The following is a 144,179-nucleotide window of genomic DNA, read 5'->3' as shown; positions in this document are numbered from 1 at the left end:
CAGTAATCTTTCCAGCTGCGCTGGTGTCTGTTCAATGAATAAGCGATGAGGTTATGAAAAATAGCAAACAAATAATCTTGTCTTGATTCCCATGTATGTATATATTGTAGGGTGGGAAAAGATTTTGCTGAAAGCGTCTCGATGAATTAGTTACTAGCATTTACATGGTCTGAGTGCAATAAGAAATGGCTGCGGCCACAGCTGAGCTCAATCCCGATCATGAGCCAGTGTGCTGGGGAGTCCCTGCCAGGAGCTCAGCCCTCCCTGTCTGAGAGTTTGGAGCGATCCTTGGGTTTCTGAGTCTTCATTTACACTTGGCTGAAGACAATTTCCTGTTTCTAAGAAAAGACTGCTGGGCCGTCTTAGGAGATCTTTGCACAGCAAGCCCTGCTGACCTAGGCTTGGCCTGGCTCAGGGAAGCCCCAGGGGGAAGCAGGGAAGCTACCAGGGGAGGGTTGGTTCTCATTAACCCCTCCAACCCGAAGGTGTCCTGGGACTCACAGAATGAGGTTATTGCAAATACTTGCCAGATTGGCTGGAAAACGAAGAGACGTGTGTGACGGGGCCAGTATACATGAGCCTATCCGAAGAACATCTGGATTCTCTGAGCCTAGAACAAGATATGACATGACAAGGGCCACGGAAAGGGACCTGTGGGTATAACCCCTTCAGGCACCAGCATGGCCCTGCCCTGTCTGTCTCCAGCAGCCCCACCCTCCTGTTTAACCTCCTTTCCAGCTCAGGAGTCCTGCAAATCACTTTTCCAGTGATATCACATGCTGTCACCATGGAGACAGCTGTTATGGCCAAACAGAACTGTCAGATGTTCACCCCACAGCTTCCAACCTGCTGCAGAACGTGGAGGGCAGCCATGCTGTGACCACAGGCCTCGGTGGAGTGCTCCGGACACCAGCACAAACAGAACTGCTGGGACACAATGTGGTGGGAATGGAGACCCTGGGACCGAGCCGGGAAAACCCATGGGAGGGTGGAGCAGAGGCTAACCAGTCCAGCGTGTGATGCGAATAACAGCTGCCTGGCCTCTCCCACCACCAACCCAACCCCGCCCAGACCAGACTCTTTTCCTCACCTCATCCGGCTCCCTCCAGCCATTGGTTAGCCACAACGAATAGCATCACTTGCAGCGGCTTACAAAGGCTTTTGAGGGGAGAAACGATATTCTGAAGGTTTAGGGACATAAGTTCTTGGAAGCAGAGCTGCCTCCTTCAGATCCCAGCTCCATCACTCCCTAGCCATGGAGCCTCGCAAAATCTACCCAGGCTCCCAAAGGCTTGTTTTCTAGTTAAGATAATAACATATCAACATCCCTCATCGGGTTGTTATATTGGGTTGATAATCAGTGTGATGATGTAGGTAGTACTCTCCTAAAGCCCCCCCCCCCCGATTTTCATGGTCTCGTTCTAATTCGTCCACCAACATGCAGAGCTCTTGCTAAAATATGAATCAATGGATCACATTGGTTCCCTTTCAAAACCTTCCAATTGCTCCCCCTACCAATGAAATTCTTACCATGGACCAAATGCCACACCCGATGACAGCCCCATAAAGCTCAGCTCATGCCCCAGTCCCATCATGGATCTGCTCCAACCATCCCAGCCTCCTGCTGGTCCTCAAGTTCGCTGCTGCATCTGGACCTTCTCCCACCAAGAGCATCACCTCCCCTCACACTGGTGGCTCCTCACGTCTTCCAGCCTCAGCTCAGAAAGCAGCTCTTCCAAAGAAAGTCCTCTGCACAAAACTGGTGGTTCCCACCCCCAGAGACTCTCTGCCTCATTTTTTGAATTATTTACTTCCTTTCTCCATCAGTGACTGAGGTTATCAGTGACACCCATCAGAAAAGGCCCTTCTCAGAGGTGAGGAAGCCCGGGCTTTGAAGGTGGCCAGAGGGTCCTCAGCCACTGCCTGCCCTGGGGCCTGGAAGTCCTAGCTCACCTCGCTCACCTCAGGCCTCAGGAACAGGCTGGGCATCATTTTCTCCTGTCTGGGATGTGATGTTATCAGATGTCTGATCCTATGGGTGATTGAGAAAGCCTCTGTCTCGGAGTTGGAAGGCCTGATTTTGAGTCTAACAAGTTTCCAAGTCTTCTTAAGCCCATCTACAAACAAACAGAGCCAGAGACAGAGAAGCGTTGATCAGATAGATGTTCAAACCTCAAAGGGAAGGTAGGGGAGGATGGGCCCTGGCCAGGTAGCTCACTCAGTGGTTACAGTGTTGTCCTGATTAGCCAAGGGATGCTTAGCGTCTTTCAAGATGGAAGAAGAAAGACGCTAAGCATCCAACTCCTGAAGACCTGCTCTCTGTTCCAAATACCAGTTGTGTTTACCTGTTAGAGTAGCAGGGGCCTAGGAAGTGACACTCCCAGGAGGTCCTGAGCTAAATGTTGGCCTACATCTCAGAGCTCTCAGTGCCCAGAGAAGCAGCAAACCCTACATCCCATCAGCCTACATATGTAATACAATTAAGCTCAACCAGGCACTGTGTTTGGGCGTGGTCCATCTCCCTCCACAGGCCATGGTTTTCTCATTTGCAAAAATGACATAAATAATAAGAGTAGTACTTTCCTCTAGGTTGACACACCTTCCAGCACTCATTGCCTGAGGCGGGGTCCTTTGTTGTGACAATTAAATAGCATAATTAATGCAGAATAATTGGCACCATGCCTGACACATCACAAGGACTCAACAACTATCAGATGTCCTTGCTGTTGCTATGACTATTCAGTGTAGGATGTGTACACTGCTGGGCTCAACATGTTTGTGCAGTTGTGGCAAGCTGGGAGTTGAGCCTACCCAACATTTTTACTGTATTAGCCCTGCGGGCTGTCTGGGAGAGGACTCATTCTAGGAAAAGTTGGAACTAGATACAGGTAAGGTGAATTGTCCCAGCAGCAATGCGTTAGCCCAGTGGTAGGCAAACGGATTAGTCAACAGAGCCAAATATCAACAGTACAACGATTGAAAATTCTTTGGAGAGCCAAATTTTTTAAACTTAAACTTCTTCTAATGCCACTTTTTCAAAATAGACTTGCCCAGGCCATGGTATTTTGTGGAAGAGCCACACTCAAGGGGCCAAAGAGTCACATGTGACTCTCGAGCAACAGTTTGCCGACTATGGCTTTAGCCAAACAAAGCTGTGAGGAGAGTCCCAGATGCTCCTAGAAATAGAATCAACACTCCTCTACTGGTACTCTGTGTCTTTGTTACAGTGCGGGTATGGGGTTATCAGTTCAGTTCTGTAGAGACTCCCAAACACTCCTCCCATTGCCCTCAGGCTCTGATAGTAATTTACCTCATAGTATGAATTCCACCAGACTGTTAACTCTCCCTCAATGGAAACACAGAAACATTTCTTCTCAGGATAAAGTGGGAGTCTATGGCAAAGGTAGTGGAAAGCAAGATGTTATTCCTTGGAATCCTAAAATACGAATTGGAAAGGTCCATTGGAATGGGAAGCTTTAGTCCTAGGTTGTCAGAAATGGCCTCAATTTTAAATAATCTCATCTGTTGTTCTCATAAACCATCAACATTTTCTGGAAACGACATTTCCCAGGCTTTTCTTCACACTTGGATGTGGTACAGAATTTTTTTTTTTTTTTATTCTATGTGAGTCTCAAATTTAGTTAGTTACAGTGGAGCAAGTCATTCATGGAAAGAACCCTAAACTGAGAATCAGTTCTGCTGTCACTGTAGGCTTCTGATGGGCTGAGAAGTGGAGGGCGCCACACATAATACCCCAAACCAAGCCCTGGACCACAAAGGACCATTCTAGATCATTTCAAGTCCTTCAGAAAGACCACAAAGGCCCATTCTAGCTCATTTCAAGTCCTTCAGAAAGAACCACCAATACTTCAAATTTCAGTAACCCCCCACCCCAAAATGGTCGCATTCATAATAGAGAATTATTATCAACACCATCCCTTAAGAATCTCAAAGAAATATCTAGTTATTCCTAATACAGCTTCGTTTGATTTAAAAAATATATATATATTGATTTCAGAGGAAGAGAAAGGGAAAGAGAGACAAAAACACCAATGATGAGAGAGAAACATTGATTGGCTGCCTCCTGCACAGCCCTTACTGGGATCAAGCCCACAACCCTGGCATGTGCCCTGACTGGACCTCTGGGTTCATAGATGGACTCTCAATCTCTGAGGCACACTGGCCAGGTGTCTTTGCTTGAATTTTAAGACCTGGAGGTTGAATGATGTCTACAAAGTTCCCATGTCTGTTAGAGAGCTCATACTGGAACCTGATGGTTCCACAGATTCATCTCTGATTTTCTCATCTACCCTAACCTGACTCTCACCAAATGCCAATGCAAAGTGTTAATGCCAAATTAAGTAGAGGGCAGCTTAAAAGCAATGTTAGTGCTTAGTACTAGCTTTAGTACCAAGTTTTACCACCAGCCTTACAGAGATTTCAGAGATGGCATTTCCTGTCCCTTCACTGTTGTGGTCTTGCCCTCTCCTCTGCCTCGCTCTGCTCCAATCTGGTTGCTACCCACAAGTCTTTGGGATGTGCCCTCCCTGCCCCTGGTCATGTCCCTGTGAAGTCTGTGGGCAGAAATTGTGGAGCAGGCTCCTTGGCACAGACCTGGCCTCTGCAGAGATTTTCTCCTGGAAGGACACCCTTTTCTTGCTGGGATGGGGCAATGAGGGCTGGAGAACCGTCCAGGCTCAGCCATTGAGAGGACTTGACTCCCTGACTCTGCCTAAGGAGAGTTGCCAGGAAGGGTCTGACTGTCCCCAGGGCTCACACACAGACACACCCAATCCTTATCCTTTTCTCCCGATTGTACAGATTAGAAACATGACCTAGAGGTATCCTTAGCCACGCTTTCTTCACTGGCCCTCACCAGCCTCTGCTGCATTTGGCTTTTTCCAATGAAAAATGAGCCCAAAGCCCTGGAGCCTCCTGGGTGATTTGCCGGGAAGTCTACTTCCACATGGCTTTCCAGCTGCAGCCAACCCCAAGAGTCAGAGGGAGTGAGAGAGAAAGAACATCGTAAATGGATAGGGAGATGAGAAACAGATGTTTGGAGCCTTCAATGGCAGGGAATTCTCCAACTCAACCCCCTTCTTCATGAGATTAGAAGGGCTTAGTCCCTGAGATAAGACCCTTGCTCTACCTGCCTTTCGGCTCCCACCCCCCTCCCTGCCGCACCTCCCCCCCACCCCGCCCGGGCCCCACCAACTCCTACTCCATCTCTCCAATGTTCATCTGCGCACCCTACCACACAGATGTCTACCTTGTTGGGTAGTTTCTTTTTTGTATTTTAGCCCAAAAAAATGAAAGCTAGGTGCTCCGACCACAGATATGTGTTAGATGTAGCCCTTTGCCATTGAGGTAAGTGAGGGAGACAGAGAAGTAGACTTTTTCAGGAAGGTAGGGTATGGCTTAGGATAGAGGTCAGCATTGGACTCTGAAAGCACAGGAGGGATTCTAAACTCTACCTTTTGGGCTCAGGGGAACGCTGGAATGTTGGGGGACATTTGAATGCAGTCTCAAAGATGTTATTCAATTGAAGGTGGATGGAAGTCACTTTGGAGGTATTAAGTTAGCAGTCTTCAGGAGAATGAAATACCTATTTATTCAGTGTAATACTAGTTAAGAACAACACCTCAGAAGCTATCACCTGAGCTTAAACCCCATCTTGGCAACTCATTATCACATTAGACAAGTTAATGAATCTCTTTGAGCCTCAGTTTCCTAATTTAAACTGAGGATGATAATACTTATTCTGTAGGTATTATTCTAAGGCATATATGAAATAATAATTTTATAAAGCATTTATTGTAGTACCTGGCACATAGTAGGCACTATATAGTTTTTAATGAAAAATTGAAGAAGTGTTTGTATCTACTATGTATCAAGCATTGTACAAGACCCCTGAATACTGCAATGGAATGAAAGTCACAGTCCCTCTTTTTAAAAAAATTACATATATATATATATATATATATATATATATATATATTGACTTTTTACAGAAAGGAAGGGAGAGGGATGGAAAGTTAGAAACATCAATGAGAGAGAAGCATCGATCAGCTGCCTCCTACACCCCCCCCACTAGGGATGTGCCTGCCACCAAGGTACATGCCCTTGACCGGAATGAACCCAGGACCCTTCAGTCCGCAGGCCGGCACCCTATCCACTAAGCCAAACCGATTTCAGCCACAATCCCTCTTTTTGAAGAGGTCACAGACAAGGAGGGTTGAATAATCAGCAAATTAGGTGGTAAGATAGAGGTATTGATCACAGGCATCTCATATTTCCCATCCTTTCAGATGATCAAACCTGAAATCTAGGAGCCAGCATAGAACAGTCCTTAGTCCTTATCTCTAACACTGAATCTCCATATCTTATGGAGTGCACTTTGCTGTTATTTACTGAATCTTTCCATTTGCTCTTTTCCAGTTGCCATTGTTTGTTCTGGTGCCTCATCGCTTGTCACATGGACTAGTGCAAAAACCAGTCTCCATACCTTTCAACATCTCTTCACCTCCACCAGGTAAGTTTCCTTCTTTGTTTTTATTTTTATTGAGATATTATTGATACACTCATAAAAACCCCACGCATTTAATGTACACAATTTAATGAGTTTGGACACATGCATATACCTGTGACACCATTGCTAAAATCAAGGTGATAAACATATCCATCATCTCCCAAAGTTATTTTTGTGTGTGTGCCTATCTTTCTTCCTCTTTAAAAAAATAAGAACAATTAACCGAATATCTTTTCTCTTAGCAAATGTTTAAGTGTATAATACCATATTATTAACTATAGGCATCAACTTGTACAGCAAGTCTAGAATTTGTTCATGTTGTATAACCTTATATCCACTCAATAATAACTTTCCCCCTCCCTTCCCTCATCCCTGAGAAACCATCATTCTATTGTGAGCTTCTTTAAGTTTGACTATTGGAGATACATCATATGTAGAATCATGTAGTATGGGTCCTCCTGTGACTTATTTATTTCCAGGCCCAACCATGTTATCACAAATGGTAAGATTTTCTTCCTTTCGGAGTAATGTTCCATTGTGTATATATATACAATTTTTTCTTTATTTATTTGTCTGTCAATGGAATTTGGATTGTTTCCATATCTTAGCTTTTGTGAATAATGCCATAGTGAATACGGGAGTGCAGATATCTCTTTGAGATCCTGATTTTAATTATTTTGGTTTATACCAAAAAGGTAAGTTGCTGAATCATATTGTAGTTCTATTTTTAAGTTCCTGAGTAAACTTCATACTGTTTTCCATAGTAGTTCCACCATTATACGTTCCCACTAACAGTATGCAAAGGTTCGTTTCTCCACATTCTTACCAATATTTGTTATCTTTTTATTTATAACAGCCATCCTAACAAATATGAGGTGATTTTCTGTTGTTGTTAAGCTTCACCCTAGGATATTTGTTTAATTGATTTTTAGAGAGAGTAAAAGGGAGGAAGAGGAGGATAGAGAGAAACATTGATGTGAGGTAAAGATATAGATTGGTTGCCTCCCACACATACCCTGACTGAGGCAGGATTGCACCTTTGCCTTTGACTGGAAATCAAACCTGTGACCCTTCAGTGTTCAGGCCAATGCTCTAACCACTGAAAAACCCAGGCTAGGGCTTTGGTTTCTATTTGATATTGCACATTTCACATACCTGTTTGATAATTTGTATGCCTTCCTTGGAGAAATGTCTAAGTTCTTGGTCTGCTTTTCAATTATGTTACATGTATTTGTGCTTTTGCTATTGAGTTGTAAGAGTCCCTTGCATATTTTGCAAATTAGCCCCTTGTAAAATATTGGATTTGCAAATATCTTCTCTCAATATGTGGATTGTCTTTTCATGTTGTTGACTGTTTCCTTTGCAAGGCCAAAGCTTTTTAGTTTAATGTGGTCCTACTTGTCTAGTTTTATCTTGGTTGCCTATGCTTTTGGTGTCCATGAAATAATTGCTAAGATCAATGTCATGACACTTTCTCCTAAGTGTTACAGTTTCAGGTCTTCCTTTTAAATATTTAATCCATTTTGAGTTCATTCTTGTGCATGGAGTGAGATAAGGTACAATTTCATTCTTTTGCATGTGGATATGCCATTTCCCCATCACCATTTGTAAAAGAGAATATCCTTTTTATATAGCAGAGTCTTGGTACCCTAATCAAAGTTTGGTTGACTGTATATGTATGGCTTTATTTATGGGTTCTCTATTTTGTTCCATTGGTCTATATTGCCTGTTTTAATGTCAATGCCATATGGTTTTAATCACCATATCTATGTCTTACTGCTGCTAGGATCCTATTTTTGGCACCCAAATTCCTCATAGCATCCCTTAATCCAAAATTTCTTAACCAATTCCCCCTTTGGCTATAAAAAAATAACTGGATTCCTAAACATGACAGAGCCTTTTGTGACCTAATTCTCAACCTCACCAGTCACATCTCTGGACATCCTCGGGCCTTTCACCCAGGTGACACAATTGTCCATGAAATCACTGTGTTCTTTCTGTAGACATGTTGCCCTTCATGTTAGGAACAATTTGTCTGTCCTGGCCACTTAGCACACTCTTACTAATGTACTGAAGAGTTGATGCATCACCTCCTCTGAAGAAACTGCTCTGATTCCCACTCTGGATCCCATTTACCAAAGATCCTTGCAGCCTGCTCCTGTCTACATGATTGTTGGGAGGGTTTGATGGATAAGAACATAATACTTGAGTTCTGAAATAAGTGGGGAGGGGAAGACCATAAAAACAAATCACAAAACATGGAATAGGATACTGAACTATTACCCTTATTATTGATAAAGCTGACATAAAGCTGTGAGAAACAACTGAACAAGGGACCTTCCTAATAATGACCCCCAGAATTTGTCTAGCATATTGTCCAAGACACAGGCTCAGATGGATCATGTCAGACTTCCCTACTGGAGGGCCTACAAATGTACAAGTTACAGCATAATCGGACAGAAAACAATATGAATCCCTTATGAGCAGGACTAATTTCTTCTTTCACCAATCAAATATACCACTCCTTGAGGGGAGCAAGGAAGGCGCATAGAGAGACTAGGAGTGTTACATTAATGGAGCTCCTTCCACATTAAAGGAAACACCAGGAGTAGAGAAGAAAATTGCCCATCTCTTCCCCTACACACACATACACACTACAATTCTTACACTTGTTGTATGGTATTTTCCTTTCATGTCTCTCCCTGAGATTAAAAGATATTTGTAGGCAAGAAGTGTGCCTTTTCATCCTATACTTTCATCCAAGTATAAGTCAAATACTTATACTTGGCACAAAGTGGATGTTCAACCTGTTTGTTAAATATTGTTGAAGAGTCAAGAGCCAACGAGTGGTGGGTTCACTTAAGAAGGACCAGCTTTATCAGCAGAAGTGGAAGAGGAGAGAAAATTGGGGCAAAGACTTCATAGGAGAGGAACTATTTGAGCTGGACTTTGGCAAAGGAGTAGATTCTTACTACATGGAAAAGCCAAAGGCAATAGCGATTGCGTAATCCCAGAGGCATGAATGAGATGGTATAGCAAGTCCGGATGGAAAGATCCTGTGTGCAAGTGCTATCCATGGTGGGCCATGCTTAATGTACTTCTCCAGCCTGAAAAACTTCATAGAAACACCTACAGTCTAACAGCCAAAGAGCGATTCGCTGCTTGAGTTTTAACTTTTTTCTTTGAGTTGAATTTTGACCACTAGAGCAGTAGGAACAATGTATTAGGCAACTGGGAAGCCTCTTCTAGATCTGTCTGCTTATTCTTCCAAATCCAAAAACAACTTGTACTAAGAGTACTGAGAGCCTCCGGGCTCACATCTGGGAAAGCCCGGAGCGCTGATGTCACTCCAGCAGCGTGAAGCAACAGGGAGCTGGAGGCCACAGACCTTGGCAGCGGGGCGATCACACACTGCACGTCTGGATGATAGCGCTTGAGAGTCTGGAAAGGCTGCCAGTGGCAGGTGGTGTGATTTTTCTTTTTTCAATGAAAGTCAGGAATATGGAACGATGTTTTCCTTTATTTGGATGTTCAGAGTTTTTTAGTGAAATCATTATATGAAAACTTCCAGCATAAAATCATGCTTTATTTACCTGGGAAGTCTACATTTGAACCTAAAATTCATCAACAATGTGTAGACTATGTCCCACATTCTGACTTCAGGTAACACGTGACCCTCTTCCTATGATATTTCAGTGACTCATGGAATGGCCACTGACAGAATTGTCCTTTAGTCTCTGTTTTCTGGGAACACCACACTCCAACCAGAAGGGCTGGTTGCCATTCGTATTTTTGCTGTGTGACCCTGACCCCTAGCTATACTGAAGTGGTCTAGAAATAGAAGCTTGACTCTTGCATTTGGGATTTGGGCTAAAAGAGTTACCATATTCTTGTTTGTGACCTAAATTGTAAAATCTAAACTTGGGAGCTGAAGGTCTGCCATTCTTTGCCTTCATGTTAATAACAGAGATTGATGGTAAACAGATAGAAATGAAAGATGACTACATCCATAACCAACAAACTGGGCAAGACAGTGACTATAGCAAAGGAGGGGAAAATAGCAGACCAGGTTGATATCTCGATTTCTGGCCATAAATATAAGAATTATGGTACTAATAACAGAATAGAAGAGCAGTTAGGAAGGAGATATAGACATTGATTGCAGACATTGCAAAGTGCTGAATGAAATTATTAAAGTTGGTAAGCTCTCTGAAAAGGTGCAACTCCTGAGAGTTAAGCCTAGATCCTTGGAGGACACTCCAAATTAGGGGCACCCCAAAAAAGGAGGCTCAGGTAAAGGAGGATAGGAATGAGTTCTAGATACAGGAAAAATGATCTTCTTTAGGAAAAATACATAACATTAGATTCTCCCTTACCAATATTTAATTATATGAATTGAATATTACATTTGAAAGACTCAGATATAATGGACTAAAAAATACAATTGCTATTTTGATTTAAAAGCAGTTGCTCATACACACCATTGTTGGGAATGTAGGCCCATTTGGAAGAAAACCTGGTAATACACATTAAAATTGCTACATGCATACATGTTGACCCATGTATGAATGGAACAGTGAGTTGCCTGAACACTGTCAGCCCTACAGACAAGAGAGGTGCCAGGCAATAAGGTGCCTTTTCCATTGCTATGTGGTCAGAGAAAAGCATTTGACCTGTGCTGGACTAATCAGAGTCTTTTCCTTGGGTTTTTTAAATTGTGAAATAGAAGGCAAAAATTTAGTCTCTTGCTATGTGACTAGACCCAGGCCACATAAGTTCTGGGACTTTCACAAGACTTGTTTCCTATCATATAGAACAAGACAAACAGTGGAAGCTTGCTTGCAGACAGGGAAAGACTGTTGCAAGAGAATAGCAAGGAGAAACAAGAGATGGAAAGGAAGTCCTGGTGATTTTTCAGCGCCTGGCCTGGAACCTTCACAGTCCCAGCTGCCTTCCTGGCAATCACTGAGGGCCATCACTCACCCCAATTCCATAAAATAGATATTTTCCCTAGGAGCACTCAAGATGTCTCTTATTACTTGCAACTAAAGGAGTCTCAACAGTAATTCCATTGTATGGTGATGGATGTTAACCAGACTTATTGTGGTGGTTATTTCACAACATATACAAATACAGAATCAGCATGCTGTACACCTGAAACTCATATAATGTTGTATGTCAATTTTATCTAAATAAAATAAAACAGTAATCTTACTTCTGAAAGTTTGGCCTTAGGAAATAGCTGCCAGACATATATAAAAGTAAATATCACAGCATTGCATGCAATTGCCATAGAATGTTCAACCATTCCAGCAACTATCAATGTCACTTTGGTAATATAGAACATAGTAATAGTAGCAGTAGTAGATTAATATTATTAATTAATAGTTAAACTTCTGAGAAAGATCCAACTAACTGATTTTTCCTTATTATGGGTCATATTTTTCTGCTTCTTTACATGCCTGATCATTTTTGTTGGATATTAGACACTGAGGATTTGTTGGATATTTTTGTATTCCTAAAAATATCCCTGAGTTTGGAAATAGTTTGGGCCTTTCAAGTCTTGCTTTTAATCTTTATTAGGCAGGCGTAGAACAGCATTTTGTTCCCTTACTGAGGCAAAGCTTTTTTTTCTCCAATACCCCATGAATTATGAAGTACAAGAACTGGCAAAAATAACTTATTGGAACAAAAATCAGAATAGTGATTGATTGTAATGGGTGGATTTTGGAACTTTCTGCAATACTGCTCACACAGACTTATCAAATTAAACAATTAAGACTTGTGAATATTACTGTTGTTTTACCTCAATAAAAATGCATACATAGTATCAAATATATATATATATATATATATTGTACTACATATAAATATATGTGTTCTGAATAAATTTATGCCAACATTTTAATAATGAAAAATATAAGGCAGTTTTAAAAATTATCTCTAGATTTTCAGTGTTAGCTAAAATTTTAATAAACAATCTATTTTTAAAATACATAAAACTAATGTTAAAAGAATGAAAGTGTTTTGGAGGGATTCTGTCTTGTAGAATGGATACAGGAAAGAGAACTAATGTTTATTGGGCATTTGCTGTGCCTCAGGTATTTTAAAAAATACTTTTTAATATTATTCCATTTGTTCAACATATATATGACATATGTATTATCTCATTTGCAAAAATAAATAAATAAGGGAATGCTAGTTCAGTCAGGTCATTATGTGTGCAAGGTCCTTCAACTTGAGATTATGTCAAGTTCATGTTTTGATTCTAAAAAGCAAATGAAGGCCCCGAGATAGACTTTTTAAAATCAGAGAGTACAGAATGCTTGGCAGGATGGAAAAGTCCCAGAAACATACCCCTGTTTACACGCTTGGGAATTGCCTCAGTGCCCTCTGGGAGTCCACCCTTAAGCAGGCCAAGTGAATTATCCATGAAGGCACAGTCACGGATCAAACGCAGTTCATCCAAACTCAAGAAAGTCTGACCTGACATGAGAAGACAAGCGGGTGGCTCAGAGTTTATCCAGAAGATTTAGGACCCTGCATGGCGGGTGCGGGGAGAGGAAAGGAATGCGTCCCCTCTTTTTCACCTGTGGGCAGCCTGGGAGGACAAAGGCTGCTTTGTCCCAGGATGGGATGGACTAATCCCTCAGAGGCCAGCGGTCAAGGCTGCCAGGTTACAGGAATGGGTGTATTCTCTGTATCAGCTGCCTCCTGCCCAGGCAAGCCTGACTCACCGCTCAGTCACCTGTCTGGAATGGACCTGGGGACGGCACCCCAGTGAGGTCATCCAGAGAGCAGTGGGCCAGAGCAGTTTCACTGTCAACCATGTTCAGGTCACACCAACTCACTCCGCCTTTGCAGGAGGCCGTTTGCTTATGAAATGAATCTCTCTTAATACCTAACGGCATACTTTGAACACAGCTTTCTAACCCCACTCGCTTTTTCTTGCATCTCCCAGCTTAGAACTGTGAAGGAAACACTCATGAATCACTTTCTCAAAACTTCAAATGGAGTCTCTGACTCCCCCCTCATCCCCCAGGCTCCTTTGCAAGGGCTGGGGAGGTTGGTATTGACTTGTGCCTGAAGCTCTTTTGGAATGGGGGACTCTGATGAGTATGGGCTGATTGATGTTCTCTCAAAGCCAGCATGTAATTCTTAGGAGGTCATTTAAATCCTAGTTCAAGCAACAGAGATGGGTGTGAGTGGGTAGAGAGGAGGGGATGGCTCTCACACTTGAACGGCTTCACCATCCTTCACCCTGTACTCCTGTGTGCAAAATGGGGGCTGGGGAGAGGAACCAAAAGAACTGAGCCTCACTGCCCCTCCCCAATCTCTCTCTCTCTCTCTCTCTCTCTCTCTCTCTCTCTCTCTCTCTCTCTCTCTCTCTCTCTCACACACACACACACACACACACACACACACACACACACACACACTGCCTCTTTTATAATACAGCTTGGCTGCGCCAAAGCCCAGGCCCCAGGCTTAGGGCATGCTTCCTAGTTTCCATGCCTCACTCACTTCTAAGCCCTTTGGCTGAGTTGCATTATGGGAGGTGAATTACTGCCAATCGTGGCACTTTGTGGTAGGCCTTCTGATATAAAAATATGGCTGCTGCTAACTGGACTAACACCAACATGCAACTGCTTGCTGCAGACTTGTTAGGGAGCCACCAGGAAGGCCTACCCAAAGCATGTATGTGTTCTCAAACACATACATTCTCACATCTTCTCTCCTCTTTGCGCCAAGAACAGCCAATCGGCGATATGTTACAAAACACAGGCTCCCCTTCTCAGCCACAGGGAATGCTCTCTGAGGGACAGGAGTAGGAGTTCATAGGGACTAAGTCAGTGGTCGGCAAACTCATTAGTCAACAGAGCCAAATATCAACAGTAAGACTATTGAAATTTCTTTGGAGAGCCAAATTTTTTAAACTTAAACTTCTTCTAACACCACTTCTTCAAAATAGATTCGCCCAGGCCATGGCAGTTTGTGGAAGAGCCAAACTCAAGGGGCCAAAGAGCCACATGTGGCTCAGGAGCCTCAGTTTGCCGACCACGAGGCTAGGCTTCATCTTAAACCCTCTTACCCTGCCCAGTTTCACAGCAGAAACAAGGTGAGGATGTGAACAGCAAAACCTATCTTGAGCAATTACTCTATGGTAAGATCTGTTCTGTGCATGCAACATGAATTATTCTATGAAATAGAATAATAGAATAGAATAGAATCTGTCATCATTATGATTTTGTGGAAATGAAAGCTCAGAGAAATTCCATGTATTGCCAGAGCCACTTAGTTTATTAAGTGGAATAATCAAAATTTAAACTCTGATTTTAACAGATTTCTAATGTTGAGCTTTCTTCGCCTAAAGTAGAAATCTTGCTGGCTCATAGCAACTATGCCTTTAGGACCATCATCTCAATTTTCTCTGATTCTACACATCTATTAGTAAACTTCTTAAAGTACCACCTTCAATATATGCATACTCATTTGTAAACTAGATGCATAATATTCTAGTAGGTCTTAGTATTGATTGGCAATATAAAACCCAGGGCACTAGTTGTCATTAATGACAATTGTTGTAATGATAATGTAATATTATGCTTAATAAGCTGTTAATAAGATGGAAAATTATTTGGTCAAATCTAATTAAATCACTGTTAGTTTAACCTCACTATATACATGGGTGACAAATAATTTGTTCCAGGAGTAGGAGTAATCTGGTTTTGCTGTCTTTGATCCAGTTGCATTTCTGAAAACATTTTAAGCCACTTGTCCATTTTGTGAGGGGTATTTGCTTAAAATTAGATAATCTGGTTTGTAAGTCTACCCGTGGTGTATATTTAAGTATTAAAATACCATAATAGCACTAGCTAATGGTTAGGACCCACCTACCAAAGAGTCCCAGTTTCCATTCCTGGTTAAGGCCATCTACCTTAGTTGGGTTGTAGATTATATACCCAGCCCTGGTTGGGATGTGTATAGGAGGCAACCAATTAGTGTGTCTCTCTCACATTGATGTTTCTCTCTCCACTCCCCCCTTTTCTCTCTCTTCCACTCTCTCTAAAAATCAATGGAAAAATATATACTCAAGTGAGGATTAAAACAAAACCAAAAGCAAAAAGTCACCATAATATGCCAACAGTGAAAAGAAAAATGAGAGCACCAGTGAAGACATCCCTATGGCATTGCATAATTCCAACTGTCCCATACAGTGCTGTGAATGCATGCAAATTACCCAAGGAAGTCTGATGGAAGGCAGCAGGGTCAATATGCATATTCATTATTAGCAAAAGAAAGGGTGTTTCCTATGTTTAGACAGAAAATCAATAGGAATAGAAGTCCTAATGGTTTCCTCCCATATCCCGTGTCTTATTCTGTAGAGTCCCTCACACATGCCCTTTCCCCCAGGAGACCCCTGCCTCCTAGTCCTGGTTTGGGCTCACTCCAGTGCAGGGTACAGGAGGCCCAGGATGTGGGTGAGAAAAGGAGCCAGCGAAGAACTGTAGGGTCAGCAGATGGGGCGGGTGGAAGACCAAAGCGGGTGCTCAGAGGCTCTGCAGGACAGATGCCCGTGGCCTTGAAGGCCATGTAGCAATAGTCTGGTCTCCCCAGAACTCCTGCCCTGGAAGGCACATGGGCTGCAGCAGCCTGGATTTCTGGTTCCTTCTGGTTCCTTCTTTTCAGAGTCCAGGTTTCTCAGGGCCTCCCTCCCCGAGCCCGAATGCCAGAGAAAATGAAACCTTCTCTGCAGCACAAGCATCCTTAAGGTCTGCTTCCCAAGCTGGAAGAGAAAGGCATCTCAGCCCTTCCACGGATAAAAATAACTTGCCGTTGATTTTGAAACCCCTTTCATTTGTCTCCCGGAGACGGGCCCGTACAATGGCACTTTGTGTGGGAGCCTCTGCCCGGCCAGCCTGGCCCGCTCCCTCTGCCTGTGACGGGGGGAGGCCAGCGGAGGGCCCAGCTTTGCAGTAGGCGAGGGCAGGGTGCTGGGCAGCCCAAGGTTGCTGTTGGACCTCATTCAGAAGTCCCCACTCAGCTCGGCAGCCCGGGGAGGAAAACAAACAGCGAGGATCGTGGAAAATGCTGAGTCCTCCAGCTGGCGAACCAGCACCGCCTGGCAGCGCTCAGAGCCAGGCTCAGCCCGCCAGCAGCTGCCACAGCGGGCCGGGAGGCCTTGGCACCCAGAGCCTGTCCCAGGGCCTGGAGGGCGGGACACAGACGCTCCTGTCTCTGCAGACAAGGCCTCCAGAGTCCTTACCCTAAATGCTGAGTCTTTTCCTTGTCCCAGGGATTGGTGGGGAAGGTGGGGAAGGGGTGGGTGGGGCAGGGGCGATGTTTCACAAAGAAGGAGAAGAATACTCTCTGGAGCTGTCCTTCCAGATTTGCTAAAAGTTCCCGCTCACATAACACTGTGTCAAGCCCCGTCTCCATCCTGTGAGGTTAGTACTTGTATCCCTATTTCATGGACTAAGAAACGGAGGCACAAGGAGGGTAAATAACTTGTCCGAGGTCACACAGCTCAAAAGTGACAGGGCTGGGATTTAAAACCATGCCGTTTCAGGTCAGAGTTCATACTTTGTATTCCTCTTAGATGTTTGTATTCCTCTCTGGGAACAGAAATTATGTGAGACAAAGAGGAAATTCGGAGAACAAAGGGAATGGATTGGGGGCGGGGAGGTGGAGAGAGAGAGAGAGAAGACAGAAGAGAGAGAGAGACACTAAGGACTGAAATAGTAGAAAGAATGAAACACAGAAAAGCAGGAGCTGTTTAGGAGAAGGAATGTGAGGAGACCATGGCACAGAGATGGCAGGACATGCTGATGCTGAGCTGGGAATGGAAACTGGAACCACACTGATCTGTCACCTTCTGTTTCCTGCCCCCCAAACAGGATTCTGGGAATAAACCTCAGAGATCGCTCAGCATCTGGGGCTCAGGCAGCTCCCAGGGAGGCTGAGGAGCAGGCAGCTGGGGCAGAGAAAGGAGCACCTCTTTCTCTTCCAGCTGCAGCCTGGGTTGGGCAGGTTCCCAGGCTCCAGGGACAGACCAGCACCATAGTGAGAAGAGACTGTCATGCAGGAAGGCCTGCCACATCCATTTCTGAGCTAGATTGCTCTTGTCCCCAGAGGAAGGAAGGGATGGAAGAAAAGAAAGGAGGGAATGAGGGAGAAAGGAAAGGAGGGGTGGAGGGCAGAAATGGACTCTTTCTTGCCTGTGTTTGGAGGGACTAGCCCTGAATGTTCATATTATACATAGGATTGCCTTGGTATTAGTAGACCTAAGACCTCATTTTGCCTGTCACCAATTTCCAATGTGACCTCAGACAAATCACCTAAACCCTTTATCTCTATAATGAGGGAAGGGGTGGACTTTGAGCTCTTTCCAGATCCATACTCTGGTGATGTTGTGTCCACAGACAAGGGCCATCATGATCATCTTTGCATACCTCCCAAAGTCCTGGTCCTAACACAGAGCCCACCAGCCACCACACTAGCCATTCACCCCATCCTGGTGGCTCCACCCACATCTGATCTTCTCACTGCTGATTCTCTCAGAGGCGTCTCTTCTGAACAAATGAAATCATTTTCGAATGGGGCCTCCTGGTGCTATCCTGTCTCTCTGATCTGTTCTGTTCCACAGTCAGGATTATATCAGAACATGTGGGAAGAACCTCGGGGCTCCACCTTACTCTTTGCACGGCCTTGTCTCAGCCCACGAGGCCCTGAATCATCTCCTCTCTATCTTCCCCTCCTCACCTCTCTCCACTCCTCCATCACACCCTGTGCTCTGCTTCCACAAAACTACTTCCTGTTTCTCTGTCAGCCCATTAACTTTCTCATCTGTAGGCCTTGACCTCCACCACTTTCCCTTTCCACCTAGTTAAGTTACTCACCTTTAGGATATATATTTTTTTCAGGTTAGGTGTTCTTCGTAATCACGTCAATTGCCCACCTACACCCCTACCCACTCCTCACAAGAAACCTGAGTCCACGGAAGCCTTCCAGCCACATCCTAGTGACTGTACTCCTCACCCCAGTGGTCTAAGGCCAAGCACTTTATCAGGAAATCCCCTTGGGTTCAAGTGCACACTCTATGATATCATCTTGAAAACTTGACCATAGAGGAAACAGATAGCTGAATAAAATATCCATTGTCCTTCAACTGCTGGTCATTGTCTCCCCCATCACTCTTACCTTTCTCCTAATCTGTATAAATACCCCAGACTAAAAGTACATTGGCTGCAATAGTAAATGTTCCTACTCTCATGGAAACCGGAACATATGGGAAACTATTGGTATGCCTGAGAAATAGCGTAGAAGAGAGAATACGTACAGTTTTGAACTTGTCTTCCCTGGAGATCTGTAAGAGCAACGACAGATTTGCATAAACACGACAAAATCCCCGAAGCCTTTTTGATGTTCTCCATCCCATCTCTCCTTCTAACCTTTGGAATATTCTTGACTCAAAAAGGCAATGCAAGTGAGTAGTGATCACCAATTTTCCAGCCTTCTGAAGACTCTGAAGGCTGTTGCCACCTATTCAAGTCATTTACTGTCTACAGGCACATCTGGGGGACAGTCCTTGAAGAAGTAGAGAAGAGTCACAGCTGAAATGTCAGGTTTTGCCTTTAGAAAAGTTAAAAATAGCCTGCTACTCTGACCAACAGCTCAGGCTGCCAGTGTAGGATGGGCAGTGGCTATCTCTTGACCTTCAGTAATTCCCACAAGTGGCTGCTGAAAGCCTCTTTGCTCCTTCGTGTGATATCTCATGGAGTCCCAGAGCTGACCTGACATCAGAGCCTGGTAAAAATTCTGTGCCTGAGACAGCTAGAGCCTGTGGCAGGAATGAGAGATTACAGACAAGACTGCAAATTCAAGGTCTCTGGAGATCAGAGCAGGTCCTGAGACCTGGTCGTTGTTGATTCGAGTGTTGCGATGGGGAGAGGACCATCACTTTGGGCGTCAGCCCTTTGAGATATGCCAGGCAATCAAATGAAACTGGTTTTCCCAGAATTATTTTCCAGGAAAATGGGAAAGGGGGAAAGGGCCTGGGACATTGAGTCAGACAGGAAGTGACACTGGTTGAGGGGCAGGGGGCCAGAGCCATCTTACCTCCCTAATTTGGGTGTGTTTGCTTCCTCAACTTTAGGCCTTTTCCATTTTTCATTGGTTGATCAACACCTGCTTTTATCAGACTCTTTAAACCTCTGCGTCATTGCAAGAGATGCCAGGAGCATGTTTTTCTCATATTTATTGTTCTTAGGAAAGAATTCTTTTTTTTTCCCCAGCTTTTTTTTCTTTTTCTTTTTTATTAAGGTATTATATGTGTACATACATTACCAATCCCTACCCCACCCCCACTCCCATACATGCCCTCCCTCCCCAGAGTTTTTCATCCATTGGTTATGCTTATATGCATAACCAATCTTTGGTTAATCTCTTATCTCCCCCATATCTCCCTCACCTCCCTGCTGTAATTTGACAGTCTGTTTCTTTTACTGTCTCTGTATCTATCTTTTTGTTCATCAGTTTATAATATTCTTTATTATTCATAAATGAGTGAGATCATGTGGTGTTTTTCTTTCATTGACCGGTAGGAAGAGATCTCAAAGAACAGTGAACAATGGCCTGGCCAGGTCCCTGGACCAGCTAGCTACCCAGAGGGTCAAGTATCCCTGCATCTGAGCTAGAGGAAGGCATCTATACAGCTGTATCACAAACAGCCTCCCAGAGCAGCCCGTGGGGGAAAGTAGAGGTCAGAAAAGCTTCCTTATGCAAAGAAGACTGGTTTTGTCCTCTCTTTGCTATGTGAAGTGCACCTCTTAGGAACCAGGGCTGTTGTTCCCAGAGGTGGTAAGCCATTGGCCAGCATCACCAAAGGAACCCTTTTACAGTGCTTGGGTGGCAGTGTGCATGGTATAATGCCGTGGTCGGCAAACTGCGGCTCTCGAGCCACATGCAGCTCTTTGGCCCCTTGAGTGTGGCTCTTCCACAAAATACCACGGCCTGGGCAAGTCTGTTTTGAAGAAGTGGTGTTAGAAGAAGTTTACGTTTAAAAAATCAGGCTCTCAAAAAAAATTTCAATTGTTGTCCTGTTGATGTTTGGCTCTGTTGACTAATGAGTTGGCCGACTGCTGGTATAATGGAAAGAGCAGAGCTCAAAAGTCACCTGGCTCTGATGAACCTGATGACTTCCTGTTCTCTTCCACTGAAGGTTCTAGAATAAGTTGGGCTTCCTGGAATGTGGACTCCTCTTCACAGGAGTCACAAACTCAAAGTCACAGGCAGGAGTGGGGATGAGTGGTGCTGACCTACTACAGACAAACTAGGAGACTCAAGTTCTTGAGGGGGCAGCTCCCCTCAGTGTTGGTGGAAATTTACTATAAAGGATGCCAGGATCAAAGACCACCCTGCAGCCCTACACTACTCCCTTGAGCTGCAAAGCTGAGTCCCAGCTCTAGAAGGCCACACCAAGCACCTCGATCAGCCTACTCAGCCAGTGTGTAACTTCTGATCTCCACTGCTTCTCTCATTTCATCCAAAGCACGAATCACAATCCTCCACTTTTTAATTTTTTTGGTTAAAATAGTTACACTTCATTATACTAGAAGGCCCTGGTGTTGCTCAATTGTGTTTGTGTGTGTGTGTGTGTGTGTGTGTGTGTGTGTATGTGGGTGAGTGTATGTGTTTGTGTGTGTGTTTGAGAGTGTGTGTGTGTGTGTGTGTGTGAGAGAGAGAGAGAGAGAGAGAGAGAGAGAGAGAGAGAGAGAGGTATGTGTGTGTGTATGTGTGAGTGTGTGTGTGTGTGTGTCGGTGCTACAGCTTGCTCCAAAGCCATGGCAGGAACAAGCTAGAATAGCACAGGCAATTAATTACCTTATCCCACAACCTCCTGAAAACATGTTAACTTTATAGATTTTTTTTAAATGAGTCTTCCCTGTGTCTCCTTCTACCCAAACCCTAGCCTGCTTTCTCAAAACCCTGCACTTTCTTTAGGGGATACTGTCTCTCCTCTATTCCTACCACTACCACTTCAATATGGCGCTCTCAGCAGCATCACTAAGAGAGCTCACCAGCCCTGGCAAGGTTGCTCAATTAGTTGAAGTATTGTCCTGTATACCAAGAAGTTGTGGGTTTGATTCCTGGTCAGGACACATAACTAGGTTGCGAGTTAGGTGCCCAGGATCCCAGGTTGAGGCACATATGGAAGGCAACCGATCAGTGTTTTTCTATCTCTCCCTTCCTCTCTCTAAAAATCAATAAATATATCCTTGGGTGATCATTAAAATAAGAGAGAGAGAAAGATCACCAAATCCCACTTGTCTAAGCATTCCCCAGTTAAGCTCCTAATTTGAGAAACATGAGAACTAAGCTGATTTCATTCAAGCATGCCTAATGTCTTTTAACCTGGTCAGCATTAAATCAGATACTTTGGGTCTATAAGCCACTTGGCATCAAAGGAAAGCTTTCTGCCCAAATCCTTGACTGAGGCAGAAACCTATTCTCCATGTTCTGTTTATGTAAGGGGAGGATAGCTCAGATGTGGCCTCAGGTTGGCTCAGGAGCTATGACTTTGCCCAGGTTTGCAACTGAAGACTAAAAAACACAAGGACCTCAAGCCATCTTCCCCAAGTCTCTGAGGGAGTGCTGGTGGCTTGACCAGGATGTTGGAGCCCTCCTCCTGGCCAGTGGGCCCCCCGACCACCAGACCACACAGTTGGTGCTTAACGGGCACTCAGCAAACCTCAAGCTCCAGGCCCCAAGAAGCAATTTCCAAAAACAGAGCCCTCTTTGTGAACAATTCAGCAAAAATTCTCTCTCCAGCTGTGAGCTGGGATTCATGTCGAAAATGTTGGTGTTAATTAAAAACATCCACCTTTTCAGTTTCAGTAAGAGAAAAGCACCATGCAGATGGGATTTCAGCATTCTCTCCCCAGAGCACTTACAAATACGACTGGATTTATGACCGGGTGCAGGGAGTTCATTCTTAATTTTCAGTTCCCCAAAACAGAACTGGGGTCAAGGAGATGGATGTGATGAGTCCAAATTGGCACAGAGGAAATTGGCATCTGAAGAAACAAGAGCCCGGCCGGTGTGGCTCAGTGGTTGAGCATCAGCCTATGAACCAGGAGGCCACAGTTTGATTCCAGTTCAGGGCACATGCCCGGGTTGCAGGCTCGATCTCGAGTAGGGGGCATGCAGGAAGCAGCCAATCAATGATTCACTCTCATCGTTGATGTTTCTATCTCTCTCTTGCTCCCTCTCTAAAAATCAATAAAAATATATTTTTAAAAAGAAGAAGAAACAAGAATACTGTTCCTATCCAGAGCATCAGGAAAGATTGTTCAACTTCCTGTGTTAGTATCAGGAACTTGACCTAGATGAAATCAGATGTTTATCTGCTGAGTCATTAAAAATTGTCTTCACGTCATCGACATCCTTCAGATATGAAGAAAATGAGGTGTGATAAGGCCAGAGACATTTCGTGAATTCAATAACTGGAATGTGAGCTTGATCATACTTCCCTACATTCTTATTGCAGTTCTCACTTTTATTGGGAAAATGTTATCCGGAACGATCCCGAGCTAATGAGATCAGCAAGACATAGCTGCAACCCTTCCTGAGCTTCTGTGGTTGGTTCATTTGTCCCACTTCACACAGGCACCAGACAGGTAAAGAATCGAGCCACACCCACCTCGTTATAAATGAATTTCTTTGTCTTTAATCTCACACAGTTTAAAATACAATATGAAATCAGGCTACAGTATATAAAAAACTCTCCAGCAAAATGATGTGCCAGCATCAGCTACTAAAATACACAAACAAAAACTCCCCCCATAAGAAATTTTTTTTGCATTAAAAAAAAACCACATAGAAGACACTTACATCGCTACATCTCTAAGCTACCTCAGTTCTGATTTTTAAAAAGCACCTGCTTTTCCTTTTTTTTTTCATCTTGCTTTTAAATGTTCAGCTTTTTAAAAAATATAAATTATATGAAAATACAAGTTGGAAAATAGTCAAACACAATATAACATCTTTTTTTACCACTATATTTCTCAGCTTACAAAAAAAAAGTATTCTTAAAAAAAGTTCAATAACTGAGGCAGTATTCCTGATAGAGATAGTTTCATTTCCATATATAACTTTCATATATGTATCTGGATACATATAGTTAATGGTTCCTTGAAACTTCTTTGGAATGTAGATATGAGCTAACACATTTATATAGACCCCAACGGAGAAAGCAGCATGCACAGCATGGCTAGAAGAGAGGGGGTGACCTTTGCACCCTGAAGACAGGCAGGTTAATGCTCTAACACCCAGAGAGCTCCTTTCCAAAGTGAGGAACAGCACATCTGATCCTGGAATGCTACCTCCAATCCCCATCGCCACCCAACAGGGCTCCGTACAGAAAAGTCCCAGAGCGACCTCTGACCCCACAGCCAACAATGACGTGGGTGAAAGCATCTCCAAGAAAACAAGGGTTTCCCCCGGCTACATCAGATTTGCCCATCCTTCTTCTGAAGCTAACGTGTGTGTGTGTGTGTGTGTGTGTGTGTGTGTGTGTTTTAAAAAAAAAAAAAGCATAAATGCAACAATTCTGCTGCATTTCCAGTGTATAAACCACCCACCATTCTTCCTGGGATGGTCTCTGGCCTTTGGACAGAAGGAGAAAAAGGCATCTGGCCAGATCCACAAAGCGATCTTCACTAACAAACTATCTATAAATACTGAAAATGGTGGACCTGCAGAGAAAGGCCACGCAGCGAGCAAGTGGGCTGGGGAGCGCGGCAGGCACTTGCTTACATTGGAGCTGCTGGGGGTGGCTGCAGGGGTTAGACACTTGGATCAGGAAAGGTTGATGAGTTGGGAAAGCCATTGTATGCCTGGATGCAAACAGCAAGCCATGACTGATGCCCAGCCTTGGTTCTACCTGCGCCCATTATTAAAACGTGGAAAGGCATACCTGGAAAACCCAGGTATTATCTTAGCTGCAGTTGTGCATGTCTGCAAACACACAGGCACACACATGCATATACATGCACACGCTCACACATGCACACAGGCACACGCACACCTGTGCCCAACAAAGATCAAATAACCTAAGAGAAAACCATGGAGTCCAACAGTTCCACCTACCCTCCCTGAGCAGCTCCTAAAACATTTTGAGAACTTCATTAAGGCACCTGCATTTGGAAGAAGATCAAAATACACAGCTGGGCGGATTCTGCCTTGGCTTTCCAAGTAAGCACTCTGCTTTATCAGCGTGAGTCAGGGTCTCAAGAGGATCTGGAGAAAACCATCCACTTTCCTGAAGATCCATCTGAGGAGATTAGCACTTCCAGTGTCTGTGCTAGAGCCCCGAGAAGCCAGCCCTGAGAAGCCCACCTTAACCGCTTCTTCCTCGCTCACTGCAGTCTGCAGAGCCCTCCCACTGCCTGCGCCCTTTTTAATTGGGCATCTCTGTCTTGGTGGGGATTCTGATTGAACGAGGGTCTTGTCCTCACTAGTTCGATGTTGGTCCTCCCCCTAACCCAAAACCCCATTTTCAGATTACCCTTTGCAACTGCCTCAGTTGTTTCCATGATGGGGGAATAAAAATATATTCACAGCTCATGGACCACCTAATTGTCTTCATTCAAGCTCCTTTTCTTATGTTTCCTTTGCCTTCTGGTCATTCCTCTCTTCTGCAATTATGAGCCTTCACGTACCCTGTGCCACGACAGCGGTCCAAGTGCAAGACCCGAACAGCAGCTGCACCGTTTGCTCTGCATGCATGGTCTTAACTGGATGGACACTCCATTCAACTAGCCTAAGTTCTTCAAAGGAAAGCCTTGCCCTTCTCCTCTGGAAGACAGCCAAGCCACCTTTTGCCTCTAGGCGCCCGTAATTTCCATTGCTCCAAACACCCAATGCAACTCAATGGCCTTATCAGACACTCTTCAACTCATGTCTGTTGTCACTCGTTTACTCCCCAATCAGAAAGCTTTACATTTTTCTGCACTGAATAAGAGTGGGGGGTAAGCAAGAAATATGGGAGGCTGAAAGGATGAGACATAAAAGATTGTGTTAGTCAGGAATAACATGCATTCAGGACTTAACTTCCTAAGATCCAAGGGGTAATGCCCATGCACACAGCTTCAATTCCGAGTCAGAGGGAAAGAACCAATAAAGGACCAAGTCCACCTTCCTTCTCGGATGTCCTTTCCAACAGCGCTCTGGATTCACTGTGGTCCCCAACCAGGGCTGCCAAATACATTCAAGTTCAAAGCTTAATGCTTCTCAGCTCAACATTAAGTCTAAAGCCCAAGAATCCACTCATGACAAATACATTGAGGGGCATGATGGTCACTTTTGAAAAAAAAAAAAAAAAGTTGACATTCACAGGCACAGGTCCCTTGTCCCCAAACCAGCATCCTTTGTTCCTTCATCTATAAAGCCACCGGGATCTGGGGTCCAATCTCGGTGACAGCACTTTGCCTTTCCAGTGGGGTCTATATAAACAGTTTCCTTTCACTGTGACAGAATCCTCAGCTGGCAAATAAAAACAACCTTGCAATGATATTGCAATACTGAGACCACCTTAGAGCTTAAGACGATTTTTAAGGAGAAAAAAAAAAATACTGGCACAAGATTTAATAAAATAAATTTCAACACAAATACAGTTTTGGTCCCTCCCCACTGAAGTCCATCTTTGTTTTAAAAGTAGAGTAAAAGGTAAATAGTCCTTGGGTTTTGTGCTCTCCCTCCCCAAATTGTCCTACCCTCACCTCCCTCTTTTTTGCCCGCCCAGACCTAAAAACAGAAGCAAACGAATTGCCCTTCATCCATGTCATGACCCCTGATGCCTCCATTGCTTATGCTACGTAAGTTCATAACTTGAGGCACTTTTTTCATGGATGATTTTTAAAAATGATTAGACACATGCGTCTTGTCCTCCCTCCAGCCAGATTCTTCAAGCTTCTAAGGAGACCTTTCTCTCTCCTACAAATTTTCTTGAGAATTTGTCCCACCCACCCCACCAGTCCTAGCTCTCCTTTGCCAACCACTCATAATCGACTATAGCTGCAATTCACTTAGCTCCCACCCCTGAATGTAAAACAAAAAAATGAGTCTGAAAATTAAAAATAGAATAACAATTAAAAATGAAGAGTCCAACTGACGCAGGTTTTTGAAATGTTTCAACAGAGTTTCCCTGGTGCCCCAAGTGCCCGTCACTCATCAGCGTCTGGCTTGACGTCCAGCATGGCGTGGAGCTCCTCAGGCGTGTATCCCAGGAGGCTCTGCAGGTCACATACAAAGCGGTAAACGTAGCGCTTGCCCGCCGTCTTGTGGATGATGTTTTTGTCATAGTAGTAGCGGAGGCCACGGCTCAGTTTCTCATAATTCATCTTGGGCTTGTTTTTCCTTTTCCCCCATCTCCTGGCCACCTGAAATTAAAAATGGGGGAAGAGGGTATAAAAACCTATAAAATAATCCAAATATGCATGTTGATATGCCTATAGCCATTCATGATGACCCATGATGTTTAAGGCAGTCCAGGTAAGAGGTTCATGTACATGGAGGATATTCTCCTAACTGATCTCTCCTGAACGCCAATGTAAAGGGTCAGGCAAGGATGGCTGGACCGCTAAATCTAAGTTGATGAAAACATAGTGACCCTGGACTTCTACATAATGGAATTAAAACAACAACAACAACAACAACAAAGGAATACAACACTGTAGACTCTATTCCATCCCTGTATCATTAAGAGAATGTTCCTGGCCTGGCTAGGGGTGCTCAGTGACTGAGCATTGACCTATGAACCAGGAAGTCACAGTTTGATTCCTGGTCAGGGCACATGCCCTGAGTTGCGGGGTTGATCCCCCAGTGTGAGGTATGCAGGAGGCAGTCCATCAATGATTCTCCTCATCATTGATGTTTCTATCTCTCCCTTTAAAATCAATAAAAAATATTTTTTAGAAAGAGAGAGAATGCCCCTGCTTTGAAAGCAGGAGCGCTCATCTGAGGAGCTGGAGGAGCGCTGATTTGCAGCCACGCCTGCCCTTCAACAACAGGATGCAGGTTTCTGTTCTGGGGCACGATTCTTCTCAGGTGTGCCACACACAGTGGCTGGTTCTCCATTTTTTATCCTCTGAATTGGGTATGGCAGTGAGCAACCACTCACTGAGCATTTGTTGCATCAAAGAATGGATTAATGAACAAATTGCACCCATTTTTCCAAAGCCTCTTGATTTGTCTGAGCCCTTTCAGATTCACAGAGCCGAGAGGCCAGGAGGAGGACTACGTAATAGAAGGCAACTCATATTCACAAAGAACAACTATGTGCCTGAGACCTAGGTGCATCCCATCAGGCATTCCAAGAACAATGGGCAAGGTAGAGATTTTTTCTATTTTCCAAGTGAAGAAACTAAGGCTCAGATGGGCTATGCAACTTGCAGGAGGTCACACAGGTAGCAAGTGGCAGAGTTGGGGTTGGAATCCTAGAAAATGTCATCGGAATCACACAATCTCTTCCAGAGTTCTCTTTGGCACGGCACTCTCGGCTCCCTCCCTCCTTACCTCATCTGGGTCAGAGAGCTTGAATTCCCAGCCATCTCCTGTCCAGCTGATAAAAGACTGACAGGACTTATCAGTGAGTAATTCCAGAAGAAACTGCCACAGCTGGATCGGTCCACTGCCTGGAAACACAAGGCATTGACTCATCACTCCAGAGGGCCAGCCCTCTCAGCCCTGGATCCCAGGACCCAGCTCTCCCTCTCCCTTGTCCATCCAGCCAGGAGAAAAGGCGGGCAACATACAGGACACAGGGAGGAGGCGCTATAGCTCACACAGACGGAGGAGGGGAAGACAGTCCCACCCAGAGGAGAAGAAAAACACAAGACTATATAGCAACTGCCTTCTGTGGAACAGCTGAAGGGTCAGGCCACATTTACTGCTAAACAAACTCTAGGAAGAAAACAGACTCTATCCTCTAAGGTAGGGGTGTCGAACTCAATCAGAGAAGGGGCCAAAATCTAAAATCCAGCCTAAATCGCGGGCCGAATGGTTTACTGAACAGTCATAAACTGTCATTGTGATGGAAACGCAGCGGAGTGCAGTGATGACAGCGCGGTGCGGGCCACATTGCAAGGCCTGGCGGGACGGATTTGGCCCGCGGGCCTTGTGTTTGACACGTGCTCTAAGGCAACATAGTCCTTTGTGCCTTTACAATTAAGTCATTTTGCCTCAAGAAGTGAAAAAAGGTATTAACCAAGAAGTGCCCGTTGCCAGTTCCAATCAGAAGGGAAACCTCAAAAGCACTCCTCTCTAGAGGGAGTCTTTGGCCCTGATTTGCAAGAGGGAAGATCATTATCCTAGGCTTACATAACAAGGACTTAGGTCATCATACTCCTCTCCAGCACCATCCTGTCTTCTCAGGTCACGTACAGGCAAACATCCAAACAGAGGAAAGAATCAAGCCTTCACTTTGTGAGGAATGAAGTTGCCACCCAGAAACCCTCGAAGGTCAGGTGATGACTATTAAATTCTTCCTGGGTCCAGTATATTCTAATTTACACACACACACACACACACGCATGCACATCCTCTTGTCTTAGCCAACAACACTGCCACTGTCATAGTTCTAGAAGGCCTGGTATACTCTGAATGCCAATTTATCTTATACTAAAAGATTCCTGCTACATAGATTTCCCTTTAGGATAAGTTTTTATTCAGAAATGACAATGCTGTCCTGGGAAGTGTGGCCCTATTGATTGGGTGTCATCCCATGCACTGGGGAACATGCCTGGGTTTCGTTCTCAATCTCAGTGGAAGGGTTTGGGGGACCTATCAGATGGATGTTATGTTTCCCCTCTCACATTCTCTCTCTTTCCCTCTCCCTTCCTCTCTCTCTCTTAAAAACCAATTTTGAAAATCTTAAGAAAGGACAATGGTGACTGATTCCTATGACCCATGAGTGCACCAGAGAGAGAAATACTGGCTCAACAGGCTATGCCTCTTTTGCCCTCAAACCATCTCAGAAGCCAGGGCAGGTCTGAGCTCACCCAGCCCATGCAGATGCAGGAGGCCTGGGATGCTCCAACTCACATCGAAAAGCCCGGCTTTTTAAACTTCCAACCCTTCACCTGAGTTTCAGATGTGTCTGATCCAAAGTAAACGGAGACCCAATCAAACACAAGCTTTGGGTTGGTTCCCTCCCCATCTAAAAAAGAAATGTCCTCTACGATCAATCAGGGCAACCTCTTCCTCTGTCTTTCAGGTCCACAAGGCTCGTGCATATGCATCACGTTGCTCGCTCCTTAAGTCCACCGCCCACTCCTCTTTACCTAAAGCACAGCGGCCTAGTTGTTCCCATTCTATCTGTGAAAGTGAAAAAGGAGCTCAGGAAAGTCCCGTTAGAAAACGGTGCTTCCGGGCCCAGTGTCCAGGCTGTCAGACTCCAGGCACAGGGCCACCTGGACAGACCCCTGTGAGGAAGCAATGACTGGTGTGTGCTGTGATCTGCCATCTGGGAAGTGCTCCTTCACTAACTGCTTCCTTGTGGTGGGCCCAGGGCTCCTCCCCTGCACACCCCACGCGAAACACGGAACCTGAACTATCACTGCCTCCTCCTTCAAAAAGGCACCTTGAGCTCCTTGAAACTGTCTTGCAAGAAATACCTTACCCAGCCTATAATGAAACGCTCCAGCAAAGGCCTACAAAACAAATGAACTTTAGAAAACATAGCCTTGAGGGCTGGACGACGTAAGCCTTATCCTCCTTCATCTCCATCCCTCCTGGAAAAACCACTGGGTAGGCCACTCACAGACATTTGCATGTTTCTTATAATTTGAGTTGAAATCACCAGCTAGTACTCCCTACCTGGGCTCATTGAACTAAAGGCAACATTATGTGAGGAAACCATTAAAAAGCCACCCTGATGGACAGAAGGTGTAAGAAGACAAATCTCTGTGGAGAGATGCTGTGGAATTTGTGTTAGAGAAAAAAAAGCAGCTGCAAAATCTCTTATGATATAATAGGCTTCCTGGTGAGGTACAAAATGACTGTACACCCACCAGGACCCCCGAGGAGAGACAGAAAGAGAAAGATTAACTGCCCCAGATTTATGTAAATGAACCCTGAAGTCTGCTGTCCTCATGTGAGTCAGATCCCCAGACCACAGATACAGGACAGAGGGAGGAGCTGCTTGAAGAACCTGGCAGAGTGCAATGCTCACAAGTGTTATGATTTTGTGCACACCTACTATGTACCGGACGCCGTGTTGATGCTTACACCCTTCTCCCTTACTCTTCACAGTAACCCCATGGGTAGCTGCTACTGTGAACGTGTTTCTTCCCATGTTACAGCACAGAAAACTGTGCAGCGTGCCCACCGGTGTTGGCCGAAGCCACTCACAACAGAAGTGGAACCCACGCAGCCTGACCCCCACATTCTGAGCTCAATACCACATCCACCCCAGAGAAGACTGCTTGGAGGCTGACATCGAATCGGCCTGCCTGGTCACACGAATCCAAGGGATAAAAGGACCGGGTTTTAAAAAACACCTTCTCTTCCTCACTTATCCCAGCAGCCACAGGACGACAGATAGCCAGGGACCTTGGCGTCCACCTTCACAGTCACTCTTCCAGCCCAGTTGGTTAGGTCCCCTGTGTTAGCTGTTCCTGTCATTCCTTCTCCCTCCCACCATTTACCTTAAAAGCTCCCTCACACGATTTATCTTAAAATCCCTTTAGGAAGGAGAAGGCTAGTGATACCAAGTGGAAGAACGGGAAGGAAGTACCAGCTTCTACCCGGGCAAGTCTAAGTCCAGGAGAAGAGGGCCCAGGAGCCCTCATGCCACCTCTCAGCTGGGCAGCCTTAATGTAGAGAGGGGACTAGTTCCCATCTAGGATCCCGTCCTAGAGGAAGGGTCGCACACAGAGGGCCTGTCGCTGGTCTTCCTGCCTGTGCCATTCTCTGGACTGAAGTATCCGCCTGGGCAGCATCTGCCGGGCCACACCCCCACTCTGTAGAGCTGAGCCCTGGTGTCTGCACACAGGGTCGGGGCCAGGGTGAGGCCCAGTCTGCAAAGAGCTATTCTCACTGTGGGTTCGCCTTTGTCCATAAAGAACATCACACTGTGACATTCGGGAGCCAGAGCCCGGGTCCCGGAGAGCCCTGAGCTCTAGTCTTTTCTTCTGGTGACACCAAAGGGAGGCGGGATCAGAGACAGGAGAGGCAGATGCCTGAAGCAAGCACAGGACCTGGGGAGGGGACGGTCAGCTGCTCCACTTCACAGTACCCCAGTCAGCACAGCGGTGGTCGGCTGCCTCTTCCCCCCAGGCCTTGAGGAAAACTATTGTGAGCCACCCAGTGTAGAGGGGCACCCATGGCTCTCAGTCTGGGCTTCCTGCAGGCCACTGCCTACCCTTCAGAAAGCCCATGTGGTGTGCTGAGCCCTGAATGGCCTCTTAGGTGTGGGAGCAGCAGAAACAAGCACATGGAATCTTCCCCCAGCAAGAAGGCCCCGGGGTGGGCTTGGACTAGTGGACAGCCTGACACACGATCCTATTTCCACAACCACAATGTGTCTTCCTCACTTCCGGTCGAGAAGGCCATCCAGGGCCACCTGGAGGCCCACAGCTTGGAGGGAGCTCTGGGCTGAGGGTGTACACTAACTCTGTAGACCCCCCCCCACCCCCCAGCAACATCCAAGTCTAGGAGCCTCATGTGCCCCAGACGTGTGCAAACACTCTGGATGCGGCCAGCACTCTGAGCGACAGGCCCGCCCACGGGTGTTTCTGTGTGGCTTGGTGTAGGTCCCCAGGGCCCAAGGGCTCCGTCCCTTACCCTTGCTCCACCATATCCTAACTTTGCAAAGTCTTCCCTTCCATTCTTCCTGCACCGCCTCTCACGCAGGGGCCCAGCCCCAGCCAGCCACCCCACCAGACTGGAGTCCCGGTGACCTTTGTCCCAGGGAGCAAAGAACGGTGCTAAGAATAGTGCCGTTCAAGGGCCGAGGGAGCTCACTGACTAAATGTGACTCACAATGGCGTCCCTGTCTGGGGGCCCCAGGCCGTCAAGGGCGGCCTTCAGCAGGCAGCCCGGGGTGTCACGCATCAGGAATCTGGTGGCATCACTGGGAGACTATGCCTCTCAAGTCGCAGCTCTGAGCCACAACAACAGAGGGGTCCCTGTTAGAAGGAAGCCTTTCTCCAAAGAAGTGGGGAAGGGCACCGCACACACCCACACCCACCCAACCCAACTCCCTGCGCCTCCACACCCTGTGTCTGTCTCCTCCTCCTCCTCCTCTGGCTGCAGAAGGGGGATTTCCCCTGCCTGCTTTGTTCTTCTTGGCTCTGGGTACGAGGAAAATTCCTAGTACAACACTCACAGTCCTGATTTGAAGAACTTGCTACAACTCAGAAGAAGCAATATGGGGTGGGTACCTGGAGGCATTGACTAACAGCCAATCCCATGAGAGTGTTTCCCTCCAGAGAGGATGCTAAAGGGAACTTCAAATCCAAGGCTATAATCTCTCCTCCCTCTCTCCCCCACTCTTCTCTTAAAGACAAAGCTTCAGTAAATTCCTCCTCATTCTGGTCACGTGTTAAGCTCCTTCTCTCCTTGTTAAGCCACTGGAAGGCCTCCCAATACATCTCCATGAGAGTTGGCTGTTAGAAAACAACAAACAACAAAAACCCCTGCTGTTTTGCTTTCATACTCTGAATCTAAGAAGTGAGCAACTTAAATATACAGCAATGAGAGAGAGAAAAAATATTAGTGAGATGATTTGGACAAGTATGGTGGTCATTTGTCGGTATCTCTCCTCCCATTGTCCAGCCTCGGAGGTTGCCTGCCATGTCCATGAACTCGCCCTTGTTGAGTTCCGGGCGGGGCTTCAGGTCTGCCTTTTCACCTCAACTGCAAGTTCTCCTCTGCCACCTGTGCCCTCATGCTTGACACACAGAAGAGCTGGCTTCCACACGGAGGGAGGTGAATTCAGGGCGGTCACTCTGGTGGGCTTCCTGCCATGGTGGTTTGCTTACAAGACCAGCCTGATGGCTTGCTCTGTGCCAGCCCCTCACTGCTAGAATACATGCTCCAGGGCTCAAATCCACAGCCTAGATGGTGTCTCACCCACAGACATGAACTGTTAAAAAGCTATTTGCTGCCCCAGCTGGTGTGGCTCAGTAGATAGATCGTCGACCTGCAGACCAAAGGATCCCAGGCTCTATTCCAGTCAAGGGCACAGACTCCTCCCTAGTCTGGACCCTGGTCAAGGCTCATGCAGGAGGCAACCAATCAATGTGTTTCTCTTACACTGATGTTTCTCTCTGCTTTCTCTCTCTCTAAAAATCAATGGGAAAATATCCTCGGGTGAGGATTAACACCAACAACAATAAAAGCTGTTTGCTGTTCAATTCCCTGCAAGCATGGGCCAGAGCTTACCGTACCATGTTCACAGTGCCACGTATGCTCTCTGACACGTGCCCAATAAACAAATACTGAACTATATGACTGCAACACCCCCCCCCCCAATACACCCCAGAAAAAGGTGTTAGGACTTTAAAAGCTACTCAACTTGCTTCTCTCTACTCAACTTGCTTCTCTCAAAACTATATTTGGGACCAAACAGCAGAGGTGACTCCAGGCAACATCTCATCAACACGTCCCCCCAAATAAAAACTACCACACCTCCTGTTCTCTGGGGATTCGTGTGCCGTTTTAAGAAAACTAATCTCTTCAGCTTGACTCTCAAAGTCAAATCAAACACCGCATTTATTTTAACCTATGAAACTCTCATGGTTGGTCACCCTTGCAACAGGGCTGCCTCTGCCCTCCGAGCACACATCTGCCAGGTGCTCCCAAGGCAGGGGAGCGGGCCTGGCTGCCCCTCCCTGCCACCCAGGTGTCTACCCACAGCCAAACGCTGGTGGCGAAAACAGAACACTCAACTCCAGAAATGACCCACCCACATGTGCATGAGTGTGTCTTCCTCTCAGACTACTCACTGTCGGAGCTTCCAACTCTGAGGGTGGGGTGGGTGACCCCAGAGTGTAAGCATCACCCCCACCCCCTTTCTGTCCGGTTAGCAAGCCTTAAGGCCCTTGAATAAATCTTTATCACTTATTTCTAGCCAAAGTTCCCCGATTTGCTTATGCTCAGTTGACACTGGATTTCTGGACACATAGAAGAATTCACTTAAAAATATTAGCAAAATAATATTGTCAACCACCTTCTAAATGATCATTCACAATAAATAAATAAATAAATAAATAAATAAATAAATAATCTCTCCCTGTCCATTAAGTCCTGTGAATGAAGTTTACTGACCAATTAAACAGAAAACATCTTGCAGTTTCCTGCCCTGTGGACCCAAACTCAGTCTGAAGCTGTACAAACCTTCTATCTGGGACTGAAAAAGTCAGGGGATCTTATTGCTGGACTGTCTGGCAACCAAAGCACTGGGAAGAGTTTTATAAAGAAAAGGAAGGACAGGACTGCTTGATCATGTGCCTTTTCCTATTTCTTCTAAGCTATGCCTTTCCTTTGCCCCAACCTCGACCCAGTCTCATCTCTCCAACACGATCCATCGTTCTACAGCGAGCCAACAGGCCTTGGTTGAATGACTCACTACACAGTCAACGTGTCCTCTGCATCTGATCCCTTATCAATGGCTAGTCACGCAAGGGCAGCAATTGGGGATATAAGCTCTAATAATTCAACTCAGAACCACAAAAAAAAAAACAAAACAACACATTCTAACAGGCACCTGAGAAACCACTACCACAGTGATGTTCTAACCAGCATCTAACAGTGGAAACAAGTTAGGAAACAGCTCTACAAACAATGGAAACCACCCTCTGATGCCAAGTCTATGTTTGCTGACACGTGAGACCAAAGATAGGAGAGAGCATTAAAAAAAAAAAGCAATAAAGCAGGTTATGCAGCAGAAGGCTGAGATGAGAGCAGACAGCATCCTACAGAATTAAAATCGTCCCATGCTTTTGGGGGTCAGAACGGGAATCAGGACTTCAAGGCTTTGATCCAAATTTCTCCCTGATTCACTGTGATCTTAGCAACTTATTCAACTCTCTGGCCTTTAGTGTTCCCACTCCTAAACTGCCCCTGTTCCTTCCTACTTACTTTAGAGAGATATAAGTTAAGTGTAAATCATGAGAGAATATGTATGTGTGTACATATATGTATATGAATATACATTTTTTTACTGCAGTGCAGAACAGTTGGGAACAATACGAAACACAACAACAAAATTAAAGTGAAGAATAAAGCAATAGAAAATATACTTCCAATGCAGACTTTTCAAAGAAAGCCAAGTCAAAGGTAAAACTCAAAAGAAAACAGCAAAAGCACTGGCTAAAATTTAATGATTCTTCCAAGAATTAAACCGGCCTTTTATATGGCAACTTTAAAAAAGGAGAGAGTAGAAGGCCAAAAATAAATAAATAAATAAATAAATAAATAAATAAATACAAAAGATGAAAGCAGATGAGTGTGAAATGCTCTCAATTCTGCAGATAAGAAGGGCCTAGTTGTGATCTGCTCGCGTTAGGAATAACCGAGAAGCCCTAGCTCTATAACTCAGAGTAAGTAGGCCCCCAAAGAGCAGATGCAAGCTGCTTTGCAAGTGAAAGTATGACAGACATTTATGGTTTGGGGAAATCTTGGCCACAGACAGGCTTAGATCCTCTTTCCTCCAATGTGCTTTTTCTTCCCTAATCATGTATGCTCCTCGCCAAGCATGCTCTGCCTGATTATTGTGGAGGGCTGACCAAGTTCAGCAGCGCTCCCCACAGATGTCAGCAGTTTGGCCCAGAGGTAGACCCCGTCAGCATTCAGGGAAGGCGAAGCACAAAGTCTGTCCAGCCATCAATGGACCAGCAGGCCCCACTGGCTGGTCACAGACTGGCCTGGCTGTCCCTCCTGGGATGACATCAGGGAGACTCACTGTGGCATCTGCCTGGGGCCTGAGAATGTGACAGTTACACGCTTCAGTGTGTGGAGAAAAGACCCTTGTTTTTGCTCAGGCTCCTCACACCTGCATGTGTTCAAGCACACGTGTGTGGGGGTGGGGGTGGCTGCAGGAGAAAGGAGACTGTTTCTCTCTTAAAGGGGCAGCCTGTATTGAAGTGCACCTGCCTCTTTCCCTTAAGCCCAGGAACTCTGTCTAACCAAGTAACCAAGTTCAACCTGCCCCTCAGACACAGAATTGGACAGCGAGCCAGCGAAGCTCAAGTCAGGAAGTGGGTTTCCTTAGAGCTTTGCCTCCTGGTGTCTTCTAGGTCACCCATTCTTTCAAGTCACCGGAAATGGCTTAGGTTTGGATTTGAGGGTACAGGGTGAGAATTTCCTTAGATACCAAGGCAATGCTTTTTCTAACCAATGTAACTGCAGGAAAGGTCTCCCTACACAAGGTAACAGCAAGAAAGAAAGATGCGCTCACTGGTTGAGATTAGAAAACAGGACTTAAAATGCTGAAGCCCAGACCTCTCTCAGATCTCAACACAGCCTCTGGTATTCATTTTATCCGAGGGGCCATGTCCTCAGCACCTCAAGGATGAGAGAAACGACTGGTCAAGCATCTTACAATTCTTGGGGAGGGGAATCAAAACTGAATTTTTAAGTATTTATCCAGCAAAGAATTTCTGAATATGGCTCCACTATCAGGCATGGAGGCCAGATGGGGATGAATAGCGAAAGGGAATGTTAACAATGACAAGAGCCTGGAGATTACAGGAGAAACACCTTTTCTGTGCCACCTTCCTGGGATGAGCTGAAAATGGCCTAACCTACACCTGTGAAGAAGGCCCAACCAAGAACCTAGCTTTGAGAGGTCTTCGCAGAAGCTGTGCCCACCTCGGCTCTGAAGGGCACCCCCTCCACAGAGCTGTGCCCTCTGCACACCTTCCCAACCTAGCAAGTCCCATCCTCGTCCGGAGTTTAAACTGTCACATTCACTCGCCATAGGAGAACTTTCACTCTCATTATCACTCAGGGAGGGGTGAGTCACACGTCAGGCAATGTGCTTGGTTAGTTGTAATAAACAACATGCTTCTTTCTGGAGCCTATGGTGGGCCACCAGGAGCATTGGGATTGACCTTGGCCTTGAGTCCTGCTCTACTAGCCAGACAGAAGAGCTGGGCTGCCCTGATTGACAGCCTATGTTTGGCAGTCAGGTAGGATGGGGGTCACATGACCTGTGGCAGCCATGACAACAAGCTACTCAGGTCTCTTGCAGCAGGGAGCATAACTGACTGGATCCACCATGTCTTCACCAAGGTCAAGCTTCCTAGGGTCTGCTCCAGCAGGGCCTGAGCATGGTTGGAGCATGAGCCCTCTCTGACAGATGAGGAGCATCTCCAATGGGCAACTCTGACCAGCGGATTCCCCACCAGGCTGGCCAGACCTTCCTAGGGATTGCGCTGCAGTTGGAGGCTCTTCCCACCTGTCTCCTTCCTTCCCTCTATCCTTTAACAGGGAACACACCTGAGCACGGTCAGAGGCCCCCTGCTTCCCCTGGCTCTCTCCTGCTTCTAGAGCAAGTCTAACCAGGTGTTGACATGGGCTCATCCGTAGATCCAAACAAATAGACTGCTGACATCGGATGTGTCCCTGCTAATTGTCTCTCTGTGAAAGGCATCCGCTTTCTTGTTTGCTGTGTGACTGCGGGCTAGTCCTCTTCCCCCCTCTGAACTTCTTCTCCCTCATCTGTACAATGAGAACACAGAACCTTCCTCATGTGGCTGCTGGTGACAGGTGAAATAATTTAATGGCTATGAGAGAGTCTCGCAAACAGCGGGAGTTCTGCTCAATCGCAGAAATGACCTCATCTGACATTAAGTATCTGCTGCTCTCAGGACAGGGCCAGCAATGACTGGAATTCTGTACATAAAACATATAGTTCCAACTGCAAAGCACGTATGATCCTGGAAAGACAAACATGCTGGAGGATGATATGGAACAGTGGTAACCACCATCACCCAGAGAACTCTCCTATATGCCAGCACTATGGGTGTGTTCCATATCCTAGTTCATTTCTCTCATCCATCCTCAGAGAGAGGAACCATTATTATTCCCATTTTTGCAAATGAGAAAACTGAGGCACAGGGATGTTAGCTTGTCCAAAGTCACACAGCTGATCAGTGACAAAGCCAGGACACGCTCAGGACGACTGGCTCTCAAGTCCACACTCATAACCCTACTGATCCAGCCCCTGGAATAACCCTGGTTAAACAGCATGGGTGGCCAGAAGGCGTACCCAAGTGACAGAGTGGGCTCGGACTAACACCCACCCGGTGGGCACCACGTGAAAGACACTTTATAGGGAACAGGAGACCTCTGCTTTCCATGTTTTTAAAGACATTTAGAAAAAAAGACTTAATAGCGAGGCCCCAGCCATGTGATTGGAGGCTTCTTCTCCCACCCAGGTCAGAGCTTGCCAAGGAGTTTTTCCCACCAACTCCATGACTGAGCACAGGCTAGCCCCTTTCTCCAGGGAGACCCCCACCTTACTGCACGCCCTGCCTCAGGACCTACCATCAAACAGCACAGAGGACCAGAATCCCCCAGCTCCTGGGACGCTGGCTGGCAGCAAAGCTCCATTTGGGACCAGGGGTCTGGCTGGCTTCCTGCCACCTGCCAAGGAAGGGGCTTCTGAGCCAGAAATGGGGAGACGCTCTCTTGCTGCCTTTCTCATTTCCAGCTCTCTCCCTCCTGTCCACTCAGATGCTGCCCAAGGATGCTCTATGCTGAGACTGATGGCTTCCCGCAAGCCATGGCCAGCTCGCATGCCTGACCGGGGTTCCCTGTGAAAGGCGTGGGCTGCCCAAATGGGCATCTGAGCTCTGTGCCCACGTGAACCAAGTTGATTCTCCTCAACTGTAGTTAGTTCACTCTGTCATATCCCAACACTAGAGGCCCAGTGCACAAAATTCATGCAAGGGGTTTGGCCCTTGCACCCGCAGCTTCATCCAGAAGGACATCCAGGAGATCGTTTGGCTGTCCGGTCTAATTAGCATATTACGCTTTTATTAATATAGATTTCTGCAGGGAGGCTATCTTCCAATTTGGCTCAGGGAATAAACCCCCAAATTAAAAACCTCTATCCTGGCCCTTATCATAACGCTGCCTCAGGATAGAATTCTTTTTACTCTCCTGTAGAAATCTACATTGCCTTGCTCATTTTCTTTGGCAACCCCGCTCCCCTTCCTGATCAACAGCTTAGGCGCATGCCCGAGTTCCCTCCCGGGCGTGGCTGGTGCCTGAGCTCTGCAAGCCCGTGTTCCTCCAGAAAACGGGTTCCAGGCAGCAGCGGTGCTTGCTGCCAAGACTCCGGTTTTATTCTGTGTGGAAGGGCTCTCAAGGACTTCCTTTTGCAGTCAAGTTGTTTATTTTCCAGAACATGTTTGAGCAGTAGCGTAGGGTGACTGACCCCTGAACCTCAGCTACGAGCCAGAAGGCCCAGGTTCTGGGCTTGTTGGGACTTTCTCCTTGTGTGACTTTATTTTTTTAAATATATTTTATTGATTTTTTACAGAGAGGAAGGAAGAGGAATAGAGAGTTAGAAACATCGATCAGCTGCCTCTTGCACACCCCCTACCAGGGATGTGCCCGCAACCAGGGTACGTGCCCTTGACCGGAATCAAACCCGGGACCTTTCAGTCCGCAGGCCGATGCCCTATCCACTGAGCCAAACCGGTTTCGGCTCCTTGGGTGACTTTAAACTTGCTCCAGGGCCTTCTACAAAGTGGCAAAAAGATTTCTTACAGGCCAGAGCGACTGGAGAGGGCCTGCAGGGGAATGTCTTTTTCTACAAGACCCGTACCTGTTTCTGTCTCCTGCCAGAATATGTGGAAGCTGAATTTCAGAACTGAGTCCCCAGTTTACTTTTGGGGACACTGCGGGTCTCTCTAGTCGCAAACCCCGCACAGCGCTGTAAAACGTAACTCCCTTACAGTTCACGAATGGCTTCGGGCTTAGCTATCCTTAGACTCCCGGGGGAAAAAAGAGAAACCCTAACCACTTCACTCACCATGGCAACCCCAAGTGTGGGGATACCCCTGGATACTGACAACAGGGCATTCCCACCAGGTCGGCTCAGTAGCAATCGCAGCAGGGACAGAAATGGGTTCCTTATCTGTGGCAATGCCTGGCAATCTGGAATGGAGTTGGATATAGGTGACTTAGAGACTAATAACTCCGGCTGAAAGCCAAAAACTACCCCTGCCACATCCTCCATTCTGCTAAGTCGCTTACATACAATGTTAATTGGTGACTATTGGGCCACAAGACCCCTGATCTGCTCTGAGGCGGTAACTGAGATAATAACCCGTGGGTACTTTCATTCCTTAATACGGAGACAAAATTCGTAGGCATATGACACTTCAGATTCAATTCAGGAGCTACCATTCTGTGCTGGCTACACTTAGGTGGCCTTGAATAAGTCCCTTTTTATGCCTCAGTTTCATCATCTATAAAATGGGGCTGGAGGAACAGAAAGAGAGACTACTACTTGACAGTTCAGTATGTGATTCTATACCTACTGAACCTGAAAGTAAAAAATGAAAGAGGCCTCTGTTTTGTGTGTGTGTGTGTTTGTTGTTGTTTGTTGTTGTAGTTGTTGTTTTTTCCCTCTGAATCTGGAAAGCATTCTGCTTAGGTCAACCAGCTAACTATCCAGAAAACACTGGGCCGCCTGCCTCAGATTGTCTTCTTCATTAGGTGCGGCTCATAATGTACCCTCGAACAAGAGAAAAATGGAGCTTTCCGATTGTATCAGTTTGACAACCATAGGCAATTCATAGCAAGGGAAGAAGACATATTTGGCGGAAGTCAGCGTTGCATTTGAGGTATTCTTAACTCGGCTAACAGGCAGGCTTTCAAGCCCTGTTATCTGCCCCCACATCTTGACCTAATTTAACAAGTTGCCATGGGAGCCCAGCGAAGGTTGATGCAATTTTCTTATCTTCGGAGAAAGAATGTAACTGTGCAAGAAAAATGTGAAAATTCAGTTTCTAACTGATTTCCACACATACAGTGCAGTCACTAAGACATCATCGGCAGAAATAAAATGGATTTCTTTGAAAGTGATATGGATGGAGACCTAGGCTCCTGGTGTAAAGGTAGGGAAACGGGTTCTGCTCCCCAGCTCAGAGAAGCTATACATAGACATCCTTTCATTTAGGCTGAGGAATTGTGATGTCAGGGTCCACGTGCTCCTACTGTGTGGCCACCCATACTTTAGAGCAATCAAAATTTAAGGGAGTTGGGGGAGGCGGGGAGGCAGAACTCAAGATAAAAATATATATATAGTAGGTGTGACTTTTCAAGCAATAAAAAGGGTTGCCAGCGCTTATACAATGATTTCCACCTTCTAAATTATATTTTTTCCAAACTTCAGCTCATCTTAGCATGTCTGCATAAAGCGAGAGACCCATCTGTGTTCCAGTCACCACCTGCTCTTTGGGCGGTGTTGGGGCTCACGTGGTATGCTCCCCTCCCTTCCCCATTCTCTAGGATGCACCTGAAATGAGAAGGGGCCACAGTGAGGGCTCCAGAGTAAACACCCACCACCTAGAATCTGTCTGCAATGTGGGCAGGAGACGCTCAGCAGACACTGAGCAGAGCAAAAAGCCATGTGGGCTTCCCGCCCCATCTGCCTAACAAATCCTGGCCTTCATAGAAACCACAGCACTAAGAAAATCCAATTCAAGTCTGAAGACGATTACGTTAATATTGAATTGGACAAGATAGTGAACCCTCAAAAGCTCCGAGCACTTATCTGCACTCAACATGTGCTTGGAAACATTGGCTGAAATAGCTGATTTGCTACCATTAAGCTCTTCCCCTGTCTATGTCTAGCACAATGTCTAGCACTTATTTGTTTAAATTAATCGATTTGGTTCAATTACATTTTCACAGATCTTCTACCGCCAAGATAAGGGTGAACACTTCTCCTTCGCTAAAAGTAGAAAAGGGTACAAGGTACATTTGCCTAAAATCACACAGTGTGTTAGAGTTGGGAGGGAGCATGAGGGACTTCCGTTTTTCTGGGCTATTGTTCTCACCGTGATCTGAAATAGTATGAAAAATTAAACTTACAATTTTAAAGAAGAAACAAGTGAATGGTGAGATCCTCAAGAACATCTTTTTTAATTCAAATGACTATTTTAGTCTTTGAGACCAATGATCAATAGTCACTCTCCCTTTTCTTCCACTTACTGAATGTTTTATTCTGAGAGAGAGAAAGGGGGGGAGGGGTGGCAAAGGAGGGAGGGAGAGAGAGGAAGAAGATGGAAGGAAGAAAAGGAGGGAGGGAGGGAGGCAGGGAAGAAAAAAGGGGCATCTATTAAAAAAAATATCCAAATAAGGGATCAAACATAACTCAGACCTCCAGGACATTATTTATGCTCGTGATAAAAGAGCTCTTGATGCTTTATCTGTTTGTCCCCGAGTCTGGATTGCCAGAGAAGTCTCACAGGCAGCCTTTGGTGTTGGCTGTCTTGACTGTTCATGTCCCTCATTTGTACTTCACACTCATTCCTAGTCCTTGGAATTTCCAAGCCATCTCTGTCCTTCTCTCCTCAAAATTGGGACACTGGGAAAGTTCCCTGCTCTCAGATCATTCTTGTCAAGGTTCTAAAACCACCTTAGACAAAACCCTTTCAGTCACCCTTGCAGGCTATTGGCTCTGCAGGCATCTCCCATGTGAAAATCCAATAATATTACATGGCATTATGTGCTGAGAAATTCCTACTTGAGGTGGAAATCGGGCTTTTACCATGTCTGTAAGCATCTAGACCTTTGCTGTGTGGCCCAAGGACCCTTACCAGAATCTCATGAAGATTGACTTAAATCCCATGAAGATTGACCTAAATCCCAGGGTTTTCTTTGGCCAGAATTCACACTTGAGGACTTGAAGTCAGTTTATTGAATCTCATTACCCACCAAACTGCCCTAACTATGGAAATTCACAGAATCACATCTGTAGCTAAGAGAGAAGGACAGAGACTGTCCTGGAAAAGAATTACGGTTGTGTATGTGGATGGTGGTTATAGCAGAGAATATGCCAGAGTGAACAAAGACACCTCTTTAATAAGGAGAAACTAAGTTGAGGCTGAGTACCGGAAGTTGGGGTGGAAGTTGTAGGGAAGACTTGGCCTTTATGCTCGGGTACATGGCAGGGTGTGGTTTCTCTACATCCCAAGAACAGAAGCCGGTGTGCCCAGATGGAGATGCCTACCACCTCCAGAGCCCACAGAGCCATCGCTCAGCCACGGAGGCCTTTCCTTCCTCGTCTGAACGAAGCAGCTCTTCTCCCTCCATCAGTGAATCCAACTGGAGTCTAGTTCTTCAAATACCTAAACTAGCCTTGTAAACTACAGAAGCCAGAACGTTTGTGCATCTTGAAAGAGACTGAATTTACTTTTTCCCACCCCCACAGTCATGAACAGGAATGGGCAAACTCTCCAGGAGTCTGCTCTCTGGAGTTGGAAAAGGGGGTCCCTTCAAAAGTAACACGTTCCCACACATGAGTGACCTTCCAGCAAAGACCATAGGGGACAGGGTAGAAAGAGGGACCAAGGAGGGGAACATTAAGTTCCTCTCTGGCTCCTGGCTCCATAGAGACCTTGTCACTACCTGAAAACATAGACCCAACTCCTGGGCACCTACGCTTGTCCTGAACAGCACTCCGGGGCCCACTCCTGGTTTCTGAAAAAGGGGTGATTTCTCTATGCGGCTGAGTTCCTCTCAGAGGTCAGCTGTTTTTCTAGGCTTCCTGACACACATGAAGATGTAGTTCACTCTTCAGCTATCTCCACAGAAACACAGGTGTTGCTGCTCAGCTTCATCCACACCAAGGGTCCCCCACGTGGCAACCTGGCCAGGATGGAGTAATGGACAAGAGAATCGAGGCTTAGGCCCCAGGTGAGTAACCCACTAGCATTGGCTGCACTCACAACACGATTTCTAGTTTTTAAAAGCACCACCCTGGAACAGAAGGGCCTGAGATGGCTCCTTGGATAGTTCCCATACACACACACCGCAAAGGTTTCCAGGGTCGGGCAGGCGCTCACTTGGATAAGACATTGTTTGGCTCTAGCACCAGATTCTCAACCAAAGCCCAAGCTCTGAACATGCATCTCCCGCCCTCTACAGTCTTTCTTCATTCGCCATCACTTCCACTCCTGGGAGAGGAGCCGTCATAAAGCCAGGAGAGGAGAGAGGGTTCCTGGCCAAGACCTGGCAGAGTTCAGGTGGCCAAGGACACTCTTGCCACCGGGACAGCCCACCTAATGCATGCTCCCCCACAGCAGAGCCCTGGTGCGGGCCATGCAGGGATGCCTCCTAGAGATGCTGCTGCTGGTTCTGTATTTTGAAAGTCCTCCTAAGAGCCAGCTAGAGAGAGGCCCTTGATGCTCGGCCACGAGGCAGAGTTTCCAGAGACGCCAACTTCACATAGTTCCCTTCCCCCAGATATGGAAAAAGACCCAAAATATACATTTTTTTCCTATGACTCTTGGAAATGATCCCTTCGAATAGAAGGATCCTCTTTGCTCCTAACAATCAATGGCTATTCATCAACAGAGGTGCCTGAGAGGCTGACCAGACCTCTTAGAGTCTTTTCCCCACTCCCCGCACAGAGAAAAGGCAGGCTTCGGTGTTTGGGGCTATGGGCCCATGGCCCTCCACTGAGCCCACCCACAGCAGCATGCCCACCGAGGAGGCTCCGTGGTAGGGGCGGGCGCCTACCTGTATAGCCAGCCAGGGCAGCAGCAGGAATGACAGGCTTGTCCTTGTTGAGGTCAGCGCGGTCACGCACATAGTCCTTGAAGGTGCCCTTGGGATTGTGGTTGGGCAGGGCGGCCGGATAGTCCTCGGAGTCGAAGCTGTCATAGGAGGGAACGCGCTGCAGGCTGTTGAAAGATGACTGGCTGCTCCAGGACTGGGTGAGGCGGTCACAACTATCGTAGCTCTCTATGCTCTCAAAAGAGTCCTGGCCCCCGAGTTTACCTGGAGGTGGAGGAGGAGGAGGTGGGAAGAAGGCAGGGGAGGAGGAATTGGGAAGAGACAACCGTAAAAACCCTCGGAGTGAGGACAGATCGCTCATCAGACCCGCAGGAGGCACGGAAGAAGGGAGAGGTCATGGGGACGAGAGCTGTGGGTTGGCTCTGGGAGAGAAGGCGCTGGGCTGGCTGCAGTGTGAGAGCTGTCTTGTTCTCCAGGTCCCAGGATGGAGATTCCTAGCCACGGGCTACTCCTGCCTGTCTGAGGGAGACAGCAGTGCTTAGGACCTCAAGAACCCTAGAGCCAGAGATCTAAAACCTGAGACCCACACATGTTCTGGTGGGTTCTGGCCGATGCCTTAGGCTGAATGAGTAAGTGAAGAAACCGAAGCAGCGGAACTCAACTCCCTAGTCCAACTCAGGCCAATGAGATAATTTCCAAAGGCCCGATTTGGCAAAATATTTTGGTCTTAAGAAAAAAATTCCATTCGGCTAAGAGCAGATTGACCTTCTGTGACCTTGGAGCTGAAGAGCTATTTTTTAAGCATTTTCCCCCCAAATACTATTTTAAAATGAAATACAAGCATGGCCTCTATGTCTTTTCAAATAGAGAAAGAAGTAACGGGATGCTTTTTTCCAGGGGATTAAAAAGAAAAACATGCAATCACGCTTCTAAACAGAAACCCATGCTGCCGATTCTCTCCAAGTACAACTTTGTACTTGAAAGTTGTCCTTCGTTGGGGAAGCAATTGTGGGCAATAAAAAAACAAAGGAGTTGATGAAAGAGTTATTAACGTCCACAGCAATGTCAGAAATCCTTTACTCTCCCAGTTGCTTAAAGCATTCTTTGCTGACCGCAAGATCATGCAAGTTCATTAATTTCCCAAACCAGGTTGTAAACAGCTGCTATCATTGCATAATCACTCCGAGAGAAATTTCCATTGGCAAAAATGCCATTGAACAGGGAGGCAAGCGAACAAAAATTGGAGGAAAAAATGCATCTAAGAGCTTGAAAAGGCTCGCAGGAGTATTTTCTAGGTTCTTCCAGATACCTTGCAGGCAACCTAAATTCAATCCCAGGTCACTAAATGGTCACCTCGACTCAGCACAAGTCACCAGGCCAAGGATGTGACCAATCTGTGTGTAGAAATACCTACAAGTCAACTCTCAACTGCTCGGAGCTGGCTGATCTGCTTACAAGTTTAAATTCCAGGATAAGTTTGGCCAGTACAAACCCATACCAGTGTGTTTTTGGTACATTCTCCCTTTCCTTAATAGTTGAGATTGGCTTAAAAAAAAGTGAAATTCAAATATTTAATGTTGGTGTCCAAACCAAAATTAATAAGGAAAAACTAAGTTGGGGATTTTAATTTTTTTTTTAAATCCCAGAATAAGGGTATTCAGTGAAATGTGTCATTTTTAAATAATCCGCTGTTGTAGATTTCCTGAGCCTCTCATCCTCTCCGATACTGCTTCTAACACAAGGGGAGTCATTTAGCTACTTCTTCCTGACCCTTCTTCCAACCATCCATTCAAAGAAGGGCAGTTTCCAGAAGGCAAACAGAAGAGCTTCATAGGGTTACGGGCCCTGCCTACCCAGTCCACTGTCACTTCCACAAGTGAAGGGCGTGCCCCTTCCAGAAATCCACATTAAAAGACTCCAGAAAACAGCCCACAGCCAGAGTGCAATACCCTCTTTCTAACAGAACTGGACATTTGATGGCCTCTCCTAAAAAGCTATCCGTCTGAATGGTCTATCCACGCCTCTGCAAGATAAACACACCAAAAGCCAACAAAAGATAATGTTTTCATAGAGAACACCCCCCTCCCCCCAAGTCACCGACAGGTAGGGCATATGTACACGTAGGTCTCCCTGGAATGATGCTTTCTCTATCAGCCATGTGTTTTTGGGGAAGGCACGGAGGCCAGGATTTCCACAAGCAGACAGCTGCGTTTCCCAGAAGTCCCAGCGAGCAGGACACTAACCTGGACGAAGCCACCCTCTGGCATCCTCCCAAACATGAGCTGGAGGCAACTCCATGGGGAGCTGCGGTTTGCAGCAGTGAGCTGCTTTCATTTCAGCTCCGTTTCACAATCCTGGAGCGAGGAACCTTTGTTTACGGGCATTTTCTCTCCAAAAATGGGCTGAATCCAACTCGATGAGACACTCGCTTGTGCTACTGGGATGAGACAAGGAAGCACATGCCCTCAAGGATGTCCACTGGCTAACTTTCCTGGGTCTCAGCGAGGTCCTTCCAAAGCGACCTGACTCCACCAAGCAGACCTCAGAGCGCTCGCAGCAGATGGGGTGGCCCCCCCAGCAGCCCCTGAACAGACTGGCACAACCACGGCTCTCAGAGTCTAAGGAGGTGGTCCACAGAAGCACTTGGTATGCAATAAGGCAGCATGTGAATAGTTGCATTCATAACAACAGCTCAGAGTGATGCTTCCAGCCTAGACCAATCACACCGCTGTCAGATTCAGTCAGCCCTCAGAACACGTCCTACTTTGCAGCACTGCTAACATGCAGAGAGCAGCCACGGGCAGGACAGTCTGGCCCCCGAGTCTGTGTGGTCTGAAAGCTTGGTGTGAGGGAAGGAGGATGAGGCCAGAGAGAAATACTTCACGCGCTTTCTACGGGTCACTCTCTGGTCCCCTGCTATTAGTTTGGGGTTGGAGGGGTGGCGGGGACAGAAACCAAGAACCAAGAGAAGGAGAAGCAGAGACAATTACACAAATGCGAAGCCAGATGCAACTGAGAAGCATGTGACAGCAGCTCTGCCCAGAGTTACAACATGGCTGAGCCCCAAAACCCACAGGCTCAGCCTCAACACACAGACGTACAGAAAGCCCCATAGGAGAGGGAGCTGTGTGAATGCTCTGACCTGCCCCCGCCCCGAGTGGGGGTAGAGGGGGAGGGAAGAATCCACAGGCACATTTGTATATGTATTTAAATAGACATGCACCCAAAAATAAAGCGTCAGAAAGGGGAAGGCAAACTTGATCCCACCCATCCCCTTCTGTTTGAAACCCAGGCAGCCCGGTGCCCGAAGCAGAGAGATTACAGGTTCTGATCTCACTGGGGACTTTCCCTGAGCAGGCCCACCCGCTGGCTGCCCGGAGGCCTGCCAGGAGGAAGTGTACACCCAAACCCTAGAGGAAGATAGCAAGGTATGTGGCCCAGGATGCCAAGGGGGGTTCTTCAAAGCAAAGATGCTTTTGCCCCTCTGAGTGCCTCAGAGTCTCGTGAGCAGAAGCCACCAGGAGGCCAGCCAGCCAAGGCCTCTGAGCCCTCACGTGGGCTTTCTGCTGTTCCTCCTCCTGCTTGCAATTCCCTCTCGTTATCTATGGGAACAGGTGCCCTTTAAGACTGTTCAGAACTCAGCTAAGTTCTTCCTGGAGGAACAAATCCCTCCTTCCGGTGGACTGCACTTGTCTTGGCAACAAAACCATCTGCACACTTTGCGAGGGTGGCTGCCCTGCCGGGGGTTCATGTCCTGATCTTAAAATCTGAGTTTGTTTCACTTTTGTTACTTTGAAAAGTCAACCAGCTCAGCCCTAGCTGGTTTGGCTCAGTGGTTAGAGAGTCGGCCTGTGGACTGAAGGGTCCCAGGTTCGATTCCGGTCAAGGGCATGTACCTTGGTTGCAGGCACATACCCAGTAAGGAGTGTGCAGGGGGCAGCTGATCAATGTTTCTCTCTTATTGATGTTTCTAACTATCCCTCTCCCTTCCTCTCTGTAAAAAAAAAAAAAAAAAAAAAATTAATAAAATATATATATTTTTAAAAAGTCAACCAGCTCAATTCTGGAACATTTACTTCACTGTCCGTGAATACTGTATCAATGTCATAAGTCATGTCAACAAGGACACCTTCTTAGGGAAGCCTCTAGCCACTTCTTTCCTGGATCCTCCGGCTAAATACACGCTGTCACCACACTGCTGATGACCGGTTCCAAAACAACTACTGGTTAACCATCCTGTATCTTCCCAAACTCACAGACGCCTCAGGAGCCCAGGCTGAGCAGCAGATGTCATTCAGATTCCAGGCAGTCTGACCCAGAATGCTCTGGGGCATCAGGGCAATGCGCAACTAAGCTATCAGGAGGGTCACCTGCACCATTTTTGTTGGATTGTGTCCTCCGTGAGCAAAAATCCTCTTTAAAAAAATAATTATCAAGAATAACTTCAACAGCAATCACATCCAACTAGTTATTCCTTGGTAAAATGTCTTACGCAAATACAGAATGTGATTGGTCATCCTGCCGGATTTCAATCTAGAGTCAACTCACGGTCATTGTCCCATGCTGATGGGTGTGGCTAAAGTCCCATGGTGGAAAGTTCTTAAGATCCACACAGTCTCAGATGGAAAGGCTGAATGAACCTCAGGAATACCCAGGGCCCATAGCAAGGGGGAAACAGCAGATCTGAAAAACTCCCAGCGTTAGGGAACTCTTGGAAAACCAAAAGCTTCTGGAGAAGAAATCTAACCTACCACGACTGGTCCTCCCCATGCACATGTTGTCTGGTGTGACGACCTCTTGCTTGATGGCAAAGTAGTCCGTCTGCAAGGTGTCTGTCTGCAGAGGGTCCCGCAGGATGACCGAGGGGTAGTCGTTCTCATACTTGAGGGAAAGGAGCTCCTCAGAGCTGATGGGATGGAGCGTCTGGTAGGACTCTGTGATGAAGCTGGGCTCTGAGAACTCCGAGGGAGGGACACACTGAGCATGCTCGATACCATAGCCTGGAAACAGACCGAGGGTGGCATTAAAGAGGGGAAGAGCTCTGAACCTAAAGCAAGCAGTTCTTCACCATGGACACCCGCCCCACAATGCGTAACAGGCCGACTACCGTGGAGAGTAAGAGGAAAATATTTTCAATGAGAAGGGGGCCTCGGGGCTAGTTAACCTTGCTCCACTTCTTAATTGCTAGGGCCCTGGGCGAGACACCTCCCCTTCCTGGCTTCATCTCTTCATCTCCAAAACAGGGATGATGGCCATCTTGCTTGGAGCGTGGTGATAAAAATCAAACAAGAATATATATGCAAAATGCCTACTGACATCTCTGGCTCAGGGTAAGCTCTTACGCCATAGAACTTATGTTGTTCTTATAAGAAAAATCATCATAAAGAGAAAACAAAACAAAAAGGAAGCTGCTGAAGAGCCCCTTTGGAAGCAAATCCAGAAGAGCCCTGCACCAACTCTCCCCCTGACCCCCTCTGCGGTATGATTAGGTGTCCTGTGCAAGAAGGGACACAGTTTTATTTTCTGTGGGAGATGCAAAGCCAGATCTGGAACGGATCTGAAGCTGCATGGCCCTCTCTGTAGGGAGGATTTCAGAAAAAACGCTGTCAGATCCTTGCGTCAAAGGGAGAGAACAAGGGCCATGACCAGATCCCTAACCCCATCTCCCTCCGATGGCCCCCCAGTGCACAGGCTCCTATAGGAACGGCCGCAGCCCTCTGTGCCACTTTCAGGCTGATGGTATCAGAGGGAGGTCCTTGCAGGTCAGAACAACATGCAAACAGACCTTGTGCTTTGAGGGGAGTGGGGGTGGGGGTGGGGTGGAGGGGATAAAATGAATACCAAATAGTCTGTGTTTAAGAAAATATTGCTTGCCATAGAATTACCATGAGGGAGCTAGAGCTCAGTTGGGACATGGCTCCTTCCCCAAGGAACAAGAGGAGGGGAGAAGAGTGGCGGGTGAACTTACTAATGAAGTAGTCCGAGGTATAGCGGGATTCTGGGTAAGTGGGGTTGACTCCGTTCACTGGATAGGGCTTCACATCCTCTGTAACACACGGGAGGGGACGAGACAGAGAGGTCAACACGCGAGTGCTGCTTGGCCCGAAAGGGCCTCAGACGCAAGGAGCACAATGATCTCAGGCCCTCATCGAAGAAACCTGCGTGTTTCTTAGCCCAACGGGGCTGTGAGTCCGCCCTGACTGGGGCTTTGTCTAAGGATGAGACACAAAGGTATGGCTAAGGTGACTCTGTCAGTGACTATAAGATGGGACTTCTTATCTTGGACAGAGCACCAGTGGGTGATCTCTACCAGCTGGGGAAGCATTCCGCCCTCATTCTGATGCCTGCGTGGGACCACATTTGCATCAAAGGCTACAGGGCAGCTTGGGCAGGTACCAAAATCAGCCCCCACCACTCAAACTGATCAGCTCCAAAGCTTTTCAGAAATAAATTACAATCTTTAGCCTGGGCGGCATGGCTCAGTGGTTGAGCATCAACCTATGGACTAGGAGATCATGGCTAGATTCTGGTCAGGGCACATGCCTAGGTTGAGGGCTTGATCCCCGCCATTGCGATGTGGAGGAGGCAGCCAATCAACGATCCTCTCTCATCATTGATGTTTCTATGTCATTCTCATTCTCCCTTCCTTTCTGAAGTAAGTGTGTGTGTATATATATATATATATATATATATATATATATATATATATATCTTCAGGAAGGTAGATCTTATAGCCTCCATTTCTTCTAACAGAGGTCTTTTTAAAAAAAATATATATATATATATTATTGATTTTTTTTTTTTTTTTACAGAGAGAGAGAGAGAGAGAGAGATAGAGAGAGGGATAGAGAGTTAAAAACATCAATGAAAGAGAAACATCGATCAGCTGACTCCTGCACACCCCCCCACTAGGGATGTTCCCCCCAACCAAGGTACATGCCCTTGACCGGAATCGAACCTGGGACCTTTCAGTCCATAGGCCAACACTCTATCCACTGAGCCAAACCGGTTTTGGCGGGAGGTTTGCTTTTTGTTGTGTACTTTTTCCATTGTCCTCACATTTCAAGTTCAGGCCCAGCTAAGGAGCAGGACAGCAGGAAGGTCACTGCTGGGTGAAACAGTATGTTAGCAGAAGAGCCACCTAACCAAACTGTTGCTGGGAGCCAACTTCCCCAGGGAGGAGACAGGAACGCAGATGGAGGTAACTGAGCCCAGAAAGGCCCTCTGCTGAACTAAGGGGAGCTTGCAGGCCCCCCAGCCGCCCTGGACTCAACCCTCCTGGCCTCTGCCCATGGTGTGGACTGGATCTGGTTCTATGTCCTGTCAGAGTCAGACACAGACAGAGGTGCTTTGGATTTTTCCCTCGGCTATCTGATAGCTTTGTTGGGAGCAGAGGCTGCTGGGAAAACAAGTTGATGCCTGCACAGAAAAACAGTTCCCAGTTGAGATAAAGTGATTACGCTTTGCTTAAGCAAGCTTATCAGATTGAAACATCCCCCGTACCTCTGGCCTTCCACCCCACCCCAAGCAGCTATGTTCTTTCTGTGCTGTGGTGCTCTGTGCTGTGTTTCATTACAGAGCCTCCGTAGAAACCTCTCGCTCAGCTCTTCAAGGGCCTGAAGACAGAGGGTTCTCACTGCCTCTCATAGAAAAAGGGCGGGAGGACCGAGCTTTGCCATCAAACATACTTCCCTTGTTATTATTTTGCAAGAAGCTATCTCAAGCCTCTCTTGGGGACCAGAAGCTCCCCCGTGAGCCTATATTATTATACAAAGGACACAGGGCAGGAAATTAAATTGAGAAGGCTTGGTTTAAGGAAGTGAGTGATGAAGAAACCACCTAAGTTGTCCTCACTTCACAGATGGGGACACTCACAGTGCCTGCCCTCCCTAGGCTCAGGGTTGCGGTGGGAATCCAAAGGGAAAACGTAGTTTGAAGCATTTTTTTTTTTGTGTGTGTGTGTGTGTGTGTGTGTGTGTGTGTGTTTGTGTTTTCTAGAAGAGAAGATTTAATAATTGATTAAAATGGGCAAAAATATTTAAATCAGAAATGCTTTAGAATGAGAATCACAAAGTCAATACTTCTCAGTGAATAGGGAAGGTAACAGACTCCCTCAATGGAAAAAGGAAGAGAAAGTCAGATTTTTTTTTTTTTTAAAGACCACCATTAAAGAAAATGCTTCAGTCAACATTGATTTTTGTTTTAGGGGAGGATATTGCAACTACCACTTAAAGATGGTGGCACATTCTTTAGTAAGTCCTTAAGGCAACATACTAAACACACACACACACTACAAGGAGGTGCTATAGAGGTATTGATTTTAACGGTGATCAGAGGTAGGTTGACACTCCAGAACCCCTGGCCACGCCATGGTGAGAAGTAGAGGAAACGGATGTATTAACAGAAGATATTTGGGTGACACGATCTGATAGGACCCACTAGTGAGGACCCAATGGTCATCACATCAGACCTGTGATGAGCCTGGCCTGTCTCTCCCTATAAACACAGGCAGCTCACCTCAACAGGTGTGAGTGGGGGTGTGTGCAGCCACAGGAGGAACCTGTCTGTGCTTTGGGAAGGCTGTGCGGCTAATCCCCCCCTCCCCCCCTCCCCCCGCCCCCCCCAAGCCCCATCCCCGGCCACCTCGCTTTGCCTGTGTGTATTTATTTATTTTTTCAGCAGAACCTGAAGAGAAGGGAAAAAGGGATAACACTCCTGTGCCCAGAGGACTCTAATTTGGGCCCCTGCGGAGCACAGCAGAGTGGAAAATATCCTTAAACAAAGGAAGGTATTATACGGAGTAAAAGTGCTAGCCCTGAGCTCTGCTCCCTGCCCCCGGCGTCCGCGCCAAGGGCTGGAGCTGGTGACCACAGGGAAAGGGTGGGCCTGGGTCACAGAGGGCGACCAGCTTCTAGGCTTACAGTCAGCTGGAGGGCACCGCTGACTGCTGGTAACTGCCATTTATTTTAAGAAGAAATTCAGAAAAATAAGCGCAAAAACACCCAAGTTTGCCGCCTGCTGCTGTTTCTATACTCAGCCAGGACTGTGGTACATGAGTCACTTGGTCCAAAAAGGTTGGAAGAGACTAGCAGGGGAGGCCATGTCATTACAAGGTTGCAACACAGTGTCCTGGCGTGACCCCGGTTCCTGCTCCAGATGCAAAGGTAGGCTGGCTCCTGCCCTTCCAACCAGGCCAGCTGGCGGGAGCCTGTGGCATGAACAAGCTGGGAGACGCTAAGCTTCCTGGTGGGCAAGGCCGGGCACCAGGTGGCCCGGATAAAGAAAGTGTGCACGGAGATTACTAGGAACAAAATATCCCTCGGAGCTGGCTGTGAGCTCTGCTTCTTGCAACAGTCCTGAGTCTGAGATAAGGATTGGGCTCACCATTTTGTAAGAAGTGTCATGAGTGCAATCTCACCAGAGCTTAAAATCGGAACCTCCAAGACAGAGAAGAAAAAGAGACTCAGATGGACTGAGCACCTGTCCTGGCCTGCCTTAGGCCCTCTAGACTAGGGGTGTCGAACTCAATCAGAGAAGGGGCCAAAATCTAAAATCCAGCCTAAATCGCGGGCCGAATGGTTTACTGAACAGTCATAAACTGTCATTGTGATGGAAACGCAGCGGAGTGCAGTGATGACAGCGCGGTGCGGGCCACATTGCAAGGCCTGGCGGGACGGATTTGGCCCGCGGGCCTTGTGTTTGACACATGTGCTCTAGACTGTGATGGGCACCCACAGGGGATGGCATGGATGTCCCGCTACCTGGCACATGGATAGATTCGCCTGCCTACTATCCACACACATGTACCTTTCTGCAGGATTTCCAGATGCTCCCACAAAATGTCCCCAACGAAGTCCGGGGCCAGCTCCAGAAAGCAGTCTTTGCCCAGTGCACAGAGCGCGGCTCCATTCATGCAGAACTTCTGGAAGTCCACGCCCTTCAGGCTGAACTCGTTCACAGCCCACATCACCCAGTCCCGCACGTGGGTCTCTGTCCACTGCCGGGGGTCTGCGAGGAGAGAGCACAGGGGGACCCAGCACGTCAGGCCCCGAGATCCAGCTTGGGCCTCGGAAAGGACGCCGAGGAACTGAGCTTGGCTGAGGATGTCCTCTAATAGAAAGATCTGGGAAGCACAAGCCTGCAAATGCATGTCATGGAGCACCTTCCTTCTCCCCGCCTCCCACCTCTCCACCTCCTCAGCTCCAGCTCGCCGGCTAGGAGATCACAATCACCCGCCAAAGAGGAACACGCAAGTGTTTTCTACCCTCCATGCAGACAAGTTTTCCAAACTTGCTCCCGTCTCGAGGCCTGATTCTCAGTAGGCTTTTTGCAAAGCCCGGGACGAGGATCAGATGAGTGTTTTAAGAGCAATAATAACGAAATCACGTTTGCTCTGCTCCTTCCTCCTACAGGGTACTTGGGACTGTTATTCTTAATTACTTTTATCTTAGCTAATTATGGTTGGTACTAACCATAGCAATTCGTTACAGTCAGTCACTGGAATGGTACTTACAGGGTGCCTGTATTAACCTACACCCCCTGCAAAGTGCATCCTTATGACAATGCTAGCACTGCCCAGCTCCACAGCACACACTCTGCATACCCTTCCCACGTGGCCCGAGCTTTCACGTGACCACACTCTCACGTGGCCGCATCAACCAGGACACCTGAGGAACTCCGATGGTGGCAGGCTGCAGGGCCCACATACCTGCTCTCAAGTCACCCCTTCCATGGAGCTGGTGGGGACTCACTTTCTCCCGCCCGTGACCCTGAGAGGATGCTGGGCGTTGCTGTGGGCAGAGGCTGCGGTGGAGCAGCATCCCTGGGAGAGGAGCAGACCCATTCCCAGGCTCTGCCCAGGGCCTGGTTCCCACTGGGCTGGAGGCCTGTCCGGACGGCTCTCAAGGCAGCCTTGCTCTTACTCAATAGCCCAGTGTTCTTCCTGCTCGCAGCTATTCAGGAAATGTTGCTGCGTGAAGGCTTAAGTGTTCCCCGGTCAGTTCTCCTTTCTGACAACCCAAGTCCCCTCGCATTCCTGAATAAACGCTTTCAGAGGAGAACACCCAAGGATAAACACGCTGCACCGCAGCACACAGACAAGAACAGAGCAATCAGTACATTCCAAGAAACGGAGCTCAGGAGCTCACCCAGGGAACAGCTCTGAAACCGTGATTTTTTTCCAAAGTGTCTATATGGGGCATCACTGGAGAAGCTTCAAAGCCACTGGCGTTTCCAGCAATTGTGATTTAATTGGTCTGGGACACGGCCTGGGCTGGGGACTTTTTTTTTTCTTTTTTTTTTTAAGATCTTACATTTAATGTGCAAACAAGTTTGGGAACAAGTTTGACCAAGGTGGCAGCGAGAGGCCAGGAGATGGGAAGGTCAGCACGTGTGGGCAATTGTTCCAGCAGATTCTGCCACGCCCTGCAGTCACATCTGCTACCTCACACTCAGGTGGGAAGACGAACTTCCCCTAAAAGTCTGCTCCCAACCTCTTTCCCAAGGACAGAACGTACCTTTTGGGATCCCCAGTCTTTGCTGCTCTTTGGAGAAACCGCTGAAAGTGGCTTTCAGTGCCTGAGACATCATCTCCTTGCTGCTTGGGGTTAGTAGTGGGACATCTGCACATTCCATATCTGTAAGAAAAAAAACACAGCACATGAAGAATTCACACTAAATAGGTGAAGGCTCATTCTGCAGTACTGTACAAATAGCACACCATTATATTGTACATCTAGATTAATATAGTGATATTTGCCCATTATATCTCCATTTTAAAGAAATAAAACTAAATGGGTGATTAACCACCCATAAAATAGAATAGGGCATGAATGGTACAGGCAAGCTGAAAAATCACTGACCTAACAGTTTCACAGGGCCAGGTAAAATGGGGAATGGGAGGCCCTTCTCAAAGTTTGCTAGGCCTCTTAAAAAAACCTGACTCTTATCTACACCGTCCTACACTCCTGATTAACAAAGTATGTTTATTCTTTCCATATAGCTCTACTAATTCTGCCACCATTTCTATTTATCCTTCATCATTCACAGGGAGGATGAATGTTCCCGCATCCTTCCAGTTACTATGAAAAGGAAATAATACTCATCCATTCAACAAATAATTATGTAGCATTTGCTATATGCAAGGATTTTCAGAGAAATCAATAAACAGACAGAAGTAAGCCCCCAACTCCTGGAGCTGAAGATCCGATTCTGGCAGGAGATACGGTCATTAAAAAACGATTTACACAATTAAATGTCCGAAACGTGACGAAGGGCTTCAGAGATGTAGAAGATAAAGTGTGAACGTATAACAGGAATTCCTGTTGGTCTGGAGAAATCAGAGAAGGCATCCCTTAGGCGAAGAGAAAGACTTTTGACTTGAGATCTAAAGGACATACAGAAACTTAAAGGAGAAAAATATTCTAGACTCATGGTCAGCAAACTGCGGCTCATGAGCCACATGTGGCTCTTTGGCCCCTTGAGTGTGGCTCTTCCACAAACTATTGTACCATGGCCTGGGCGAGTCTATTTTGAAGAAGTAGCATTAGAAGGAGTTTAAGTTTAAAAAAATGGGCTCTCCAAAAAAAATGTCAATCATTGTCCTATTGATATTTGGCTCATGAGTTTGCTAACCACTGTTCTAAACCAATGGGTTCTCAATGTGTGGTCCCCCAGACAAGCTGTATCTACATCAGCTGGAATGTGTTGGAAATGCCAATTCCCAGCCATTCTCCAGCCTTCCTCGAGGAGATGGGCCTGGCAGTCTGCATTTCTAACACAGAGTTCAAATGATCCTAATGACCGTTAGAGGACAGTGATCTTAGATAAAGGGACTGCATCAATGAAGGTCATGGTGAGGGGGAGGAGAGAAAACTTGGCCTGTTTTAGTCTCAAAAAGATCAGAAGCTGCAGCAGAGTGGCAGGGGCCAGCTGTTTAGGATGAGGTTAGAAAGGTAAGCCAGGAGTGTGTGAAGGACGTTATAGTTTTATCCCAAGTAGACTACAAAGTCATTGAGAGTTTTATGCATGACCACATTAAGAAGATCTGTATTTTATTTGTCAAGGAACTGCCATCCTGCTTTCCTCAAAGTGGCCACATGATTTCAATCTCCCAGCAAGAGCGCACAGGAGTTCTGAAGCTTGCCAAAACTTACTACATTCTGGGTGTGTTTTTATTGGGGGGGGATGGGGGGGGCAGGGAATAGTAGCCACCCTATTACACTGTAGTCTTTATTTGTATTTCCCTAATGATGAATGATGAATGATGCTGATTTATATTTTCCTAATGAGTAATGATGTTCCCTGATTTGTATTTCCCTCATGGTTAATGGATGATTATTAATATTTAATCATCACCCCATGTGCTCACTGTCCATTTTTGTATCTTCTTTAGAGAAATGTATTTCCAAACATTTTGTTCATTTCTACCTAGTGCTGTTTGAGGTTGTTTTGTTGCTGATGCGCACTGTTAGGAGCTTTCTATCGACCCAAGAGTTGAACACCTGTACTGGTGTGCCTTAGACCCTCTAGGCTGTGATGTGGCACCCACAGGGGATGGCAATGGATGTCCCACCACCTGCATATGTGTACTCTTGTGTTCACTGCAGCATTACTCACATGATATAAAATGTGGAAGCAACCTAAGTGTTCACCAACAGGCAAATAGATAAGCAACATATAATATATGCACACAATGCAATACTATTCATACAATACTGTACTGCTTCCTTCCTTAAAAAGGAAGGAAATTCTGACACACATAGCATGGATGGATCCTTCACATTATGTTAAGTGAAATAAACCAGTCACAAAAGACTAAGGAGATGAAGTACTTGGAAGAGTCAAATCCATAGAGACAGAAGGTAGACGGGTGGGTGCCAGGGCGTGGAGGGAGGAAGAGAACGGAGTTGCTATGGACTGGGGACAGTTTCCATTTTACAAGATGCCAAGAGCTCCCGGGATGGATGGTGGTTGTGGGTGCATAACACTCGGCATACCTGTCCACTTAAAAACGATGAAGATGGTAAAATTTGGTTATGTTTACTTCACCACATTTAGAAAATGGAAAATCTAAAGAAGACACCTTCGCTGCTCTGTGCAGGAGGTAACTATAAATGGATGTGGGTAGACTTGTTAAAAAGTTATTAGCTGTGGTGAGAGATGATGGTGGCTTTGACTGGGAAGACAGCACAGCAGATAGGGTGAGCAAACAAGTTTGAAGTGCATGTAGGAGGTGACAGCTGTAAAACTGATGTATGCAGGTAGGAAGGAAGAATGAGGTATCGAAGTCTGCAGACTCACAAACGTGAGGCCCTTTGCTGGACCCACAGACATCTTTATCTCTTCAATGTTCAATCCTTCTTTTATAAAAATATATATTTTATTGGTTTTTTACAGAGAGGAAGAGAGAGGGAGAGAGAGTGAGAAACATCGATGACAGAGAAACATCGATTAGCTGCCTCTTGCACAGTCCCTACTGAGGATGTGCCCACAACTGAGGTGCATGCCCTTGACCAGAATCGAACCTGGGACCTTTCAGTCCACAGGCCGACACTCTAGCCACTGAGCCAAACCGGTTAGGGCTCAATCCTTCTTGTACTTGCAGACCATGTCCACAGCCAGAACACACAATGTCTGAATCGACCTCAGGCACAATTTCCCCCAAAAAAAGTTAATAAGCAAAGAAATGACGGGAGAATTCCTCCTGGCCATCCTGTGACCTTCAGTGACACACTTCCTCAGCCTCTGTCTCCAGGGCATCCTAGGAAACTGGCTTACCGAAGGGCTGCATTATGGGCATGGCCACAGTAGATGTTCCTCAACTAGCCATCTCTAAATCCTGGCGAGCCAAACATTCCCATGGACATACGCAATGTGTTCTTGGCTGAATGGATTGGAAACATACGAGGGAAACGGTTACAATGGGTGACCTTTGGGGGAAAGAAAAGGAGGCGATATGTTGCTTTTGAACATGGAAGTGACTGGAACTACATTACAAGGAGAAGGGCAGCCAGCACCTTCCCTCTGTCTGCTCCGGGCTTTGAGCTTTGAGCGAGGCTGTCAGGACGCAGCTCAGAGTCCATCCACCCCGGAGGCCCAGGAGGCTTCACTCGACTGCTCCCAGGCCCTCCAGGGAGTGGGAATCTGAAGATCTGGGGAGTGGAGAGTTTGGGTTGCCCTGGGAAGTGCCCCAAAAAAATGTAGTGGAAAAATCAACATGCCTGCAGGAAGGTTGACAAAATGATGGAAAATCCCAGATTGTTGGGGATGGTGGGGGGAAGAGAGGGGGAGGGGAAACAGTGTTGATTATGCAACTTCAAACAATGGTGTCATCATCAAATGAGTCACCAAGACACACATCAGGGCTCCCTTTCACACACCCAAGAACAGCTAAGTGGCAGGTCCAGAAATGTCTCTGTTTAGAGGGAAAGTTGGTTTTGCTTTAGAAAAGAAGACTATTTAACTGGAGAGCATTTCATCTGAGAGAAGGGTCAAGGGCAGCCTCCCTGACTCCTAGCACGGGGGCAAGACATGCAAGTCCATCAAGGAACATCCAGCGAACACCGTGTCTTCTGAACGTGAATCAACTTTCCTTCCCTTCACCCCCATCCAACACTTCGACTTGCGCTGGGTGTTTGTTCCCTCCTTTAGATTTATGACGCGATGACAAGGACTTCACTGATGGCGGAAATTGGCCAGGACAACGCATGTGGAAAATCCAGGCCAGGCCAAACGGCCAAGCCAGGCTTCAGTTGCAAACTGGGCCTGAAGGATGAGGCTGGCCAAAGAGGCCCAGGCACCTCCTCACAGGGCAGCGTGGGCAGCCTGATGCCAGGGCCAGGGGAAGGCCAAGGACAGCAGAAAGTCTGAGAAAGCGGTTTCCTGGAGCCTGCTCCCTGTAACACCGCCTACGCCGGCAGTAGGCTCTGGCCGGGACTGCTGGGCTGACAACTCTCCTTGTAGGTTTCTGCTTCCTGTCGGGGAGCCAGCCTCCCCAGCTACCCCTTGTTCTCTGTGAGGGAAGCAGCTGGCATGACTCCTGCCTGTCCACCTCAATGCCATCTGTGAAGACTGGCCCACATGTGGGCTGCCACAGCTGCACGGTGCCCACGGCTCTATCCCAGGGCGAGGCTCAAAGCACTGAATCTACTGGAAAAGTGCTCCCAGCCGAGTGATGGGAGCCGCCCCTGCACACCTGGGACACCTGCCTTTGGACTTGACCTCAGGAGAGGGCATATCATGGCCCTGGGACCCAAAGAACTCATATAGGAGAGTCAGAGCTTTATCCACCATTTCTAATATAAAAGGTGGAATTTTGGTTTAAAAAAAAAATGGTTTAAAAAAAATTGAACATCCTCTATAAAGGATTGTTTTTTTTTCAGTAGCAGCGACACTGCTTTTAAGTGATAGTGAATAATCACATTCAACAGTGGATACTGGTATAAATATTAAACTCTCCTCATGCAAAATGTGAACGCAAAAATCCCCTCTAAGTTGCTAGTTTCTGACCTTGGCGGTTCCATCAGTTACAGTGAATAACAGTAATGAAGTCATCACTCCGCAGGTGCAGGATCTGACCCAGGGGAGCCCAAGCTGGCATCTCTATGATTGTCACCACACTGGCTCTCAGGTCCGACCATAATCCTTCTGCATTAGGTACTAAATATTTCTAACTGAAGGAGCAGCTTCGGGAACTCAATCAGCGACTCCCCAGAAATCAACTAATTGCATTTTACGGACAAGAACTAAAACTGCCTTTGTGCTCATCACGGTCATTGTTGCATCTTCCGTTCAAATAGCACATCTGTCTCAAAATGTGTCAACATGCTGAACACCCAATGTGGGGAAAGACTACATCAATACAGGGGAGATTCCCACCAGCAAGGGCACTAGAAACTGGGAACATAGATACATGATAAGAACATTAGACTTCAGCCCTAGTTGGTTTGGCTCAATGGATAGAGCATCAGCCTGCGGACTGAAAGGTCCCATGTTCGATTCCGGCCAAGGGTACATGCCCAGGTTGTGGGCTCGATCACCAGTAGGGTGCAGTTGGGTGTGTGCAGAAGGTAGCAGATCAATGATTCTCTCTCATCAATGATGTATCTATCTCTCTATCCCTCTCCCTTCCTCTCTGAAATAAATAAAGAAATGTTTAAAAAAAAAATTGGACTTCTTATTAACATGATTCTTCAGGACTCTACCTCGGAGTTAGTGTTTACAAGAATCACCCTAAGTTTCTGAGAGGAGCTGTACTGGAGCGAGGGCATAACTACAGGCCCAGCCGCCTTAGCGGGGCTGCAGTGAGGAGGCGGAAACGAGCAGGTAGCGTTCCTCTAACCCGTGGGCGTGTAACGAACCTGTGGCCTTTTCAATGCAGGGAAACATCTGCTGCTTTTTCACGGTGGCCTCAACCCGAACAAAAGCGTGTACGCCAGTGGATGTTTTAACTCACACGGAGAACAAGGTTTCAATTCACTCGTGTGTATACCTCCAAGCCCAGGGCTGCTCCATGTCAGGGGCGGTCCACGTGACTTCTCCACCCTGAGCCGCTCCCAGAGCAACAGGGTTGCACAGAATCTGAGGCCGCAGTGGGGTTTGTCCTGGGAGAGGTTCAAGACATCTGGCCTTCTTGACCTGAGATAGTCCTCCTCTTGCCATCCTCAAGTTGAGTGACAGGAAGGGCTGGAGCATCTGGGATGAGGGTGAGGAAGACAGCCAAGGACCGGTGCGCATTTCAGTCTTAGGCAACCGCTGGGCTGGCCAAACCCTCTCGATTGCCATGACGATGCTAGTGGTGCCTGCTGGGTATTGTCCAAGCAAGGACGGCATGAAAGGAAAGCCACACGTGAATAATAGTCCTTCCCGCTGAAAACTGCTTTGAGTCCACCAAGATCCTTCCCATATGCTATTTCACAATATCCTCACCCCCTGAAACTTTCGAAGCGCCTGGGAAGGTACTCATCACAAGGAGCCGAGATCCCAAGAGTTCAAGAACTTGGCCTCAAGTCCCAGGTCTGGGAGGGTCCAGGCAGGGCTGGAACCCAACCGTTCAAGACTGAAGTCCAAGGTCCTTGTACTCTCCCATTGCTGCTACAAATAGGTATCGACCCAAGATCCAAACACACTAAAATGTTTTTGGCCGAGAGAGAAAAACACACAAACCAGGACCTTCAGTTCTAATCTGAAAATTAAATACAGTTGAGGAAATAATGAAGAACTTAAAACCACTCCTGGATTGAAGAAAGACAGAATTTCAGGTGGCTGGTCCCCTAATGACGTAAATAAAAGCCATACAACCTGTTCCCCTCTTGGAACTGAGTAGTGAGTCTTCCTTCCCTACAAAGAGACACAGGTGACACACCCACCTGGCTCCTTCCCTGTCCAAGGTCACCCCAAGTCACATACTATAAAGTGAGTTAGTTACATAGAATCTCACCAAAATGTGTTTCTTAAAGAGAAAGAAAACCAAGAAGAAAGCTTGTTCATGGGGGGGTGGGGGGGTGGGTGGGGGAGGGATAAAAGAGTACCTGGCACAAATGGAAAGGCAGGATTCTGATGACAACAAAGAGGCATCCGCTGGGACGGGCACTGGGCTTGACTTGGTTTGCTGGTCTAAAGCCACGGGTTCTTATCTGGGTGTTGCCACTAATGCGATCACATAGCCACTCCATGCAGTGCTAAAAATGAGGTCTGTGGACCTGCAGTGTCTACATCCCGCACAGGGTGTCACATTTTTCATTATGGCAATTTTCAAGCACATACCAAAGTAGAGAGAAGAACACAATGAATCTCTACCCCAAATCGATCAACCCTACCAGTTATTATTTCATCTACACACACACACACACACACACACACACACACACACACTCTGAAGACCTGGGAAGCCAACCTCAGACAACATGTCATTTCACCCACAAACATTTCACTGTGGTGGGAGTATCTCTGAGATAGAGGAGGGTCATCCTAAGAAAGCTTAGGGGAGGCAGATACACTCGTGGAAAAAAGAAAAGAAGGCTTTGGATTCCTCTCCACGGTGCTCACATCTAGCTCTACATCGCATGCGCAGGCCCACATGGCAAGCGACCCTACCGCCTTCTGGAAAGTGGAGAAGTCGGATCCGAGAGAGACGATTTCAAGCGAGGGTGTGCGCTCCCTTTGACACCCACATCCTACAAGTAGGAGACCCTAGGATCATCCTCCCCCACAGCCCCCAGGAACCGTGGCTCTCACCAGGAGAGTGCAAAAAGGCTGGGCTTCTGGCAAGTGCCCAAAGGCAGGTGCCAAACAGCCTAGAACCATGGTCAGCAAACTACGGCTCTCGAGCGAGCCAACACGTGACTCTTTGGCCCCTTGAGTATGGCTCTTCCACGAAATACCACGGCCTGGGAAGTCTATGTTGAAGAAATAGCTTTAGAAGAAGTTTAGGTTTTAAAAAATTGGCTCTCCAAAGAAATGTCAATGGCTGTGCTGTTGCTATTTGGCTCTGTGGACTCATGAGTTTGCCGACCACTGGCCTAGAACAAGTCCCGGTGTAGGAGAGAGGATGCATTTACTCATTCAGATCAATGGAAATAGAACAGGGGCTGTGGCCAGTGACTGCTAACTGACACCAGCGCGGAATGCCCTGGGCAGCTGGCCCTGGCCTGTAAGAGGATTTACCAGTGAAAACACTACCATCTCAGAAGCATGTGGAGAAAATCAAAACAGACTCTCTTGCCGATTGATCAGGATGGAACTAGGAATGAAGGGACCAGAAAAGGGTCCTCTTTATCCTACACCCCGATTCCAATCCTGTTGCAGGCCCTAGGAACGTGGCGGGCAGTGTTTGTCTTGGAGGGAGCTGGCGTAATCCAAAGGATCCTGGCTGAGGTCAATGCAAAGGAGGGAGGGTGTGTCCCTCCTCAGCCCCTCAGCTGTTTCATAAACTTAATGATGTGACAGAGCAATGAGGGACAAGCAGGACTCTTGGCTTCTGCAAGACCTAAGCAAAAAATGGCTCAGTGCCCTCGATGGGCTAACCAAACAGTCCATCAGGACCCCAAATAATGGGACACCATGAGCCCCCAAAGAGACTCTGATCAGTCAGGGAAACATGCAACTGCGCTTCTTCTCCTCCCTCCCTCCCTCTCTCCCTCCCTCCCTCCCTTCCTTCCTTCCTTTCTTCCTTCCTTCCTTCCTTCCCTTTCCTTCCTTCCTCCCTCCCTCCCCTGCCCCCTCTCTCTTTCTTTCTTCTCACCCCAAAGATATTTTTCCATTGATTTTTAGAGAGAGGGGAAGGAAGGGGGAGAGACAGAGAGAAACATCAATGTGAGAGAGACACATTGATTGGTTGCTTCCTGGTTGTCAAGCCTGCAACCCAGGTACATGCCCATGAGCATAATCAAACCCAGGACCCTTCAGTCTGCAGACCATTGGTTGCTCTATCCACTGAGCCAATCTGAGTAGGGCTGCCCTTCTCTTAATGCCCACCCCCCTGGACATCACCAGCCAATAGGAAACGGAGCTAAAGAAAGAGAAAGAAGCTGCTCAGAAAACCCCCAGTTCACCCCCCAGGGAACTGACTGACCAAAAATGCAAGACTGTCTCCCATCACACCGTCTGGGTTCTGCTACCCGCACCCTGCCCCCTAGGGAGAGCAGGCTGCTGGGGTACAACGTGCCAACTCGGAGACAAATGCCCCTACACAGAGGACAGCTGCCCCAGGACCAAGGACATGGCCCTTCGGAAGGCAAAGCATGCTCCTAGCTGCCTCAGCCCTGCCTCCAGGCCTGGGAAAGACGCCTGCAGACAGGCTGGGCGCGCTCAACATCTGTAGGAAGTGACTTCAGTCCTCTCCCTTCTCCCCTTCAATCTCCCCCCATCGCCCCCCTACTCTGTCCCAGCCCCTAAAAGGCGTTTTAACACATTACTCCCACCGAAGTCCTGAGGATCTGGTGACTCACCAGGCTCACACATGGTTCCAATGAGCCCTTGACCATTACATGGTCGGGGAGCAGGAAAAACAAATGAAAGCGGCTGTAATTCGGCAGCGCCGGGGTTTCGGACCTGCCAGACAAAAGGGATTGCAGACATGTTCCCAAATTCGTTCAGGCACCTGACACGCAAAAGCTATTTTTAATCGCTGGATTTATTTCTTTCCTACCCCCTTCGCCGTCCTCCACCTCGGCAAATGTTTCAAAGTCAGCGCGCAGCCCAAATCAATCCCAGGTGCTCGGGGAGGACCCGGCGAGGCTCTTCCGCTCCAGGATCGGAGCCAGAAATCACAACTGGCCCCTGGGTCCTGCAGCTCCGTGTTCCGGTTCTTTCCCTTAGAACGGTTCAACCCTCCCACCCTCACCAAAGAGGAAACATTTGAATAAATGAGTGACTCCCTGCCAGAAGGACTCCTCAGGAGGTGATTTCCCTAGCGGCCTGGCCGGGAAGGTGCAGGAGATGGGTCTCAGAGATCAGGGAGACAGGGCAGGCTGCCCTCTAGGATTCTGTACCTGCCCCGAGGTGAGGGTTCGAGTCAGTGCGTGTGAAAATGCCAAAGCACATAGTAGGTGATCAATACAGTGCTGGTGACAAACTGAACGGAAACACATCTTGTAAAACATGAAGATTTTAAAAAAAGAAAACAAAACACCCGTAAGACTTTATTTCACAATGCTTAGAGGGAGCCAAAAGAAGGAATCTGGCCATTTCCTGAGGTACAACTAATTAACTGAGAAAATGAAAGAAAAAAAATAAATAAAATAAAATAAAATAAAATAAATAAGCAGATTCTGAGACCTAAGTGGAAACTGACAACCCCTGAAACTGGGTCTTGGTTTTACAGAACAAACTGACTTCTTATCTATTCTGCATCCTCCGATCTGCTAAAGGGCAAGTCGTCCTGTGGCAATAATGACCTACCATATGTGTCCTGCCTTGAAAACACCTCACAGCTACAGGATCCCATGGGCCTGAGGTCCTTTGGGTTTTAAAACTTACTAAGCATGCCATCGCGGACTCAATATGACACAAAGCAAAACCATAGCTTTGCACTCCAACCTCTTTTTCTCTAGGCCTGGAACTGCCGAGACCCAAGCTGCTTTTTTGGCCCCAGTCATCCGGGGGCCCCTAAATGAATAACCTCTCACAATTTAAGAGGAGGTTTTCACTATGGGGGTTAGGATTCTCGCAACAGAGCACTTTTAAAAGCTGCTGTTCTGAAATGACCACGCAGGGCCCTCTACAGAGTGCTCCCCGTGGTTCCCACCAGCACTGCATGGCTGATCCCAATTGACCCCCACCACACCAGGCATCCCAGAGCAGCGTGATGAAAACAGAGCCAGCCGGGACTGCAGGTTACTTGGGAGGAAAAAGCGAGGCCTGGGCCCTGGCCACCAGCACTTGGCAGAGAGCCAGGGGCCTGCGATTGGTCCCTTACAGATCCCACGCCTCTGAGGGAGGGCAAGCTCCGGCCCCGCCTTCACCTACAACACTCTCAAGGTAAAAGGCTTTTGCTACCAGCATGGCACAGAATAACCCCCTCAAGAAACACACGGGACACACCTGACATCTCACTGTTATCCAAGCTCCCACTGCCACTCCCACATGGCAGGTCTAAGGCCTCGCACCCCGAGATCCCGCCGAGAGGGGTGACTGGGTGAACCCAATGCATTTTCATCTATCTCACTGGGTTCCCGGCTGTAATTTGCAGTCCTGCTGTCGGAGTGAAATTTTATGTTTTAGAAAAGATTTCCTAATATATGATCCTGAAAACAACCAGGTTTGGGGACTGTCTCCGTCACAGACATGAAGATACTGAGGCGCACACAGGTCACGTCAGTGGTTTAACCAAGATGAGCTGCCCAGACCCTCAGACACGGAACCAGGCGTATCCTCCCCCCACCTGCTGGCAGAGTTCAAAGCCAGGGTGGGAAGGTTGGCAGAAACAAGTCCCAATTACTATAATTTATTGAGCACCTACTATATATAGTAGGCTTTGGCGTTTTCACAGCTCTTTAGTTTAATACTCACAATGAACACAAGAACATTTCCTTTCATTGTCGCCATCAAGTTCTCTCCAAAGAGGGTTCTCTCTGGAAAAGGGAGGCAGCCCAATCCCAGGGCTCTCTGCTGACAGCAGCTGAGACACCTGAGCTCAGGGATCCACCCCGCATTAGACCCATGGCCCCGGCCGTGTGAGGGCCACCGGGCACTTGGTCTGGGGCCAAGCTAGGCATGGCAGGGGCTCCTGAGCATCACCGGGCAGGCTGGGCTGGGCAAAGTGGAGGAGGGTGAGGAGAAAATGTGGGCAAACAAATGGAGCGGAGCCCGTTTATTTGGGCTGGAAGAGGCAACGTTTTTCTGCACTTTTGAACTGTTTTCTCAAGGCCTGCCTCTCCCCTCCCACGCAGGAAACAAACACAGAGACAGGCCTCTTCAGTGTGGCTCCGTCCGTCGCTGAAGGCTACCCGGGAAAACAGGACAAGTTCAAGCCCAAGGAGGGAGCCGCCAGCAATGGGCAGGGTCCACGAGCAGCAGGTAGGTACTGGGAGAGGCAAAGGTGGAGCGAAGAGCTGGGTGAGGACCAGAGAAGGGATGGCAAAGCAGAAAAGGAGGAAAGAAAGGAATTGCCGGGGAAAGGGAATATTGGAACATTTCAAACCAGAATAAAGGGACACAGGGGGCTTGGAAGAACCAGCCACCTATGCCCCATAAGTGGTGTGTTCAGAAAGTAGCATTTTCCCATCCGTCTGGAAGGGAAATTCTCTCTCGGCTTTCTTATTTATTTACACACTATTCAAATAATTTTTTAAACCAGAAAAGGGCCACTTTTTTTTTTTTTTTTTTTTTTTACTTTTTTTTCCAATGGGAAAGAGCCCTGCTGGAGATGAAAGCCAGTCTTCAAAACGCCTCGGAGGAAGCTGAACCCCATGTCTCGGTGCTGCGGCAAGAAAAACAAAGTGGACATTCTTCCTGTGTTCTGAGGCTTCTCATGCAGATGTGTTTCCTTTTTAATAAATAAATCTGGGAGAGGAGGAAACGCGCGCTCGCACACACTCGCACAGGGCAAACTGTCTGATTTCAACCCCGGGGAAACCACAATGAAAAGTAAGAACATAGGAGCCCGTTTTTCTCAGCACAGGGACAAATCCCAAGAGGCCAACACACTGGTCAAACATCTCCTTCCCGAGCTTTCCAAATCCACAAAGGAACCCCTGCTACTGAGTCAGGACAATCTAGGCAGGGCAGGACCGGGGACACAACGGCCACATGCTCTGGTAAGGTCTGTCGAGGTCCTTCCTAGCAGCTCCTCACCCAACATGTTCAGTCACTGTCTGCTCTTCAAGCCATGGATGGACTGCAACACTTGTTTTTATTTATTTTAAATATATTATATTGATTCCCCACAGAGAGGAAGGGAGAGGGATAGAGAGTCAGAAACATGGACGAGAGAGAAACATCGCTCAGCTGCCTCCTGCACACCTCCCACTGGGGATGTGCCCACAATCAAGGCAACGTGCCCCCGACCGGAATCCAACCTGGGACCACCCCCCACACCAGTCCGCAGGCCAACGCCCCATCCACGGAGCCAAACCGGTTTCGGCTACAATACTTGTTTTGGAATGACACATGTTGAGTTCAAATCGGCCTTCTTAGGAGTTCTATCCATTGGACCGGGTTCCATTTGGTAGGAACCACGTAGAACCACTTCATCTTTCCTTGTCTACCAGCTTCTCACCCTTTCTCACTGGTCCCTCTGCTATCACTTCTGTCCAGGTGTTAAAATCCCTTGATCCCTTCGTGATGGCATGGTGTTGGCCATTCCCCCACCCAGAAGCAATCCTGGAAGCCTTTATTCCTAAGAAGAGCCTCTGAGCATCTTATGTGAACCCCGCCCTTCCCAGGAACGAAATGGGGACATGGGGGTAACCATCCTGCTCCGCCCACTTCTGTTGGTGCAGACAAACACTCCCTTTTCTAACAGCCACTCTCCAAAAGCCACCCATGCACCCTGCCCACCAGGCCCCTGCTCAGTCGCTGCCACTGAGCCATGCCGGCACCACCAGAATCCTAGTAACCTCAAGTAGAGCTTTCCATTTGTCTGCATTAAACATCCCCTTGTTCTGGTCCATGTTTTCACATGTAGAGGTCATTTTTATATCATGCATCTGTCTTCGTCCTATGAGCTTTGCACCATCTGCCACTGACTAAGTAAGCTTCCAGCATCCTTCTCTAATCGGAGCCCCTGGCAAAAGCATTGAAGAGGCAATGGCCAAGCTCTGAGCCCCATAAGGTAATACCAGAGACCCTCCATCATCCCGACACCAACATTAACCAAGACCCTTTGGGTACAGCTGCTCAACCAGTTACAAATCCTCCTGGCCTGACCATCATTGGACCCACACAGCCTTGTCTTGGCCTCAAATACATCATGGAAAGACTTGGGCAGTAGCTCCTATAGAGCCAGCTGGTCTGCCCGTCGTGGGACCTGTTTTTCCCTCAGGTTTCTCACAAGGCAGCTGAGGAGAACAGCAGAGCTGGGATTCAGGTCTCTGCACAGTGTGTGTGTGTGTGTGTGTGTGTGTGTGTGTGTGTGTGTGTGTGTGTGAGGGAGATACGGAGGAGGGGGGAGAGAGAGGAGAGAGAGCAAGCATGCCTGACACTCAACTGCTGCAGCCACTCCACTTCCAGAAACAATGGGCGCTTAGAGAACAATGGCTGCAGACAAAGTCTCGGTCTATTTATATCTGCCACTGTGGGTCCCAGACAGGAGGAACTGGATGTCTGCCCTGTACACACAGCTCCAACTGGACTCGAGCTGGGAGGAAGATGAGGTCACCAAGACCGTGGCCTGCTTAGGAACAGGCTCCCTCTTTCTCACATGGCCGCTTCTTAATCTACAGGATCTCTCTAGCCAAGTCGTTAGCTGGGCTGCTGCTCACACGCAGCCCCTGTGAGGACAGGAGGTCAGAACAGTAACCACTGCTCAGCCCAGCCCAAAGCAGCGAAGACCTTTCTGCGCAGAGGTCGAAGGAAGGAGGGGATGTCAGAGGACTGAGCAGTAGATGGAGGTCGACTCTGTGGTCCCGGGAACAGCAGTCCTCACAGGGCCGTTGCTCACACATGCATAGGACGCTACAGAAGAGCTTTCCCATGAGCGAGTCCCCCCTACCCACTTCGGTGGAGCATCATAGAGGCCGAGAGCTGAAATGCAGGACTGTGTGCCTCATGTCTTGGGAAAGACCAGTCTTTCAGCCCCTTTGGGTAGTTCCTTCGTAACATTGGAGGGACAGTTTTAATCCCTCCTGACTGTGCTACTTATATTCTTTATCCTCACTGAAAAGGGCCAGTAGTGGCCACACAAGTCTGACAGACACCAAACTGAAAAGGAGCCGGCCAGGGCCAGGGAAGCAGGCGTGTGGACCCGGGAGTGTGCTTCCAGGCCGTCATCCGCTGCATGACCTCCTGCCTCCTTGTGAGTGTCCACCAACAACCCTCAACAGTACTGGGCAACCACAGAGCCACAACTGCACCCCTGGATCCCGTCCCACAGTCCCAGGAATCCCCCAAAGGCAAGAAACTGGGAGCTTAATACAGACATCCCCTAGAAAAGCAACACTAAGTAGGCAGAAAAAAACATACACATGATCATTGTCTTCCTTTCCAGGTAGATATAGTAGATTGGCAAACCCATGAGTCCACAGAGCCAAATATCAACAGTACAACTGTTGAAATTTCTTTGGAGAGTGCAATATTTTAAACTTAAACTTCTTCTAAGGCCACTTCTTCAAAATAGACTCACCCAGGCCGTGGTGAGTCTATTGTGGAAGAGCCACACTCAAGGGGCCAAAGAGCCACATGTGGCTCTTAAGCTGCAGTTTGCTGACCATAGGCGTAGGTTATGTTTCAATGACACTATACGGGGAAGGGCACCTCATTCAGAGGGACCCGGAGGTGGGCACGTCCAATGTTTTATTGTTTAAAACCTGAAACACAGAGCAGGCGTGGGCTGGACACGGCTGGGCCAGTGCACTCAAGGACTGGAAGTAACTGGTGTTACTTCCACACCCCACACTTTCTTACTGACTTCCCAAGTGCAGGAGTCACCTCTGTAGGGTGGTCTAAGACACCTGAACCACCAGCATCACCAAGGTAACATGGATCAAGCCACCGCAAGCAGACATGCCTATGCATCATCTGTGCTAAGCAGATGGTGGAGACCAAAACCTTCTGATTACCTAAACTACACCAAACTGGGAAGGTCTACTAGTAAGTGGGTGCTTGGCCCACCTCACCTGGTCCAGTACTTCCCGGAAACGCTGTTTCTTAGACTCCTCCCCCACCCCCTGCTTCCAACAGGCTAAGCTGTCCCTTCCCAAGGGCCCTCGCTGAATCACCCCAGTGTAAGTCAAGAAAGCCACGTGGGAGCCACATGGCAGGAGCAGGGAGAAGGCAGAGACACACACTGCCACCCTGAAGCCAGGCTGATGTCAAAGATGCAAATCTTCCTGCCCAGAGCGTTTGGCAAGTTCATGAGTCAGCCCGTCTCGGCACCTATCACAGCCTTCAGAGGCGCCTGCGCACCAGCTCAAGGCACCACAAAACCATGGCCCTGCCCTAACATGGAGCAGCTGGACTTCACGGCATCAGGCTCCAGGTGCTCAGTAACTCGTGAAATAAAGGCCCCACGCTGCCGTTCCGTACAGGAAATCCAAGCTCATGTCCGTAATGAGGAGTCAGGAATCTGTTGCTTTAAGGGATTTAGGTAATGGTTTCAGAGTCCCAGCTCACGTTTCCTGAGCTGCTAAGGAGGTGCTTAGGATCCAGAGAGATGGCCACAAAGGGATTATGGGTATTCCCCCTAAACCATTAAGTTCACCGCGAAACCTATCTATCGGTGGCGACTCCCAAGTTTGCCTGGACCTACCCAATCTGTCATTTTTGGCCTCTACATCTCTTCAGCTTTGCCCATTTTTGTGGCCTTGAGCATCAGACTATCTCCCTGTCACACTGGTCTCTGCTCCTCTGAGCTACCCTCACCGTGGCCAGAGGATGTATGATGCTCTCTCCAGCGCCAAAGCAGGAAGAGGAATTCACAGAAGTTTCTGTGAAACTTGGACAATTTCTTGGAGCGGTGTGCTCCCCGCTGGCTACTAGGATGCATGAGGAGTAGGTTCCCCGGGGAGAAGGGGAGGAGCCTGCTCTGCCACTGGTCCCACACCATCCCCCCAAGGGACTTAGACAACACCTGGTCTAAGAGACAACAGGCTCAAGGGGGTGACATCAACTTGCCCTTGGCCACACGGTTACTCATTCTAGACATCTTGCTGCCCTGTCTGCTGTGTTTCTCTCCTCTACACCGCCGTGTTTACTGACACGTAGCTTCACTGCTATCAAGCTCCCAGATCTTCATTTTGGACAAACACTGCACCTCTCCACGTTCATAAGAACCACGGAGAAATGACCCATCCTAAGATCTAACAAACACGACAGAAATTTTCAGTCCCCGGATGCCACCTGTTGCCACCCAGTTTTTGGTAACAATGATCAGGCTCTCTGATAGACCTTCCTTTTGGGCAGAGATGCCAGTGGAATACCACGGGTGGTAAAGCCAGCCATCTTCATGTGCAGGACACCGGGGGGCTCTAAAATGTGAGGCGCTCTCCTACCCATCCAGGAAGAGTGAAGGCGGCAGTATATGACAGGGATCCATTATTGACCTTCACCTAAACGCACTGATGGTGAGAACAGATCACCATCCTATCATTCAAAGGTTCTATCCCTTCCACCTCGGTCCCAGCTGTGCTGCAGGTAGGGGAACGAAGACACGGTGACAGGGTTGAGGGGATCCCGCAAACCCTGCCACGGCCAGAATTTGAAATCTGTGGCATCGGCCCGTACGGTGAACATGACGTATCTTATTCATGAGGCCGTAGGTGCCACTCCAAAAGGTCATGCCCCGAGGCTACCCAAGCAGCTCCGGGTCTACATGCCAATGCATTTAGAGGTCAGGGGCTAAGGGTTCTAGGAGAGATGCATTTAGCTGTGAGCTCTTTTGGCCTCTGCAGGTTTGTTTCTCTCCTTTCAGAATGGCCTTCTCCTCATGGCCCCTGACCCCTCTTTTTTTTTTTTTTTAATATTTTATTGATTTTCTACAGAGAGGAAGAGAGAGGGATAGAGAGCTAGAAACATCGATGAGAAAATCATTGATCAGCTGCCTCCTGCACACCCCCCACTGGGGATGTGCCTGCAACCAAGGCACATGCCCCTGACCAGAATCGAACCTGGGACCTTTTAGTCCTCAGGCCGATGCTCTATCCACTGAGCCAAACCAGTTTTGACCCCCTGACACCTCTTGACTGGGGCCATCTCACAAGCCCACTGTGGAGCAGATAGCTTCAGATATCTCCCCCAGCAGCAAACCCCAGAGTCTGAGAACCAATGTCCAGATCAATGGGCTGACAGGCCCCTGGGTGGAGAGCAAAGAAAAAGTGCCAGATGCCAAAGGAGGCGGGAGCAGAAGCCACTCGGCACCTGCCTGCCAGCCTGTGTCAGGTGGGAGAGCGAGAGGCTGGGTGCGCAGCCCTCATCCCCCCAGTAAATGGCTCTGCCCGTCAGAAAGCTATTAGGGAATTGTAGCCGCCACAGCCTCCTCCAGCTCCGGACTGAATATGGTGCTTGCAGCTGGGGAAGGCGCTATTACCTCCGCTCATCACCTAACCAAGTGAGCAGCCAGAATAAAGCTAAGCGGGTAAGTAAGGGAGGGGGATGGAAATGGTCCATAGAGACTGGGATGATGCAGGGAGCTCCCCTTCTAGGCCTCAGGCCCAAGGCTGGGGCTCTGCCAGGAAACACAGGTCCACTTCCTCACGCCCCCTGCTCCGCAGCCTCACCCACCTCATCTTTCCTCCAAATGAGCTACTGACTGCTGGCGGGCATGGGGTCTCTTCGGAGAGGTTCCAATGTACTGGAGTCGGATATGATGATTGATGCACAGCTCTGAGAAGAGCTAACACCACCAGATTCTGCACTCGGACATGGTGAAACATGTGTCACGTGAACAGCATCAATTGCATATCCATCAAAATAAATAAATCTATAGCAGAGCTAGTGAGTTTCCTTCCAGGGAAAAACGAAGGCCAGGCAAGAGCCACAGGCTGGCACCTGCTGCTACTGAGACAGGAGGCTCTGAATGGAGAAGAGTGTGCGCCTACTGGTGTCCCGAGTGTCCAGGGTGAAGGAGATGAGAGGTCAGGGGTTACCTGCGAGGGAAGCCTGGTGGGAAAGGCGGATCCATTTCCTGAGACAGACACCTGGTCTCTCCCACTTCTGCGATAGAAGATGTGGAGATGAGGGGGGGCCCAGCACTACACAGGCTGGCCCAGCACTCATTCACAGTGACACTGACTTTTTAGAATGAGGTCCCCATCAGACCTGGCTCTCTCTGGTCATTTCGTGCTCCTTGGAGGGAGACAAAGGAAGGGCAAGTAGGACAGGGCTCCTGACTCACACCCACTTGGCCAGGCTCCCTGGACGTGAGCAGGGAAAGGTGCAGTCACCATGCTGTGACCAAAGGGATCTTTTGGAAAATTCTTTCCCAAGAGGGGTTATGAATTCTGTCCCCTGGAATGCCCCAGAGCAGTTCCCATTGGCTCCCGGGCCCTGACTCAGAGGGAGCGGGCACCACCCTCACATGGGGAAATAAACTGATCTGAGGAATGGGGGAGGGCGGAGAGAGGGGGGAGGGAGCAAGAGGAAGGGGGAAGGGCTGGAGAGAGTAGGAAAGATGGAGGAGAAGGGGACAGGGAAGGCAAGTGCTGACTCAGATTCAGGGAACACACAGATGAAATTTCCAGGTCCTTCCAGAGCCGGGCGGGCTGGCAGCATTCAGAGTGCCTTCTCTGAGCCTCCCCCTCCCACCCCACTCACTCCAGTTGGGATCCAGCCCTGCCTTGGCAGCCAGCTCATGACTGCTTTATAATATACTGAATTAGTCACCGGATTAGCAAGCCCATTTACACACATTGGCGCACAGCTGTTTAAAGACACAAGATCCCCTTTTCCGAGGTGCCAGATCCTGGCTATAAATCAACCCCCTGCAACTGGCAACGATCATCCTCCAGCGGGGCCCGGGTTCCTGCAGACGCCTCCCTTCCGCCCCAAAGCACTTCAGGGAAAGTCTGCTGGGGCCGGGAGGGTCTCCCGGGGCCTTGGCTGGGGCCCAGAAGGGACAGGGGTGTGGGGAAGAAAGGACGGTCCATGCCGAAGCTGGTTTGGCTCAGTGGGTAGAGCGTCGGTCTGTGGACTGAAAGGTCTCTAGTTCCATTCTGGTCAAGGGCATATACCTTGGTTGCAGGCACATCTCCGGTAAGGGGTGTGCAGGAGGCAGCTGGTCAATGTTTCTCTCTCATCAATGTTTCTCGCTCTCTATCCCTCTCCCTTCCTCTCTGTAAGAAATCAATAAAATATATATATTTTTTAAAAAGAAAGGATGGTCTAAACCACATGTGTCAAACACAAGGCCTGCGGGCCAAATCCATCCCGCCAGGCCTTGCAATGTGGCCCGCACCGCGCTGTCATCACTGCACTCCGCTGCGTTTCCATCACAATGACAGTTTATGACTGTTCAGTAAACCATTCGGCCCGCGATTTAGGCTGGATTTTAGATTTTGGCCCCTTCTCTGATTGAGTTCGACACCCCTAGTCTAAACGGATGCACTGGCCTGGCCATGAAAGGCAGCCTGGCTCAGGAAGGGACAGTCAGGGAGGACACAGTTCCAGTCCTGGCTTTCTGGATTCATCCGTGGAGTTTTCCTCCCAAAGCTCAGACGCCCAAGTCACTCCCATCAAAGAAAGGACTCCAGGGCGCAAAGGAGAGCAGTTGGGCAACCAAGTCCAGATAAGGACGATTCCAGTAAAAGGCCTGGTCTGCCTGCGTGAGGCCAGGGATGCTTGCAAGCTGGGAGTGGTGAGACCTGCCCCCTCGCTCGGGGCTGCTGAAGGTGCGTGAGAAGAAGCCATGGTGACCCTGGCCACAGGGCCTGTGCTGGCCCACTTGGTTACGGGGGTGTCAAGTGGAAAATTTTTCTGTAACCAGGTTAACAGTAAACCACAGTTTTAACAACTACTGAAGTAATAACAGCCCCGTCAGCTGAACGTTTGTACCAAATACGGTGCCCGCAAGATAATGATTAAAAAAAAAATACCGTGCCCTGGGGTGGTGCAAGAGCATTTTACAGGATTTCTCTCCAAGCCTTACAAGAGCCCTGCCGGCTCTCTTCATTACGAAAGGATTAGAGAAAGGAAAGCTTCAGGGCGTTCCATGCTTTACCTACGGACAAATCAGCAAGCAGGATGTCAAACACAGGGCTGTCTCCCCTCCAGAGCTGCTTTCAATCCGGGGCACCAGGGTGCCTGCATGGAGGGATGTCTTGTAACCAAAATAACGAATGAGAGGCTGTGCAATTCAGGGACAATGATTTCTTCCTTTCTTTCTTTCTTTCTTTCTTTCTTTCTTTCTTTCTTTCTTTCTTTCTTTCTTTTTTAAGTGGCATTTTACTTTTTTAAAATATATTTTATTAATTTTTTTTTACAGAGGGGAAGGGAGAGGGACAGAGAGCTGGAAACATCGATGAGAAAGAAACATCGACCAGCTGCCTCCTGCACACCCCCTACTGGGGATGTGCCCGAAACCAAGGTACGTGCCTTTGACCGGAATCTAACCTGGGACCTTTCAGTCCACAGACCGGACGCTCTGTCCACTGAGCCACACCGGTTTTTGGCAATGATTACTTTCTAGGGAGCAGCCCCAATGCAAATCCCTTCCCTCGGACATTGAGGCCTCCTCTTCTCTAAATTTTAAGATTAGGGTAAGAAACGTGGGACATAAACAAATGCCCTAGATGGCTATAATAACCAAATACTGGAATCATCCCATGTGTTTGTTTCTCTGCAAACATTCTGATGGCATCAAGTGGCCTCAAGGTCTAGCCTGTCCTGCAGGCTTGGAGAATTCTCAAGCCCCAATGGAAGCTCTGACTTCATTCCTCAGTTTCCCAATCTGGATAATGGGGGCCAACACATGCCTATTCTGTGAGCAAGTTCAATAAATTTAGTAAATTTAGTTAGCCACTTTTCATGTGTCCATTTTGAAGCTGGAAATGCAAATTAGACATCAGGTGAACCTTTTCTTTCTTTCTTTTTTTTTTTTTTTTTTTTTTTTTTTTTCTCTCTCTCTCTCTATTACACATCCCAATGGTGGATATTTATAGATATCCTGAATGGTTTCTGCCCTCTCCTCACATCATGAGTAGCCTAAAAGGCACTCCGCACAGAAGAATGTCCTAAGAATCAAAGCCTCAGATGAGAATACTGGCAAATTTCCTCTAGAAACAGACTCGGGCTTTGTGACTGGATAGATCAAAGTTCCAATCTGTGACCTGAGAGCTCTCTGATTGGAAAAATTACCAGGGATTTTCCAAGATCCAATCTCTTTATCGTTGCAGGGCTGTCTGAAGAATGTGATTGTTTGTGTGAAACACCTTGGTCAGTGCCCTGCACATAGTAGGTGTGCCCTGCACATAGTTGGTGCTCTTATGTTTCACTGTTCTCTCTCTACAACTGAACATATACAGAGACCAAAAGCAAGCACCAGCAGTTTTGAAGAGCATTTTGGTTTCCATGAAGAGGCAAGAAAGGTGTGAGATTGAACTCTTGATCTTGTGTGAAATCAAGGATGCATTTCCTGTACACACACGCAAACACGCACGTGACTCACCCTCAGAGAGTCCATCTGTGCTCAGAATCACCACTCTGCATCACAGCTCCCGCTAATCCAATAACACTCCGGGCATGGCCAGCGACTCCAGAGCGCTTTCTCCACATGAACACACGAACTCCCCCCACTGTCTCCCAAGAAAGGCAGCTCGCTCACAGGGAGCACCCTTTTCCCAGTGCAGTGGTCGGCAAACTGCGGCTCCCTAGCCACATGCGGCTCTTTGGCCCCTTGAATTTTGAGCAAAGGCCAACTTAGGAGTACCCTAATTAAGTTCATAGCAATGTACCTACCTATATAGTTTAAGTTTAAAAAATTGGGCTCTCAAAAGAAATTTCAATCGTTGTACTGTTGATAGTTGGCTCTGTGGACTAATGAGTTTGCCGACTACTGTTCCAGAGGAGCACAGAGCGGAAGCAGACTCAAGTGCCCTGATTCTCACCCAAGCACCAAAATGGAAAAGGGTGGCCACCTATAGGTGGACCTGCCTGGCTGTCAGTCCAGAAAAATGTCCAAACTTTTCCCAAGTGGGGGAGGGGGAGGCCGGGAGGAGGGCATGAGCCGGAGGCCTGCATACCCGTGTGAGGAGACACACTAAGATGTGCTTTACAAGTCTGCCTGTTCCTGGCATCCACGTTAGTGCCCGTATACAAACATGCACATGTAATGCTATGATCTCCACTGTGGCTGCAATCAGACGAACCGAACCCACCTCTGCTTCCCAATCCCGCCTCCTGCTCCCCGATCCCACCTCCTGCTCCCCAATAATCCAGAGGCCCTTTACCAGGACATTGCTGGCTACTTAGCATCACACACGGGTCCCTCCCAAGGATCTACGGGTACTTTTTTTTTAAGGGCCAACAGGCTCCTGCTCAATGTAACCACCTGGGGTTTGGCCTTGGGCAGCTCTGGCTTCCAGGATGAAGCAAACAAAAAGGGAGAGGGCTTACTTTATGGCAAGAAGGACACATTGTATTCGAGGGATAAGCGAATAGAACTTTACTAAACTCTGTGTAGGTACCTGGTGCCATAGCAAATGCCTCTACTCCAAACAGAAACTAACGTGGAGGGAGGGGAGGATTCAGGCATCTAAGATGTCATTAATTCGTATATGTGTCTTTCCCATAACATGCAGTATGCGATTCAGAGGTTTGGGGGGGGGCGGGGTCCTTTTTCCTGATCTGCTCCTCCAGTTAGCTGAAGATCCTCCCAGTCATTCAAGTTTAATAAAAGGAGTAAACTGAGGCATGGAAGACCATGTGCATATATTTCAAAATTAGAAAGCAGAGGTGGGCTCTAACCGGTTTGGCTCAGTGGACAGAGTGTTGGCCTGCGCACTGAAGGGTCCCGGGTTCAATTCCAGTCAAGGGCATTTACCTTGGTTGCAGGCACATCCCCAATAAGGGGTGTGCAGGAGGCAGCTGATCGATGTTTCTCCTTTGCCGATGTTTCTAACTCTCTATCCTTCTCCCTTCCTCTCTGTAAGAAGCAATAAAATATTTTTAAAAAAAAACAAAAAAAAAACACAAGTACCCATAGATAAACTCTACCCTATTATCAAGGGCAGTGTTTCTTGTCTTTCCCCCAAACTGGCATGCTGATCTTAGGTCTCTGCTTCTGAAAAAAAAAGAGTAACGGTGATGGGCCTGTCTCAAAATGCAGACATAAATAACATCAAGAAAACGATGTTCAAATAATGCCTGCGTGTGCGCGGTGATGCTCTCTTGCTGCCGAATAAAAGCAGTCTTTGCAAAGCTTCCTGGACAGACGGACAGAAGGTGAGGGAGTCCATGGCAGGGGTAGCCTGTCCGCCCTGGCTCTGTGGGTCCAGACACCATTCCTTCAGCCACCAGGAACCAGGGGGCCGGGCCTTAACCCCAGACAGACAGGAGGTTGGGCCTGACTCCGTGGGGATGCCGGGAAGAGGCAGGAGGTGGCTCCCAGCAACACCAGGAAGGACTGTTCCTGTACAGAGCGGTGCCCTTGGAGAAACAAGCGCCCTGCAAAGACCACAGGCTCAGCCCTGAGGATGCAGCTGGGCCCGGCTGCCTCACCTCCCGGACCCCCACCTCCCTCCACCTCCTTCCTCCAGATCAGAGCCCGCCACGCTGGAGCTGCCTTCCGCTGCTGCAACCGTAGCAGAGGCCTGTGGAGAAAGGAAGCTGCTTCATGGAGGGAGACCAAGAGGAAGGTCTGACCCCGGTCCCAGAGTCACCTCCAGACAATGAGCCGGTGTGTCTGTCCCTGTAAGCGGGGCCACTGACAATGCCTAAGGTCTCTTTCTGAGAAAGGCAACCTTCACAGCTACACTCAAAACTCCCCAGGTGATGGAAGCGTGATCAACAGAACTGGGGGATGAGCACAATTTGGGGGAGAAGGCAGGTTATTTTGCCACCCGCTGGAATGACAAGTCTCTGCTCTCTGGAGGCCCTGATTATTATTTTTTTTCTTTTATATATTTTACTGATTTTTTACAGAGAGGAAAGGAGAGGGATAGAGAGCTAGAAACATGGATGAGAGAGAAACATCAACCAGCTGCCTCCTGCACACCCCCACCGGGGATGTGCCCGCAACCAAGGTACATGCCCTTGACCAGAATCGAACCTGGGACCTTTCAGTCTGCAGGCCGACACTCAAACAGTTTCGGTGGCCCTGATTATTTTCAATGTGAGAGTCACAAAATGTCAGTGTCTAGAGCACATGTGTCAAAGACAAGGCCCGCGGGCCAAATCCGTCCCGCCAGGCCTTGCAATGTGGCCCGCACCACGCTGTCATCACTGCACTCCGCTGCGTTTCCATCACAATGACAGTTTATGACTGTTCAGTAAACCATTCGGCCCGCGATTTAGGCTGGATTTTAGATTTTGGCCCCTTCTCTGATTGAGTTCGACACCCCTAGTCTAGAGCAACCTCACAGGCCATCATCCCCCGTTCATTTCTTTGACTCATGAAGACCATGAGGTCCAAGGTCACAGGGATAAACAGTTGCGAAGCCAGGGCTGGAAGCAAGGCCTCCAGTCAGCGGCAGGCCCCCCGAAATGGTCATGTTATTTATTCCATACACTGGGTTTATTCATACAAGGCTGATGGGTCTCCCCTTATCACTCATGAATTCTCATGACACCCCAGGCCTTTAATTGTTATTTGAGGACAGAAGACAACATATGCATACTGTATAGAATGAACTTAAACCTTAGGCAAAGCATATCAAACAGATGGGGGGGGAATGTAAAAACGCTAGAAGTACTGAAGTCCTCACATGGGAATTCTGCTGAAAACTCTCTGGTGAGACCTTTTCTGAAGGGAATTTTAGAGTCAGACTCAACAGCACCCTCTGACTTGAAACGTACATGATCGATAACTAAGGAGTGGCCCTGGCACAAAACTGTAATTGCACACACAAAAAAATTCACAAATTGGGAGCAGGCATTTCTAAATACTTCACAACCCAGGCACCTACCCTTAGCAGACCTAGGAATGCCCTGGCCTGGCCTGACCTAGTTTCTTTATTTTCCATTCGTGCCTTGAAAATATGTACCTGATTGATTCCATCATCAGCTCTGAGGTTTAACACCTAGCCTGATAAGCTGATATGGAGGTTTTAACAGCTAACAGCTTGAGGGTGAAGTAAAGTAATGCTTAAAAATAATAAAAATAAAAAAGTTTCCTCTCTCACAAGGCTCTTCACTAACACTGCTCTGTCCTAAAACATCTCCCTTCTTTCAAAGGCAAAATTCACCCTGGGATTCCAGATCCCCTCACATACGTCTTGCCTCACACTCCCTCCTCTCTTCCCTTCCTACAATCAGTATTTTTCTTCATATTTATTTAAGCCTTCCTCTCACTCCAAACATTTGGAATTCTTCCCACGCTGTCTTCTACATCGAAAATCTAAAACCGTCCTTGCCCTGTCCTTAGGCCTCCTTCAAATGCTTCTGAAATACCCCTGTTCTCCCTGAAGCCGGCCCATGAACTCATCCCAGCCTAGAACTATTGGTAGAAGGGGCCTCACATATGGACACCCACATATTTCCATCAATTCCAACAGTGGTCTCCTGCACCTCTAGCCATGGAAGCGCCTGGAACACCAGGACTAGTCGGCCTGGGTTCTCCTGACCAGCCACACCCCGGGAGGGGCGACTGGTACTCAGAAATGATGACACAAAGAGTGGCATCCACGCTGACCGACCTGGTCGCCGGAGACTCCAGACCCAACCAAGGGCAATGGTTGGCCAAGCCCAGAGGAGGACTTTTCCAAAAGTCTATGAAACGTCACTTACATTCCTTCATTCCTTTCCTCATTCGTGCCTTTTGTTGTTGCCTTGGTTTGTTTATACTTTCTTACTTTTTTCTTGTTATCATTCCTCTTCCTTTCTCCTTTAGCCAAAAGGGATGTTGCAATTGAATCCACCGTTCCCTTCTTCCCTCCCTAAAGAATTGACTTGCTTTTACTTTTTAGTGTTACCCACTCTAACAATATAAAAACTTTTTTTTTTTTTTTTGCCCCATTTGGTTCCAACAGAACTTCTCATTTTGGCTAATCATTAAAACGAAACAACAGTTTTGTCTTCACTTGTGTAATGATGACACTCCCCGCTACTCAAAAGTTTCTCCTCTCTCTCTTTCTCTCTCTCTCTTTCTCCAAGCAGAAAGTTGACAGGGCCTCTGCAGAACCTTGCAAAGCCAAAGTGAACACCTTAGCATCACCACCCAAAGCTACCAAGAGGTTTCAGATGCTTGAAATGAACTCGTTTGAGGTTGATTTTTAATCGTTTCTCAGGCGCTGAGAAATACTACATTATGCATCAAAAACATTTAAAAATATAACCCGGGCTTGGGGAGAAAACCACACTGCACTTTAGATTGCCTCAAGCTCTTCACCTGGTCCTTTCGGCTCACTTCGGATGGTCTAAACCCTAAGATTAACAATTCAGAGTAAATGTTAAAAAAGAATATTATTATTCAAATTCCGTGTCTAACTAGCTGCCTCTCCTGTGCTGGGAGAACCCAACAATCAGTCACAGTGCCCACGACACTGTCAAAAGCGCCCAAGTGTAGACAGCACATTATATGACCTTCCAATCTATACACCATCAAGATCCAAAACCCAATAGCCTGAAACTTCCCACTGCTATTCTGGGTCTTAAAGCATGATCTGGGCAATAGTTTGCGATTTTCAGAGAAAGAACTAAATGCTACAGAAAAGAACTGAAATAAATCGATGGGGTAGTAAGAAGCCACTTAAAGGGTCCAGGCAAAGGCTGGCACCCAAGCCGGAGACCCTGGGAAGCACCTGGGAGACAGAATGAAACTTGGCCAAATAATCAATAAATATTTATGGGCCCGAACAACAATATTTTGAGTGTGTCTGTAAGCATGGCTCGCTGCCAGGGAAACTGAATCTCTTGCAACCTACGCTACATACAGCCCGACTTCTTTCTGTATCTGCATGGGGACTCTGAGCTGCCCGATTGCATGAAAAAGGTAACTCAGGCCGAAACCGGGTTGGCTCAGTGGATAGAGCGTTGGCTTGCGGACTCAAGGGTCCCAGGTTCAATCCCGGTCAAGGGCATGTACCTTGGTTGCGGGCACATCCCCAGTAGGGGGTGTGCAGGAGGCAGTTGATTAATGTTTCTCTCTCATCCATGTTTCTAACTCTCTATCCCTCTCTCTTCCTCTCTGTAAAAAATCAATAAAATATATATATTTTTTTTTTTAAAAAAAAGTAACACAGATAGGCACGGGGCTTCCAAAAGGGAGCCAGGGAAGAGGAGTCTGTTTTATGCAATTTGAAAAACTTATACTGACAGGGTGAAAAAAAAAAAAAAAAAAAAGGTGTGTGTGGGGGGGGGGGATCTTTAACCCAGCTGCAAAAAAAAAGTAGCTCTAGACGCATGCCAAGCAGAGATGAGAGATGTGGGCATTGTCTTGGCATTCCTAAGCCTGAGTCAAGAAAAGCTTAGCAGCGAGGAGCAGAGAAGAGACCTAGAATGTGGAGAACAGAGAGGCATGTCCCATCCGAGAGTCTCTCAGCAGAGAAGTGAGACCAACCTCCCGTTTTGGGGCGGCCAGATAAAAACATGGCGACTGTGTTGTTAACACATGAATTCCTCTGTGATGACTGCGTGGGCCTGAGGATGCTGGTTTATGTGGAGAGGGGGAGAGGAGCCGGTACCTCAGGCTCAGACAAGGAGCCTGCTGTCTGGCTGCTTCTCCATCAGCCATGGGCTGTGGAGGGCGGGCGGGTCTGCAGGTAGAACCATAGGGCTCAGTTTCCCTCTTGGGCCGGAATAACTGCAGACAGTGTGCCCTGGTCCATGTAATGGACTTGAAAACATTAAATTTTAGGCTTTGAAAAACACTAAATTTTAGGCCAAAAAAACCCGCCAAACACACACACGCAAAATTCTTGCTGCACAGACAGCAAAGGTAGGTACCTCCGGCCTCTTTGCAAGCAGGAGAATTCAACTAAAACCATGTAAAGAAAGTGAACTCATTGCCGGCCTGTCTCTCATCGCCCAGCGTGTAAGCGAGATGCCAGGAAGGGCAGCGTCCGTGATGAAAGAGGTGGAACAAGCCGAGTCAGGAGCCGCGGGAAGGATGCGACCTTGGAAGTGAATATAAGCACTTACCCACCTGTGCAAGGATGAGCACACTGGGGAGACAAGAGCCCTGGGTCTCTGCTTGGTGGTCAGAGGCTAACATTGCTGGGCCCTTCCAGCATCTTCCTGAAGCGGCCAGGTCTGGCGACGGTGCCTGGACGGGCTCTTTCCCCAGGCTCAGCGGAGTCATGCAGGGTGGCTGGGAGCCCTGCACCTTTTAAACCCCCAAAGCACCAACCATCACTGCCTTCTCATCGCCCCCTCTTTTATTTATTTTTAAATATATTTTTATTGATTTCAGAGAAGAGAGGAGAGAGAGAGAGAGAGAGAAACATCAATGAGAGAGAACCATTGATAAGCTGCCTCCTGCATACCCCACACCAGGGATGGAGTCTGCAACCCGCGCGTGTGCTCTTGGCCGGAACTGAACCCCAGGCCCTTCAGTCCGCAGGCTGCCACTCTATCCACTGAGCCAAACCGGCGAGGGCCCTCTTCTGATTTCCACAGTTTCTAAGAATAACACGGTGTTTTTTATTTTCAGGCATAAAATGCCTGCAACAGCTGATCAGGTTGCAATTTTCTAACAGCGGGGCCTTGGGTGAGTTATGCACCTCTCTGTATATTATTTTCCTCCTCCCCCAGAAAAAGAGATAAAATAAGACCTTCCCCGGCCCTGAATGTCAAAGAGCAATTGTATGTTAGCACAGCAAGTACTGATGCAGGCTCCACCTGTATCGGGAAGACCCCTATAGGGGTGAATGCAAGAATCTCCCTTCAATGCAAACTCATGGAATGCCACCACAGCCCTGGGTCATTCCTTCTGCAAACTTGAGAGGCGTCCAATGGTGCTGCCCCCGAGCCTCTGTAGTTAACCTGTGCTCTCGGAAATGGGAGCCTGGCTTTGTTGAAAAGCCCTGACCTGCACTGACCAGCTCTGGGTGTGCACAAAGTCCGATGGAACTCAGAGCAAGCTGGCTCTGGCAGGCTGACCAGGGCTGGTTTGTCTCCTAGAGGGAGGTGATCTCCTACAGGGTGGTCTGGTCTCTTTAAGAAAGAAAAAAAAGTTGCCCAGACCAAAAAAAACAAAACAAAACACAACACAACAACAACAAAAAAAACACTCAGCAATACAAACCAACCAAAAATGCCAGGAATGCAAGCTCTGCCAACCAAATAAATAAATAAAATGTGAGATGCTTTATAATAGCTGGACACGATGCATTTCTCAAGCCTGCATAACTGAAATACCCTACTTTTCCATCCGCCCTGCAAATGTCCTGGTGGCCTTCTAGTCTTGGTGGCTGTTTGGATCTGAGGTAGCATTGGCAAAGCCTGTCATCCAAAGTAACTAACGGACCCTTGTGCCTTTAGCTCTGACAGGCAAGACCTCGCGATCCTCTGAAAGTTACCCATCTCCCTGTGTGCTCTCTGGAGATCTCCACTAAGCAGGAGAAGGCGGTCCCTTTAACTGTACTCTTCTCAGACCCAAAGAGGTACAGACTACAGCGGTAGTCCCCAATCCATCATTTCAAGGGCCCCTGAAAATTCTACCCCAATCGGGGTCACTGTTTTGTTGACTTGTTTTCTAGTTAACTGTTCAAGAGAATGTATTATGGGTCAGGCACTGTTTTAAGAATCATAGGTTTGCACACATTTGTATGTTTATTTCTCATGTCCACCCATGAGGTAGAACAATGACTACACTCATCAATGTAGGAGCTGGAGCACAGAGAGATTAAGCCATTTGCCCCAAGTCACACAGCTAGGAAGGGGCAGAGGGGGGATTCCAACTCAGACAGGTTGGCCCCAGAGCCCCAGCTCTGAGTCGCTGGGGTCCTTAAGTCACTAATGAGGTGGCCCGTGGGTTAGGGGTTGAAGCACAGCGAACAAGGAATCCTGGTAGCCTGGCAACTCTGCCTCCTCCTTGTCTACACTGATGGAGATACACAGACTGGTGAGAGAGATGGGGAGAGGGACAAAGCATCTTCCTATCTCTAAGGTCCCCAACGGATGAACATCCTCTCCTCGGGCCCGAGGGAGGCCGAATCTTTTACTCTTGTAAAGTGGCACACAACCAGAATTAGGACTCTTGCTCTTCTCTGGGCATCACACTCCCCTCGCCAAGAAGGTGGAGGGGGAAGGAGACAAAAACGGAAGCAGCTTGGGAATGTATTTGGGTTGGCACCCAGCCTCCACCCCCATCCCCAGCAAGGTCCCCACCGGGAGGGGACTCCATGGACACTCAATCACTTTGTTTGTTTTAGCCCACTTAAGATCTGAGAACCAAAACTGATTTGGCTCAGTGGATAGAGCATCGGCCTGCGGACTGAAAGGTCCCGGGTTCCATTCTGGTCAGGGGCATGCACCTTGGTTGCGGGCACATCCCCAGTAAGGGGTGGGCAGGAGGCAGCGGATCGATGTTTCTCTCTCATCGATGTTTCTTACTCTTTATCCTTCTCTCTTCCTCTCTGTAAAAAAAATCAATAAAGTATATTTTTTTTAAAAAGAAAAGATCTGAGAACGCTGCCATCGCACATTACCATCAACAGGTTCTATCTTCCCATGCCGGAGGAAAATGCAAGGCCAGTGTCATTTTGAAGCACAGACATGTCAATTCGGGCCCCAACGCTGTCAAAAACGCTGGGGTGGGTCTCCATCCAGAACAAAGGTTCCTGATCAAGTCCTAGTCACAGACACAGGCAAACAATCCAGCCCTCCTGTCCCTCCCTGCCTCTGGCTCTCCCATGGGAGTGGGGGATAGAGTGGGGTGGAGAGAAGAGACCTAGTTTAACTATTTCAACCAGATAAGATCCCAAAACGAGTTTGTCTCCACACCTAAGGAACGAAACAACCCGGAGACTCGTCTGGGCAAATACTGAAGTCCCAGCTGTGGACACAAAGCCACGCTGCGAGAAGTTAAACTTTAAACACATGTCTCGTACGGTCTGGTGGGCAAGGCAAAGCCCCGCGCGGCCAGGGTCTTCTCCTCCCACAACAAAGCGGGCGGCCGGGCCCGCGTGCTTTCCATCCCTGCACCTGCACAAGGTTGAAGCCGCCACGGGAGGTTCTCTGCTGAGCTTTGCAATGGTAGCTCGCAGTACTGCTCGGGATTTAACTCACTGGAACTTGATTATTATAATCTACATATGTGCTTTCAAGTTTCTCCCTTTATTTCCCCCAAGGATGGTTCCAGAAATAAAGCTTCATGACAAAGAATGGCAGAAAACTGCCCGACCCCTGGGACCAGCCGAAATGTTATTGTATTGAAGGTTGCTTACATGGTTTGTTAACCTTTTATTTTTCTAAGAAAAAAAAAAAAAAGAGGGGCCTATAAAGGTGTTTATTTGAAAGGATGTGACTGTAACATTAGGCCTTCTTCTACCCATTTTACAGATGGGAAAACAAAGGGAAGTTATGTACCCAGGGTTTGTTTTTATCAACAATCCACATAGCGGCCTAATATACTTAACCTCTCTAAAATCTAACGTTTAATTACTTGAAAGTTGCTCCAGCTGTTTACTGTGATCTAAAACTTGGGTTGCCAGGGACTTTTTTTGTTTGTTCCCAGCCCCGGGGCTCCCCTGTAGGCGTGTGAACGGACGGACATAGCCACACCATACTCCCCACACGCCCCAATCATTCTGTGGACACGCGTATCAACAAGCCGCTCCAAAGGAAAAGACCTACTAGCTGCACATATGTCTCTGCAGGACACGACCCTTTCGCTTCTCGCCTCTATGGTTGGAACCAGCTGTGCCTAACAAAGCGTATTCTGGCTTCCTTGGACTCCCCCACCCCCCAAAGGCAACTGTCACAGGGACATGAGTTTTGAATTGTGGTTCTTCGTGCCTGAGAGGTCTCCGCGTCTAGTGGATCTCAGCATTGCTCTCGCCACCCACCGCAATCCTTCTGAGGACACACAAGCTAGAACCTTCTCTGCTTACTTCTCAGTGACCCAAACTGGGGCTGAGAGAGGACGTGCCCTGTCTTTACTGATATCTCTGAAAGACCCTCCAAGCGACAAAACATAAGGCTTGGCTTGTGTTGAAGGTGCAAGCGGATTCAGAAAGAGTTAAAATGCACGACTAGTTCTCCTGGCAGAGGCGAGGAAGGGGAAACCATGGGGAGCAGCAGCAAAACGAATGGAGAAGCTGATGCCCACTTACACACACGACTGACTGCCATTCATGATTCTCCCGAAAGCAGCGCCTTTTCCCGGTATCTCTCTAAATTCCCCTTCAACATCACAGATCTCAAAGAAGAGCTGGCGGTGCCTTATCCTAGGAGCAATCATCTTTTGCTTCTTAAGCAGCATTTATTCCAGGAATAATGGAGTGTCAGGCTCCACAAAACTGCTCAGCACCAAAAAAACTGTGCCTAAGGCAACATGAGATTTCTTTCCCAAGCTTTTCTGCTTAAAGTCCTTCAAATCAAAGAGGAGGAGGCCACTGCCACCCACTAAATAACTTAACGGAAGACTCAAAGTGGGGTGTTGGCATCTGTAGTCCCAGAGGGCAGATGAGAAAAAAAAAATGGCCAAAGTGAGTAAGCTCCATGAAAAGCATCAGCGTGCTTCCCGAAATGAAAATGTCCATTTCCACTCTCCTCCCACCTCCTTGTCCTTTAGCCAGAAAAAAAGAGGGGCTAGGAAGCTAAGGGACCAGTGACAGGGGAGCAAGACATCTGAACCGGCCCGGGAGGGCCAGCCAGTGAGACACCTTTCCCCCTCTGACTGCCCAGGACCCCCCCCCATCCGGGTCCATTTCTGGGGGTTGCAGAGTCGGAGCATGATGTCCTCTGTGGGTGTCCATTCCCCAAACGTGAAGGGAGGGGAAAAAATACAGAAGGTTCTTGCTCATTTGGAAAAAAAAAAAATAATACAGAAGCGGGAATGGGGGGTGCTGGACACTCTATAAGCTTTTTCCCACTCTCCACAAAAAAACACAGCTGTGAAAATAAATACCACCCCAAACCTGGGTCCCAGGCCACCAACAGTCCTCTCTCCTGCCTCTTTCAACTGCCACAGGCATCGCCCGCTCCCCGCTCGGCACAAATGCACAGCCTGCCGAGGACATCTGGGGGCGCCTGGGGGGAGAAGTGGAGGAGAGACGCGGACCCCCCAGAGCTGGGCAGTGCGCCTCTGGGCAGTCGCCACTCACTCACCCGGGGAGGGGAACAGCTCCAGGTCCACTTTCTCCGTCTTGATGATGGTGAGGGTCGGCTTGAGATCCACGGCCGCCTTCATGGTGCCAGGCGCGAAGGGCGGCAGGCAGGGTGCTAGCAAGTTTGCTGTGATTCTTGTTGTTGTTGCTTTTTTTTTTCTTTTTTAACGGGAATCGTCACGGGGAAAAAGGGACACAGGAGCAATTCGGTGTTCTTCCCTCGAGTCTCAAATTCCCGTGTCTTCCCCCGCCCCTGCGCCCAGGAGGTGCGCGCCCGGCAGTCCCAGCGAAGTTGGCACTTTGCGGGGCAAGTCGCGCGCTCGGGTCCCGGGATCGCCCGCTCCGCGCCGCTCCCTCCGCGCCCGCTCCCTCCGCTCGGCCGCCGGCCGCCTCCGCTTCTCCGCTCCTCGCCGCCGCTCCTCCCCGGAGCTGCTCGCCGGTCCTCCTCCCGCGCGCGCTCTCCCCTCCTCTTTAGGGCGTTTCTCTCCGCGCCGAGCCGGGCGCCCACCGCATCCCCTGGACCTCCGCGGGGGGGAGCGCGGGCGGGGCGCAGGGCGGGGCGGGGCCGGGCCGGGCCCCGCAGCCAATCGCGAGCGGCCGTCCAAAGTGAAAGGGAGGTCGGCGGGGCTCCCGGCAGCCGGCGCCCCGCCCCGCACCCCGGACCCCGGGTCCGGCCCCGAGGAGTGGGCGTGGAGCTGGGTGCGCCTTGGGCACGGATGCGCGGGGCTGTGGGGCCCAGGCTGCGTGCAGAATCTCCCCGACCTTCGGGAAAGTCCCCCCTGATTCTCCACGCATTCTTGAGGGCTTGGTCACCCGCTCCGGCATAGTTTTGGAAGTGCGTGTGCAAATCATTCATTCACAAAGACTGACACACACAGGACGTGAGGCATGCGGGCGGAGGGAGGGCGTGCGTGTGAGCAGGCGCAGGAGCCCCGCGAGCCGGTGTCCCCGCAGGGGCTGTAGGAATAGCGGACTCCCACGGTTTCCTGAGCCAGGCAGCAGGACTGGTTTTAGGTTTTTTCAGAACCCACCAGTGCAATCAAGAAAAGACCCCACCTGCCCTTAATATAAGCCTCAATACCAAGGCAGCCTACTGGGTACCCCAACACAGAGGCTCAGGTGCTGCTGTTCTGTTGGGAGAGTCCAGAAAAGGGCCCCCCAAAAACTAGAATCAGGCCTGGGCTTCTTTCCATAAGCTTTGTTTTGCTTAGAGCTGCGCTGACGCCGAAGGGAAATGACTGTTCTGTCCCTGTCCCCCCCATGGACCCTTTCACAGGCTCTCCTCTGCGAAATGCAACTGACAACCCCCACTCAGCCACCACCACCAGAGGCCAGCGGGCGTCTCTGTGGCTGTGGATTTCTGGAGCCATCGTCCATGACATCATCCACTTGGGAAGACAGACACATCGGACACCCCAACGTGATCCCAAATATTTAATGATTTGCCCCTGATACATTGGTTATCATACATGGAGATCGCTGGTCTTAACAATCAGAAGATTTACAGGTACATACACCTAACTCCTATATAGAGACAGATAAGGCCAGACATTCAGATCTCTCTTCGAGTCACTAAAAGATGAAATATAAATTTTGCTGAGCACCGTTGGAGAAAAGCTATTTTACCTAATTGCTGTTGCCTGATTTCTAAGCATACGTTGAACCCCCACCCTCACCCCCACCCCCGCAACTTTGCCTGTCGCTGTTTTAACCTCTGCCTCCGGTAACTTTTAACACACCTGCTTCCTTTCCTCTAACCCCAGGTTCATCTCCTTAAAGCCTTCCACAGCGAATGGGGGAAGGAACTAGGAAGAGAAAAATAAATTGTGAACTTCCGGTTCAAACTGAAAAAATCATGCCCCCTCCTTCAGCAACCAGGGGGAAAATATGTGTATGGAATCATCTCAATTTGTGAAGGATTGTTGTCCTCCAGCTGTGTTTCCAAAAGGTACAGGCAAACAATGCCGGCCCCCAGATGACAAGAACAGGCAGTTCTGATCCCGGGGAAAAGCCGGGAAGCAGCTGATGAATGAATTGTGCATTCACACTTCCAGATGAGCCCCACAGAAAAGGATCGGAAACCAGCCCTGCCTTGCCCACTGTGAATGCATTAGCGGAAGAAACGGAGCAAATCAAGTGTTGCTTTGAGGAATTTTCTCTCATTGATGTTATCTTAAGAAAATGTTGGGTTTTGTTTTAACAAAACAAATTTTAGTATGAGTACTTCGGGATTTTCAAAAGCAGCTTCCTCAGAACAAGTCCTTGCTCTCTTCCCCAGTGGGGTCCTTAGCTTTCTTCTTCAGGCAAGCCTAGTGGTCTGCAAACTGTGGCTTGCGAGCCACATGTGGCTCTTCCACAAAAGACCACGGCCCGAGCGAGTCTGTTTTGAAGAATTGGCCTTAGAAGAAGTTTAAGTTTAAAAAATGTGGCTGTCCGAAGAAATTTCAATCGTTGTCCTGTTGATATTTGGCTCTGTTGGCTAATGAATGAGTTTGCCGACCACTGCAAATACTGATTCTAATACCACCCATCCCCTCTTCGCCAAGAGTCCTCCCTGATTCAGCTGCAAACACTTTCCACTCCAGCAGTGGGGAGATTTAGTCCTTCAGTTCTTCAACTCAACGTGTCCTCACCCTTTTCTAACCTATCCAGGCCATAAGCCAGAGGGTCCCAGTCAAGGAATGGGGTTGGGAAGATGGTCAGGTTGGGGGGATAGCCAGGAGTCACCACAGACCCCCCAAAAAAGTTACCTCTCTGTAAGTCGGTCATAAATATCATATTGGTGTTATCAGAAGTTAAACATCTAACCCTCTAGTTGAAAAATTTTTTGTCTAGTTGACAAAAAAGAGCCCTAGTATAGAAAAGTTAAAATATTGCAAGTATCCATGCGATTAACCTAATCAAATTTGATTAATGAAAAGTTTCTTCTTTTTTTAAAATATGTTTTTATTGATTTCAGAGATGAAGGGAGAGGGAGAGAGCAAAACATCAATGATGAGAGAGAATCATTGACCGGCTGCTTCCTGCACGCCCCCTAGTGGGGATGGAGCCCTTCCCTCAGGTGTATGCCCTGACTGGGAATGGAACCATGACCTCCTGATTCGTAGGACCAGCCTCAATTACTGAGCCACACCAGCTGGGCAAAAACGTTATTCTCTTTAGGACACAAGTAGATTTTTCTAAATGTTCCTTATGAACTTCAGATGCCATTTCTGTCTTGCCATGTCCTTAAAGACAATGCCTGGCCCAGAGCCTGACACACTGAAGATGCTCCATAAATATGTGTTGAATGATGAATTATCAACTTCCCGGTCCTGTGGGCGTCAGCTTGCCACAAACTCTCTCTAATTCAAAGATCGAGTGACTTTGGTATGTTATGGCTGTGAAGATGAACTTGAGAAACGGCAGTGACTCTGCTCCCAGATCTGCCCGTTCTCCCAAGGGGCAGGGGAAGGTGTCTGTTCCCCATACCCATGTCCCTCCAGGCCATTATGCCTCAGCTCCCCCCCTTTCTCCCACCTCCCCCCGCAGCCAAACGAGATCGGCTGGGCTAGTTGTTCCTAGATGGTATCTGATTGTTAAGGCATTCAAGACAAATCAACCGAGGACGTACTTTTTAGCTTTTGCTTGTCCTGTGGCATTCTGTTGCTCCCGCACTTGGGAGAAAACAGAAGTATATTTTTAAACATTCCTTAGACTTAGGGAATTACATCCAGCAAGGGCTGCAGCTGCTTAAGCCAGGAACGTTATGGCAGTAAGATCAAAAAAGGCTGTAGGAGCTGAGGGACAAGGGTGTGGAAGCAGACATTATTGTACCAAAAAAGAAGAAGAAAAGAAAGAAAAAAAGAAAAGAAAAGAAATAGTCACATTTTTTAATGAACTTCTTAAAAAAAAACAAAGTATGTAAAAAGGAAAAAAAAAAAAGTTGTCAGTTATATTCCTCCTTCAACCCCACCCCAAATTTAACAAAAACAAATATTAAAACACACCTAATCTCAAACACAGCAAACCGACTCCCCTCTCCAGAAGTGTGCTAAAATAAGTCGTCTATTTCCCTGAATCTTGCCCTTCCACAAACCTGAGCTGGATCTCTGAGTTTCGAGCTAACGTGCGCTTTATTAGAGGTAAGTACAAAAACACGCAGACCACTAACGGCTAATCCAGAGCGAGCTGATGACTCACAGATGTTAATTTACCAGTTCTGAGTGTAAGATTAAAAAAAGAGAGAGAGAGAGAGAGAGAAACTCCTCGATTAACAACCTGTCTGAGTTTGTGGTTGTTTTTCTCTGAGAACAGGCAACAGTCTCTGACACAGAAACAGGCTGCGAAGGCTTAACTGGAAGGCAGGGCTTCTCTGATAAGTCAGGCCATTGAAAAGCACGGGGCAAGAGAGATGCCTGGGGCTCCCGTGTGCCCCACCACCCAGCAGTAATAAAATGGAAAATCAGAGACTGGGGGGTGGGGGGATGGTTTGAGAATAACTCTCTTAATTAAACTCTGATGTCAAAGGGCCGTGGGGTCAACCCAAGAACCCGAGTGGGGGGGACCCAGGACTCACTGCAGGCTGGCTCTGCGACCTCAGCACAGCCACTTAACCTTCTCGTGTCACAGCCTCCGCTCTGTTTGGGGGAATAAAACCAGCCCTGGCTCTCCCCACCGTGGAATACAGACCCATTAGCTATTGTTTAGACGGTACAATAAACAATGGGCGATAAGAGGAGCTGCAGTTGGGAGGGAAGCAGGAGGGCGGAGGGATGGGCTGGCGCGGGAGGACGTGGGGCCTGTTGGCCGGGGAAGCTCTCCATAGTAAAACCAAAGGAAGACGAGTAGTATAAGCTCTGGACTAAGACTCAGGTTCAAATTCCAGCTCCCCCAACCTAACCAGCTGAGTTAGCCCACCTCAGAACCTCCCTGGGGGAAGCAGGGAAAATCATAGCACTCACCTTTTAGGGCTGTTTGGAAGATTCCATGGGAAAATGCATGCAAAGCAATTAGCGCCCTGTCTAGGTCAGTACTAGTACTCAGTTATTATCAAATCACTAGAGGCCCAGCAAATCTCGCGAGACTCAGACCTGCTGCGCTGCAGGACCCATCAATGTACCTACTGGTGGCTGGGCATTTGGTCATTACGGCATTTTGGTCACTGGCCGTTTATAATATAGAAGATTGTGACTGCTGTTAAGCTCCGGTATAAGGTGGAACATTTGAAAAACCATGTTACATCTCTTGGGGGAGTGGGCTTTGGCAGAGAAACCTAGACCCTCAGGGAGAATGACCACATTTCATTTAAAACTCTCCCCACATGCCCTGGCCGGTTTGGTTCAGTGGATAGAGCATCCGCCTGTGGACTGAAGGGTCCCGCATTCGATTCCGGTCGGGGGCATGTACCTTGGTTGTGGTCACATCCCCAGTTGGGGGTGTGCAGGAGGCAGCTGATCAATGTTTCTCTCTCATCGATGTTTTCCAACTCTCTATCCCTCACCCTTCCTCTCTGTAAAAATATCAATAAAATATATTTTAAATACACAATAAATAAAAATAAGAAAAATACTCCCCACGCCTGCTCCTCCCTTCCCAATTTGGGAACTCACCACCATGGCTCCCTCGGGTGGGAAACGCCAGCCCTATCGGAGAGGAAGAGAAGACTGCAGGCTGGTGTTTAAGTCACAGAAAAGCTGTGGTTCACATTCAGAAAGAAGGCCATGTTTGTGGTGGCTCTTTGGAGACAAAACCTTAGGTCTTGGCTCTTAGGAAGAAGCAAGGCCAGCCCTCCTGTTTACCAGGGTGTGTGTGTGTGTGTGTGTGTGTGTGAGAGAGAGAGAGAGAGAGAGAGAGAGAGAGAGAGAGAGAGAGAGAGAGAGGAGAAGAGAGAGAGAGAGAGAGAGAGAGAGAGAGAGAGAGAGAGAGAGAGAGAGAGAAAGTCATTCTGCCCAAGCCACACAGCCTGAAAAATGGCAACACCAGGACTAGAATGGGGAGCCCCCCTGCCAATCCTCCCCGCCCCCCGCCATTCCCATAGAAATTCTCTCCTGGCCGCTCCTTGTGTTTACAGATATCACATTCGCTGGAGAAGCCATTGCCATTCGGCTGGGTCTGTTACTGGACCCTGTTGAGACACGAAGCCGGGATGCAATGTACCCAGGAGCAGGCTGAGGATCAGACTCGGCTTCTAGAAATATAACCGCTCCTCGGCCCTGCATGTGCTGTCATTGGGCAAGCACATGACAGGATAACCACTGCTGTTCCCTGTGGAAGACAGCCCGGCGTGGGCTGGAGGAGAACAGGGGTCTGGGTTGGCTCTCGAGCAGTCTGCACTTTCCTCAGACTGTAATTATGAGCCATTCAGCTGCATCTGCAGCCCCAACAATGTGGGATGGATTGGCCCCCTCACCAGGCCAGCAGACGTTTCAGAATCCACCAGTTTAGCCATCGCGTCTCCCTCTTGCAGTAAATCAGACCCCAATTGTACTCAAAGAGGACTGGGAGCTGCCAGGCAGGGCCAAGGGGGGGGCAAAGCTCCCCCACACCCAGCATCAGCTTGTTTTCCTCCTGGCTGGAGCAGATTCCCCAGGAATGCTGCTCCCTCTTGGGCAGAGATCAGGCAGAATGCATGCTGCCCCATGAGCCTTCAGGGATTGTGTAATTTGGATTCCAATGTAAGTTGTCCTAAATTGGCCTCTGGGGGAGGCAGTGGGATGATGGCATCAGCATAGATGGCAGGAGGAACCATGGGCAGAGGCAGGAAACCAGGCCCCCAGCGAGGTGCTCTGTGTTGGGCACCCATGGGAACGGGATCCTGGCCCCTCCCCAGGATGCAGGTGGTTTCGGCCGCTGGAAGGCGAAGGCCCTCTCCTGATCTCACTCTGCTCGGCTCCTGGTTACAAAGACAACACCAGACTTCAAAACAGATGTTCTGTGCAGTTGTGGCCTGCATCTTAAATGAAGATAATTTCATTGTGGAATCTTCCCCCTACCCCCCACCCTTTCATTTGGAAATGCCAAGCCAATCGCCCCAAAGAACTAGTATTTACCACCCTAGAGATGAAGGGGTAGAGATGGGGTGGGAATTTTCTTCATCCTCATATATATATATATATATAATTTTATTGATTTTTTTACAGAGAGGAAGGGAGAGGGATAGAAAGTTAGAAACATCAATGAGAGAGAAACATCAATAAGCTGCCTCCTGCACACCCCCCACTGGGGATGTGCCCGCAACCAAGGTACATGCCCTTGACCGGAATCGAACCTGGGACCCTTCAGTCCGCAGGCCGACCCTCTATCCACTAAGCCAAACCGGTTTTGGCTTCATCCTGCTTTTGATGCTGGAGGCCAGGCGGAGGGGGCAGATAGCACTGGGAGAAGAAATCCCTGAGAGGAAAAGGGACCCTGGTGTAGGCGGAAGCAGTAGAAGGGACCTCCTCTGAGAGCAGTGGAAGGAGAGAGAAGCCGGGGCCAGAAGGAAGGGGAGGGTGGGACCGAAGAGGTGGTAGAGTCACAGAAATTCTATGTCCTTATCCCCAGGAACCCATAATGACATGAGGGACTGGTGATCCATCCAGTCCCTCACAGAGCCAGGGTAATTGTCCTGCATGGCCAGTGGTGATGGGAGGACAATAAGCCAAGTCAATAGGAGGTCCTCCGTCTTGTCCAGGGCACAGGATACAAAGTGGAATGGAAGTGACGGGGTCTCAGCAGGTCACAGGCGTTGCAAGGGAAGGTCAAGCCAAAAATCTACACTGAACACAGAGGCTCTTTCTCAGTCCTTCCCCGCATGAACACTTGCTGTATGCAAAGAATTCAAGAATCCCCCTCCCTGTCCCCAGAGGTGCCCCCTTTGTGCTCAGCAGCCCGAGCACACCCCCAGGGCCTATTTGAACCTGCCAGTCTGCCTCCCACAGGGCCCAAAGCTGTGGTTCCCAATGGGGGGGGGGGGGTGTCATATGACCCACAGGGGGGCAATTTGATTTTTAAGAGGGGACAATTTGAGACTGAGTTATTAACAGTGGATTTTTTGCATTTCTTATGGTTCTAGGGGCCTTCTATATAGCATATAGATACAGATTGTGACCTATGTATGCATTTCAGTTCTCTATTATATGGTTGGAAACTTTATTTGCTATTTTTTCATGTCACTTCATATGATTATTTTAACTATCTCTTAGTGGTTTCTTCCTCAGTCTTCAACTGTCCTTTCGTTCTTTTATTTTTCTCTTTCATGGATGCCATGTTCTCTGGAAGCTTGTTTAGACCAAGTTCATGGCCTTTTAGGCTTCCTCCATGTGAGTAGGAGTTCACTTTTTTTAAAAAATATTTTTATTAATTTTTTTTACAGAGAGGAAGGGAGAGGGATGGAGAGTTAGAAACATCAAGGAGAGAGAATCATCGATCAACTGCCTCGTGCACACCCCCTACTGCGGATGTGCCCGCAACCAAGGACATGCCCTTGACTAGATTCGAACCTGGGACCCTTCAGTCCACAGGCCAACACTCTACCCACTGAGCCAAACCAGTTAGGGCAAGGGGGCCTTGTAAACTTCTATTCTGCTCCTCTCTTCTCCCACCCCCTAACCCCATAAAGGACAGTGTTTCCTGCGGTCACCCTATTTGCTTTATTTTTCATCTGAGTATCACTGGGTATCGCTGTTTGTGAAGAATGGCATTTGGCTCGCCACAAAGCAAGCCAGCTGTTGTGTTGTTGGTCTGAACCATTGCACAGCATCCAACTGCTAAGAGTCTCAGACTGCTGCTCAGAAACAGCCTTCAGGAATTTCTGAACTTTGAGAGGAATCTTTTATTTCCCAGATTATCATGAAGTTAAGATGTACTTGCCGCATTCGCTATCTATATATAATCTCTCTTTATGTATATTAGAGAAATATGCTAATGCAGCGTCGGGGGCGGGGCAGCAAGGGCATCCACCCACCTGCGCTGGGGGAGGGCCTGATCAGCAGTGGCTGCAGCTGCTTCAAGGGCCAGAGAGCGAGGCAGGGCGGGACCAGTGACTCCAGCGTGGACAGAGCCAAGCAATTTGGAATCATGTGCTGGGCTCCTAGTTTGTAAGATAAGAGAATACATAAAACAAGCCCAATTTGCTCTATCTTTATGAGGAAAGAATCAAGCATCAGATGCTTTACAGGGAGCCAGTGCCTGTTAGGAATCCCCTGCACCTCCTCAAGTTTACTGTCACTGGTCGGGTCCCCAGAAGCATTGCATTGTTTGGAATCCTTTGGACATACTGCAGGCATCCCCCAGGGAAGGGATGGTCTGAGAGTGGGACTGGGAATGGAGAAGGCAGGGTGAATCAGCTAAGCCACTGCCCCCCTTGCAGGTGGTGCAGAAACACATAAAGAAGGCCTGAACCTCCTGCCGGCTGGACTGTGGCAGCCTGCACCTCTCCACACTTAGTTATATCTGCTAAGGGAGCTGTGTCCTTGGGAAATCAGGGTGATCTTACACCATAGAAACCAAAGAAATAATGGGTTTGGTTAGGGTCTACCATTGCCACTGAGCTGTGATGGTGATCATGAACGCACATGAATTTGTATCCCTTCCTTCAGACCTAGGTTCATGTGACAGGACCAAGAAAAGATAGAATGAGTATATCTTACCAGCCCGTTAACCTAATGTTCTTTGAGGACAACATTGCAGTCACCCACAAGCATCATACACAGGAATCTATTTCTATCTTACCTTCAGCATCCTTCACTGTACAGCGTTACTGGGTTCTAATGAGTAAATACAAACCCTACCTTTGCCAATACTGAATCTAGTAACAGAGATCTCTTTTGTTGTTACAAATCTTGCTGTTACAGACGTCTTTTGTATGTGTACTATCCTAAAAAAAAATAATAATAAATAAATAAAATAAAAAATGTGCCCAGAATCTAAGTTTCATCAATAACTCAGGGAGATAAATCCATTAAAACAACAACACGGTGTCCAGGGTCATGATTCAGACTTCAAATTTATGCCACTGAGTGAAAGCTGACAGTTGAAAAACAGCTTCAAGAAAAGATATGCCAACTTCTCTGGGATCCCAGCTCACATTTAATTAAGGGCTCTAAAGAGAGAAGCCTCTTTAATTTACAGGAAGCCAGCTGTGTTCGCTCCACATCTGCATCCCCCTTGCGAGGGAGCCTGGCGATGACGCGTGGGGCGGAACAGCCCCCAGTGCACATCATCTATCTGGATGGGCTCCTGCACAACCAAAACCTTTCTTCCTTCAAGCTGGCGAGGAGCAGAGAGGCAAGTCTGACGTGTGCAACCTGCAAGAAGGCGCCCTTTAATCATTCTGGCCTGGGCGGCACTTTCAAGGGTCCGGGGCTCGACATCTTAAGTGATGTAGGTAATGCAGATAATGGAGACAGGAGAAAGCATAGAGGTTCCTTCTGCATGGCAACGGGTTTCATCAGAATGATCAGAAACACGTGTTTTCCCCAGACTGGGAAACCATCTTGAAAGACTTCATCCCAGAAAGGCCCTGGGTGGGAAGTGCCACAGGGATGTCATGGGGAGGGGGAGCGAAGTGGGGGGGGGGGGAGGAGGAGGTGCAGAGGGCGGGGACCTGAACAGACTGTGGGGAAAAGCACAGGGCAGGCAGCTCTCCCAGGGCAAGTTCCCAAGAGAGATCCCTTTCCAGGAAATAAACATTCTAACTCATGGTGAGAATTTTGAAAAATCGAAAAGATGCTGGGTTCTTCTTTCAGGGAATTCCAAGGCATGGAGGGACCAGATGGCTGGCAGCAATCCCTATAGATGCAGGAGAGGCCCAGCACATTCCTCAGTCTCAGTGAGCCAGCATGTTCTGTTGTGGAGAGCATGGTTGCTTTTTTTAATTGAACTGAATGGACTAAAGTATGGAGGTAAGGAGATACTTCCAAGTAAATGTCCCATGCGAACATCTGCAGTTTCCAAACAGCCCATGCAGACACCCACAGTTTCTCCCCAAATCCACTATTGGGGCTTTGCTTTCCTAACTGTAGAGAAGGTACTTCAACCCTGAGACAACCGGGAGACAAAGTAAGAGACTAGGAAAGAACACAGGTCCCGGCAGAAGATAGGCAGCTATTTGTGGGTTCACCCTGCCAGTCCCTAGCTGCCAGGCCTTTGGCCTCAGGAAGCCTCCATTTCTTCACCTGTGGAATGGAGCCCATCACAGAACCCAGTGCACAGGGTTGAACTGAGTGTGGAAGGATCTGTGTGCCAAGGACTTGCACTGCATGGGCTATGGAGTGTGTGCACAGGGTCCCTTCACCGTTGTTTGTCATTGGAAAAAGAGCTTGTGACCAATGAGATGCAGCAAGTGTACCATTTTCATGGAAGTTCATCCAAACTGGGGCATATGATGTCCTCCAACATGGCGGTCCACCCTGGTGCGTGCCATTAAAAGCATGACATCATCATAAAACTAATTTTAGGCCTGCGTCTACAAATCCTGATACCAGCCCTTTGTATGAAAGTGGTTGACTATGATTATATAGTCAAGAGAAGTGGTGACGGGAGTTCCAATCATGTGTCCACAGCTACATTACATGTTAGCAACAGCGAGGCGCACAGGCCTTCCAACATTGGATTCTTGCCGCAGGTTTGAGTGCCACTCGGTGATTTGTGCCACCTGAGCAAAATAATATCTTATGCAAATGGCCTTGCTACCTGGCTTTCAAGCTGGCCAGGGAGTTAGCAGGATCTTACACCCTGTGCAGTGCCTACTCTATTGCGTGCGGCTGAGGCCTCCTCCAGGCAAGCCCCCCCTTAGGCAGAGCACCATTGCCTTCACCTCATTAAAGCCCTTTTCTGTTTTATCCCATCTTACGTTTCCCTTACCTAATCTTTTTCTGACCGCCCAAAGTTTTCCAACAACTTAAGTTGTAGTCAAAACCTTAATTTCACCGCCTCTAGGGGTACACACAGGCATTCGGTTACAGAATGCTGGGCCCATGTAGCACGCCTTCCGAGCTTGCTGCCCACAGTTCTGATGAAGTGTTTTACCTGAAGGCTGGCATCAACTACCTGTGCTAATTGCCCAAAAGAGCCCCAGGGAAAGGCATTCTCCTTGCCCCTCCCGCCACCCGCCAGCACATCCCTGCTCTTAGGTTGCCCTCTAGCCACACACATTGCACTGTGTAGAGGCACCAGCTACACGATTTGCATTCTGGCACCGCCAGTGCCTGGCACCCAGCCACCCAAGCTGGCAGCAGGGAACATACATCAGCCTCCACACGGGTTGCTTGTCTCGTTTTGGCAGGAGGAACGCCCTATCCTGGGGGAAGTGGACTTAATTGGTTTTCTGGGGGTGCCTGGTTAAGTCACCCTGCCTCGGCTCCGAGTTGATTCAAGTGTCGCTTTGCCCTTTTCCAACAAGCGTAGCGAACGAAGGATGGGGAACCACTCCAACAGGCGCATGGCCGGGTCCTCCCATTCTCCCTTTTCTTCCTAGTGACTCTGGGGAGGTTTGGGCACTGGTCCCGCACACACAATGCCGCTCTTGTTCCTCCTTGTTCTACAGGGCAGCCTTGAATAGCTCTGTCTAAAATTATAAGCAGGGGCAGCCCTAGGCTCCGAGAGATCAGAGCCCTCATGCTGGGCCTGAACAAAGACCCTGCTTTTTCCCAACAATTAGCCGGGCAGAAAAGGACATCTATCTCCCTCCATTAGAGCCACCACGTGCCTTCAAGTCAGTCCATTGTGGAGCTAATTAAATAACACGCCTCGCTCCCCATGCAGGTCTCCTGATGAGCTAGCCCTGGGTCTACAACCTCCGCAAAGCGCCTAGAGATAGACAAGCCAATGTTACACTTCTCACCAGCTCCCATCGCCAATGGGAGCCTTTGAGAGGCCGTCTCATCAATATGGCATCTCTGGTGCGGGCTGCACATTGTCAATCCCGGCTCAGACTTCAGTCACCTTCGGTCTTGCAGAATGGATGAAATTAATATTATTTATTTAATTTATTTTTTAAAATATATTTTTATTGATTTTTTACAGAGAGGAAGAGAGAGGAATAGAGAGTTGGAAACATCGATGAGAGAGAAACATCAGCTGCCTCCTGCACAGCCCCTACTGGGAATGTGCCTGCAACCAAGGTACATGCCCTTGACCGGAATTGAACCTGGGATCTTTCAGTCCGAAGGCCGATGCTCTATTCACTGAGCCAAATGGGTTTTGGCCGAAATTTATATTATTTTTAAAATAAATGAATTGGGCTCTAGCTGGTTTGGCTCAGTGGATAGAGCATCGGCCCACAGCCTGAAGGGCCCCAGGTTTGATTCCTGTCAAGGGCCTGTACCTGGGTTGCGGGATCAGTCTCCAGCCCTGGTCTGGAAGATTAGTGGCAGACAACCAATTGATGTGTCTCTCTCACATTGATGTTTCTCTCTGTGTGTCTCTCCCCCTCCCTTCCACTCTCTCTAAAAATTAATCCTCAGGTGAGGATTAAAAAATGAAAATGAATGAATGATTTGGGAAGGAAAAATTTATTACCATGTAAATATCTTTGGTGAGAATCCAGCCACATGAGCGTTTGAAAGAGCTGGTTCTCTCCATTTGAAAGTGTCCCATCTCAGGCACATGCATACACATACACACACTTTTTAGATACAATTTAAAAAACATATTTTTTAATTGATTTAAGAGAGGAAGGAAGAGGGAGAGAGACAGAAACATCAATGATGAGAGGGAATCATTGGTCTTTTGCCTCCTGCATGCCCCCTACTAAGGACTGAGGCTATAACCTAGGCATGTGCCCTTGATAAAAATCAAACCTGGGACCCTTTAGTCCAGTGTTTCCCAAACTTTTGACATATGTGTATGTCTATAATTTTCATAATGCTGAGTATATCCCTCATACTCATGAGAATGTAGAATTAGGTGCAGCTAAGCACGGTGCAATGCATATCCCCACCAAACTCCGGTGCAACGCGTACCCCCACCAAACTCTTCCCGTACCCCTGGGGGTACGCATACCACACTTTGGGAAACACTGCTTAGTCTATAGGCTGACATTCTATCTACTAGGCCAAACTGGCTTGGGCTAGATACAATTTTTTTTTTTTTTTAATAATAAAATTGAAGACCAGGCCAGTCATTTTCTAAATCTTTTTTAATAATTTGAGAACTTAACTTTTCAAACCAACTCCAGTCTTTGAGATTTCTAGCTTAATTAATTTTTAAACCATACAAACCTTTCCTTCCAAGTGTTTTAAGAAGCTTCACCAATCTGTGTGGATGTCCTCCATAGATGAGGGAATGACTAAACTACAAAGAAACCCCATTCAATTTAAATTTTCCATGAAAAATGAGGGCCTCAAAATTAGCATTTAAAAAAATGAAAGCACTTAGCAAAACAGAATTTGAACTCTGCCAAATCCCTAAACATTTTTTTTTAAAGCCAAAGTCACTGATTGATTCCAACCCCTAAATCACGAAGCCTTGTAGCAAAAAATCACTGACTGGTGACACTTGGTCTAAATTCATTTCTGTGCATGGTGTCATTTGGGGTCATTTCTTTCCTTGCTATTTTGACACCACAATTTCAACTTTCAAGAGATGCGTTTTTTTTCCTATTTTCTGCCTTCAATGTAGAGAGGGAAACCAAGGCAGAAAGACACAGAGACGATTCCATGATCATGCAGTAGCCATCACAGTAATAAGTCATCTTATCAGCAAAGCGTTTATAACCTCCAATCACAGACCAGTGAAGAAAACACTGCCATTCATTTGGAGTGACTTTGCTCTGGCAAGCCCCCCACTTGCTAGGAACGCCCATTTTATGATGATCATAATGGATTGAAGGCTACAAAATTAAATTCTGCTTAGCAAGAAGCTCTTTATTACTTGCTTTCATCACAGTGCGCCTTCATTCTAACATCTTGCCTTAAGGCAGACTAGAAGATGTGTAGAAAATAGGATAATAAATGAAGACAAGTAGATCTGCATTTTTACATAGATCTGTCTCCTCAAGATACCACCTAGTATGAATACAAAGCAGCAATTGAGCATGGAGCGTGTAAAAATCACACCTGTTAATTCATCAAGGGCAGATCAAATAAACTACATGGCAGGAATAACCTGTTACAACAAAGATAAGTAGAAAATGTGGTAGAAAGAGAAGAACAACTGGAAATGGATGTGTGAATGCCATATTGATCCAATAGAAATATCACATGCATATCATCTTCAAAGAATAGGAACATAAGATAAGAAACATGCAAATGTGAGCACTGTCATGGAAATATTGGGTACAAGAATTAAGTACACTGGGTAAACAATATTATTAAGATCTTAGAAGATAGCATATTTTGTGTGGCATAGAAAGAGCTGCTTTGTAAAACCAGTTGAGGTTTTGAGCAATGTCAAAAGGCATAACATAGACAAATCAAGACACACAAGATGTGTCTCAGTAGAAGAGGAAATTGACTATAAGGAGCAGCCCTATGGATAGTTCATGTCAGTACATTCCAGTTAGCAGGTTAGTTAACCAATGGCTTCAGGGTAAGCTGGCCATGGAGTTCTCCGAATGCGATTTCTTAGAAGAGAGATTAAGACCCTTAAGATATCCATTACATGTTATCTTCATAGAGTTGGGTCATTTTTTAAATTTATTTTATTTTGTTTTTTTAATTATAGTTTATATTCAATATTATTTTGTATTGGTTTCAGGTGTATAGCATATTGGTTAGACCAGTGGTCGGCAAACTCATTAGTCAACAGAGCCAAATATCAACAGTACAACGATTGAAATTTCTTTTGAGAGCCAAATTTTTTAAACTTTAACTTCTTCTAACGCCACTTCTTCAAAATAGACACACCCAGACCGTGGTATTTTGTGGAAGAGCCACACTCAAGGGGCCAAAGAGCCGCATGTGGCTCGCGAGCCGCAGTTTGCCAACCACTGGGTTAGACAATCAGATACTTTACAAAGCATTTCTCCTAATATTTGCAGTGCCCACCTGGCCCCATACATAATAATTACAATACATACTACTCACTGTACTCCCTACATTGTACTTTACATCCCCGTGACTATTTTGTAACTGCCAATTTGTACTTCTTAATCCCTTCACCTTTTTCACCTCGTTTCCCAACCCCTTGCCCTGTGGAAGCCATCAGTCTGTTCTCTGTATCTGTGAGTCTGTTTCTGTTTCGTTTGTTCATTTGTATTGTTCTTCAGTTTGGGTCATTTTAAATCATTTATGTGCCAAAGCTCAGAAGTAAATGTGAGCGTGCACAGCTCCTTTCCTGTGACTGAAATAACAGCAGTGGGTTACCTTGTCTGGCCTGGAAGATCACCAAGCTCGTCCCTCAACGACATCTCCCAGCCACTCTGAGAAATGTCCAGGAGGAAGGCAGGACCCCCGCCCTGGGCCTGTGTGTTTGTCCAAGGCTCAGAGATTCTCCAGTGCTTTGCACAACTCTGATCCGAGTCAGCTGCACGCAATACTAAATACACACATTGGCTCGACTCTTTCAAATTACGCCTAAGTCCCAAATCTCTCACCTGCCACTCAGAGACCTTTAACTGCGGTTTTCTCCTGCCAAGTCTTTTGTCATCATTTGTTGGATTTCTCATTAGACCTTTTATCATGTGTGTACCCTAAACCTTCGGAGTCATTATATTCCCACTAAGGAAGCATTCGTAGAGGGAGATGGAAGGAAGGCATGATGTTGGGAAGAGATTGTTGATGCGTTAACCCTCACCCATCTCCACTCGAAATAGTAAGCAAAGCTGTCATTGGGAGGTGGACGCAGTAGGATGTGAAGGGATGCATCTGCCTGAGCTCAAGAATGAACCAGAGGAGGAATGAAATCAGGACTGGGGATTAAGGGAAAGGGGAGGAAGGACTCGGCTTTCTTCCCCTGGGAACCAGGGGGCGAGGGAAACCGACATGGAGTAACCCCTGTGGTCTGAAGGGTCAGTGTCTGCTGCACATCTCCCTTGCAGCTGCAGTGGGAAGATGTTGGGAAGCATTACAAGTAAGAGCAGCTGGTCCCAGACATAGATTTCTAATTTTTTTCCTCTTTTGAATGTATACTGAGATGATATAGTAGCATGGTCCTCTACAGTAGGACACGGCATTACAGATGCACCAACAATGCATTCTGGGAAAGGTCTTGTCCTAAAGTCACATATCTCAAATTCTTCCCCAAAGGCCAGTTGAGCCCCTGGCAGAGGGAGAAAGAGGAAAAGAAGGTAAGAGGGTTCTCGGGGTTGACTTGGGTATACTGCTTATCGACATCTCCAATATAGGAGGTATTTCTGCTTCCTCTGACTTCATAGTGACTGTTCCTTTAAGATACCATAATTGGATATATTAATCCTATTAGCAGTCTTATTGATGTTGTCCAGGCCACTGTGGCTCAGTTGGTTGGAGCATGGTCCAGTACCAAAGGGTGGTGGGTTTGATTCCAGGTCAGGGTACATACCCAACTTTTGGATTCAATCCCAGGTCAAAGTACATTCACAAGGCAACAGATTAATGTTTCTCATGTCCATGTTTCTCTCTCTTTCTTTCTCTCTCCCCATCCCTCTTTCTTTCTCTAATATCAATCTTTTTTTTTTTTAGAAGAATGTTATCTATGGCAAACTCTATACTTGCCAGACAACTGTTAGTGACCTTCTTTAAAACCATCTAAGAAAACAAAACGAAACACTATATCATAAATATCAATATTAATGCCTTGGACAAAACAAAACAAAACAAAACAAACAAACAAAAAAAAAACACCTTGCACTAAATAAGATGTACACAAATAATTTGTAACATTTTGATGATGTTTTCCGAGGTAAGTCTGCTGATTTTTTTCCTTGGAGTTAAAATTCACTGAAGTGAATTAAAATTTAAATATGCTGTGGTTTATTGTAATTGAGGAAGTAAGGGGAAGGAATTATGCTCCTATTTGGAGATGAGGAAATTGATAACCAATTGGCATAGCTAGACTTTCAGATGTTTGTATTCTTCACAAGTTGCACAAACCACGACTGCTTTCTGTTGCTTTTTCCTGGCTACTATTATTTCACACAAGTTGCTCAAGGCCCAGCACAGGAGTCGAGCTGACCTGACCTCAATTCAAGGTCTTTTTAATAAGTGGTGCTGGGACAACAAGATATTCATATGCAAAGGAAAGACTCCTTCTTATTATGTACAAAAATTAACTCAAAGGGGGTCACAGACCTAAATGTTACAGCTGAAGCTATAAAACTCTCAGAAGAAACAGTATTTACAAGAATAAATCTTAATCATGGGTAGACTATGATTTCTTATTTATAACACCAAAAGCACTAGAAACAAAAGAAAAAGTAGGTAAATTGGGCTCATTAAGCCTAAAAACTTTTGTGCTGCAAGCTATAACATCAAGAAAGTAAAAGGACAACTCACTGGAGAAGAATATTTGCAAATCATATATCTCATTAAAAAAACACACATGTCTAGCCCTAGCTGGTTTGGTTCAGTGGATAGAGCATTGGCCTATGGGGTGAAGGGTCTCAGGTTCAATTCCAACCAAGAACACATGCCTGGACTGCGGGCTCAATCCCCAGTTGGGGGTGGGGGAGTCTGCGTATGGGAGGCAGCCAATCAATGATTCTCTCTCAGCATTGATGTTTCTATCTCTCTCTCCCTCTCCTTTCCTCTCTGAAATAAATATATATATCTAAACAAACAAAAATACTTCTATCCAGACTAAAAATAAATAAATAAGAGAACTCTTACAACTCAATAGTAAAATGACAAATATGTTTCTAAAAGGGCAAAGATTTAAAGAGACAGTTCTCCAAAGAAGATATACAAATGGCCAATAAGCATATGGAAAAAAAAAATGTTCAACATCCTTAATCTTTAAGGACATATGAATCAAAACCACAATGAGATCCTATTCCACATTCACTAGGAGAACTATCAGAAAGACACCCAATGACAAGCATTGGTGAGGACATTAGAAATTGGAACCCTCAGGCACCGCTGTATGAGAAATCTAAAATGATGTAGCCACTTTGGAAATCTGCCTGTCCCTTCCATAAATATTTAAGTATAGAGTTACCATATGACCCAACAATTCCACTTCTACAAGAGAAAAAACAAAAAACATATGTTCACACAAAAACGTATACATGAATGCTCATAGCAGCATTATTTATAATAGGCACAAATGACGGATAAATAAAATGTGGCATGTCCATTTAATGGAATATTATCTTCTAGAATAATAAAAGGGTAATATGCTAATTAGACCGGACATCTTCCGGACTTCATTCCGGATGTCCTTCCTAATGAAGCCGGGGTAGAGGGAAGCCAGCCTGGGTCCGGTGTCTGCGCGCAGCCAGAAGAGAGAAGCCTGAGTCTTGGGTACCAGAGGGAAGCTGATACTGGCAACCAGGGGAAGGAAGGCCTACTCTTGTAGGAATTTTCATGCATCAGGCCTCTAGTTTGATAATAAAAAGGAATGAAGTACTGATATATGCCACAAAATGGATGAGCCTTGAAAATAGTGAAAGAAGGCAGTGGCAAAAAGCTACCCAATGTACGACTCCATCTATAAGAGAAATCCAGAATGGGCAAATGTATAGAGAAAAATTCCACCAGTGGTACTAGGGCATAAGGGTGCAAGGGATGAGAAAAAATGGAATTGATTGCTAATGGGTACGGGATTTCTTTTAGGAGGGACAAAGGTTTTAGAATTCAATTGTGGTGATGGTTGTACAGTACTATGAATATATATACAAGCTTTAACTTGTACACTTTATGGGTTAATTGTATAGTATGTGAACTCCATATCCATAAAGGTTATCTCAGTAACGTTGTTAAAAAAAAAAAATAGCCCCTCTGCTTTTCAGAGGTGAAGGCAAGACAAATAAAAGAGAAAAAAGAAGGAATTTCTTATCATCCAGTAAAGTCTGCCCCGTGGAGTCTACGCACATCATCTCGAGACCATTTGCTTAACCAGAGTTCAGTGGAAAAACGTCTAACATTTCCATGACCTCCTTTTCTAAACTTCCTAAGTGGCTTAGAGAGAAGCTGCCCAGGAAACTCCAAATGAAACCTAAAAATATTATCTCCTGGCTCTGTAAACACCAGGCCCGCTAATGAAGTGAGCAGCGGCAGAGAGGCGAATGGAACATTTCACGCAGGTTGGGAGGCAAGAGCCAAGTCTACACTCACCTCAGAGAGGTGGGCGGGAAGGCCCACGAGGGGCCAGACTAGGGTCAGGGAGGTGAACATCAACACAGGGTACATACGGAAAGAATAACATTGAACGAGGATACATAAAGCAGAGCAAGAGTGACCACATTCTAAACAGCAGTAAAATAGGCCCTGAGCAAAGCAAATGCTCTGTCCTCATCCAGCTGACCAGGTTTGGACAAGGGAGTGCCCCTCCAGGCAAGCTCCCTCCTCCTTCACGGTCACACAGTTTGGAAAGAGGCCATGGGAGAAACCTTGTTGTCTCGGTCTTCCCTCACCCCCACTCTCTAGGGGTTCTCCTGACTGCCCATCGTGGTTCTGTCTCTCTCAGCTCCCTTCCGGTTAAGTTGATGCCCCTTGAGCACAAGTGGGACACCTATTTTGGGACCCCAATAGAATGCAGAATAAGGGCTCAATAAATGTGTTCAGCCCTACCCAGTTTGGCTTGGTGGATAGAGCGTTGGCCTGTGGACTGAAGGGTCCCGGGTTCGATTCCCAACCATGTACCTTGGTTGCGGGCACATCCCCAGTAGGGAGTGTGCAGGAGGCAGCTGATTGATGTTTCTCTCTCATTGGTGTTTCTAACTCTCTATCCCTCTCCCTTACTCTCTGTAGAAAAATCAATAAAGTATATATATTTTTAAACAATAATAATAAATAAATGTGTTCATTGATGAGGGACAGAGAAAGGAACTCTAATGTAACCAGGATCTAAAACTAGTCAAACACCTTGAATTACCTGGTATCCAATTGAGGACTGATATACAATAGCCTCCACTAGCTTTGCCAAATTTGGACAGTCCGGATATAGATATTTATAATACCCTCTGCTCTGGGGAGAGTAATGGCCACACGACGGGAACATGGGAATAAATAGCAAAGTCTCTTGTCCTTAGAGGGAGAGCGAACAGAACACAGTCTTCTGGACCAATTGTGTGAACTTTGCTCTGAAGGAGTTGGAGGGTTTTGTTGTTGTCGTTTTTAATTTTAGAAATGTCTTAACTGATTTCCAAATATTCTTTTAAAAATATATTTTATTGATTTTTTTACAGAGAGGAAGGGAGTAAGATAAAGAGTTAGAAACATCAATCAGCTGCCTCCTGCACACCCCTTACCAGGGATGTGCTCACAACCAAGGTACATGCCCCTGACTGGAATTGAACCTGGGACCTCTTAGTCCGCAGGCCAACGCTCTATCCACTGAGCCAAACCGGTCAGGGCTGATTTCCAAATGGTGCTAGTTCTCACAATCATCTAGAGGGGTGCATTTAACAACCCTACTATATCCAACAGGCCCTAATTATCACAGCAGAGTGCTATTGGACTTGTAGGTTCTGTAAGTCCACAAATTTCCTTTTTAGATTTAAACTGGTTGAGCCAGATGTCTGCCACTTCCAAGGTAAAAGGGCCTTAAGCAACCTAAAGGCAGAAGGAAGGGAGTGAATAATTACTTCCAGTTTCCCAGCCTAACCATATATTTTTTTGATTTTTTTACAGAGAGGAAGGAAGAGGGATAGAGAGTTAGAAACATCAATGAGAGAGAATCATTGATCGGCTGCCTCATGCACACCCTCTACTAGGGACTAAGCCCGCAATCAAGGCATGTACCCTTGGCTGGAACCAAACCTGGGACTCTTCAGTCTGAAGGCTGATGCTCTATCCACTGAGCCAAGGACAGATTATGTGCTCTAAAGCAACCAAAACTCTTCCTACCGTCTTTTCCCTTTCCCCACCACCCTGCCCCCTCAGATCTGTTAGTCTGTTCTATATGCTTTCATGTCTTTGGACCTATTTTGTTCATCAGTTTATTTTGTTCATTAGATCCCACATATAAGTGAGATGTGTGGCATAGTCTTCCTCTGCCTGGCTCATGAATTTAGCATAATACTCCGCAGGTCTTTCCATGCTGTCTCCAAGGGTAAAAGCTCATGTATGCATATATGCATAGCCCATGAACACAGACAATAGAGCAGGGAAGGTTAGGGTGGACCCTGATCCTGGTAGAGGGGGGCAAAGAGGTGAAAATGGGGTCACCTTAACATTCTCAGCAATAAAAATACATTTTAAAATAAAAATAGTGCAACTAAAACAACACAGATTCCCTTGCCTCAGCAGCAGGCCTTTCACTTCTGTTATGGGGAGCAAGGAATGACTAATTTCTACCTGCCCACTCAGCCCTGCATGGGAATTTGGGAAGTGAAAAGAGAAAGTGGCCAATAGCAATGGGAGAAGGTGCAGAATTCTATTTCAAATTTTCTATCCTTGGTCCTCAAGTCTTACTGTCAAGTTCTCCCATCACCCGAGGCTCTTTTTGCCTCACACACCAAAGCAGAAGATTATTCCCGAAGTCAATGGCTTACTCTTTATAGCTGACCTGCTCTTTTCCAATTGGCCATTTCCTTAAAAAAAAACATGCCATAGACGTTTCCTTAGAAAAGTTTTTAACATGTTTGTCTTGTATGATAGAAGCAGAAGGATCATATGAATGTTTAAACATCACTTAAAACTACGTCCGAAATATCCTGGAAAAGTATTAGAGGGGAGAGGTAAATCCGCAAATCCTTTACAAATGAATTTCAGAGTGAAATTTCACCGTGGCTAACCTAAATCCCTCTTTTTCCATTCACTCCATCTTTTCCTTCGTTTTTCATAAATCTAAAGGGCAGCTGGGAGCACACTGGTGATACTTTAAGGAGAGTTAACTCCGCACTGGTATGTAATCTTAATTGATTTTATACTTAGCTCCAACTCACTACTGACCTGCAGCCTGTGTCCTATGAAAGCCGATGAACAATTGAAGAGGGACCGTGATTCAAGCTAGGGAAGCTGAGTGGGTACTTGATACAGTACTTCATGCAGAGGTCAAATGTGTCCCAGTTCTGGGAACCGCCCTACATATTCTAAGAAAGCCAACTTTCTGGAGTGTACCATGCGAAGTTTTTTAAAAGCTCTTAGATATAAAAATAGGCAGGGAGGAAAACAAGCATTCCTTCAATTCCATGAAAAGCATGGGCGATCAGGAAGGCATTCTGAAAGGGCAGATGGGAAAGTGATTAATTGTTTACTAAAAAAATTATACGGAATTTCCCTCCATCAGCCCAGCCGGGAGGGCTGAGAGATGCAGGCAGCCTGGGTGGGGCCTGTGGATTGAGGTCTGAGACGGAGCCCCCTCCCTCCACGCTTACCCCTGCCTCCTCCCAGAGATGCTCAGACACATTAGAGTCCCATCCTCTCCCTGGATTCCCTCTCCCAGTCTGCAGAGCAGCAGCTCTGCATCACATGGAGTTTAAAAGAAAGCAATGCTTTTCCCAAAGAATTTACACACAAATAATCTCATTACCCCCCATGCTTGGGTTTAGCCAGCAGGCCTCTTCTGCCAGGAAAAAAAAAAAAAAAAGCACGCCACGCTCACTCACATGGAACAGCTGTGAGGAGGAGAGAAATGGTATTTAATTCATTGCGGAATATTCAACAATGGCTGCGCTGCACTTTTGAAAGCCTTTTGATAGTAAAACCCACAGAGAACAGCCCAGCCTGGGTGCTGAGAGCAGCTTCCCCTTCAATTAGTCTCCCCATTCCGAGGGCTGGGGAGTCTGTGTCAACCTCAGCATGTACTGTGCACACTGCGGGCCGCAGCAAGGGTCTAAGCTTTCAGAAACTTTTTAAAAGGGGCTCCTCACAACAGATTTGGCTCAGTGGATAGAGCGTTGGCCTGCAGACTGAAAGGTCCCAGGTTCAATCCCGGTCGAGGGCATGTACCTTGATTGTGGGCACATCCCCAGTAGGGGGTGTGCAAGAGGCAGCTGATCGGTGTTTCTCTCTCATCGATGTTTCCAACTCTGTATCTCTTTCCCTTCCTCTAAGAAATCAATAAAATATATTTTTAAAAAGGGAGTGGGGGTTCCTCTTGCTCAGAGACTCTGGGTGTCCCACAAAGCTACTTGGCAGGGGAGTAAGAGGTGACAGAGCCAAAGTGACTGCCCAGCAGATACCACGCCATTCTCTGATGCAGCCTCGCAGATCAGTGCTCCTTCATGCACTTCAATAACCAGGGCTGGACCAGAAGAAACCAGAGGACAGGTCCAGAAGTAATCAGGCCACAGTGGCTCGCTCATTTTCCCTATTCCATCTGCGTAAGGTTCCCATGGCTCTCTGCTTTATGGGATGGCTAGAAAAGCTTGTGTTCTCTTCCCCTAGAGCAGGGGTGGGGAACCTCTGGCCCTCGGGCCATATAAGGCCCGAGAAATCATCTGGTCTGGCCCTGCCAAGGCATGAGGGGTGAGTTAACGAAATGTTTCACTAAATATAGCAGGCTAATTTTTAAGTTGACCATGATGTATGGACCTCGAATGATGTTATAAATATCCAAATGGCCCTTGCCAGGAAAAAGGTTCCCCACCCCTGCCCTAGATGGTAGACATTAGCCACCAGGGGTGAGGCAGCAATGAAGACTTTAAACAAGGTTTGGAGCAGCAGGTAATGTTTGTTTAGTGGTTAGGAACACGGGCCTTGGAGTTTAAATAAACCTCTCCCACCTCCTAGAATTAGAGTTAGACTTCTTTGGAGAAATAACTTTACCCCTCTGAGTCTCGCTCATCTCATCTGTAAAATGGGGGTGATGTCACCCTCATAGGAATATTGTGAGAGTGAAAGAGATCACATGTGTGATCCTCAGCATATGGGAAGTATTCAGTGAAGAGCAACTCCTCTACCTCAAGGACAGGACAGGATTTCTCTTGAATTTTCTACAGTAATATTACTTAAAACCGAAGGAGAATGAGAACTATGTTTACTTATAGTCTTCTTCTTTATTGATCAGTAGACAGGCAAGCTAGAAGGAGAGATGAGTCCTGCTAAGCTATCTAACTGGAAATTCAGAGGAATAGAAACCATGTTAAACACACACACACACACACACACACACACACACACAGCTCACAGCACCAAAGGCAGTGAACTTTGCGTCCTAACAGGTTGGTTTTATTGTTCGGGAGCTTTAAACTCAAGTTTTTCAAAGCACAAAGCACAGATGAAATGCCGGGGTATTTCAGACGTGGTTGAAGCAAACACAACTTTTTCTTTCTTTCTTTCTTTCTTTCTTTCTTTCTTTCTTTCTTTCTTTCTTTCTTTCTTTCTTTCTTTCTTCTTCTTCCTTCCTTCCTTCCTTCCTTCCTTCCTTCCTTCCTTCCTTCCTTCCTTCCTTCCTTCTTTCTTTCTTTCTTTCTTTCTTTCTTTTAATAATTTCCAATCTTTACTCAACTCTCCAGGAATAGCCCACAGTCCTCTCCGCCTGTCTCGTTATAAAAACCCAACCGTTAACCTATGAGCATTCAACATGATGCAAGCCCTTAACCCTGGTAAGAATGTTGCTCGGTACTGACCAAACAAGGAGATGCTAAGAGGTCCCAGGCCAGTTCACAGGGTGGGGCGATCTCTCTTGCTAGATCTGAGACTTCTGGAAATGGTCTCCTCCTGTCTACGTTCGTTTGTGGCAGCAAACAGAACAGACAATGGTTCCCAGAAAAGCCAAAGGTCATCCATGAGGGCCTAGATTCCAAAGGTCACCCAGAGTTGGAGGCATTGGCTGGGAGAGGGCAGCACCACTGGAGTGTTACGGAAGGTGCTATTTCTGTAGCTATTGCCAGAGGGGGCATTACCCCTGCATGTCTGCCCCCATGGGAGGCATTGTGTTTACCATTCATTTCCCCCCTCCCCCCAGGCATGAGATGGAGATGTTGAGGCGCATCTTTCCCTCCCTGGCAAGTGTGCCCTGAAGTGGAGCGGGGTGCTCTGCCCTGTCCCCTCCTCCGCCTCACAGTGGAGAGGTAATGGTCCATGACCTTCGTGGGTGTTTGGAGAGATCATCCCCAGGAGCACAAAGTAAAAGCAGATGCAGACAGAGAGCAAGGAGAGATGTGGCTAGACTTCCGGCAGGGCTTCCGGCCCAGTGTCTCTAAGACAATGGGATGGGAACGGCTTCCAGATTCGAACACCCTCTCAGGGGAAGGACCGAAGGGGCGAGAAGGGGTTGATAGGAGGAAAGCTTCTGCTAGTGAATTCAATCGGGTTCAACAGGTATGCTTGGTGTCCTCTTCCTTCAGTGCAAAACGCTAAGTGCTATGAAGATACAGAGGCACCATTCCCCTGGGATAGTGGCTCTTAGCCTCTTGGGGGTCTCAGGCCACCTTTAGAATCAGGGGGGAGCTACAGACCTTTAGATAAGTGCTTACACACAATTTAAGATGCATCACTATTTCTGGACCTCACCTGGGTCAAGCACCTCGAGACTATGAGGATCTGCAGGTCTATGACTTAGCAAAACTGTCAGGATCCATCATTTCAAAAGGTGTGAGGCAGGTAAAGATTCTAGTGGCAACCGCAAAGCAACTAGAATCCTGGTTCTGTGGGACAGTAAATCACTGTTACTTCTACTCTTGCGAGTCTGTGAAGGTGTGGGGGAAGACTGTTAAAATAACTTCCAGAATGGGTAGCTTTGGTGTTTTCATTTTGTAATGCCCCCTAAAAGAGTGAACAGAGGGTCCAACGGTGTGTGTGTGTGTGTGTGTGTGTGTGTTTTAAATATATCTTTATGGATTTCAGTCTTTTTTTTTAATATATTTTATTGATTTTGTACAGAGAGGAAGGGAGAAAGATAGAGAGTTAGAAACATCGATGAGAGTCATTGATCAGCTGCCTCTTGCACACTGGGAATATGCCTGCAACCAAGGTACATGCCCTTGACCGGAATCGAACCCGGGACCCTTCAGTCCCCAAGCCGATGCTTTATCCATTGAGCCAAACTGGTCTCGGCTCTTTATGGATTTCAGAGAAGAAGGGAGAGGAAGAGAGATAAAAACATCAATGGTGAGAGAGAATCATTGATCGGCTGCCTCCTGCAAGATCAGGGATCGAGCATGTGCCCTGACCAGAAATCCAACCATGAACACCTGGTTCATAGGTGGACGTTCAACCACCAAATGACCTTGGCCAAGCCAAAGGCCTGTGTTCTTCAATAGCAAGAAAGTCCAAGAGTCAAACATTTCTTTGAAGGTCATGAGTGACTCTAACTGGGATGTTCAGGAAGGGAGAGGGGAAAGCATAATCTTGTTTTTAAAAATAGTGATGGTGAGGGATGGAGGGTGGTCACTTGTCCAGATCATGGTGTGGGGGCTGGGGTCTGGACTGAAAGCTGGTGGCCCACTCAACTGGCAGCCTCGAAAGAGCCAAAGGTTGCCCTATACATCAGGGAAAAGGTCATTTCCCTCTGAGTGCAATTAGGTCTCATGTTTGACCTATGACCTCTAGCCCATGAGATATTTATGCTCTCCAGATAGGCAGCCAGGGAGCAAATGCCTGGAGATGGAAGCTGGAGCATTTAATACAGAAAGAAAAAAGGGACAGAATGGGAGGGAAGGAGGGAAGAACGGAGGGAGGGAGAGAGGGAGGGAGGGAGGACTGACTTGGTCAATTCAAAGTAAATATGAAATCATGAAGTGAGAGCCATGCTTTGGCGCATTTCCATCTGCAGTGGGGGCCTTTCCTTCGGCACCATAATTCTGTGAGGTGGCCACTATTATGGAAACTGAGGCTCAGAAGCCATGGTGTGGGGGGTGGGAGGGGTGGGAGGTGCAGGCCTAAAACCTTGAACCAAGTCAGTCCCTCTGACCTCTGCTCATCTCCCTAGCACCAACCTGCGCCTGGGCTCTGGGTGGGTGGGTGCGCCCCCTTCCCTAGCTCCCTATCGTCTACACCTCCCTCCCACCTCTGGAAAAACCGAATCTGAGCATGACCCGTGTAGCTCAGTGGTTGAGCATTGACCTATGACCCAGGAGGTCACGGTTCGATTCCGGTAAGGGCCCTTGCCAGGGTTGTGGGCTCGATCCCCAGTGTGGGGCGTGCAGGAGGCAGCAGATCAATGATTCTTTCTCATTGTTGAAGTTTCTCTCTCTCTTTCTCTCTCTCTCTCTTTCTCTCTGAAATCAATAAAAATATATATTTTTAAAAAATCGGAGTCCAGAATCTCTGTTCCAACCTTCTCTTCCTACAGCCTAGCTGGGACAGACAGACATGCCCACAGAGACTTAAGGCGGGGGGGAAGAGGGGGCCTAAAGGCCTGGCCCCCAGGCCTCCTCTCCCCCTGGCCTCTGCAGCCTGGACTCTGGGTTTAAATCCGGGTCCTGGGCTCCGGCAGCGCCGGGGTTAACGGTCCGCCTGCCCCGTGGAGGAGCTTTCTGCTTTATTTCAGCAGGGGAAGTGTGCACGGCCCGATTAACCTGATGGTTTCCTCTTTTCCCATAACCTCCAGACCCCCTCGGCCCGACTGTTTACTCTCTGAAATAAAAAATCTGCTGGTGTTTTTCTTTTTTGTGCGCTCGCGTATTTTGGGAGGCTTGCAGGGAGGAGGGGGGCGGGCTGCGGGGGGTGGGAGGGGAGAGGGATGCGAGGTGGGAGGGGCGCATGCCTCCTCCTGACCCGCCCCCACGCGCCCCCTCCAGCTGCACCCGACGGGACCCCAAGCCAACTTAGTAAGGAGGCAGTTGGGCCTCCTCTGGCTTCAGCCGCTATAAACACAGGGAACATCTGGAGAGAGAGAGAGCAAGAGCAGCCAGACACGGAGGAAAACAGGCTGTCTCCATGCACCCACCCCCACCCAGCCCGGCCCTACCCTCTGGGCCCAGGGCCAGCGTCCGCATCACTCCCCACCCCCAGATTTCCATTCACAGAGCCGGCCAGGCAGGCGGGGGGCTGACGCCAGGGCCAGGGCGGGTCCAGGTCCCCAGCCTCCGCTCCAGGACTTCCAGAAGAGGGGTCAAACTGCTTGAGTCAAATAGGAACTCGGTGCCCCAGGGACCTTTTCCCAACGCGGCCCAAATATTTGTGGTTTGCAAAAAGTTGAGAGAGAGAGAGAGAGAGAGAGAGAGAGAGAGAGAGAGAGAGAGAGAGTGTCCACCCCGCTGCAGCCCCTCCTCCCCAGCCCCCTGGGACTTCCAGTGCAATGCTGTTACTTCCGAGGGTTGGGGAGAAGCAGCATGGAATCAGGGGATGGCTAGGAGAATGCTGGCGTTTGCCTGTAACTCCTCAACTATCCCAGGGCTCAGCGGCTTCCTCCAGGTCACCATCCTTCCCAGGGAGGGACCTGAGGGGCAGGCCTTGCTGTTCTCGTTGCCCAGAGCGGCCTGGCACTCTGTGCAGACCCAGGTCGCCAGTCCCTAAGGGCTGGGCTTCTCCTTCTGGTCCTCACAGGCTGCCTACCCCTTTCCCTGGAAACCTGAGGCACCAGGAGGAGTTAGGTTGGCAGGTGTCAGGAACTTAGCCCTGGGCAGGAGGAGAGGGGGCAAGACTCCTGAGATAGGGCAGGAAGAAGCGAGGTAGCACTTATTAATCGCCTGCTGTAAGCTATGGCCACTGAAGTGTATCACCCTATTGAATGGGCACAGGAACTCTTTGAAATAAGTGTTAAGTATTGTGTGGACGGTGAGGGAACAAGCTCCCAGATGCTGTCTTGCTCTCTCCACTCGCCACCCTTAACCCTTTGCTTGGACTCAATACCTTTCAGCTCATACTCAGAAGCATGTGTCTAAAGTTCTTGTAAATCTACCCTGGCTGGTTTGGCTCAGTGGCTAGAACATCTGCCTGTGGACTGAAGGGTCCAGGGTTCAGTTCCAGTCAAGGGCACATGCTCAGGTTGTGGGCTTGATCTCCAGTGTGTGTGTGTGTGTGGGGGGGGGGGGGGGTTCAGGAGGTAGCAGATCAATGATTCTCTCTCATCATTGATGTTTCTATCTCTCCTTTTCCCTTCCTCTCTGAAATCAATTAAAATACATATATATGTAAAGATATTGATATCAAACAGCACAGGATGGCAAGCTACCAGGGAGCCAGGGTGGAAAGGGAAAGGATGGGGCAATGTAACATCGACAAAAAGAAACAAACCAGAGAAATAGCCTTCACTAATGTAGAAACCTCCTTAGCAGAAGCACAAAATCATAGAGCAGGTATGTAGGATGGGTTTTTCCATCTAGGTTCTCTTCCTAATTCTCTGCGTGAGCAAGGCCCATCTGTTCCGTCTCCTCTGGCCCTTCCTCTTTAAGCCCTTGGTCCTGCAGGGATGGGATGCTGGTGGACAGAGGGTCCTGCACTAACCCCCATCAGTGCCATCCCCCAGAAGTGGCCTGGGAGGGCAGTTGAGCCCTAAAGGTCGCCTTCTGTGAACTGGTTACAGGGTTACGGCTTTCTCCTTCCCAAACACCACAACCATCAAACCAGTTTCCGAGTGAATCAAGATTTTCCCAGAGAGAAATACTCCCCATGGCAACATCCCAGCAACCCACACACCCGCGGGATCTGGCCTATCCTGAAGAACAAAGAACCTGCGAAGGTCCTCCAATAAAGGAAAACACACCTCAAAGGAGGAAAGAGCAGACATGCGCAGCAGATAGGGTTTTAAATACTGTGTTTTGAAAGAATAAACCTGCTACGAGAATAAACATTTCACAGCAAGGTGGATCCCCATTTAACAAGCCTCTCTGGCATTCCCTCCAAGTTCCCAACACTTAAAAGCCAAAGTGGAGGCATCTGTTTTCCCTGCTGAAACTTCCCACCTGGGCGCCGATAGCCTTTCCAAACATTGGCCCAGGTTTGATCTCTCCCAGCCGCCTGCCTGCCTGTCGTCTGCAAATGCTCCGGGGGCTGACCGTGAACTCGGCCTCTCAATACATCCCCCACTTGAACCTCCAAAACTTATTCTTAAGTTCTACCATGTAACTAGTCAGTGCATTTTAGGGAGGTTTAACTAGTGAGATCCAAAGTCACACACTCAGAGTGCCAGCTTTTTGTCCCACATAAGTGTAATAGCTCATACAGGAACCATTTCTCCTGTCATGGAAATGGACCTCCACATACACACTTCCACACACGTTGCTCAGAGACAAGATTCTTGTCTTCCTTTGTCTCTATAGATCGGCTCAGTTCCCAGTATCTGTCACCAACAATGTTTAACCCATCACTCTTGGTTCACTTTCTGACTCAATACCCAGAAACTTCTTGTGCTCTCAGGCACTTCAGGACAATGTTATACTAGCAAACTGCTTGCTAGGTGATGGCCCTGCTTTAAGTCTGACATCTATTAACTTAGTGGATCTCAGAGCGTGGTCTCTGAATTAGCAGCCACAGCCCCTGGGATGGGTGGGAAATGCAAATTGCTGAGCTGTTCCCTAGACTCCCTGCATCAGCAACCCTGGGGATAGGACCCCACAGCCTGTGCTTTAATAAGCCTTCCGGGTGGTTCTGACACCATACGAACACCTGGTTTAGAGGAGGGAACCCAACTACAGAGGATGAGTTGCCTAGGGTCATGCAGTTAGGGAGAGCTAATGTGCAAGAAGTACAGATTGGCAGTTATAAAAAGTCGCAGGAGGTAAAACATAAGGAGTATAGTCAATAATCTATAAGAATAAAAGCATAATATGCAAATCGACCGAACAGTCAAACAGCAGAACAACCACGCTATGACACCCACTGGTGCCAGGTCAGGCAAGAAAGGTGTGATGCGATTGGTCGGGGGCTTGGCCATCGCCCCATGATCGCCCTGCAGAGGAAGGCCTAGGCCACCAGCCAGAGGGGAAATCAATTGGGAGGGGGCTCCATGATCACCCCAAAGAGGGAGGCCCAGGCCACAGAATCGGGGGCTGCTGCGGCAAGTGGGAAGGGCCTCCCTCTTTGGGGTGATCGATCATGGGCTCCTGGACTGTGAGAGGGCACAGGCTGGGCTGAGGAACACCCCCTCCCTGACTGCACAAATTTTGTGCACTGGGCCTCTAGTATTATAACTATGTGTGGTGTCAAATGGGTACTAGACTTATTGGGGTGATCGCTTCATAAGGTATACAAATGTCTAATCACTATGTTGTACACCTGAAACTAATATAATAGAGCATGTCAACTGTAATTTAAAATAAATTTTGGTGAAAAAAAACATATAAAACCTTAAATCTGTTTCCAGAGTCTGGATTCTTTACCATTATACAATATATACTTCCTTTCTCATGAAGAATGAAATAGAGGGTAGGATGTGAATGTGGGTAGATGAGGTTTTTACTTCATTCATTAACCAAAAACACACCAAGTTGCACTATACAAGAAGAAAACAAAATATTGTCTTCTTCCCCAAATTAAGGACTGCAGTGAATGAATCATGGACTCACTCCCTGGAGGCAAATTGGGTTCCCCCATGGCCTGCAGCTGCAAACTGCTTTCCACGCGAAGCAGCTATTTTGTAAAAGAGAACTTTGCTCACAATATCACATCCATCACTTTGTCTGGTTCAAAAGCAATTCATCCCTGAAACAAAAAAAGTGATTCCATAGACTCTCACTAGTAATCTTCACATTTCCTGCTACACCCCACTGTCCTTGGTGAGCCTCACAACTGTCAGGTGGAAATCAGTGAGGGCAGCTCTCAGCTCATAGCACGGACTGTGGTCCTCTGACCTGGTGCTCAGTGGGGTCCCAGATGTCAGTTTCCAGTTCCCAGTTGAAAATAGGCTTTGAGTGACTCCAGCTGGATCTGGGGGCCATTCTGAGCTCACTGCCTGTGTCTAAAAATGGCTTCCATCTACCCAGCCCTTTCAACAGGGCTGCGGATGGGGACTAGTCATAATAATTAATGGCTGAGAAATGCTAGTGAGTTCTAAGAAGCAAGGAGTAAGCAAGCGAATAACTAAAAAACAAAAAAACAAAAAAAACAAAACAAAAAAAACCCATGAATCTTGCTGTGATGGCTGAGAGAAAGGGCTGAGTTTGGGGGAGAGAATAGAGAAAGAGAACAGAGAGGAGGCAAGGTCAGTGGGCACCACCCCAGTCAGACTACACAGAGTAGCAGGCATTTTAGCCACGTTGTCTTCTGTGAGGGGCTCCATTGATTCACAAGGCTCCCCAACAGAGGGATGACGAGAAGCTAAGACAGAAAGGGCCCATTCATTCATGCAGAACTCCAGCTCTCCATCCCCATTGGCTCTCGCTAATGGCTCCAGGCTGATGGAGGGGGGGATGGAGGGTGAGAGAGACAGACGGGAGGAGGAGGAGGTAGAAATGAAAGAAAATGATGACTACAAGATTGTCACGAAGCAAAGTACAGCTGCACAGGCAACTACATGCAAGTGTGGCTTCTCTTTTTAGCTCAGAGCTAATGTCCTCTGATTCAGCTATTCTTCTCTTTCATGTCTTCTTCCCCTCTCCTTCTTGCCTTGTCTTTTTCTGGGCCTCCTTCCTCCCCCCTTCCCATTTATCATTCGTTTTCTCTTCTCAGTATTCGCCATCTCTTTACTCACACCCACCTTTGCTTTCTGTCCATTTTCACACATCTTTTCTTTCTTCTTCAGCACCCCTTTCGCTGCCTCTTATGCATAACAGGTTCTTGACTCATCTGGGTTACTGAGTACTCTCTCCCACTCACCTGGAATGCCCCCCCACCATTCATGCTTTCTCTCAGCTTGTTCCCGCCCTTTTCAATCCTCTGTCCCTTTGTGAATAGGAGCAAGTCCAGAGGAAGGGGCTAATCCTTCCTCCATGGCCCCTCCTGCTGGGTATTCCAGTCACTGACAATGTGTAGTACTTGGTGGGGGGGGGGGGGAGTTCATTCATCCCTTCTGAGAGCACAAAATGTGAGACAGTGTGGGGTGGAGAGTGGCCATGAGACTGAGGACTAGAAGGAAACTGGAGTTATAAATAGGACAGAAAAAGAGGGAAACTATGTAGAGTATTTTTTTCCCCTCTTTCTTCTTACTCAACACAACTCCAAGGAAATGTGCTGCAGCTGGAGAAATCACTGTCCGGTCCATGTCTTCCTCTCCCTTTGCTATAGCCCCACAGGCTCCTTCCAAAGGACACCCATCATGGAGGAGGGCTGGACTACAGCCCGGGAATAATCACTGCCTCTCCTTCATCTGGACAGCGTAAAGGCAATGGAGGGGCTGGAAAAGCTCAGAGGGTTTTTGTTTTTTGTGGTTTGTTTTTTTTTTTGTTTTTTTTTTTGTTTTTTTTTTGCCAGATATTTCCCTCAGAGGAAGCCTAAGAGCTACAGACAACATATTTGCCACTGAGGCACACGTCCCCCACGGAGGCTACTAGTCTTTCTGACTACAGTTGACAGCAACTGTAGATTATTTGAGGACTGGTCATACGTATCCCCATCTTCCCATCCTACACATCAGCACTAGTCTGAGTGACCCCCAGCTTCCTTCTTTTTGCAACCACAGAGAAGACAGGAAAAACATTAGATATCTCTTTACTCCACAACAGTGTATAGTAATCTACTTGTGTAATAGTAGAGATAGAGGCCTTAACATGGCTCAGTGGCTGAGCATCCATGTATGAGCCAGGAAGTCACCGTTCCCTTTCTGGCCAGGGCACATGCCCGGTTCTAGGCTCAACCCCAAGTATAAGGCATGCAGGAGGCAGCCAATCCATGATTCTCTCTCATCATTTATATATATATATATATATATATATATATATATATATATATCCATCCCTTCCTTTCTGAAAGCAATAAAAATATTTTTAAAATAGTAGAGATGAAACATAGATGTTCTATCTATGTTCTTCCTGTTTTTTGCATGTTAGCTTTCACCAGGAATCTACACACAGGCACAAAGCAAGATGCTAAGCCTTGGTGGGCATTGGAAGGAAGGCATGGGGGTCACTTCCCAGTTGCCTGGCGCTTCTCCAGGGCAGAATGAAGCCAATCCCTGTGTACAATATAGGAGGCTCGATGATACTGCTTTAGGTCCTTACTTTTTTGAAACAGCTCCATGTTCTCCACAGACCCTGTCTCCTTGTCCCTGAAATAAAAACTCTTTTACCTTGATAAGGAGATGTGAAAAGTGATCTTCACTTGGGAATGTATGTACCTCTCAGCTAAGGAAGAGAAAGAACATGTCCTTTTGCTACGAAGATGAAGCATTCTGACCTGGAGGCTGTGGGCGAGGTGGGGGAGCTCAGCTATGAATAAAATGTAGCCTATAGCAAGCAGGAGCTCCATCCTGAACTGAGAGTCCGAAAACAAGATAACTGTCATCTCTACCGAATTGGTAGACAGAAGACTCAAACCTACTGGTATTTAACAGGATTCAAGATTTATGCTAATCTAGAAACCACCATTTTGATCTTCATTTCATACAAATAAACTCTATTTTGTTTAGAATTTCAAAGGATCACTTGTTTCATCTCTCAAAATGTGAAGTCCTTAGGTGTCACCTGTGAATGGGTACAACGCTCTCCTGTCTCCTCGCCAAGTGGATAGGCAGCTGCAGGATTCGTATTGATGCTGGACGACTGAGAAACCAAGCAGAGAGTGACAGCAACATGCCTCCAACCCAGGATGATGCCAAGCAATGCCTCAAAGATCAATGCCCAATGAGTGGAGAGAACATGGGACAGGGTCATTGGTTCCATTATGCCCCGGAGAAGGGCCAAGTAACTACAAAGCAACTCCCATGCCTTCCTTCCACCCCCCACACTAAGGTTTACTGCATCTTGCTCTGTGCCTGTGTGTACATTCCTGGTAAAAGCTAAAGCATAAACAAATAGTCCTTTTATATCGCCACTGCTAGACAAAGTTTGCCATACAGTGTTGTGGGGTAAAGAAACATGGAACAACAAAAAAAAAAAAATGCATTTTAGTTAATTTCCAGTGGCTTTCACTCTATAAAATTCCTCAGAATTACCTTTTCAACAAGCAATGGAGTACTGACATGTCTTCGGCTAAGAATGTATCCTAAGAATAAAACGCAGGTTTTAACTGGCTTTTGGGTATCTGGATATATGATCATCGCCTGCTTTCATGAAAAATTGAACTTCATTTCTGAGTCAATTATTTCAGAATCCCCAAATTCAAGCTTTACATTTTGTATTTAAAACAAACCCCCCCAAACGGTAGCAGGTAAACAGAGGCTAATGGATTTGTGAGAAACGCAGTGAGTCCAGCAAAATAGAATTGGGGTGAGGACTTGGAGCTTTTCTCTACCCAAGTTCCCCTGAGGAGTGCGCCTCCTGTACACCAGGGGGCAGCAATGTTCCCAGCCAGCTCAGAGAGCCTGGAGTGCCAGGAGGAGAGGCATTTCTGTGAAGAAGCTGGGCAGAGGGAAAGCAGGTGTAAGAAGAAGCCTGACGTGGGTGGGCATGAGCAGAAAGGTGGGGAATCATGGAGAGAGAAGGCAAGTGAAGGAATCTATGCTCTGTAAGAGGCTGTGTATCCACCTCATACTCTGTGAATGTAACATTTCTAAGCCCTTTGTCAACAGCCAGGCTCAAAGGAGTAGGTGGCAGGAAATGCACAGGAGACAGAGCTATTCACAAAACGAAGACCCACGCCCACCTCTCCTTACTCCAGTCTATTCCTAGAGTGTAGTTTTCCTGTCCTTGGAGAACAAAGTAACTCAGATTGTTGAGAAGAACCTGGGGCTTTCCATTGGAGAACAATAGCATCCACACCCAGGTCAGATACAACAGCTGCTATTTCAGAGCGGACAGCCCTCACCCAGTACCCATTGTCCTCCAAGGCTGTGCTCTCTCTCGGCTGTTTGGGTTCCTACCTGAGCCGCAGTGTTCAAGACCGGTCGGAACTTCCTGAGTGGCCATCTCCTCCCAGAAGGAATAGCAAGTTCTTGGCGGGTGGTGATTGGACTGGAAGCCACAGGCCATTGGAGAATCTTCATAAGAGTTGAGAACTCCCTGCCTCTGGGACCAAGGAGGGAAAAAGGACATGTATTAAAAGGAAGGTAGATAGTTTAGCCTGAATGGAAATTTATTGCATAGCATTCAAGCACATGTAAGTAGAAATCATTCATAGATGCTAATAGAATAGAACCAGTTTTTGATCACCTCCCCATACCCGTGGTCAGCAAACTGCGGCTTGCAAGCCACATGAGGCTCTTTGGCCCCTTGAGTGTGGCTCTTCCACAAAATACAACGGCCTGGGAGAGTCTATTTTGAAGAATTGGTGTTAGAAGAAGTTTGAAAAATTTGGCTCTCAAAAGACATTTCAATCATTGCACTGTTGATATTTGGCTCTGTTGAGTTTGCCAACCACTGCTCCATACCACAACAATAACAAAACAGACAAACAAACAAAAGTCACAGAAAACAGGAAGCGCTTCTGACTTAGACTATGTATTTATTTTCTTTGTGCATGTATTTTGTTATTGTTGTTGTTGTTAGTCCTCACCTGAGGATGCAACCCCTCTGGTGGTATTCTCATCCCCAAAGGGTCGCTTGCTAACCCGCTGTTAGACCCTCAAATTGGACAACCTCTTATGGTCTGTCTTCCCTTCAGCTGCACACAAGAACTATTATGATAGATTCAGTCATCCACTATCTACACTCTCTTCTCCATTTTGCAACTGTCCATTCTCTTAAGCTCAGTGAAACTAACAGAACAGAATATGTTGGCACAGAGAAAAATAACAATCAAATCCAAAATATAGAAGGAGGTCTTATGCACATTCATTCTGACCATATTTTTATACTATTCATAGAATCATTCAAACTAGAGCTGGATGAAATGTACTTTAGGGCCTATCATCTGCCAACTGACCTAAGGGTGCTAAGAATGTTCTAATACTTTTGGGACTGACTGGAGTTGCCTTGAGTTAATATATCAGAGGCTGATGTCCTTGGCCTTCTATTTCCAAGAGGCAACCACAGAATGGAAATGAACAATGAGCCCTACCCGGTTTGGCTCAGAGGATAGAGCATCGGCCTGTAGACCAAAGGGTCCTGGGTTCAATTCTGGTCGGGGGCACATACTTTGGTTGCAGGCTTCTCCCCAGCCAGGGCCCTGGTCAGGGCGCCTGCAGGAGGCAACCAATCAATGTGTTTCTCTCACATCGATGTTTCTCTCTTTCCCTCTGTCTTCCACTCTCTCTAAAAGATCTATGGAAAAATATCTTCGAGTGAGGATTAAAACAAACAAAGAAATGAAGTAATGACAATTCTGCTGGCTCTTTGTGTTCAAGACAAAGTGATTTAGAGAAATCATCAATAAGGACACCTTCTTGAACACATTTCCTTAATTCTGTCTTAAAACTACTTTTGCTGACATGGTCTTTTAATATTAGAAGTTCCTTAAGCAAAGACATTAAGGTTTTCTCTTAAATCCCCAAGAAGCTATGAGTAGTTGGAATCCAACAATAGTTTGCAACAGATCAATTTGAAACACGTTTTCTAGATTAGCTGTGTGCTCTTGATATCTACCTATTTCCCATCTTCTTCTATTTCTCTGGAGTCTTTCTCAAAACTGAGTGCCAAGTATCAGGGTTCTAGGAAAAGGGTCTTGAAGGAGGACATTTTTATCCCATGGCATAAAAAAAAAACCTCTAAGTTGCCTGCCCTGTCTCCTTTGGGCACAGAGTTTGCATTAACCAGATCTTTGGGAGATGGCCATAGACCGTATAAGTAGAGACCAGGTAGATAAATGGTGGGTAGTTAGTTTGTCACAGGCCCTGCTCAGGTAGTGGAAACCTGAGGGGAACTTGAACTCAGGGTTGAAACTGCTAAGGAAAGGCCTCTGGAGGCAAGGTATGGTGGGCAGGGGAGAGATGGAAGGCAGGAGGAGGTGGTGGGTAAGGAACAAATCAGTGAGGTGCAGATCTGAGCCACGACCATGTGGCTGTGTGGTGAGTCAACTGAAGGCTTTGCTAACAGCCACGTGCAGGGCCAATGGAGTTTATGTGGTTGGCTTTGTTCACAGAGTCTGTCCTGCCCCCATACCAGGCTCTCACATTGTCAGGGATAGCTCACTTATTATTTTATCAATGGAGCTCTGTTTTTAAGACGAATTTGGTTTTCTATGTCCTCAGTGGATCCAGAGAAACCTATTTTATTTATTTATTTTTTGAGAATAGGTTTTTGAGGAGACAATGCACCCAGCCTGCCACGAACCGCAAGCATCTTTGCTTGCAGATGCCCCTGGAGCACCATGACCCTTGTCACCCAGACACCTGACAGCACAGTAGACATTTCACACACTGACCGAATGCCTATTTCATAGCGTCTGAAAGGACATTTTTACTCAGGAGAGCCACAAAGCCAGTACCAATTCATTGTGAAACTGTCGCAGTTGAGGAGAAAGAAGCGGGTTGTTAGTGGGTCAGAAATCTGGGCAGCACAGCCCCCACCTCACTGCTTTAGAAAGGCTCCACCTGATACAAGTCCTAGTGTCTTCGTGCGCACCTGCCCTTCCAGGCTGCAACCGGATGTGACTCCAGGTGATGCAAGTTACACCCTAGTCTATGCCACAGTTATTGTTTTTTTTTTTAATTTTAGGCTAAATATTACTCAACCTTGCCCAGACAGCATGGCTCAGTGTATACACACACACACACACACACACACATTCTAGAGGCCCAGTGTGCAAAATTCATGCATGGGTAGGGTCCCTAGTGGCTGCAGTCTACAAGCCAGGGACTAGCTTCGTTCCACACCACCCCCTGGTGGTCCTTGCACATAATAGCAAATGGTTGAGCTCCCACTGGAGGGTACAATTTGCATGTTAGGCTTTTACATATATAGATATACACATTATATATATATATATATATATATATATATATATATATATACACACACACACACAATATATATATATATATATCGAGAGCTAGTGAGTGACTTGTATATATATTATTGACTTCAGAGTTGAAGGGAGAGATAGAAACATCAATCATGAGAAATAGTCGTTGATCAGCTACCTCCTGCAGGCCCTACACCAGGGATTGAGCTCACAACCCAGGCATATGCCCTGACCTGGAATCGAACTGTGACCTCCTGGTTCATAGGCTGATGCTCAACCACTGAACAACACCAGCCAGGCTCTCTGCCATAGTTTTAAGGACACAATCTGACAGGTCCTCCCGCAGGTGATTACTGAAAGAAACCAGTGCACATCCCACACCTGCTCTATGTCAACTGGCTCAGCATTGTGCAGAGATGGTAGCATTTCATCCTCACCACAATAGTGCAAGATTCACATTTTTAATCTCCATTTCCTAGAAGAGCAAACTGAGGCTGTAAGAGAGCAAGCAAATTTCCAAAAGCCACATGGCTAATGAAATCATGGAGCTGGGAATCTGAGCTAAATCCATTCGATTTCAGGCTCTTTTCTCCTCCTACGTGCAACACGAAGTGTGTGGGGCTCCGTGCAGACTGCTGAGGACCAGTGACTGCCGTCTCATGAGAGCTATTGGTTGACTTATGGCAATGGGTATTCACGGAACAAATCCATAACATGCCAAGTATCTGGCTAGATGCTAAGAATACAATATGAGCAAGAAATGAACTTTATTCTTAGGAGCATACAAACAATTACACAGGAAATTACAGTGAGGAGATGTGACAGGGTTCAGAGCTGATGTGAAGGGAGCGGGGGGCAATAGAGGGGACTTCCTGGAGGAAGCAGACTAAAGTACTAACTGAAAAGTTGTGTAATTTTTTTAAAACAATTTTTTTTACTGATTTCAGAGACTGAGGGAAAGGGAGAGAGAGATCCAAACATCAATAATCAGTAAGAATCATTTATCGGCTGCCTCCTGCACACCCCACATTGGAAATCGAGACTGCAACCTGGTCATGAGCCCTGACTGGGAATTGAACTGTGACCTCTTGGTTCATAGGTCAATGTTCAAACTCAGAGCCACGCCGGCCGGGCAAGGTTGAGTAATATTTAGCCTAAAACACTTGGTGAAAGGCCTGGAGGATAAAAGAAGGAGATGACGTGCCTCACAGTACAGTTATGAAAGGAAGAATAAGAAGGATTTAGGCAGGAGAGACAGAGGTAAGGATTGTGGGGTTTGGGGGCAACGAGCACAAGGGAAGTGTGATCTGGGGCCGTGAGGATGCTCAGAGAGGGCTATAGGAGGGTCACAGGGCTGAGGGCATGAACTCCAGACAGTTTGGCTCCAGGAGTGAGGCATTGGAGTGAGGTGTTAGAGGAAGTGACATGGTAAATCAGGAAGTTCTAGAAAGCCTCATTTCACGGACTAGGCGGGAGCAGTAGGTGGGGAGGTTGATGCAGGCACATGTGTCATGCTACCCCTGGAGACTGGGGCAAAAAAGAAACATCAGCACCACTAATCAGACTTCACTTTACTTTTTTTTTTTTTTTTAAATAATAATAATTTGGCACTGATGTGATCTTCCCTTCCAGTTTGTTTCTCTTCAGTCAAACAGGCTTCAGTGCCCAGGTCTTTATCTCTAACCTCCATCCTTACTGTTCTTCTGCACAGGGCAGGGCAAAAGTTGTTTATATGGGAAATAACACAATCCTATATAATAAAAGGGTAATGTGCAAGTTGACTGAACAGCAGAGCAACCAAAAAGCCCACTGCCTGCCCCTTGCCCTACCCATCCCTGCCCCTGAGCTGGCCCCTGGACCCTGATCAGGGACAGGACTGGCCAGCAAACAGCCTGTGGTCCCTCGACCCCACCAGTCCCGCCCCTGAGAGCCCCCATTGGGTGAGCGGGCTGGATCCCACCAGTGCATGAATTCCTGCACTAGGCCTCTAGTAACTAATAAATACCAAAAATAATTCTGTGTTTCACATACTTACAACTGTGAACCCACATTTGTCCTACCCTTTACATGTCAGTGCACAAACTCCACGAGAGTAAACCTACCTTTTCTTTTCTTTTTTCTTAAATATATATTTTTATTGTTTTTAGAGAGGAGGGAAGAGGGAAGAGAGATAGAGATAGAAACATCGATGAGAGAGATCATTGATCGGCTGCCACCTGCATGCCCCACACTGGGGATTGAGCCTGTAACCCAGGCCTGTGCCCTGACTGACCGGGAATAGAACCGTGACCTCCTGATTCATAGGTCAACACTCAACCACTGAGCCATTCCAGCCGCGCCAAATCTGTTCTTTCTTAATCCACCACAGAATTCTAGGCTTTAGCCCTCCTGCAGAGCCATAAACATTTGAGACACAATAAATATTTATAGAAGCTGCTGCTTAAAAAAATAAAAATAAAAAAGTACACCCAGAGGTAGAGCAGAGTTAACCCTGGATGCATGGGCAGAGGGCTCTGCCATCACAGGCACAATCTATTCGTCTCGGGATGTCACAGGTATTCACGTGCTCTAGCAGGAAGACAAACACACCTGCATGCTGGGAGCCTGGGTTCGAGTCCTGCTCTGACCCTGAGGAGCTGGGTAACCTCCAGCCAGGCTCTTAACCTCTTTAAGTTTTTGCTTCCTGAGGAGGCTGGCCCCAGCGATCTCCAAATTCCTTCCCGGACTTGAAGCCTTCTTTTTGCTGATCCATCCACATTCTTTCTCCTGACCTTGTGACTAGCAATCTCCACTCCACAGAGAACCACCCTGGGCTGGGGAAGCCTGTAGCCAAAAGCTGTCATCGTCATCATTTGGATTTGTGGCCTACAGTGCCCCCTTAGCATGCATGCAAACCTTCCTTGTGTTTGACTTCCTTCTTCCCTGGAGCCATCCTCAAACACTGTTTGTTTTTAAATGTATTTTTATTGATATCAGAGAGGAGGGGAGAGGGAGAGATAGAAACAGCCATGATGAGAGAGAATAACTGATCGGCTGCCTCCTGCTTGTCCCGCACTGGGGACAGAGCCCACGACCCGGGCATGTGCCCTGACCAGGAATCAAGCCATGACTTCGTGGTTCATGGATGGATGCTCAACCACTGACCACACACTGGCCAGGCCTCAAACGCTGTTGTGACCCCTCTTTCCCTACTTTTCAGTAGACAACAGTGAAGCTTAGAGGACATTCCTGGCTACTGAACAGCGGTAGGAGCTCTCGCATAGTAGCTGCTCAATAAAAGTTTAGGCACCAAGTGGACAATTTCTCAACTTAAGACCTTTCACCTCCAGACAGTTTGGCTCCAGGAGTGAGGCATTGGAGGCTGTGATAGAGGTAGTGACATGGTGAATCAGTAAGTTTAGAAAGCCTCATTTCACGGACTAGGCGGGAGCCGGGCAATGCTGAGGAGAGGCAGAGCATCTATGTCCTCGGAGGGACCCTGGTCACGTCTGCTTCCGGAGGGCACTTTTGTCCTGCTGCCTTGAGTGGCCGGAGGGAAGGGGGCCGAAGAGAAATGGTCCTTGGCTTAGTGCTCCCAGCAGGGAGGGGAGTGGTAGGGAGGGGAGTGGTAGGGAGGGGGAGGGCAGTGCAGCCACTGGGAGGCAGGAACAGACAAAATAGGAAACTCTCAAAGGGCAATTTAATTTTAGCCTCAAGGCCAGGAAATTCTTTTCAGAACAATAAGAGTGATGGGCCTGGGCCTTGGTGAAAGGGTAGACCTGACCTAGGCAGGTTTCTGAAAAAGAAAACATCCAAAGTGCAGAGAGAGGGCCACGGAAGAGAGGATTCTAACCTTCCGTGGAAGGCTGTGCGTGGCTCCTTCAGGACCACAGAGAAGCTGGCCCCGGGTGGCACACCCAGTCCTGCTGGCATGAGCCCATCAGCCTGAGACCATGGCCCCTCCACTCTTCACAGGCGCAGTGAAATCGGCTGATGGTGGGAGCTGGGCAGTGCCAAGGGCTCTGAACCCCAGACCAAACCGGATGCCTGGACTTGATGCTTCTTTGCTGGGAGATCTCGGATGAGACAGTGCCATTTGTCAGCTTCTACTCACTTAACATGGAGCCTTCAGACTCCCAGGCCTCCAGGCTGACAGCCTGGCAACCCTCAGGAGAGGGTTGTGGGCATATCCCCAGTGGGGGGGGTGGAGTGTGTGTGTGTGTGGGAGGCAGCTGATCGATGTCTCTCTCATCGATGTTTCTAGCTCTCTATCCCTCTCCCTTCCTCTCTGTAAAAATCAATAATATATATTTTTTTAATTAATTAATTTTTTTTAAAGAAGGGCATTGCTTCCCCACCCACAGTGCAGGAGGGCTCTATTTTCTCCACCTCCTTGCCAATACTTGTTGTTTGTTGAGTTATGATGATAGCCATTTTGACAGGTGTGAGGTGATATCTCAGTGTGGTTTGAATTTGCATTTCTCTGGTGATTAGTGACTTGGAGCATCTTTTCATATCTCTACTGGCCATCTGTCTGACCTCTGTGGAGAAGTGTCTATTCAGGTCCTTTGCCCATTTTTTAATTGTATTGTTTGGCGGGTGGGGTGGAGGATGAGAGGGTTTGATTGGTGCTGAGTTACATAAGTTCTTTATAAATTGTGGATATTGATGAACCCCTTATGAGATGGGTTCATCAATATCCACAATTTATAAATGGTGACTATGTTCTCCCATTCAGTGTGTTGTCTTTTCATTTTGTTGCTGGTTTCCTTTGCTGTGCAAAAGCAGCCACTGTGGGAAGCAGCATGGAGTTTATCTCAGACATTAAAAAATGGAACACTCTTGTGACCTAGCAATTCCACTTCTGGGGCTCTCTCTAAAGAAACCCAAAATACTGCTCCAAAAGAATATATTCACCCCTGCGTTTAGTGCAGCGTTGTTGACAATAACCAAGATTTGGAAGCAGCCCAAGCGCCTATCAGTGGATGGGTGGATAAAAAAGATGTGCAACACACCAGGCTGGTGGGACTGGGTTGGTTGGGCCTTATCACGTGCACCAAAAGGTTGCTGGTTCGATTCCCAGTCAAGGCACACCCCCTGTAGGGAGCATTCAGGAGACAGTGGATGGATGTTCCTCTCTCACATCAATGTTTCTCTTCCTCTCTCTCTCTCTCTCTCTCTCAAAATCAATAAAAATATATATATTTTTAAAGCTGTGGCACATTTATACAATGGAATACTACTCAGCCATAAAAAAGAAGGAAATCTTACCCTTTGCCACAGCATAGATGGACCTGGAGAGCAGTATGCTAAGTGAAATAAGCCAGTCAAAGAAAGACAAGTACCATATGGTTTCACTTATATGCCGAATCTAACGAAATAGAGACAGATTCAGATACACAGGACAGACTGACAGCTGTCAGAGGGGAAGGGGGTTTCTGGGCTGGGTGAAAAGGTGAAGGCTTAAGAAAAAAAAAATCACATAGACACAGACAATGGTGTGATGATTATCAGAGGGAAATGGGAGTGGTGGGGGGGGAGGTAGAAGAGGGTAAAGGGGAAATAAATGGTGATGGAAGGAGGTTTGACCTGGGGTGGTGAACACACAATACAATATACAGATGGCGTGTTATAGAATTGTACATCTGGAATTTGTATAATTTTATTAACCAATGTCACCCCAATAAATTCAATAAAGATAAATAAATAGAGAAAGGCGTTACCTCCCAAGGAGGCCCGATTAAACTGCAATTACTCAAGATAAGAGAACAGGGCTGTTGACACCGTGGGGTTTAAACCACCAGCTGATTACGAGAACTTTGATCTGGTGGCAAGAGAGCTGTTTCTCGTGCAGGGCAGTGATGAAGCAAGGCGATTGCTCAATAAAAATGTCTCCATCACTCCCCCTGAGCCCCATCTTGTCCTGACAACACCCTTGTATGGACAACAAGTGGGATCGTCCCTACTCCTCCCTTCATGTATCCACCCGACACAATCGCCAAGTCCCGAGAGAAACGGAGAAGAGACTGGGAACCTAAGGCAAGGGAAGTAACTGCAGACCCCTTTGGGGCAGGCACTGGACCAGTATTCTCTCCCCCACCGGCACCATGACCTCACGTCTATTTCCCAGATGAAGACACTGAGGCTCAAAGAAGTTAAGGCGTTTGTCCAAGGTCACGTGGCTAGGAGCAACAGACCAGGTCTTTTGGACTCCAAAGCTCACATGCTTTCCATGATAACTGGTCTACTGGTCTACATGATAAGGCTACATTCCACAGCTGCCTGGTGCAGGAGGCCCACGAGGCCCAGGACTGAAGGCATCTGTGTCTAATGCCTGGAGCAAGAGGGGCAGGAGTAAGGCAAGTCCCTTTCTGCCTCACCAGAGTCAGAAGGTAGAAATAGAGGCATGTGTCCGTTCATCCATCCATCCATCCATCCATGCGTGATGGAAGGAAGAAAGAAAATGTACAAAAGAGAGTGTGCTCAAGCCATGGCATGATTGGCAAGATCTACAGTCAATCCCAGAGGCCTCTGTGGCAGGGAGCAGTGTCTGAGGGCAGGTGCTTGGAGCTCACTTCTGCAGTGCACTGAGCTCAGCCCCAGGCCCTGGCTACTCCCCTCGGCCATCACCACACTACAGATTCAGATGACCCACCGGTACTGGAAGTACCAGTGGAACAGCACAGGGAGGACGAAGGCCAAGGCCTAAACCTGCCAATCACTGTCAGACTCCCTTCTGCCCCCTCCAAGCTGGCATCCAGCATAGACTTGAGAAGATTTCCGTGCCCTATTTATCCTGTGATCACTTGTCTATAATAGCCCTGATTTCACCTCATGTTGCTCTAAAGTTTAGAGTCTAAACTATCAATGAAGTGTCTGATAAGTGTGATCCCATTTATACAATGTGGAAATCTTTCATATAATAAATTCACATGTCAAAAAAAAGCTCTTTTTTGGGCAGTTTCTGAAACCCTTGCTTTCATTTTAAAAAATACAAAAAAACATAGTCACCATAGAAAGAGCATTTGATCCAGAAAAAATGGCATGTTTTCAATGCAATCACTCCACCTCAAAATACAGGGGTGCTCCCTCCACCCAGGACAAGCATGTCAAACTCGTGGCCTATGGGCCGCAACAAATATTTTTGTGGCTCAGCCAATATAACGGTATGTGAGAAACATTTTTTTTAAATTCATAACCTATTTTTTACAAAATCCTGTTATACATAATTATTAATAACGAACTACAGTGTTCATTAATGACTGATGACTATAATTGTGTTGCATTAATTTCCCTTCCGCACCTTCCTTGCAGGCACACCATTTCTCCCCACTAACACTAGCAGCGAACATTTTAGCAGCCAATGGCCATGACATGAGTCTCGGACTGACTTGTCGGGTGTGCGCAACAGGAAATATTTCGCTTTCGGAGAATAAGAAAAATAGGTTTATTTGCATTACACTTATTAATTTGGGCAGTTATTCAGTGTCTAGTAAGTTAATGTTCGAGAAAAAATATTAATTTTTATTACACTCTTCTATTATTTTATGTTCACGACAACTCATTTATTTCAGCCCTTTGTATTTAGCATGTCTCTATCAAAATAAACCTACGTTTCTATGAAAATGGAAGCTTTTGCTTTTTGCTTAATAAACTTAAACCTTGTTTATCTGGCCTATGTTAGCCTTCGAGTTTGACAGGCTTGACCCAGCGTCTTATCCTAGGAAATACTGGCATTTTGGAAAATCCATTCCTGCCCCAGCAGATTGCTGCATCCCTGTGGGGAGGTGAGTGGGCAGTGTGGTTCCTTCCCTCTGAAAATTCAAGGTGCTTCCTAAATCTGCTTGGCCCCGGGGGTCATGGATCCCCGGGGACCTCCCCCACATGTCCTCTTTGCTTGCGAAGTAGCCAAGGCCTGGGACATGTTTGCTCCAAACCAGGAGCGGCCCATCCCTCCGTTCCTGTCCTCCCCCAGTCCTGCTGGCTCAGGGGCGCGGAGGAGAGGATGACGCATGAGAGGACCAGGGACCAGATCTGCAAGGGACTTCCAGGGCTCCCCGCAGCCTCGCTAGGGTAGCACAACAGGAAGGAGCGCTTCCTCCCCTGGATGAAAGGGTCCCTGACACACAGCCCATATATGTCCCTGGCCATGTCACCCCCTCCCACACACTGGCCAGACCACTTCCAAAAGTGTTGTTTCCCTACCTCCCCAGCTGTGACATCACGTCATTCATTGTAGTCTCTTGAAGGGCTGACCTTACAAGGGGGAAAATGTGTCCTGGTTTTGACAAGCTGACCCTGAGGCGAATGATGTGAATTCTGGGCGAAATGGCGACATTAGTTTCACATCTGTTGCCGAGACTATGCTAAGCATGCTTCTGGTACAGCACAGGAACAAACAGCGCTAATGCTACCTCTAATTGGAAAATAAAGAATCCAAGATTTAGTCACCTTTAAAGATGAGAAAATAGTCTTATCCTGATTTAGAAGACTGTTTCTTGCACAACAAATATAGTGTGCTAAGCAAAACCCCTCATAACTTGAATATGTTCTCAGGATTTTTGTTTGTTTGTTTGTTTTTAATATTTCTCTTTCTAAAGCAATAATTTAGCCCTAGCTAGTTAGGCTCAGTGGACAGAGAGTCAGCCTGTGGACCGACGGGTCCTGGGTTTGATTCCAAAGGTCAAGGGCACCTACTTCAGTTGCAGGCTCCCTCCTGGCCTGAGCCCTGGTCAGGGCTCATGCAAAGAGGCAACCAATCAATGTGTTTCTCTCACATTGATGTTTCTCTCTGTCTTTCCCTCACTCTTCCACTCTCTCTATAAATCAGTGGGAAAATATACTCCGATGAGGACAATAAATAAATAAATAAATAAATAAATAAAGGAATAATTTACGAGTTAACAAAGACCTGCTTTGACCAGTCTGTACACACGGCATCATCATCCTGCCTTCAGAGTTGGTCTGTGGCTGCTCCAGGCCAGGGCTTCTCAACCTGCCCACTACTGATGTTTGTGGATGGATCATTCTTTGTGGTGGGGACTATATTGTGTATTGTGGGTCATCTAGCTACTTCCCTAGCCTCTACCTTCTAGATGCCATTAGCATCTTCATCTCCCAGGTTTTGACAACCAAAAATATCACCAAATACCCTGCTGGTGGGGAATGACACAGCTAAAATTCCACTGCCCTCATGGTTTTCCTTTTCCCCTCCAACTTCCCAGACCTGGGACCGAGTTTCTATCCTTGGTGGCCCAATCTAACTGAGTCAGAGACCAGGGCATGAGACGGAAGGACTTGATTTATTGGATTAAGCATCGTGGTTTGGCTCCACCAGAACTGAGAAGATGGTGCCCCGGCTCTGGTTTCCTTGTCTGGGGAAGTTAGTGAAGCTCTGCTCATCCACGAAATCTTAGGTTGGATTGAAAGCATAAAACTTGCCGAGACCGGTTTGGCTCAGTGGATAGAGCATCGGCTTGGGGACTGAAGGATCCCGGGTTCAATTCCGGTCAAGGGCATGTACCTTGGTTGCGGGCATATCCCCAGTAGGGGGTGTGCAAAAGGCAGCTGATTGATGACTCTCTCTCTCATCGATGTTTCTAACTCTCTCTCTCTCTCCCTTCTTCTCTGTACAAAATCAATAAAAATATATTTAGGGGGAAAAAAAGAAAGCATAAAACTTGCTAGTTTCTCTAGCGCCAGTGTTACAATTTTACATCCTGAAGAGAATTTACAGGTTTCTCTGGCTGTGTATTATATTCCAGCCTAACATTAAAGGTCATCCATAGGGGCTGGTTTATTGAACTTGAAATTGTACTCATAAATGTCATTGACTGATTTATTTTCATTCGAGAGAGTGTGTCTAAGGAAGTGAAAGGACTCTGTTGGTTCCTCTATGTTCTAGAATGTTGCCTAACCAGTGCCAATGATGGAGAAACTGAGGCCCAGAGAGAAGTTCGGCGGGAAAGAGCTGGGCCAGTCACTCGGCAGTCTCTTACCCAACCCTCTTCGTTTGCCCAACAGCGTTGAAATTTGCAGTGAAAAAGCATCCCACATGTTGGTAATGCCTTTCATAAATAGATATCAAAATATCTACTTATTTTGAAATGAGTAGAAATCATTCCAAATACATTTAAAATATCCAATGTATCCAGTTGGCAGGGAGCTCTCTTTCGTTCAAAATATGCAATTTTGAGTAGACTGGATTGTTTTAATCTCCTGTAATTTTCAGATACCTTGTCTAGGATCATTTAACATTATATCTGCAATTTGTGTACCCACAATACGGTTTTTATTGAAGTAGCTACAATAAAATAAATACAAATTCTTGTGGCCTAGGTTTGCTTTAGACAAGTCCTTAATCTTGTTTATTGGATTACACTACTGGTAAAGAGAATTCACATAAGCTGGCTTTTTAATCTACTTTTCCAAGTTAACGACACCTTTGTCCCTGACATCACAAGATTCCTGTTTATTTTAACACATCTCCACAATATCATAATTAAGAAAAATGTAGTGTGCTTTGTGTTGACCTTAGACAATAGCGTCTGTGGGGGAAATGGGAGGAGTTGTTCCCTGCCAACTTCTGCAGCCTCTTGTGTGACCTTAACACACAAGGTTTTTGGCAACTCCTACTAAGCAAAACCGACTGGCCTGTGTGTGTGTGTGTGTGTGTGTATGTGTATGTGTACACACTTTAAAACAGATTTCTGATGTAAACTGTAGTCGAAACCTTTTCCTTCTTCCAATGTTTTTAGAACAGTGGATATTTATATGAGAACAGAAGCCTTCTTATAAGAAGAAACGTCTCACAGAGCAGCCAGAAGAGATGCGCTCTTCCCTTAAACATAGAGTAGCTGTTGAGTAATTCATGTTTCATTTCTACAGAAAACAGTTCTCAAACACATCCGATCTTTCATTATAGGATTCCAGTAACTTAAGGATACCGGTGCTTAACTTAAGACACCAGCGCTAAACATTGCACAGAATCTCAGGCAAGACAGTCAGACCGGGGTCAGGAAACAGCTCTGGTGGACTGGTGTTTATTCAAACCCAGAAATGTCCTGGGAAGGGTTAACAACAAAACTGTCCATCCATTGCCATAGCAAGTACAAACCATTCCACATCTATGATGGCTGTCCTTGCACCAGATAGAATTTAGAATGACTAGTGATAGGTACGTCTGCTAATATTAAAGCTTCATTTACCATTAGAATCAATGAATGAAAATTAGGGGATCTCTCTAAATTTATAAGAAATGTATCCAAACATTTCTGCTGATCAGCACACAGTTCCGGTGAGACTCCTCCCCTGAGGTCAAGAAAAGTCACAGTGTCCTGGTTTAAAGCTTCTTGACCAAGCTCAGTCTAGAATTCATGAAATTTTTCCTATATACCAATTATCACATTTCGTCTCTAGTTTCAAACTCTATAACTAGAAAGCTTGTGTTATTATTTAGCTTTTATGTATGAAGTCCAAAATAACTCTCATTGTGCCAACTATAGGTCGAAGGTCCATCAATCAATACATGAAAAATCTTCACCAAGTGAGCTGAGCAGTAAAACATCACCTGGCTTATTCCCTTCATCGTGTTTGAGTCATATTCTCTGAAACATCAACACTAAAACATTTTTATCAGCCAATCTGTCAGTCTTGGGTTTTTACTTGATATGCTGATATAAAGACATAATTTTCCAATCCAGCACTTCCAAAAAATTCCCAGGGGAATCTACCTTTGGAGTTGGAGCCCTGGCTCCTCGGAGAGGTCAGGATGCAGAAGGCAGAGGGTGGGGGGGGATGGAGAGAGAGGCTGGGGATGCCAGAGGAGGGGACTGCAAGAGACCCTACTTACCGCCACCATAGGACGCGCTGCTGGGTAAGGGGCAGGGCCACTCACTGCAGAGTCCACAAAGTAGCTCATCTTGCTTTCTGCACCTGCATGGGAGAAAGGGTTCACTGAGCCTCTGGACACACCAGGGTGTGCACTAGAAACCACCAGATGATTCCAGTCTTAGAGCTGGAGTCTCCTTAGGGACCATCAAGTTCACCTCTTTGCGTTAGAGGGGAAAAAACTCAGGAAGATAAAGTGACCGACCCCCAGCAACCAGAGAGCAGAACATAAGAGAGCCAGTGCTCTGATGGCAAAATAGCACAGATAGCCTCTGAGTGATGCAGAAAGCAAGCAGTGAAAGAGTGTAAATCACACCCTTTGTAGGGTTTCTTGGCAAGAACTTGGTCTTGTGTTTCTTTTTTAGGAACATTCCTCATCCATTCTTCACCCTCCCTCCACTCGACCAGGCCTGGCACACAGTGGGCACTCAGCGGTGCACAGTGGTGGCATAAACTAGTTGATAAAGGAATAGAGAAAAGATGGGAGAGAAGAAGAATGGAAAAGCTCTGCCAAACAGACATGTGAGGCAGCACCCAAGACACAGAGAAGCAGAGGGAAGCCCTGGAAAGGGGTTGAACAGAGGAGGAGGGCTCTTAAAGAACTCTTGTTGAGCGCTTTTATCTACACCGAGAGTCTAACTGGCAAGAAAGCCTGAGGAATGTCCTGATGGAGGGACTTTCCAGCTAGCTGGGGGTTATCAGAAAAACCATTTCTCTATCAAATGCTTCTGTTGACCCAAATGCTATCTAAAGTGCATTAGTTCACACACTTTCATAAATTCAATGTCATGTACTTTTAAAATGTCCTTCTTGAATCGTTTAGGAGATTAAATTTCTAGGCATACCATTCAAAGGCCAAATTCCTATTGTTAGGAAGTAACATTTTAGTTTCAACTTAACTGCTCCCCAGTTTGGATTTGTCTGTCCTTATCCTGTATCTTGGCTAATGTGTAAAGCCCTCACAACTCCCAAGAAAAATAAAGACTGCTATGTGTTATACTCAAGTTGCAGCTTTGGCTCACCATTTCAGTAGAGCATGACAGCCCATGAACATACCTTCTTTCATATAAAATGATGCCATTATACAGTCTGAGTGATAAGAAATGATCCTAAGGGCTACCACAGAAGATGCTAATGTCATATGATTGAGAGAAGTAAGCTAACAACTTCTGGAGATATAACTTAGCTCAGAAGTAGAGTTTTCTCCCCCAAAGAAGACAAAGTAACATGAACTTTGTTACTTTAAAGAATGTCGATGAGGAGGAGGAAGAGGAAGAGGAGGAGGAGGAAGAGGAGGAGAAGACAAAGGGTAACTAGTCCATGCTAATCAAGATTTCATGTCTAACCCTGGCCAGTGTGGCTCACTTTGTTGAGCATCATCCTGTGTGCTGAAAGGTTGATGGTTTGATTCCAGGTCAGGGCGCACATGTCTGGGTTGGGGGCTCAATCCCAGTTGGAGAAGTGCAGGAAGCAGCCAATCAATATTTCTCTCTCACATCAATGTTTCTCTCTCTCTCCCTCTTCTTTCCTTTCTCTCTCTAAAAATCAATTTTTCAAAAAGATTTTTGTCTAGTTTTTCAAAGAGTTGATCACCACTGCAGCATGGTGCCCCCCTCATCCCGGGAGAACTCCACAGCAACACTGAGGAGAAGAAAAAATTCGAAGTCCTTCAGTCCAAGGGCATTATTAACATCTGTATCTGTGGTTGCCTATTCACAGTTTGTTTCCAAAACTAGTGGACAGCTACAT

General features: G+C 47.3%; 1 protein-coding gene across 6 annotated transcripts; it reads right to left on the bottom strand.

Moving 5' to 3' along the window:
• Positions 1–24,115: 24,115 nt before the first annotated feature.
• On the bottom strand, positions 24,116–142,475 carry ETS1 (ETS proto-oncogene 1, transcription factor). 6 transcript variants are annotated; one of them, XM_036448942.2, is made up of 8 exons: positions 142,393–142,475; positions 127,585–127,729; positions 56,815–56,934; positions 55,106–55,306; positions 51,267–51,344; positions 50,050–50,298; positions 28,106–28,224; positions 24,116–26,970 (listed from the first exon to the last, which is right to left on the bottom strand). In XM_036448942.2, the coding sequence occupies exons 1-8, from the start codon at positions 142,459–142,461 to the stop codon at positions 26,755–26,757; spliced, it is 1,197 nt and encodes a 398-aa protein (XP_036304835.2). In that variant the 5' UTR covers positions 142,462–142,475; the 3' UTR covers positions 24,116–26,754. The 6 variants fall into 6 exon arrangements, with proteins under 6 accessions (XP_036304835.2, XP_045441405.1, XP_036304833.1 ...); XM_045585449.1 differs by lacking the exon at positions 51,267–51,344 and adding an exon at positions 45,302–45,562 and having other exon boundaries at positions 142,393–142,472; XM_036448940.2 differs by lacking the exons at positions 127,585–127,729; positions 142,393–142,475 and adding exons at positions 45,302–45,562; positions 90,818–91,323.
• Between the last annotated feature and the right edge of the window lie 1,704 nt (positions 142,476–144,179).

This window comes from Pipistrellus kuhlii, unplaced genomic scaffold (genome assembly GCF_014108245.1).
Source record: "Pipistrellus kuhlii isolate mPipKuh1 unplaced genomic scaffold, mPipKuh1.p scaffold_m20_p_20, whole genome shotgun sequence".
NCBI lineage: Eukaryota > Metazoa > Chordata > Mammalia > Chiroptera > Vespertilionidae > Pipistrellus > Pipistrellus kuhlii.
This window is presented reverse-complemented; position numbering and strand designations above follow the sequence as displayed.

Coding starts and splice junctions, on each gene's coding strand:
- ETS1 (XM_045585449.1), bottom strand. CDS start 142,461: ATGAGCTACTTTGTGGACTCTGCAGTGAGTGGCCCTGCCCCTTACCCA. Junction 56,935..127,584: donor TCTTGAACACTGCGGCTCAG/GTAGGAACCCAA, acceptor TTTTTCTTACAG/ATATGGAATGTGCAGATGTC. Junction 55,307..56,814: donor AAGACTGGGGATCCCAAAAG/GTACGTTCTGTC, acceptor CTCTCCTCGCAG/ACCCCCGGCAGTGGACAGAG.